The following is a 141,687-nucleotide window of genomic DNA, read 5'->3' as shown; positions in this document are numbered from 1 at the left end:
AAACACTGACATCACACAGTGTGGTTAGGCTATCAGACGAAACACGCAGGGCTTGCAGATCTGTTTTTATACCCTGAAATAACAGTGCAGGATCATAATATATTGGGGCTGGGGAGAAATATGTGTGGCATTAAAGCGTATTGATTTCTATTCTGCAGTAGTTCCTCAATGTGAAAATCACATTTAGGCTACATATTAAGGATTTAGATTCGATAATAAACACAAAAAAGGGGGATCGTTATATTTCACGGAGCTATGAGGGATTTCAAAGAGTTAGAGGAACCGTGCCAAGTTATCCCTCGCAATTAAGCCTAAATTGGCTGTAAGGCACGTCCAGCCCTTCGGGACATACATGGTGCGTAATCAGCCGTGTTTCCACCTCAGTCAGTGAAGTTACCCTGAGGAACAGTAAACAGCATTAACTAACTAACGCCATCTCCACTGCCCCCTCTGAGTGTTTACCAACCAGCTGGCTAGTGGGTGCTACACCTTGAAAGAGATCCCCGAGAACAAGGCAAGTGGGTGTGGGTGTGTGTGTGTGTGTGTGGATGGATACAGTTTTCACTTCCTCCTTGGCCAACTCCCTGTCTCGTCTTCACAACAACAATACCATCACAGCCCAAGGACAGAACTAGAACTGGCCGTTCAGCTCTACTGTTGCCATATCAATTCCAGCTCAATAACAGAGAAGGGGATTAGGTCTGTAGAATAAATATTCACGCAGCACCGAGCTCACGACAAGTTATGTTTTATATGAGGACGTTCGTTCCAAAAATGAGATCTCCACCATAATTTCACAATCAGAAACTGGCAGCTTCACTTTCAAACTGATTGGAAGCATAATACTAAAACAAATAATGACAGTGGGAATCTTGAGTCCTTGTTTGAAGAAATTATGAAATAAATTAAGAACCTTAAGTAATAAAGTTTGTTTTTCTTTGCTTGTTATCTTTATTTTTTGTTGTTTTAGTTTAGTTTATTTTGTTTATTTGGAGATGAGCTGTTTTTATAAGCCCTTTGTTTGTTTGCTTTTTTTTTTTTTTTTTAGTAATTTGCATCTCTTCTTTTGTGTTTGTTTGCATTTCTGTTTTCTGTGCATTTCTTGGAAGATGTGTTTGGAGCTTGAACACACTTCATAAAAAAATATTGTTGTAACATTATAAAGTGGATGCATAATTTTCCGATAACATCTGTTTGTACGTCTGTTGAAGAAAACAGTATTAAGAGTTGAGGTCATTCCAGTAGTGTTGGTCTGTGGGTGTTTAGCTCTGTTTGATTGTGGCATCTTGTTCTGTTTGAGTGCAGTTCAGAGATACTGAGCGTCAAAGATTTGATGTCCCAGCTGGCAAAGCGAGCCCAAACAAAGATAGAACCATGTAATTCTGTAAAGTCAATCTGGGTTTGGTTCTGTAAGGCTCTATCTGACTGTTTACAATGAGGTAACCTCAGTTTCAGCGGAAAACGGGATCAATGTGATTTAATGGTAAAATGTAATTTTTCAGTCAGTTTTGAAGCACATTGAAGCACATATTAAATCAGTTTTGGTATAGTATTTTGTATTTGAACTATATTTACATTTCTTAAAACCCTAATCTTTAAAACTCATTTCATCATAAAGCACAACTTTTTAAATATAAAAATATTAAAACAATTTATGACATCATCTAGATCAACTCAGTGATATATTGACCAGCATGGTATTGCATGTTTGGCTGCTGTGACCTCAAAGTAAGATAATCACATTTTCTGCACATATTTCTTGTATAGTCTTTGTCCACTGTTGTTTGGATTAATAATTAATAATAATTCCATGAAAAAGTGGACTTTTTTTCTGGCTTGTATGCAATCATTACTACCCTTTCAGGTTACATTAGCTAGCCTCTGACAGGACGTGGCTGAAAGGTTAGTTTTGATTGGTCCTTACTGAAACATTCAAGTTTGTGATTGGATGACCTTATAGTACCAAGGTGAAATGCAGCTTCTGAGATAGACTTTCTATCTTTTTAAATATTTAACTTCAGAATGCTCTTTTTCAAAGCAACATTCAAAGATTAAGAATATTTGGAGAACTCAATTTTGATAGAACCTTATAATTCCAAGCTCTCGCAGCAGAGAGGTGGTGTGGAGGAGTTGGGCGGGCACAAGGGCCATTTCCAAGGCCATCGATGGCATGACTAATCATAGCAGTATTAGTTTACTGGCCATATCTGGTCTTTGGTCTCTCTCCTTTTTCTCACACTTCTCCTTTTTCTGTGGTCCTCACGGATTTCCCTTTTGCCCCCATTTTTTTCAGAGCACCAAAGGTTTGGCTGGTGTTTTATGATGGCGTAGTTATTGTGATGATGATGATTTATGTCCTAATACTCTTCTCTCTCATTTATTCCTGCTCCCCGGGTTCCCATAAATCACGGCAGATAGAGCCAAGCTTTGGCTTCATGCCACTCGTGCCACAGTAGACGCTCCTCAGGGGACATGCAAGGGCCAAAAAGCACAGGGACATAAAAGGCAAATCAAATTATACCTGAATATTATCAGCGTCCAGTCATTTCCGTCTACATTAAATTCAGTGACAATGACTGATGATCTAAGGCTTTTTGTTCTTTTTTCTGTAATCACAAACTATAACATAAAAAAATAACCAAAGAAGAAGAAATCTGCAACTATTTATTGCCTTCTTGGCAAAGGGGAAGCTGTCACTGAAGTTTCTGCAGGGAGATTCTGGGGAATAGAATAAGCCCTGTTAACACCACAGAGACCAGTATGACTGAGCTGTCTGAGCGCTTCTGTCAGAAGTCTGTTTACTGGAGCCAGATGGCAGGCTGGGACAGAGAGAGAGAGAGAGAGAGAGAGAGAGACAGAGAGAGAGAGAGAGAGAGAGAGAGAGAGAGAGAGCAGAGAGAGAGAAATGAGAGAAAGAGTGTGAGGGAGGAAAAGGAGAGGATGAAAAACTGGGTGGTGTGGGGGTTCCCCTGGCATTCTGGCATTCAGAGTTAAGCTTACAACACACACACACACACACACACACATACACACATACACACACACAGACACACACACACACACACACACACACACAGAAAACACACAGATGCTGAAGCATTCAGTCCAGACTCCAAGTCCAACTGCTGGCTCTGATCCAACGTTAACATGGTACAGTCCACAGCCACGTGTGCCACCATAGAGTAAGACCAAGTCCTCCTGCCAACTTTCTTCTTCTGTGGTAAAGCTGGTGTGTGGCACCATAGAATCAAGCCAGCATCCCACTGTCCCTGCCAACTCTCTTCTTCTTCTGTGGTGGTTGAACTGGTGTGGTGACATGGGCAGTCTGGGATGCAGGAGGGCCCCTCACTTGACTGAATTATCTCATCAGGGTCCTTTTATTAGGAACTCAGCAGGCTTATTATTTTTATTATTAACGGCCTGTGTTTTCATCCTCAGGATGCCAGGCTTCAGTGCACACAGCTGTTTCTCCTCAACTCTCATGTTTTCTTAACTTAAGAGGTGCTTTTGCAAAATGCCGTTCAGATATTTTTCTTCAGCATCCCCCCTCTATGCCTATCTTTTCAGTGGTCTGGCTTTTTCTTTTTTCCTCCTTAGGCTGGATTAGGCCAAGTTTAACAACCATGTCTCCAGGCTGGAGTGACAGGCTGGTAAAATTATGTTAAATACAACAAGCCAGATAATCATTAAAGTATGAAATAATAAATCCAAGTTGCCCTGCTCTGTCTCAAGCAACCTATTAGTTCTAAAGGGAAATCAATGGGGTTGAACATTCACAGTGACAGTAAGAAAGCATACCTTTCCCAACAGTATATTAGTGGAAGCCTTTGTTTCTGAACCCTTACTAGAATTAGACAGACATTAATAACATCATGATGATAAAATATACATTGTGATTAAAACAATAAACTGTCATCTGAGCAAGAAGGTTAAAGAATGTATGAGCAAGGAACGTATTTAAAATAGATACGCTTTTTCAGAGTGTCTAAATGCCCAAATCCTCAAAGCCAAATCCTATTTGGTCAGTATACTTTGTCTCATCATTCATCACACCCCCACCGTCAGGATCATCAAGTGTAGAGACATCAGGCAGCTAGCTAATAACCCTGCAGTGGAAGTCTGATCAATAGCACAGCTCAGGTTTCCCAGCTATAGCACATAGAGAAAGTGTGGCGGCGGCAGCAGCAGCTGTTTAGAGGCACATCTACTGATATGAAGTGCTAAGCTCACAAAGAGCAGAGAGGCATTCCTTGGTTAAGTTTCAAATATGGGCACTTTGTTCTTGTATATGATGACAGTTTGGCTGAAGGGTTACTCTTGTTTTCGATTCGATTTTGTTGACCTCTTTAGAAAGAGTTGCCAAAGTTTGCATGAGATGTCACTTCTAGTAGTTTATCTTTATAGGAGACCCATGGCAATAGAGCTGCTCTGGTCAGAGTCACAGGAAATTATTTTTTTCTTAAAATGATATTGGCAGTCCACCATGAGCAGGAATTTTACATTTTTGTAGCAATAAGCGTTAAGGAGTTGTGACAGCACAGGCGAAAATTGTCCCCTTGCAATTGAAAGTATATGCACACAAACCAGTAGAGCCATCCAGGGAACCCCCATATGAATTGGGCTCTTATTCTTCTTATATGAACCAGAAGCAGTTTGTTTTAAAGAACTGAATTGGCCTGGAGCAACATCTAAGGCTACTATTGCCAATTTCTTGGGAGTTAGCATACTTAATGTAATCCACAAAGGGTTATTATTATCACAGACCTCTAAGGGCCATTCATAATGTTAGAGCTAATTAGCTGTTGCATGTTCCAGCAAGCATGTATTGAGTTGATATGAATATGCTGAACCATTAGAATAAGTAAGGTATGATTCAAAAACACCAAGACCATTGACAGTATTTCAGAGCTATAACATGGACACAGACATACCACATCATTTTTCACAAATTCACATGGGATCCTGAACGCTCCAGTCCAATCTATTGATCCCATGTTCAGGAGACTAACAATATCATCAAATTATGATAAAGACAGAGGCAAACCTAAGCATTTCTCACAAATTCAAACCGTACAGCGGAGCTCAATCTGGGATCCCGTGTTCAGGAGCAGAAAACATGATTCACACATTGAGACACGTAGACACCCTTGCAGCAGGCAGACAGTTTTTATGGGTCCCAAAAGTCCTATTATCACAATCCCCCCAGTCTGAATAGGCTTATATTCTCCATAGCTTTGTCACTGAGCCCAGTGAGTCAGGGTAATATCGGCTATTCCACCATGCCTACATCGCTCCCAAATGTTCCGACTTGTCAAAATCACTATGTGGTTGTTTTGATGGAGCAAGATTTCACCACCAGCTCTGTCAAGGAGCGAATGGATCAGTTTTTTGCTGTAGCCAGCGCTAAAATTGCAAGGGTGAAAACAGAGAATGAAAACCATTTCTGGATAAGGGAGATGAAAGGGAGATAAGAAAAGACGGATTTAGGCCGTACAACTCAATGACAGTTTGAGAAAATGATCTGTTAGGAATGTGTTTCGATCCACTGAAAAATATGATTAGAGCTGTTGCAGTCTTAGCTAAATAAGATGCAGCTGTCTAAAAAATAACTGTTGCAACAGATGCGGCTGAATTTACAACTGTAGATATCTTCAGAATTACATAGCTTTGCCCAAAATTATATGAGCTTTGTTCGTGTTGGTGTGCCACCGTGTCTAAGAACGTATTTTAACTTTTGATTCATGAAGTTGTGTGCTTTGGATGTTTTTCAGAATGAGGCAGACTTTAACCATTGAGTCATGCATTACTTTCCGCTCACCACAGCTTAATGGTAAGATTAGACTTGGTAAAACCAGAAAGGGGGGGATGGTCAAAATGGATAGTCAGTCGCAATGTTAAAAAACCACTCAGCATCCATCAGTCCCGGTCCCAAGACGGTTAGCTTGCTTCCCTTCCTGGTGGTTTATCAATAAAGTGATTACCTTAATAGAAAGGACTGTGCCTTTCAAAAGCCTCTTAACTTGTCAGATAATTAAATCAGCCAATAGAGAATCTGTTCCTGATCGGATACTTGAATTATTGATAGGCAACTGGAATCTTGGGAGGGACTCTGGGAGTTATCAATAATGGATATGCTCCATCTGGATTTAAGGTGTGTGTGCGTGTGTGTGTGTGTGTGCATGTGTCTGTCTTATTAACATGCAAAGAGTTTAACTTAAAGCATAAGGCTGGTGTTTTTTAATGCATTGCTTACCAACAACAAATCCTATGAAAATAACAAAATCAGCAATGATTTTGTTTTGCCAGCAAGTCTCATCCATGTAGCCGGTGCAGCCATAGAACTCCATTGCATTAAAAAAAAAAAATGATTAAAAACATGTCAAAGAGCCATGCCGTTGCTCTGGGCAGCATATTTCATCATCACGATGCACCGGGCCAGCCGACTTTTTCCTCAAACAACTTAATAAGCCGGCTGTAAACACTTTGCGATCTCAGGAAAGTAGTTCCGTAGCACCGAAAACAGTCCCCGGCGTAATGAAGAATTTGTTCCCATTTGAATTTGATTTGGTAATAACTACAACAGTCTGACTTTCGTGGTAACAGTTAGCAATTTTTAAAATTGAAACTTTGAAAAATTTCAAGGTTTTTAGCTTACAATTGGAGCCAATGACTTCCGGATTGACGGCTAAAAACGGTATGTGGGAAGTCAGAAACGGGAATAGAGCAAACACATTGTTGATTTTGTTATTTTCATAGAATTTGTTGACGGTAAGCAATGCATTAAAAAACACCGGCCTTATCCTTTAACATTCATCATTTTGCCATCCATCTGTCCACCATCCATCCAAACAATCATCCCTCCATCCATCCATCCATCCATCCATCCATCCAACCAACCTACCAACTAACCAACCAACCATCCATCTATACATCCATCCATCAGTTCATCCAAATAATCCATCTATGAATCCATTATGCTCTTGGGCCTTCAGTATTCCCAAAGTAGCAGCAAAGATCATTTCTTGGGGGAAGAGCAGCAACCATGAAAATCAACGCCGTCTGACTTTGAATTTTCCTTTGAATTTTTACTCAGCTGAGTGCTGACTTATTAAAGCCGAGCCTTGCGCCCCTCACTACCCGGTCTGAGTAATAACAGGGTAATGCAGTAAGTCAAACAGTCTTGTTCTAATTAGGTGTGGTTGTGAGCAGCGTTCCAGCGCCTGTCGACTGCTCACAGACATGACCATAAACACGTTGGGGCTCGGCGCTCTGCGAATTCGCAGCGCAGTCGCCGGGACAGGGATGGATCCAATAAGGCCTTTTCTCCTGCCACCACTGAGAGGAAAGAGAGAAAGCGCCAACAATCACAAGGGAAGGTCAGCTCAAAAACAAAAGAGAGAGAGACAACGCAGAGGGAGGTGGAGACACGGGGTGGTACGGGGGGACAGAGCAATATACGTCTGCTGGTAACATTTTGTTTTTTAACACTCCTGGTGTGGTTATAAGGGAACAAAGGTGATATTTGTGCAAAGATGCCTCTGGGGGAAACCTAACGCTTTGAGTGCCCTCATCTGCAGGTAGTATAATACACAGAGATGAGAGAAATTGCAGTGATTTTCCTGCAAATGGAGCTCAATTATGGCCACCAACTACAGAATCTGTGGGATCCTATTGACTGCTGCGGTTTTGGTTTTCATGTGGTCTGCAGAATGACAAAATGATGTACTGGCCTCAAACCTTGAACTGACATGATGATAAACTGTCGCCGACCAATGTATGGGTTACAACCATAAAACATTTGTTACAAAGTTACATAATCATATTTAAGTGATTACAATATGTACATAAAGACATCTGAATTATCTCTGTATAAGCCAAACATCGACAGCCGTGGGAGTGACATATTAATCTAATTGTCAAACAGCAAAAGACCAAGTCAGAATAAATTGAAAAGTGGGTAAAATCAACTGTTCAATTAAAACCTAAAGAGGAACATGTCTTTCTTTGTGCCCTAATATCTTCCATGAATAACATCTAAGCTGATATTTGGCCATGGGAAACACTGTGAATTTTAAAACTTTGCAAAGGAGACTGGAGGCTGAATTCTTGTTGATGACTGAGACTTCCTTGCTTTCTTCTCTTCAGCCTTCAGCTCTTTGTGGGAGGAGTTTTCACACACTTCGCCGTGACAAGACAATGTACAACAAGGTGAGGCAATAGTGAAAATCCACCGCCTGGAGCCAGCAAGCTGATGGGAGAGGAAATGAACACATTGCTCCCTTTTTCACACCTTTACCCCTAAACCACCCCCACCTCTCTCTCTCTCTCTCTCCCTCTCTCTCTCTCACACACACACTCATGCACCTCAGGCATCAAGCAAGCAGTTAATCCAAAAGGTCACCTGTAGCCTCCCTCTCTCGCCCCTCCCTTCTCTTTCTCTCCTAAAATAAGAAAACGAGAAAACAAGCCTAAGGGAGTTTCAATCCTGATCACCCAGGGCAGGTAACTCTGTGGGAGCCAAACAGGTGTCTTCTCGACTCATCACAGTTTTCTCCCACGTCATTTCCTCCTGCAGTGAGCACCTTTCATTCACTTATGAAGGTGAAAGGGTAAAAGGGCTGTTTGAATGGTTAGAAAATCAAGGCCTAAATGTGCTTTGCTGTATGGTTTAAGAGCCCAGTCTCCTGAAATGTCTTCAAATCCAAATACGTTGTGCTTCGTGCACCACAAGTGAGAGAAATACATTTGCCCACCATGAAAGGATTATGTGAAGGAAACTAACTCTAACCTAAACCCTAACCTTAACCAATGCTGTTTTAGTTGCTTGATCTTAACTCTAACCTTGACCAAAGTTGTTTTATGTCGTTTATGCCTAAGCTTTTCACGTGACAAACAGGTGAAAATGGAGTGCCCAATTTGTACTATAGTCACATCATTCAATTCATGGAATTGTCACATAATCCAGTTTGTGGTGGAGGAAGGTAATGTTCACATAATTTGCGTCTACAACACGTAATCCGCGCTTCAGAGTTTCCACTCATTTCACGAAATTTGACTTGACTGTGTTGGCTTTAATGTGGTCTACCTGAATTAAAGGAGTACTAGGCAACTGTGCGTGTTGCAGGTGACTCCGAGAGGAAACTGTTTGAACTTCAATACCTAGAAATCATGTAACGTGACATCTGTAAACTGCACACAGCACACTCATGTTTACCAACCCAGAAGTTTTCCTGCCAGTGACGATACCCGACACCAGAATTTAATTTGGGCAAATAGGGTGAATCAACCAGGGTCTCAATTATGGGGGACGGGACACTCTTCTCTGCTGCAGCCTAACCACTTTGTGATTTAGGCGGATAAGACATGGTGTATTTTTACATAAACATCGTGCCTAGTGCAGCTTTAAGCACATCTTCTAGCAATAAAAATGTGCACCTTCTTCCATTTGCTTCTTATCCAGCTATCACCTTACATCATTCCTTTAAAATCATTGATTCACAGTGATCAATTCAGTGGCTTTGTGTAAGCTTTGGGTGGGAGGGACTAGAGGTCAAAGGCCAAGGGTAGGTTGCCCTCCCCCACTTCATTTAGAGTCAATCAATGTTAACGCAGTGAAAGCAGACTGGTAAACCAGTGACAGCAATTTGTCCTATTTGGCTTTGCTATCAATAATCCATTTAAAGATGTGTTCCTCATCATGTTTATTGACCAAATATCAGTCAAGGGTTTCTGCTGATGAGACTTAAAACAAGACAGAAAAGTTATGTATAGACAAGAATGTTGTACTGGAAAAGATATGACTATAGTGCTATTCTCAGTTATTACACATTCCTTTATGTAATACATATCATGTCAACTTTACTCACTCTGTCTTCTCACTAGATATCTGGGTTAGGGTTAGTTTTTCTGACCGAGGCTGACCTCAAACAGGGTGTGTCTCTACTTTTGGACAAACATCTGTTTAATCTGTTTAATACCCTAATTAAAAATGTCTATTGTCATATTTTTCAGACAGAAATATAATTCAATATAACAGCATGGCTCTAATCAGCTAAAGTGAAAATAAATGAAATTGAAATTAAAACTTTGTTTCAAAACTGTATGTGGGTGAAATTGTGCAAACCCACAACCACAACCTAGAAATAATTTGTTAACGACAGAACATGAAAGAAAACAATATTTTCACGTCAAACCTCAAAAAATAAGCCGCCCGCAAGAATATGTTGAATTTAAACTTATCAACAGGCCAGGGTGAATGGGGTGTGTCTCATGGTGAACCCCTGTATTAATATTATTTTTGACACAGCCCTCACTCATGGAGCCATTTTATTGCCCTTTGACCTCAGTACAGTACGACCCGCTGGAGTCCAGAGCAGTTGCTGCACGGCATCTCCGCGGTTTTCTCTCTCATTCGGAGACCCAAATCTGTTTCAGATTGAGAGGCAGCGGGGCTCCTGTAACTCAGGAAGGCAGGAGAAGGTATCTGAGATTGTTCCCTTTCATAAAAACAAGACACCTTAACTCCTCCTGCTTATAATCTCGTGAAAAACCCTCGGTCTTATTCGCTGTCATTCTCGCCCCTTTCTTTCTCATTCTCTATTACCTACACTTCCTTTCTCTCCCTTCTTTCGCCGGTCTTTGTTTGGTGAAGATGTGCAGTGTAATAAAATCAGACTGTAGGAGGAGAGACACAGGCCAGATCGCCAGGAGCTGCTGGAGGGAGATTTTGAGACGTGTCTCCGGTGACGAAGACGTTCTGACAGTCTTGCCAAGAGCAGGTGAAATCCGGGGAAGAGATTCCATAGTTGTTTTTTTTCCTCAATGTCTCCTTTATTCTCTCACACGTAATTCCCTTTTCACTTTAAGACTGAAAATAAATTTCTTCTTCCTTTCTTTCTTTCTTTCTTTCTTTCTTTCTTCCCCACCCCCTGAACTTCTTACTCTTTATCCCCTACAAGTCACTTCCTTTTGCTGCCAAACCATCTATGATTAAATCTTTTGCTTGCCTCTCACTAGAAAGGGAAAAATCACACAGACATGCACATACAGGTCATGTAATGAACTCTGCTTCCTTCAGCCTTCCAGCCATGGGAATCCAGCACAATATAGACAGCAATGACATCATACAGTGCTCTCAAAGGTCAAGTATAATCCCTTATCATTAAAATAAGAGACACATAAACCAACAAAAGGTCTTTTTTTAGCTCTGTGGTAAATTGAACTCATACAATATATTCCATATCAAAGAAAAACAAAAACCTTGGTTGAAAGTACAAGTAACGTAAAATGATCTAACTTAATTAGTTAATGACAGAGTTGTGTTTTTGCATTTTCACATTTTCAAGAATTGCTGATGCTCTGTTCATGATATTTATCATAAGTGAGGTTATTGTTTGGCTGTATATTAAGCGAGGGATTCCCCTCCTCTGATTGCTTTGTTCCGTTGTGTTGCCACAACAGCAATGTAAGAAAGCCAGTTGGTACTGTTTTTGAACAATGGCCGTTTTTTTCCAGAAGCAGATGCTATGTGATTGCACTTGGCAATACTTTACGTTGTGTTATGGTGTGATGATTAAGATGGTATCAAATCGAGGAAGAGCCCCTTTGTCACGCACAACGTAACTGCCACAGGGCAGTTGATTTAAGCGTAATTATAAAATGGTACATATTTGTGGAAACTGAATCTTTGTGAGATGCATATTTGATGATATAAAAAATGGGAACCGTGGAGGAAAGAGAAATCCTTACCCTAATTTTATATTCAGTGCTGCGAGGGCATAAATGAACTTCCCTTTTGGCAACAGCAACCTTCCTTTATTTTATTACCACAGTAATCTTGAATTACCCATGACTGACTGCAATGTATTTGTTAGATTTTAACATGGCCAACACATTGTTATGCTTGAATTCATCCTACTGTATAGTGTTGTTTACTTGCAGCGCAAGGATAGGATTTTTTTTTGTTGATGTCATAGTTTCCAGTAGCTACTTTGTCATGTTTGTCTTTTTTCCACTGGCAACATCAGTGCTAGGCAACGATGTAGCATCAAATAAAAAGGTGGATAGTAGCACTACTATCACTACTTGTGTTTCATTTTCTCGAAACCACACTAATCTTATGCAACTTAAATCTGTCTGAAACTCCTTATTATACTATGAATCAAACAGTGAAATAAATTCAACGAAATATTATAATAACAACATGATACTTAATTGATCCCCATAAGGAAATTCTCTTTCAGCGGGGCGGATGTTTGGAGACACTGGGCTTGAACCTAGAAACCCAGACAGTGTCGGTAATCACTAAACCACCCTGCCAATACAGGTGGGGAAATACTGAATATCCCTGAATGAGAATGTGACATTTGTACGGAAAAAAAGTGAAATAAATCATATCTGGTTGAATTCCAATATTGCATTCCTACAAATCCCTCTTAAATAAACCTGTATACCTCATTGAACACTGTTGTCCTGCCTAAACAGTGAAGGTGAAATTGTCCGCGGCTGGGCCTTTCTCCCCGTTCTTCTCACAAGCCATTACCTCAGGGAAAACCATCCAGAGGTGTATCATCATCACCCAGCTATGTCGCTCTTCTGTCACCACCACCAACACACACAATCTGACAAAAAACACACATTGTCAAACAAAACAATAGGCCGTGTTGTTGTGAAACTATTTTGCACCATTTCTCGAGTCACGTGGAGAGTTCAGAAATGTAATACTTTTGACACGCCTTGTCCCTTTAAAGAGATAGAGAGAGAGAGAGAGAGAGAGAGAGAGAGAGAGAGAGTGAGGGGGGGGGGGGTTAAAAAAATCCCCACTCTTTCAAGCATGGGCCCTACAGTCCGATGCATTCTGCCGTGTCGTGGGAAATTGTAAAGCTACGTGTGAACGTATCTCTCTCACCTCTGGGCCTGTGTGCAGGAAATGGAAGAGTTGAAAGTGTGTGTGTGTGTGTGTGTGTCTGTGTGTGTGTGCAACAACGGGAGGGCAAAAAGCAAAAGGTTGTGGAATTCTCTCAGGAGATCATCCATCATATGAGACTGCGAGTCTGGATGAGGGTTTGCTTTATTTGCATTCATAAGGGGATTATAAATCTCCAGAAGTGAGAACAAGTGTCAATCATCTGAGCGATTCGTTTGAACAGCAGCAGCTGTGTTTCCTTGTAGTTCGGTGCTCTAAAGACAGACAGGAGTTCACGGCCTCTTGAGTTTTATCTCTGACTTTAAGATTGTTGCACTTTTTGTATTAAGCGCTTTGCTGTTATTGATAGCAATTCTAACTGATGAAAGTGACACCCAATTACCGTTTTGTGTCAGTGCTGTCCTGTTTCTGCTGATCCTGTGTTGACTCACACACCGTGTAATACATCAGGCAGAAATGTAAACTATTTTCACACAGGTTGACACAGTCAGTGTTGTGTTGGTGCGCATGGGAAAACAAGAAAAAGAACAAAATAAATACCTGCCCTGAGGATGTTCAATTTGCCATATCCGCTGAGACATTCCTGTAAATTTTTAATGCTGTATCACAGTTCCTGAATCGTCATCGGACTTTCTCACGGTTCAACGCTGAATCCAGTGGCTGGCAGTGGCACAAAGGATGACTTTGAAGGGCTTATCCAGTAGGTAAACAAATACAAAATGTTCATGCTTTGGGGATTAGATGGCAGCTACTGTGATGATAGCATTTATCTACTGTGCACATTAATGACTACTGTCTATTAATTTAATACAGCAGTTTACAATTTACCCACTATGGGGTCCCAGGAGGAGGCCAGCAGGATGAAGGCAAAAAATGCATTGAAGGCTGCATGACCTAATATGTGTAATGAGACAAAAGGGAATTTAATCCTTTCTTTAATTTGTCTCATTGACTGAAACATAGAGTAGACAGAAAAATCTGTTCAATATTTATTATTTAAGTTACATTATTAAATTTACGTTTCATTATCTAGATATAGCCATTGTGAAAATCCCACATTATCCATGATGGCAAATCCTGTGCGTACTAATACATGATGCATACAGAGTTGGGGGACTTCCTCATTGTATTGTTACATGTAGAAGTTGTAATGCTGTTGCTTGTGCTGGACAAACATTAGCAGTCATTTTATACAGTATATCAGACCAGTGGGGCAGCTTCTGCAGGCTGAGGTTTCATCCCGCTGTGGAATCAGCTCTGTCTGAGGCTTACAGCCTGAAACATCTGTTGTAATTTCTGTCAAATTGAACTTTTATTACCTGGTCATTAAAGCCGCAGCAATGGCAAAACCAGATGGGTTCTTGCTGACCTTACAACTGCTTCTTTTTTATGGTGTTGGTGAAAATTGAACCAAAGGAAGCCGTGCGCTTTATAAAATTAAGGCAATCACTCCCACATTCCTGAGACATGGGGGGCGCCAAGGAGGGCGAAGAGGGGTCCGGGGCAGCAACGTAGGGGGAGCATGTATGTGTGTGTGTCTATATGTGTGTGTGCATCCTTTAAATGCATGTGCAGGATTGGGTAATGGATTACATATAACAGGTTTACAATCATTTGATTACATAATATGGTATGTGTAATCAGTTACATTAAAAATACACCAATCAGATCACAGATATTTCCGAAATATGAGGTGATTTCTTACATATCTGAATTGAAGAAAGCAATTATATTGTTGGAATAGAGACACTGATTATTTTAAAAATGTGTACTTGGTTGTGCCTTCATTCTGTAAAATTGGAATCAATTGTAAAACTGCTTTTTCTATGAATTTTGACAGGAAAGACCAACAAAACTAAATGAAAGTAATCCAATTACATTACTGAGAGTAGTGAGTATTCCAGTGTATGACATTACCTATTACAATTTTAAGCAACTAATCGGTGATCTGTAGTGTATTACGTTTGGAGAAAATAACCTTCCCAACCCTGTGCATGTGTATGTTTGTGAGGGGCCTCTTGGCTGCAGGTTTAGGGGTCCTGGGTCAGTTAAGTAACACACAGCATATAACCAACCTGGGTGAGATCGTCTCACTGGGAGGGAGGGCTGCCGCACCACCGATCCAGTGGGGAGGAGCGGAGGGATGCTGGGTGTGTTTATTAGAGACGGAGGGAGGGAGAAATGGCCTGAGAAGAACAGAGGTGGAAAGCAACTTGTTATAATTACTCAACAAAATGTACTTATTGTACTAGAGTAATTCTTCCAAAGTAAAGTCTGTACTTTTACTGACAAGTTCTTTAAACTCCTGCTTTTACACAGGTAAGTTTTATTTTGAGACATGAGAGAAGTGAGTAACAAGATCTGGAATTTATGATAAAGCACACATTCTGGATTTACATTCTGGATTTAACTCTGGGAGTGAATAGCTGATACGGTTAGAAAGGAGCCATCATCAAATTATTTTGCAAGGACCATGCCAAAGCAGGCAGTCAGGACATTTCTGGGATGGAAGATTTTGTAATATGCAAAAATCTCCATACAGTTTTAATGATATTAAAGAAGGGGCATGAACTTGTTGCATTCAATTAATGAGTGTAAGGGCAAATAAATATAACTAACTAGTTATATTTATTTGCCTAATTTGATTTGTCTAAAGACGAAAGATGTCTAAGATCACAGCCACTCGACTTACTCAAATACAACATGTCTTCTGGCTGCATAAGGAAAATACACCACCAAACAACAAAATGGGCCCAGAATTGCATCACCAACAGTTGATTTTAACTCACTGTTAACGAGATTTTAACAGTGTTAAATTGTTTAAGGGTTAATTTTACTTCAATGATTTATGCTCAGAAATGTTTTCCTAGTGAACTAATGTTATTTTTACTAAGAACTCTGAATAAATTTTAACTAAAGTACTTTACATTTCAGACCCACTTCTTGAGAAAAAGGAGTGTCGAGGGAAGAGATAGGCTGAAATAGAAAGTCAAGTGTGTAAGGAAGAGAAAATAAAGGGGTGAAAGTGTACGGAGGGGTTGAGTGTTGTGTGGTGTTGGGGTTAAAGCTTGAGGGATGCAGGCTGACATGTTTTTTGGGGAGGGCTGGAGGGAAAGGTGTTTGATTTTGAAGGGATGTGTTGAGTGGCGGTGATACCGCGGGGCGGATGGGGTGCGTAGGCTCGGGCAATCTAGGGCTTAGGTTTTGGGGGCTGGAAGGGGGGCATCTAAACGCAGATGTGGTGGTTATTGCACCCTCGCTTCCTTTCACATGGCGTTAAAGCCCTGCAAGGTGTAATATTACATTCATCTTGCCTCGTGTTTATATTCTCTCTCCCTCCCTTTTCCGAGTTCTCTCAATATCCCTCAGCATGGGACTAATAATGCTTACGTGAGACTCAAATTCAATATCTTACACACAACAAAATGCTTAACCTCCAAGCCAAGCGCTACCTCGCGTGATAGTTTCCATCAATGAAGTCACAATTCATGACATGTTTCCTCCTGTCAGACAAAAATCCCGGCTGATTTCTCGTCACTCAAATCAAAACTTAATCGAGCAAAACCAGAAACAACATTTTCCCGTATGAAAGAAAGGAGATACGTCGACGAGGCTGTGTGACAGCGACTGTGTCAGCGGATACCGCCAGCCGGCGAGAGGATAGACAGACAGCCAACTGAGGCCATCAGAGGAAGAGAGAGACAATGGCAGCTTTTATTTCTCTACCGCACATTCCAGTGGAAGAATGGAGCTGGCGTTTGAACCAGAGGCAGACCAGCTCATCGTGTCTGGGTCACGGTACTTCCCACAGCCATTGTCATTTGGTACTAGAATGCTGTGACGTCATCACGAGGGATTTTTCCAACGAGCCTATCTGTCCTTTAATGCTATTTTTTTGTTTTGGGATGCATTGACTGAAAGTGCAGGGGGAGAATCAATAACATATGAGCAAGTTTCTGCTCCATTATGTTATCATTATCAGGGATGTTACCATGAGTCTGAGTCTGGTTTCACTGGCAAGGTGTGAGACTGAGCAATTTTACCCAGTTTTTTTTTTTTGTTTTTTGTTTTTTTTAGGGGGAGGGGGGGATGATCCATTTCGGTTAATACTTTCTCTTCAGGTGTGACATCCTTGGTTATCATCATTCATCACGTCATTGAAGCTAATTATCCGTCAGTTCACAGTTGATGATATAAAAAGCGACACGTAAAAACAAATGCCCTACACTGTAACACTTCTTGTCTTTTGTTGTGTTATAAGAAAAAATCCACCCTGCAACACTGTTAAAAAAAAACAGCTATTGGCGATGTTGGCCTAGCTTGCATTTCTGGGCCCATTTTGTTGTTTGATGATGTATTTGTATTATTCTGTATTTTTCTTATTTCAATAACTGGCCAAACATATGACATGATGTTCCAGTGCAGCTACAGTGGAGTTTGATAGCAGAAGATTTTTCCGTTATCTAGAACATCTACAGTAAACGTCAGGTTTTGGTGTCAGTCCCTCAGAATTGAAGAGCAAGAGCTTCTTTCTAGACTATCCATTTTGCACCAATGATCAACAATCATACAGGGAAAAATCCATTGTAGCAGAGGAAGAAATATCAATTTCTCCAGTGGCAGTAACCTCAATAGACCAGAATGCAATGCAGCCACAAGACATGCTGCGTTTTGAGCAAGAGGCACGCACGACTGTTACTTTTTCTCCACTGGAAAAACTCATTCACTTGCTGTTACTACGCTATCGTTACTAAATTGCTCTCACCACTGATACGTACTGAACGCAACAGGTTCTCTGGGGGTTATCTAAAGGCATTCTGGGAAATGTAGGAAATCACTAACTGAAGTAGAAGTAGATGAGGCAGGTTGAAGGAAAGTAGGTACACCAAAATCACACAACAATTACTAGAATGCATTAAACATCACAGATTGATGATATATAATGTTGTAAGAGTATTGGAATTTTCCTAAATTCAAAAGCGGCCTACTGTGCTATTATGCACATCATAGTACAGTGTATCTTACACTTTGTCTTTAATCTCCAAGTTGTATCCAAGTAATCAAACTGGTCAAACAGATGTTCCAATCAATCCTATAATTAATAACCTATTTATAACCTATAATCAGTCATATAATCCTGTATCTTGTTGTGATTTATGGATTAATAGCTAAGTGAGTTAATTACTCCGTCTTTCTTTCTCCTATTTTTGTCCTTTTGTACTTATCTTACAGTGCATTGAAAAAACACACATGCTTGTAGCCATTGTGTAAAAGCCATATTAGCCTCAAGGATGTTCTTTACTTTTATCTGGAAACTTGGGTGATCCCGACTTCATCCTGGATGTGAAGTAGCAGCAGTCCCTCCAGGTCCCTCGTGGCTCCATGTCTGGGTGGCAGAGCGGGTGCAGTGGTGTCAGGAGAGCATCCTGTTGGCCCCGCACCAGACGACCTGTTTCCTCCTGAGCCTGCCTCCTAGCTCCAACACACTCTTCGTGTTACAGAATACACACTGAGACAATGGCACATGGTCAGACATGCACACAGTTACAAACACACACGTATACTTATTATATTAAACAAACTGACAGGGAGAGGATGTGAGACCTGGATGATACCTACCTGGTTTCTGGGACTGGATAATTGTTATGTCTGTATTTGGACAGACACGTGTCAAATATCTTCAGTGTGGCAGATGTTTGACAATTGTTAGACTACGAATCCTCGCGACCTGTTTTGGTAACCTTTTAAGAACTTTGACATTTCCTGTATACAAACCATAGCAGGTGATACGCTCTAGGCTTTCAGTTGACAGTAAGAATGTGAAAATAGCTATATTTTTATATAATGGTGCTGTAATTGGCTGATATTTTTATTCAAACAGAGAAATTGCACCTGTCACATGACCTAGCCTATACAGTAGGCTATACCGAATATCTATACAAAAATGGCTGTGAAAAGCTACATGGGGTTTTATGGAGACTGATGAATCTGCTTAATAAAACATCAATAGGCTATCTTCCTTTAGAGATAAAGGAAAATGTGTGTGTGTGTGTGTGTGTGTGTGTGTGTGTGAGTGAGTTCGTGTGGGAGTGGGGGGTGGGGGGGCATGTCTTGAATTTGATTTGTGAGACACACACACACGCACTTCAGTAAAGATAACAAACACAAAGCCGCCATTCTTCTTGATAAAACTGTCAGTAGCCCGGAGTTATTTACCGCTGAATAATAAATCCTCATATCTGAAGTGCGAGAGAGAGAGCCGACACTTTCAGAGGGGTGATGGGTCCTTGTGTAAACAAACAGCAGAAAAGAGCCCTTGACCAAACAAAGATTTAAAGGGGAGATAGCGATAGGGAGATGAAGAAGACAACTCCGATGCGCTTCAGCAGCTCTGTTAAGTGAATAATAGAGGAGTGGCTGAGAGATAAAGGTTCTTGAGGAAGAACGCCAGCGCGCTCTGACACGCACGCGCACAAGGACATACACACACACACAGAAACACACACACAGAAACACACATACACACACACACCCACACACCCACACACGCTCCCAAAGCCGCATTCAGCGCGCATGGTGAACACCCTCACGCCGGGTTCAGACCGCAAGCGTAAGCGCCGCGAAGCGCCGCGAAGCGGAGCCAGTTTCCTTTCGGCGCCCATGTTAACCGATTTGACCATTCAGACCGGGCGCGCCGCGCCGCGCCTCGGCGCGGAGCTCCGCGGCCGGCTCGCGATCTGGAGCGCCAGTTTCGGCGTCTGGTCTATTTTCTCCGCGAGCCGCGGCGCGCATTTCACAGGAAAACACCATAGAAAACACTATAGATGGTCATATCTCCATTATATCACCACAGAATCACAAATATATTAAATGATCAACTTACCAGGGTCTTCACTGTTGTTGTTGATGAATCAATCTGCACTGATGCAAGTTTTAAATGCAATACATTGTAGGATGATGATCTATCTGGTTTTGAATTATCACTTGTCTTTTGAAAATTGCATCTGTTATTGAGTTACCACAAAAGTAAACAAGGATACATGTTTAAGTTTGTTTATTTATAGGCTACTTAATTTATTTAGGCCTATATGTCATTATTTAAAGAGACAGAGATAGAGAGAGGGGGAGCGAGAGATATCTCGGTCCCCTAGGCTTTCCTAATTATTGCCTGATCACAAGTCACGACTCTTGCTGAGAAAACAAACAAATAAACGTGACAGCTTTGATATGAGGGAGTTTGTGAAGAAAGGGGGAAATTAAGAAGATGGAAAATATAAAGTTCATCCCTGATGTGGAAAAGTCCAGTGAGCTGTCAGCAGTGTTTCTACAAGGACAGCAGTGAACAGATGAAGCTTTGGTGGCTGTTGGAACACAGTGTCAGCAGCTACAGCCTGTTTCCACGGGGTTTTCTCCTCCTGTAGAGCAGAATCGCTTGGTGACCGGCGCGGAGAAATGCGCGTCTGGTGTGAACAGCCAGGCTCCTGCTCGCGCGTGAATTGACGCTTCGCGGCGCTTCGCGGCGCTTACGCTTGCGGTCTGAACCCGGCGTCAGGAGGAGGAACCAGAAGATTTTCGGTCATTTACTTACCATCACTTCCCCACCGCCGCTAAAGCAAACAGGCTCCTGAAGGTGCAGGAGAAGGGAGATCGTCTGTCTGACTGACTGACTGACTTCTCTGTCTGTCTGTCTGTCTGTCTGTCTGCAGAAAGCTGTCAGCACTTGGAGCATTTCAGGTGATCGCTTCTCATGAGCTGCGAGCGGAGCGAGCGTTGAACACACGATCCAGCTCGCTTTGTCAGAGATTTGCCGGGACACTTTCAAAAAGTCTGCGGAGTCACTTCTTAGCATGGAGAGGCGACTGTTTTGACTGACAATCGGACTTTGTTTTTCGCATCTCCTTCACTCTGGATAATGGTGAGTCTGATCACTTTTCTGCCTCTCTTGAAGGAATTGATTTTCTTGGTCTATTTAGGAATAGTTTTTGGTCATGTCACGTTCATAGTCGCTAATCTTACCGGGCTGCTTATTTTAGTTAAATCCACTAGGTTTACCAAAATAGTCTGTAGGCCCAGTTCATTATTATTGGTGCGACGAGAAAATGTTTCTATTAAAGTGTGTTTCAGCGCTATACGGATGGGGATTTTTTTTTACCTGTTAAGCTATCAGTTTAAATCAGATAATCATTTGAATGTATGTCTAAATGTTGATGATCATAACGCACATTTAGATTATATTCGCCCTCACATTCAACTTCAGTCGGTTAGTTTTACATCTGCATCGATTTTAAATCTTTCTTGAGAAGCACAATCATGTTAAGTCTATAATAAAACAGGACATATATTTTTCAGTATAGTAATAAAATCATCTTGCGAGTAGGCTACTGCTCAATGACTGGCAGTGTTTAAATTTGTTTTATAAAAGTATGTTTATATGTATTTTTATCTGCCAAAACAATAATTGCCATACATTTATTCAATATTAATCTAGGCCTAATACTGACATATAAATAAAGCAAAGGTTTGTTTAACTGATTTTGTTCGCAAACTATAGTATGCAATGCACTATAAAACAGAAATACAATGCACTTCATTTCCTTAAAGTTAGTTAAAAGTTATAAATGTTCATTTTTAGTGTCATGGCTGATTGTCAAATGCTTTAAAGAAAAGTTCCACTTAGCTGTACATAATTTCACGTTTCGGCTCATTTTCTGTTATGCATTATTGTTGAGTAGTTAAATTCTGATTATCCGCCAATCTTTTCTTGTTATTGGCTTTATAAAATGGTTATCAAATAAATCAGCCTATATGAAAAACAACAAAATCAATTATGTGTGTTCATGTGAGCACTGCCTCTATAGTGTGTGGGGGAAAATTGTGTGAAGCACCTTTACAATTTTGAGCTTCTCTTAGATTGAGGTCTTTTGTTTTTCTTGGTCTTTCCAACACTTTTGCTTGGCTTAAGTACAGAAGATTACACCTAAATCACTGAGACCCCCTTAGCAGCTAGGGACCCTAATTAAGTAATTTAAGGGAGCCTCGCTAAGCATTTTTCAAAGGGTGGTATTCATATTTTTCAAGGACCCCTTCATGGCTCCAGACTAGAAACTAACTCCTATGTTTTGCCAACCATTCAAATCACATTTAAACAGCTCCAGAGCAAGGTTGAATCTAACCCTCTCCTTCTGCAAAAATACTAACATAAATAAATAGATTTTAAAACATTCTGACATCAGACAGCGTCAGACATTTGATTATAATTTTGATAATCTTATTAGATTTTAGTCATGATATTTAAAACAGCTAGGTAGATTGCGAATTATGCAAAATAAACAACATCACTAATGCTCCTTTTTCAATTTAATTTAAGTAACATTATATAAACTGTTAAATTACGGTCACATTGATCTGTAAATGGACTTTATTCATAGTACTATATGTGTATTTATATATATTTTTCCATTTTAATTCAGCCACAGTATCATCATTGTTGCACAGCATAGAAGCTGTATTCCTCCATTTTGAAATTTAACTACACTGAATGTGTTTCCCATACACAAGCTCTCAAAAATGTCACTCTCATTTCTAACCCTTCTTAAAAGAAATTGGACGTATATCTCTCTTCGTCAGTGTCAATTATCTGAAATAAACCTGCAGAGGAAATGTCCAGCCAAAATGGTGTTCTTATTTTAGATAGTTGCTGTATCAGATTCTGGTCTGCGACAGATTGTAAATCTTCATAAATCTCCTCTGTACCTGTATTTTAACCCCCACAAATAACATCCAGGGGTTTGAGGGGGGTGGGGGGTGGGGGGGGTTCAGACCACATACCGAAGGCCGTGTGTGCCTGGGCGTGTTTGATTTAACACTCTGTTTCGTCTCCTAATAACATTAGGCCCCATTTCTGGACTCCCTCTCCATGGCTGGCCCGGGACCCTCTCTCCCTCTCCTCAGCCTTCATGGTTCCTATTACTAGCTCTAATAAATTGTGAATAAGCGGCAGCCCAAAAAGTCCCGGGCTGTGGAGAATTCCCCATCCTGTAGCGCAAGGCACCCCCTCTTAAGAAAACACAAATTAATTCCAAACCCCTCTGTAGCCAAAAGTTTGTGGAATGATAAATATTTTCATAGGAAGCTCTGCTCTTCCTGACTTTATCTGCACCAATTTCATTATATTTCTTGCCTTGCCTTCAAACCCTTAGTGACTTAGCTCGCTCCCATCTTTCTCTCTCTCTCTCTCTCTCTCTCTCTCTCTCTCTCTCTCTCTCTCTCTCCCTCTCTCTCCCTCTCTCTCTCTCTCTGGGAGTCAGCATTGGAGACAGCACCCATCTCTTGTCCCTATACTGAAAGTGTCACCAATCCACCTTCTGAGTCTAAAATGAAGATATAATCCCAGTACCAAGAGCTACAGTATATTCAGTGCTGAGTGTTATTCACAATGTCAATGTAAATAAAATTAAAAAAAACATTTACTCCATTGAAATGACTGTGTTCTATAAGTGTTACAGAGAGGTTTTAGTTCAACAGAATTAGAGGCTGATTCTCTATTCTCAGGTATTGTAACTATACATTCACATAATGTCTATACTTGGCTATAATAAAGCAGCAACATAATGTACAGACCTACTGCAAGCTGCACACCAAATTATAAAATGGACTGCAACTCAAACTCGAAGCCAAAGAGATTCACGAATTTCAGTTTCTGAGGCCAGTTTAAGGTTTCTGCTCATGCAATGACTGGTTCTGAATTGTATACAACTCCAGAAGTAGCAATCATGAATGTAGCCCGATAGCTGCAGCTGTCTGCCCAAACAGCAAGTCTGACCAAACCAGAAACCCCCAGAGATACTCCAACTATTCTTTGAAAAATTTCTTTGTTAAAGTTTTAGCCAGAGTACAAGAATGTAGTGAAGACAATAAAGTAAAGAAAGGGTTTTTTTTTCAAGTGAGTGGCAAGTCACAAAGTATTTATGATGACAATTAAAGTTGTTTTAGGATTATTAACATAGAACTTAACGTAGAACCCTTTCTTGTTTTCTCTCTCACTGCAAATGTCAGTGAACCTTTACTTGTTCCCTAAAATTACCTTTTAATTCATGCTTGTGTGTCAGAGGTCCGATTACCATAAAGGCCCATTCTAATCCACTGATACCAGAGGCAATGGGTCTATTGTTTTGTGATACCAAGGAAGTATGAGTCAGGAAAAACAGTGTTTCCACCACGTGTGCCTGTGTGTGGGTGTCTGAGTCTGTCTGTGTGTGGGTGTCTGAGTCTGTCTGTGTGTGTGTGTGTGTGTGTGTGTGTGTGTGTGTTTGAAGGCGTGCATGTGTGTGTGACTCTGTGCACGCATGTCAATATGTTTGGTGAAGTACTGGATTGAAAGGAGACGGCGGGCGGTGGGTCTGTCGGTCTACTGGCTCTATCTGCTTCACCACTTTGAGGCCGAAGTTATCGCACTTCCCCCAAATGTCTCCTCCTCTCCCGCCCTTTCCTCCCCCCCCATTCCCCTAAGCCCCAGAGAGCACCCAGGGAGGCCTAGTGGTGATCCAGTGTGTGTGTGTGTGTGTGTGAGTGTGCGTGTATGTTAAACCCTGGGCTGTCAGCAGACAACAGCTGTCTCTCTGGCTATCTCCGCTCTCCTTATCTCATCTTGAGAGTGGGGAAGCCACACACATAGCAGCATAGCCTACAGTGACCATATTTCATTTTTTTCTCTCTTAATAATTCGCTTGGATACTTTCCATTGAAAAGAGAATTTAATAATTGTCGATGGCTCTGGGAGTATTTTGTTAGGTGTCAGAATTTTTCTTCAGCATCAGTTTCTTCTTTGACCCTTTGATATGTATTTCCATCATGTTTCCATGTTTTAATGCCAATTCATATTTCATAATATATATCATCTCATGTATCTCATCTCATTTATCTCACATTATTTCTCCAAAAAGGTGTAAATCACTCTCTTGCTTTCTCTCTTTCTCCCCCGTAGACACATACACACACACACACACACAGTAAATCTACCATTAAAGAAGTAATTGGACCTTGGTCCGTCTGTAATGCCTGTGAGCTGCACTCCAGCTACCAGTGGGTTCTGTCTGGCCAGCTGTTAGCAACTAGGGCGGCCATTCGCTGTCATCTGCTGGGAAGACGGATGGAGGGCAAACCTTTTTGTCTTAATGACTAATAAAGATCCAGGTCTGAGTGTGTGTGTGCGTGTGTACGTGAGTGTGTGTGAGTTCATTAGAGAAGGCTTGTGCGCTCATGCAGTCAGGCGTGTGTCTGTCTTGAGCGTGTGATTGTGTGTGCGGGTGTGTGTGTGTGTGCGACCACCCTCCCATCACTGGACCAGATGTTTTTACCTGGGAGCCAGACCACCATCTGACTGAGGTCAGCCCAGTCTTCCAGCCCCACACCCGCTCCTCCAGGCTGCTGGGAGGTCTGCCAGCTGTCCCTCTCTCTGACCCTCGTCCCGGGGCACTGGTTCTGGGGCGACAGGGCCTGGGCCTTGGGGTAGGTGGTCCCTCTACCAAACTAGGATTTGGCAATATTATTGGGGGAAATTATTAGGGTGTGAGTGCTGGGATAGGGGCAGTGAAAGCGAGCGAGGAGGAATGAAACGGAGAGAATGAGGAAGCGACGGAAAAAAGGATGCAGAGTGAAACTCTTTTGCAACAGTTTCTGAAGTAATTTAGAAGGGGTGGTAAGAGTGACTGTGTGTGTACTGGTGAAAAACAGAGAGATAGAGACACTGGTGTGATTGAATGAAGAGGTTTTGATTACTGAGGGATGAGGGGGGGCATCTGGCATAAAAGCAGTCTTGTTGCTGGGAGTCAGTCAAGTGGAAAGGAAAGGCCACCAAGTCTGGAAGCTAAAGTTACACAGCAGGTTCACTGCTGCCACGGCTTAATAGGAGCCGCTCTTATAATTTCTTCTGTTTCTTTCAAAGGATTTTGTTCGTAGCTGCTGTCAATGTGAATTCACTCATTCTTAGAGTAAACATTGTTCATTCATTTCAGTATAAGATCTGTGGGGTTTTTTGAGTAAAAAGTTGCAGACACTTTCTCTCTCTTGTGGAATTTAAACCACCAACAAAGGGATTCATCATCATTGTTGTCATCATCACCACCATAAACTATACTTTACATACAGTATACACATATTACACGTATACTCTATTTACATATACACATATTTTTAGCAGATCTTCCTGCTACCTTATCCATGTGTTTGTACATTTCTAAAGCACTGAGCTCTGTTTACGGGATCATAGCGGCTGAATCAATGAACTCAATGGCTGCGTTTACTGTACATGCATAGTTCTGTTTGAACGGTTTCGGGTTTGACGAATATAAACATTGTAACTCGGTTAGAATAAGCCAGGTAAGCTTGTATGCCGACTATGAGAAACCTGATTAAGATGCCTGGCTTTCTCTGATGTTACAGTAAATTGGTGTCTGTCACATGGAAACATCTTACTCCTTTCATTTTTGGTTTTTGCCTTCAGGGCAAATGTCAGGGTTATGGGTACATTTTGATGTCAACAAAAAACATCACAGATTAGTATTAGCATTAGTATTAGTATTAGTATTAGTATTAGTATTAGTATTAGTATCATCATCATCATTCAATACTAGATGTAACCTACTATTGCTCAGTCAAAGAGGATGGGGTGGGGGGAAACTTACAGTCACCTTTTAATACTTTTTTTGCTGACAGATCATTCTATCTGTGGGCGGGACACCACAGGCAGACAGGAATATTCTGTTGATTGATTTATTCATGGCAACAGGGACACTCAATTTTAGGGTATCGAAACCTGCTGACTCTGTACATGTAGCCAGTGACATTATTGGCAGTGACAAGACAAGCTGGCTGAGTCCAGCTTACATAGTATCATCATGCATCATACAAACTTTCACAGCATAAGTATGTGGAGACTGGACACACACACACACACACAGACTTGGACTGTGCTTCCCTCTTAATGAATTCCCTGGTTGCTGAGGTCATGGTGGGTTGTGATTATCAATCCTCAACATCTGTTACCAGACCACCGGCACGTCTGACCCTCTCTCTCTGCACACAGCATAGAAAACGTTCATTTTCTATACGCCTATCTCTTATACTACTTTACGCTTTACTACTTATCTCTATATGAATGTTGATGTATTGGACTGATGACTGACATTGTCGCCAAGCAACGGATGAAGGCAGTTCGTCTTAACTTTGTGTACTGGACAGCACTACTCTCCCAAGCTTTGTCCCCAAGTCCTCAGAAACCAGACATGCCTCATCCTGTGTGACCAATCTGCAGACTCAGCTAGTCGTAGCTCTGTACACGGGAAATTTGTCAGCTAACCTTGTTTATGAGCTGCGCAGTTCAAAGGGTGCAGACAGGGTGAGGCCATAGGCTGTCTGTGCGTGTATGTGTGTGTGTGTGTGTGTGTGTGTGTGTGTGTGTGTGTGTTTGTAAGCACATAAATATGTTTATGTATGTGAATGTGTGTACTTGTATCTCTCTGTGTGTGTGTGAGTGTAATCATTCGATAAAAGTTGTGTAATGCACATTGAAGAATTATCAGGACACAGTTTGCAGGGGTTCAAAGGGGCTGGCATTTTATCATTAATTATCAAATTGATAACTACAGATTTTAGAGGAAATGTAAGTTCCTCTAACCTGCTCACCTGCTTATTGAATTTAAACCAATCATCCACGGGACATTCTGCTTTCTAAGAAGAGGTTATGGCTTTGAGGGGCTTTGATAGTAAACAAAGGCTACCATGTTCACATCAGAATATGGACATGTGGCAAAAAAGACACAACATATGAAAGCTCAATCGTTACATGTAGCGGCCCTTTTGCTGTTTGATGTAATCTGCACTATTGAATTGTCCTGCTGTGTGCCAAAGGCCGCCCAGGCCAGTCACAGGACTATTGAGGCCAGTGGCTGGCAGATGGCACCGATTTCCACCATGAAGCCCCTGATAGTGACACATAAACTCAAATACTGGGCCCTTGTTCTGTGGCCTTTGTTAGGGACTGAGAGAGAGGGCTTGTGTGCGACAGTGAATTAACCCCCACCCCAGGCACTTAGGCAGACCGTCCAAATTGAGGGCTCCAGGTGGGGATCCATATGGCACTGTTAGAGAGTGGCGAGTCACCTTGTCAAGCCCAGCCATCAGCCGCTGATTGAGAACCATGATGTTTCAATGAGAGGTCAAACCATCGGAGGGTCACTGCATTGTGTAACCAGACTCCTATACGTCACATCGAGACTCAGACACACAAAGACGCACACACAGCACACATATTTATACTGTAAACACATACAGTATATAGAGATGTGGGCAAGTGCACACACACACACACACACACATGCACACAGATACCTGACCTATATTCAATGATTTTGAAAAATGTAAATGAAATTAAATAGTACACATCCTGAATAGCAAATTCAACAAACTCATGTAGTGCCAGCCCTTGGATTTAAAGGAATACACCAAGTTTTTGGAGATTGTCAACATGTTCTCATCAAGTTGACCAAGAAGCCAATCAACAGCAGAACACAGACACCAAAATCATTCATTTGTCCCTGGTTGATCATTTGCTCTGGTGCTACATGCTAACTCTTTAGCATACACTAAGAAGACCTTTTATTAAAGGTTAATTAAGTTGCTATTGGTTTTTATTATTTGGCCTGTAGATTCATAAATTTGAAGTCAAGGTAGTTCATGTAGTCAGGTTTATTTTAGGAACTATTTCAGGTGAACAGCCAAACATTCATCTGCCGCACAGTGATTTTTAGCTTTACACAGTCTGTCATTGGCCACCACCTTCACTTCCTTCACCTTCACTTCCTTGTAAACAGTCACAGTAGTCCAACAGTAACAGTATGTTACTTATATATATATATATGTATATACTGTATATATTTATTTTGTGTCAATTTTACCCATATCCTACACAATAACATTTAAGATTACATAGCATTTAGCTTTAGAGCTGCTACAAGTTCTCATTTTCTCACTTTTGAGATAATGCCAGTCACCTATTATCACTCAACACAGTGTATGCGTATGCGTTCACTGTATGCGTAGGAGTTAGCGTGGAGCACCAGAGAAAACAATCTACCAGGGACACATGGATGATTTTGATGGCTATATAATCTCATCACTTAACAGGTAAGCTGAGCAACAGACCAGTCTCCCATAAACCTGGTGTGTTCCTCTTACTATCATATGACATTTTGACTTTAAGCGCAACGCACCGCCCAGTGACGCAATGCACCAAGACAAAGAGGAGAATCTGATACCCGTGAAAGAAGCAGTGGGCTAGCAGAACCCCGGGACCCAGGTGAAGCTGGTGGGACTGGCCTTGTGGCCCTGTGGCCCCTGTGGCCTTGCTGGGTTTGTTTTAGCTTCAGTTACAAGCCTCAGCCCTCCACATCTCTGCCGCGCTCCGCTCATCTTCCCTCCGGTGTCCTGCGGTTCCCATGGCCTTGTGCGCCCTCCTCCCAGGCCTCACCCTGAACCAGGAAGTGCCTTCACTATCACAGGCAGTGTTTGTGCGTGTGTGTGTGTGTGTGTGTGTGTGTGTGTGTGTGTGTGTGAGAGAGAGACAGAGAGTGTGTGTATACAGGACTGTCGCAGGGATGCAGCTGAAGTCAGGAGCACTCTGAACACGGGTGTCCTTTTCACTTTTGATCCCTGCGAAGTACGGGGCGAAGCAAAGCATAGCACCCCTCTCTCGCCCTTTCTTCCTCTGTGTTGAGGGATCGCTGTCACTCTCTCCGGCACCACAGCCTGCCTGAGATAGAGGGCAGACGAGGGTCTCTCGGGTGGCAAGAAGGTCCTCAACCAGGTTTAAGGGGCATTTCTGAAGTGGAAAATTTTATAGGAAGGCTGGTAATGAACACAAACACTAGTAACACAAGTTTAGATTAAAAGTTCACATTTCAAATTCAACTGCAGCAAATAAGGAAATGATTCTGTAATTTCGGGCTATGATATGTAATCAGTTCAATAATAGAGTTTAGAATATGTCCACTGGGAACAAATGGAAGTAGAAATGACCCTGACTAGTTTCTCTCAATAATTTATTGATTGTTGTTTTTTCACCCCTGATTCTCTGCGGTGTGATTCCTCGTCCGTTTACATCACACTGGCCTTTCGGTGACCATAGATCACCCCTTTAGTGCCACATTTACAGTCCCTCTTATTTGTGTTTACTTTACGGTCATTAATACAGACACGTTAGGAGATTTTTGGCTGTGGAGCGGAGTCTCTTGGCTGCTCCGTTGTAGGAATACATTTATTTGCTAAAAAAACACTGCAAGACGCTCTCGGGTGTTTTGAGAAGCCGGGAGGGCGGCTGCATCAGCTGGAGCTGACATAACATGTGATTTGTTTTCTCCGCTGTGCGGTATCTGTCAAAGATGCTGTTGTTAATTAAAAAGACATGAGAGCGACACACAAAATGCTGTAAGTGGAGGCCGGTTTTACGGCTTATTATACCAGCGGTAAAGCCTCAGTTGAGGAGCAGACAGGCTGTCACAATCACAGTCACTCCACTCTCTCTTTCTCTTTCTCAGACAGCTTTTCCTTTTTTCCCTCACCTTCATCTCTCAACTGCTGTAAACCCTGTTGCCCCTATAACTCATGACTGTCGTCTGTCTCTGTCGTTGTGTTGTCAGCGAGGTCAGGGTTCAAGTAGTTAGCTCCAACATTGCCAGATTGGAATTGCCCAGAGGCACAGAGAGAGAGAGAGAGAGAAAAAAAACGTAATTGTTCTAGCTGTCATATAGCACAAATTAATAGTTCACTATATTGTCATAATGTAGCAGAAGTGCGAGTAGTCACTTTTTTACCTTTATTTACCCAAAGTTAGGTTACCTTTGCTCTTTTTGTTTTGCCCTCTGCTGCTTCACACTCTGACGGCGGACATGTTTTACCTGAAAGTTTCCCAGTACAACCAGTTCCCTCCAGTGCAGCTTGCTTCAGACTGACCAGCAGCCTGCGATAGCTAGCGGGCTAAAGCCTCTGCTGTCGGAGAAACTGACCGAATCCAGCTTCCTGCTCAGACTGATACATGTGGCATTGACCTTTTGATCTCCAGCCTACTGACCTGGCACTTCCTCCTCTGTCTCTCTCTCTCTCTCTCTCTCCTGTGTTCACTCTTTCTCTCTCTTTCTCACGCACTATCTCGCATCCTCTGTATTGTTTTTTTTTCCATTTACATTACCAGTCAAAAGTTTGGACACTTGCATTTTTCTTTATTTTTTACTGTTTTTCACATTTTAGAATAATAGTAAAGACATCAAAACTATGAAATAACACAAATGGAATTATGCAGTGACCAATAGTGTCAAAACTATCTTATATTGTAGATTATTTAAAGTAGCCGCCCTTTGCCTTGATGGAAAGGCAAAGGCTTTGGAAAGAAATTCATACACAGGCATTAACTTCACTATTTCTATTTGTCTAAAAAAAAACAAATTACAAGCATTTAAGCATAAGCCTTTGAGATAATGAAAAACATAGTACATTCAATCAGGTGTGTCCAAACTTTTGACTTGTAGTGTATATTCTTTGTTTTCACGCCTCTCCCACCTATCTTACTTTGCTGACTTCTTCCTTCCTCTTCCTCTTCTTTCTTTCTGTTGCTTCCAATCTATCCAAAATGATTATTCAGGAATCTTTGTTGTCTCTCATGAAAGTTGTGTACCATAGTTACATACTTGCATTGAGAATACATGGAAAATTCTGATGTGATTCTGAACTTAGTATTTAGTACTTAGTCATTTTTCCATTCCATTCCAGAGAACACTGAGTTGGAATTCTATCTGCAACCTTGTTCTGGTTGTTTCTAGTACCTAGATACAGAATGACATGACACCTGTGGTATTGGTGCCCGACAACACCAGAGTGATTCAGCAGCAAACAAGTGGAGCATTCTTCAACACTTTTCCAGGAAACAATGTCACCCGTCAAGTTCATCATTCATTTGACTGGTGTCTGTCAGCGGGTTCCTAATGACCATGCCCTTACATAAACCTCATCACGTATATACGCCACATCTCTCTCTCTCTCTCTCTCTCTCTCTCTCTCTCTCCTTCCATCCCTAAACCTTTTCACCTCTTGAACTGTGTGCGTGGAGAGAGAGATTATCCGTTCCCCCTCTCCCCGTCCTGCTGCAGCACGGCCCACGGCACGTCGCCATGTGTCACTCACCCGCATACCTCTGTCCTGATGCCGTGTATTCTCTATTGTTTCCACAGGAGAGCTGACGGCTTGAGAGGAACCTGACTAGCAGCACTGTGACAGGATAAAGAGGATAAAGCTCTCTCTCTCCACAGAGGCAGGTGAGAGGACAGGGCTACAAAGGAAAGAGTGAAGTGCTTCAGAGGTGAAGACTGGCACTACAGAGAAAAAAAAAAGAGGCAGTTTGCTGAAGCTGGGGAAGTTAATGCAACGGCCCAGTCTGCCTGTTAAATAAACAAACATATTAAATGCCCTTATAATAGAATCCTGTTCTACTAATCTGAACATCGTGGTAATGGAGGGTCAGGATTGTGCACACACATTTTAGTGAGCGGGGGTTATACACACTGCCAGTCAAAAGTTTGGACGCACCTGATTGAATGTTTTTCATTATCTTAAAGCCATTTTGATCTAAAGGCTTCTGCTTAAATGCTTGAAATCTGTTTTTTTAGACAAATATCAATAGTGAAGTTGATGTCTATGTATGAATGTCTTTCCAAAGCCTTTGCCTTTCAATCAAGGCAAAGGGCGGCTACTTTAAAGAATCTAAAATATAAGATGGTTTTAATTTGTTTGACACTTTTTGGTCACTGCATAATTCCATTTGTGCTGTTTCATAGTTTTGATGTCTTTACTATTATTTTAAAATGTGGAAAAATAGTAAAAATAAAGAAAAATTAGTGTGTCCAAACTTTTGACTCGTAGTGTATATACTTATATATTTGTTTATTTGTTTGTTTGTGTGAGAGTCACCCTAGGGAACCTTTATTTTGATGGATATCCTGTCCAGTTTCAGTGAGGTTAGTTCATAAGGGCAGGGGAAATGTTTGGACACTAAAATATATTGATATTCTGGACCAAGGCTGATTAAAAATATGACACATGCAACTACACTTATTCTTGAATTGTATTTAGTTACATGAACATGTAAAATGAAAATAAAATCCGGTAACAATTTAAAATGGCCTTATTCTGGTGTATTATGGTATGGAAAAGTACAAAGTATTTCTGTGTAGGTACTTGATGAAAATTTCCCTGACACTTCATGTACTTACAGCAGTGTAAAAACACCGTTTTAATGAAGCCATTCGAATGAGGTGTTACACTGTTGTAAGTACATGTATTAGGGGGACTTTCATCAAGTACCTGCACAGTAATATTGTGTATTTACAATACTTTTCCATAAGTTAGTACACTATAATTCTGTAGAATGAAATGAAACAGCATTATTTTCAAATTGACAAACATACATTTTGGACATATCATCATGTGTTTCGAATGGTTTTATGGGCCCAGAGGTTTTCTACCTTTAAAGGTTTTACATGGTGTAAAACAATTAATTCAAGTAAAAACATGAAAATATCCAGAATTGGAGTTACAAGGTTGTGACACCAGTGATCTGCTTTTGCATTGCAACAGTTTTCGCTCATTATGGTCATTCAGGTGACCAGGTAGTGTGGAAGCTGGGATGATTTGGATGAACATGTTTCCACTGAATTGTACAAAGATCATTCATGAGACAGCAGTCGCCTTCCTACAATATACAGATAAATTCATTTAATGCCATGTTAACACTTGAGAAGCAGTTAATTATGATCCATTTAGATGACAAAATGATTTTATGAAATCCAATGGCTCATTTCTGAAGTGATTTCATTCTATTGAAATAACATTTTCTGACCATGAACTTTTATTGATATTCACAGGGCTTCTTGGTCTCTATCTCAAAGTCATCTTACCTACTGCAGGTGAGTTTTTACATGTCACTGAAACTAAAACTGGATTTGTTTGTTGGTTTATAGTAATCATATGAGTAAAAGCAAAGTTTAGGCAGCGCTAATGCCAGTTGATTGAAATCATGGGGGAAACGCAACATCTTCCAAGATCATTGTGGTTTAGCTTTTAACAATGTGTTGTTTTATAGAAGTCGGTTTGAACTGATTTGACCAAGAATCTTGAAGTTTTCTCTCATGACTTCCCTTGTTTTTGTGAAGACCAAATGTTGTTGTTCCTTGCATGGCAATAACCAGCAAAGACCCAAACCGTCCATTCTAGTTTCACCAGATTCTTCGGTTGTGGTCCTGCAGGGACCTTGCAGCGTTAGTTTATTATTGCTATTTCAATGAAAGAGACACAGATTTGCACGTCAATCAGTACTGAGAGTGTTTTTTAGTGCTCAGGGCCTGAAGCTAAAATATTACTGTATAACCTCTTTTAAGATTACCTCTGTCAGCAAAAGGGTACTGCAGTTCAAATAGGGTTTTATAGTCACATAGCAACACCTACAGTAGCATAGAAAAAATTTGAATTATCTAGACCTTGGTTCAATTGCATTTGCAAGTACCTCTTAGCATTTGTTTTAACCTGCAGAAGATTGGGGTTTACTTCATCAGGACTATTCTGATAGAGCCAAGTAAGCTCTCAGTCACAGGAAAGCATACCAATTTGACTTTCAAATGTGACTGACTAAACTTTTTGGCACTCACTTATTGTTAGGCGGACTAAAACCCACTCATCTGGGACTCCAAGCAGGTTAAAACAAGCCAACTGGGAATCAGTTGGGAAACTTGGGAAAGTTTCTGTGTCCTGTCAGTTTCCAGTAAGAGATAAGACAGTTCTCCTATTCGTAGGAATAAGACAAAAAAAAACAAATGAAGGAGAATGTGTCACTTAAAAGCTTGTCGTTATTACCTCCTTCTTCAAGATCAGCTGAGCGGAGAAGTGTCATGGCGGCGTATGGACAGACTCAGTACAGCCCCGCCATCCAGCCTGGAGGACCATACACACCTTACCCTCACCACACACAGGGCTACAGCATGCCATCTTACAGTAAGTACACACACACGCACACACACGTCATTGTGATAATTGGTTTAGAAGGTTCAAAACTCTTGTGAAAAGACAAATCTCAATTTCATCAGTTTAGTTTATGTCGTTAATATGTTTTTGTGACATGACCAAAATAAATTGGTGAAACTGAGATTTGTCTACACTATGAGTGCTACCTGGTGTCTTTAACAATAGTTTTGAAGTTTATAAGTTTGGGATTTAGCAATACCAGTGAAGTGCATCCCTACATACAATAGAATTGTTTTATAAGGTAACAGTTTCGTAATGTAACGGTAAGGTACATACACTGCAAAAAACATCCGTCTTAACAAGTCATATAGTCTCATATTCAGCCTTCAGATCTTATTTTTCTTAAACCAAGAGAAAAAAATCTGCTATTGAGGAGACTGATTCTACAAAATTCTTGAAACAAATTGATTTGCATTGGAAACAAGTGAAATTATCTAACCACTGGCAGATTTGTTTCATTTATTTTAAGAAAATGTACGATTTTAGGACTCAATAATAGACTAAATGGCTTGTTCTGATGGAGATTTTTTTTTTTTTTTTTTTTGCAGTGTAGGTACAGCCGAAGCTCGACCTAGATTATGGTTATGTCTGATTCTGCAGAGTGGTTAAGTGTGAACTGATGACACAAACACATGAACTGATCCTCTGCTCTCTCCCTGTCATCTCTCCGTGCGTAGACATTAAAACAGAGGAAGGCCTGAGCCACTCTCCAGGACAGACGGGACTGCTGGGTTACTCAAACTTCAGCAGCACTCCTCCCAGCCAAGCTCTCTACAGCTACTCCACACACGGTTAGTCTTAACCAGTGCACGCACACACACTGTGTCACACACACTTGCACACACACATACTGTAGCTACACCAAATTGAGGTGTATCCATCCCAGTGCCATGCTCTCCTCTCCTCTCCTCTCCTCTCTTGTCTTCTCTCCTCCTCTCTTGTCTTCTCTCGTCTTCTCTTGTCTCTTCTCCTCCTCTCTTGCCTCCTCTCCTCCTCTCTTGTCATCTCTCCTCCTTTCTTGTCGCTTCTCCTCTCCTCTCCTCTCTTCTCCTCTTCTCTTGTCTCCTCTTCTCTTGTCTCCTCTCGTCTCCTCCTCTCCTCTCCTCTCTTCTCCTCTCCTCCTCTCTCCTCTCTCCTCCTCTCCTCCTCTCTCCTCTCTCCTCTCTCCTCCTCTCCTCTCCTCTCCTCTCCTCTCTGCCACACCTGTTCTCCATTAGCTGCGGTCTGGACTCCTGGCGTCAGACGTCTCCCCACCCCTCCTCTTTTCTGGGGGTCAGGCCCCCTTTCTCCACCCAGACCAACAACACAGCATGCATGCATGCATGTGTGTGTGTCTGTGTGTGTGTGTGTGTGTGTGTGTGTGTGTGTGTGTGTGTGCGTGTGTGTGTGTGTGTGTGTGTGTGTGTGTGTGTGAGTGTGTGTGTGTGTGAGAGAGACAGAGAAAAAAGGACAGAGCAAACATATAACATATAGACAGGGAGAGGAGGAGAAATAGAGAGGGGGAGAAAGAGAAAAAACAACAAAAACAAGGGAGAGGAAGAGACAAAGATGGGCAAGGGGTCTTGCCGAAAAACAAATGCTCAGTGCAAGATGTGGTCTGCTTGTGCGTGTGTGTATCTTTCTGCCTACGCGTGGTTGCGTGTGTGCGTGTGTGTGCGTGTGTTTCTTCTGTACACATTCCTCAGTCGTTCGGCGCCCAAAGCATGACTCGCTCAGTGCGACTTTATGGCTTTCAAAGCAGCGTGAAATTGACCTCCTGTGTGAGAGGGGAGAGGTTAAGGTGCATTTTAAGGAGGGGTGAGTAGGTTTAAAGTTTGGGGAGGAGGAGGGGAGGGGGGCAGAGGAGTAGGACACGGTTTCCACTGTATGGATGAGAAAGAGGAGAGAAGCTACCATGAGTGTGTTTACATGAACAGAGCATTCCAGATAGTAGCTCATAACCCAGTTGAGGTCATATTTGAGAAAAGCTGTTTATATGTTTATATCTTCATTGCCTACTAACATGAATCTATACAATATTCTGAATATTATTAGTGACACAGAAACAAAACAGTGCAAAATAGGTATTTACATGCCCAGGTATCCCACATTGTATGTGGCTGTGTATATCCCAGCTATTATAATCACAACAGGAGCTTTGTCTCTCATCTATTATAAAGAGATATTGCATTTTCCCACTCTTAAACAGTCTACCTGAGTGTCCCAAATTGTACTGGAAAATGGCCATGTAAATACACTCACTATGGATCTACTGATGAAGCCTCTTAAAAGTACAAAGCCTTCATTGATCTACCAATACACATCTGCTAAACCAACGAAAAGCTTTCAACAGAGTGTAGTTTGGGCCTGAAAGACATTGTTCCCAAACAAAAATAATTGTTTGAATTTTTTTATGCATAAATCATTAAGCTTTACATACTGCAAACTTCAAAACAGCAACACGCTGCCACAACAACCAAATGTTTGTGGAATTTCAGAATGTTTCCGTCCCAGCCATTTATATTGTACACAACACACACACGCACACATGCACACATACACGCTCACGCACCGCAAAAAAACACTGAAACACATCCACTGTATGTACAACTGAAACCAAATGGGGACTAAGGGAGCCTGTTGGTGTTTACTTGAAAGACCTCCTGTATTTTTTCCTCTTGCTGCTTTGAAGATTGTTGTGTTGTCCTGGGAGATTTCAGTGTGGTTCCTCTGTTGAGTCATTATTCTCCTGTTTGTCATTCACTGTGGAATGGAGGGATGGACGAGTAAACGAGAGGAGGACTGGGAAGTGGGGTTAGGGAGTTAGGGAGGCGGTTAGGGAGCAGTGGAGCAGTAAAAGGAATGAATAGAGGACGACTGGGTGGAGAGGTGGAGGAGGACTTGGAGTGCAGAGGGATGAACTAATTGATGGAGAGAGGAGACAGGATTTAAATTTAAATTAAAGTCAAGGAGAGATCTATAGATCAATGGCCCAGGAAAACAGGTAAAGTTTGATCTGAATCTGGTATTTGCATATAAATCTTTAAAAATGATCTCAGGACAGCTCAGATAGTGTCAGTCAGATAAGGTCAGTTACAGAAAAGTGTACTAAATCAACTTTCAAACAACGGCCTGTAATTATCTAAACTTCTTGTCACTGATTGTATTGTCCTATACTGTATTTAGCAAAATCCACCCATTTTAACCTGCAATCCATACAGGTTAAAACAAATGCTAAGAATTATTTGCAAATGCTATTTGACCCAGGTGTGAGAGGAATGATGAGGATATAGAGCAATATAGTCTCCTTTTTTAAATTTTATTTTATGTTATTTTATTTCATTTAACCAAATTCATGTTTGCAATGACAGCCTGGCAAAAAAACAAAAAAAAATGGCTTTTGAGGGTAAGGGATAGAAGGAAAAGTAATAAAAAACAAATAAAGATTAAAAATGAGATTATTCAAAGACAGACAAGCAATAAGGATGGACATAACAGCAACATGGAGTGAGACAGCCAGTCTGTGGGGAAATTGCCTGGAGGAAGACATTCCTGCCTTGGCTTGATAAGACTGAGTGCAGCAGCAGCAGCAGCAGCAGACTTTCCCACCTGTATTGTTGTTTCAACCATAAATCACCTGTCACAGAGGGGAGTCAGCGTTTACTGCTCATTACTTCCCCTGTACAACTTCACAGATAATTAAATCAGATGTGGAGATGTTGTGAAACTCTATTAGTTATGTCTACGGGTGATTTCTCAATACAGGGCAGATTTTGTAGCCAGTTTTCCCGCTGGTTTACATTTGTAGTTGTTTTTATCCTGCTTCATGTGCTAATGCCTTTAAGTGTAACCTGTGTCCCCTCTTTGTTTCTCAGGTGGTGGTATTTCATCTGGACTTTTTCAAGGCACCAATGCAATCACCAGTTCAACCCCATTCAACCCTACCCAACAAGTTAGTATCCTCACCTCAACTTTAAAATACAGCCCAATCCATAGACATAATGTTTTCATTTGCATTTGGAAACTTAGTGCTTTGGTGTGATGTGATATGATATTACACTGAGTTCACATGATCTTCAAATATCACTTTTTCACTCATTAGGTTTTTGTTGCAATGATTATGCATTTGTGTTTGTCTTCATTTAGTCCCATTTTGGGACTAAAGTTAAAATCTGTTGTTTGTCATTCAATATCTAAAAATGTAGAGGATCCAGTGTGTAAAACTGTAATCATCTGGTCAACTAAGCACTAAATTTAGCTACTATCCTTTAAATAAATATCACGATTTAACTGTGTGTGTATTAATCATATTGTAATAGAAGTTGTGTTTTTTCAAATGGTGTATGTCTCATTTTGGAACGTAACTCTTCATATTTTGATGTGACTGATAACTAACGCAGCTGTCTCTGTGTTGTCAGGACTTTTCAGCATACTCCAGCTACAGTCAGAGTCAGTACTCTCCATATTATAACTCCCATCACTACAACAGCCCCTACCTGACCAGTAGCAATATCAGCCCCGCCGCCATCACAACTCCCCTAGCCTATCAGCACCCAGAACACCCTGCCATGCTGCCCAATCACAGCCCAGAGTCACATACAGGTAAAGAGTGCATGGCGAAGCACCTGTGTGCTTATTGTCTGGAAAACAGGTTATTTTATAGAGTATTTGATTAGAAACTGTAATTTATCTGTGTGTGTGTGTGTGTGTGTGTGTGTGTGTGTGTGTGTTCTAGGAGAGTACCATCCGCCCCCCAGTCCCCCCACACCAGGTAAAGAGGAGGGGGTCCCGGCCCGAAGGGGGTCAGATGGGAAGTTGAGGGGGAGGAAGAGAGTCAGCGACCCCGCTCCACCTCTGGACTCTGATATAGAGGTACACACACACAAACACACACACACACACACACACACATTTGAAAATTCACAGTATTTCTTCCTTAAATCCAGTAATTATTGTTCTCTCTCTGCCTCACACACACACTCACACCCACACACATGTTCTTTCTTAAGGTTAACATTACATGTCTGTTATTTCACTGCAGCGAGTGTTTATCTGGGATCTGGATGAAACCATCATCATTTTCCATTCTCTCCTCACGGGAACCTTCTCCACACGATTTGGCAAGGTACGGCGATGCAACCTCTCCCTTTTGTCATTTACTGTAAGAGCGCATGCTGTATCTCATCACACACAACAGCAGCTTACGATACGGTAGGTGCAAATCACACAAACCCTCACAACAAAGCAGCCTGACCCAGCTCCATTCAAATAACCCGGTCGCAAAATTGGTCCGGTGCTTATTTGACTAACAGTCAAAGGGCTGACTGCCTGAGCTGTGTACACGACCTTTGGGTCTCGTCCATGAGCATTTTCACACGCTGGCTGTTTTGCCTTCCTGCCCTCTTGTTTCTTTACATAATGCACTGGGGTTGTTTGGCTACCCCGGCATCCAGCAGCGTGATTGACAGCCAGCGGGACCTTTACGTAACGGACAGGCAGCTGACAAGGGAAGGACAGCGGTGTGTTTCTTGTTTTTGGCTCGGCCCTGTGTTTTGAATTCTCACGGTCCCCCGGTGGGTTGACACAAGGCTGATGGGAGTTTGAGAGCTGTAACGCTCCGTTTCTGATCGGTTCAGCTACGCCAGGCCATGCATGCCGTTGTTTCTTTTTCTTTCTTTTCTGCCGTGGTGGGGTGAATAGAGAAAGAGAGGGAGACAGAGATAGAGAGAGAGAGAGAGAGAGAGAGAGAGAGAAAGAGTGGATGTGTTGAAATGTGACTGATGTGCCAAAATTCCTGATTCCTCCCACCACCCAAACACCCCGCTGCTGGAACCGAGGAGCTCAGTCGGACAGACTCTGACTTCAAAACTCAGACACGCAGCCGAGGAATTGAATGAGTGACAGCGGAAAAACAGATTAAAAGTCCAAAGCGTCAAGACTTCTTACAAGCTAGCAATGTTTTTTTTTTCCTCCCTCCCAAATTTGCAGCTAATTCGTTGACATCCTAGTGTGACGACCATTCTGATTGTAACTCAAGAATTTTTTTTTGTTGTTGTTTTTTTTTTTGGCAAGAGTATTTTGGCATAGGTTTCATTTTTGAATCTATCTCCTCTTCATCTCTCTCTCTCCCACTCTTTTTACTCTTGTCTGGTTTCAACAACTCTTGGTCTTACCATGACAGCCTGCCTACTAAACTCTTGTCGTAAACAAATGTTTGGACCTGTGGGTAAAGGCAAGTCTGGGCCCGGGGAGTAGAAAAGACTAATGGCTGCGTTGAAAGACAGTTGTTTTCACCGGCTTGGAAAGCCAGAGGTGAACGGAGATCCACATGAGGAGTTGATTCCCCCAGTAACAGCTCTTCCATTATCTCATCTATCATACTGTAGGCTTCGGCACCCTGCTCTGTCCTCTAGTGTTGTGAATTTTCCTCCCTGGCTCAGTCTTTCATACCAAACATCCCCTGCAGAAGAGTAAAGGTGGGAATTGAATGGCTTGGGTGTTTTTTGTTTTTCTTTTCCTTCCTCCTTGTTTTTTTTGCCATTCTTCTCAAATTCTCTTCTGGGATTTTCAGAAAAAGGCCGGACCTTTGCTTTTATTTGTCCTTTATTGGTCCTCTGTATAGAAATGGTCTTTTGAGGAAGGTGATTACACATAATTATTTCAATTATTAGACAAGGAGAACATCCCCTTTTTGGAACACCCCCCCCCTCTTAAGCTTTTAACCCCTCCTTCCCTCCTGTTTCTCTTCCTCATCCTCTCCATTCAACTCTTCTTCATCTCTCTCAATCTTCCCACTCACCATTTTCTCCCTCTTATCCTTGTCCTCCTACTCCTCCCTCCTCATTCCCTCTTTCTTCTTACACCAATTTTTTTTTTGCTCCCTTACCTAATTGCCATAATTTCTTCTCTTCAATCACCTCACTTTTACCATCAGACCCATTTCTGCCAGGTCTACTGGCAGGTTTGTCATTTCAGACGCACTAATCTGACGTTCACCTTTGGCTGACACTTCTGCTTCCCCTGTCTCTCTGCCAAAGAAGAACCAGTGCTGCCATCAAAACAATAGACAACACATTTACACACACCTGGTTTTGGGCTCTGAACAACAACAATACACCTACTCTGTTTGCCAGTCCAATATCTCACAGATTATGATTTATGTTGTTCCTGCTGGTGATGATTTATAATTTGCTTATTAAGAAATAAGCATGAGCAGGGTGAGGTTTGCAGTGTTGAGAGAAATACTGACACAGAGAGAAAACACTGAAAGAGAGGGGAAACAAAAAACAAGGGTGAAAGGGTTGTATACAAAATACTGGGGAGACCTGCTCTTTTTCCTGAAGTAAATAACCAGGTGAATCAGGTGAATGCTGCAATCCCAAATGTACAAGTTGAGAAAAAAACTAAAAGGCTGATGTGGAGAGAGATGAGTAAACCGTCAGACCAGACAAAACAGAGCACCAAAATAAGCCAGAAAACAGATATGATCAGATGAGAGAGATAAGGCACAGCAGAAGTTATGATTGACAGATGAATAATCACACTTCCCTCTCCCTGGAACCTGTTTATGTCAATCCAGTTGATGAGTTGGCAGAGGAGCTGAATGGAAAGCTGTTGACAGAGACAGATAGGCGGACGCACTGACACAGCGAGAATAATGACATGAATTATAATGTTCAGTAATCAGATTAAACCCTTGGTTTAAATACCAAACCTTTTATACCATCGCTCTCAGCCCTCATGCTAATTATATCATTTTTTAACACTAATCATCGAGGGTGCAGCCCTGAAGTGAAATAGTACTGTTATTATTACAGGATCTTTATTAACTAGGTCAAACCACAAACCATAGTTTAAGAACCAGTTTTACTTATTTTAATTTGTGTTAAAGTGCACAGATTTTAATTAAATTGTATGACTGGAGACCATTAATTTCTGAATTTAAATGTAGATGTGTTTCAAGAGGCCGCACGGAATTAAAAACTTATGTTACTTGAGTTTAGGTCCAGATAAACCGTACAGTATGGATACAGACACGGGGGAATGAATTAGACGGCAACATTTAACCCTCAGAGAATAGCCGAGGTTCATTCCCTGTTCTTGAATTACAGTATAATTTCACTTTGTCTGTGAAGGTTGTCGTACTGACGGTCTCGCTCTGTTCATAAATGTCAGAAGATAAGATATATTAACTGCGTAGTGTGGTTGTCAAAGCAAGTTATTAATGCTACGTTGTGCTTTGTGTGTGCGTGCGTACGTGTGTGTGTGTGTGTGTGTGTGTGTTAGGACTCTTCAAAGGCGGTGTCTCTGGGTCTGTGGATGGAGGAGATGATCTTCAATCTGGCTGATTCAAGACTCTTCTTCAACGACCTGGAGGTGAGACTTAAGCAAGTTTCTGTGATGATTTGTCATTTCTCAGTCAAAAACAGAAAGAAAGCATCCTTGGGAAAAGAAGAGTTTCAAAGGATTTGAAGAAAACGGAAAGTTAAAATGTGTTTTGGTCATTTTTGCCGCTTTAAACTAATTTTGGTGACATTATGCTTTACTTCATCCGAACCTCTTATTGGAAATACAGCTGCACTCTCCTTCTTACTTGCTACATATTCTGCTAGTAGCCCACTGAGCTTCCTTCATCTCCTTTTCTGTGATAATTGTCTTTGCATCCAATTTTAGATTTTTTTTCCACCAAGGTGGAAAACATCAGCAGTGAGAACATATCCAATGGTATAAGCTGGCATACAGCTGACCAGAAAGGCTTCACCACAACAGCCTAGCAAGAGGCTTGACATTTTGAGGCTGTTTTCCTAACTGGCATAAGGCACAGTGGTAGCCATTGTAGAAATCCCCTCACACTGCATCTATCCCGCATTAGTTCTTAGTGCAGCATTTTCCAAACAATTTGTCTTGGGCCTTGAGCAGCGGTGCAGCAAGTATATAAAAAGGAGGGTTTGTTGGCTACTGGCATCAGTACTCTTACCATTAGACCTGACTTGTATCCTAATAATCCACCACAGTTAACATGTGCACAGATGCGACCCCCAAAAAAGCGATGACTCCTCTAAGAAAATTCCAAGGAGTTATTGAAATGCAGTTTTACTACGTGTCGGTGATTGAACAATGCATATGTTTTTCGTCCTGCATTCCTCTGCCTTGTTCTGACAAAGAAAAGGATTAGAGACAGACAGAGAGAGGGACAGAGAGAGAGAACAAGTACACTTTGTGCTGTAATTATAGGTGTGTGTCTGAGTCTCTGAGAGGAAAATTAGTCAAATGGGAGGAGGAACAGTCGAGAGGAGGGAAAGAGGCCAACAAAGCCATTTGCAAACCCGGTTTTATCCCCTCTTTTGTTGTCAGGGCTCAGTAAATCTCCAAAGCAGTCGGCCGCAGCGGGCTGACAACTCATGTTAAGTCTTGCGGTACAATTATCTTGTCCTTGCTAGGTCAGTAGCTACATCAGTGGCTACGAGTGTTATCGTTGCCGTCGTTACTGTACTACACCAGAAGATCACATAATTATATTATAATTGGCATGCGTGACCGCCAGATTGATCTAAGTCAGAATTTCCAGTGGAAATGTTCTATTTCAAAGAAACTGATATCAGCATATTTACTATGGCTATATTCCACTTCATTGCCAAGTCTTGAAATTAAATCACTGTACACTGGGATAGGCGCTGAGTGGAACTGCTATGTGTTGAAGCACAGTGGTTAACGGGGCCAATTGCATTGTGTGGGTAGTATTAAGTATGTAGGGGCAGATGGCACCTGAGTGGGCGGCGGGCTGCGGCCGCTGGGAATTGAGATATGTAAGGATGAAGGGATATAAAGATGGAGGGATGATGAGGTAGCGTCTCCCTCTGTCTCAAGACGGCTGAAAGGTGAGAGGAGGGCCTGTCTGTCCCGGGCCGCCGTGTGACAAGGAGTGTGAGTTATAGTGCTGCAGGATTCGGTGTTTGCACGTGTGTGTGAGTTTGTGTGTGTGCATGCTTGCGTGTGTCTATGTGTGCTTGTGTGTGTGTGTGTGTGTGTGTGTGTGTGAGCGTGAGAGAGAGGTTGTAGGATTTAGTGGCTTGAAGCTGGACTCGGTGGATAGAGAAGGAGAGCAATGAGACTAACAGATAGAGAGATCAAAGTCTCAGGATTTTATATAAGACAATGGCCATTGTTTGTTGCACGGTTAAGATGTGTGTTATATGAGGGCATTTTCTATTGGCCTATCATGATTAACACGAATAACAACATTATCATAAGCAATACAATCAAAATTCTTGCATAAGTAATAACAGCGTATTTATAATGTATGTACTGTGTCCTAAATGTGATGCCCCCCCTTTTTTCTTTTACTCTACAATATCCAATCTTCATATATTTAACTCCTTTCAAGTTTCTGATGTTATTGCATATTGCTTGAAGGTGTTTTGGCTGCAGCCACATGCTCACGCTGCAGTGTGGTTTTAATCCCTGTGGTTGAGTCGGTTGCATTAGCATCCAGTAGAGAGAAATAACACGTACACCACTGTGCATGTCAAAGGACAATTCTCAAAACAAAGGACCTTTCTTGAGAGGAATTTCTTTTACCAAAATATTAAACACACTCTAAAAAATGATGAGACGTTATAAGTATGCAGCTTTAATTTGCTATATGGTTACACTGGCACTGCCGAGCCTTGGTGGCTGGTTCACTATACCCTCTCCTCTCTGGCGCCTTTCTGTCCCACGTCCCGACAACTTATTTCCTCCTCCCTTGTCTTTTATTTTAGCTGTTTTTTTTATTTCCATAGCTGCTATCGTTCCCGGAGGCTCCCTTAAAGAGGAGAGACCTGCCTGTACAGGGCTCCGCTCTGAAATGGATCTCCGTACGCTGCTTGATATATCCGCTTTCCTTTTCATTTCCCAGGAATGCGACCAGGTTCATATTGATGACGTGGCATCAGACGACAACGGGCAGGACCTGAGGTAAGGCTTCTACTGCTTTACTGTGCTTAGAGCTCTACTGAGGGGCTGACAGTTCTATTACGCCTTGTGAACCAGACTTGCCCCCGGGTTTTAGTGCATAGGAGGATAAAGCAGGGAGATGAGACAGAGTAGAAAGAGAACTGTGTGTCTGTGTGTGTGTGTGTGTGTGTGTGCGTATGTGTTTTATTTTCTCCACCTCCCACCCGCCATATAATATGTCACAGAATTATCCATAATTCCTTCATTCCTCATCAGAATATCTCTTTGTCATTCTCTCTGTCTCCCTCAGTCCAGACATTTTATTGCAAAAACTTGTTGAAGCACTTTAGGATACTTTTAAGAGTGATTTGAGAAAGAGCCAGATTGTATCAAAGTACCTTTGTGAAGTCTTTATTTTATTGCGCTTTACTTTGGCCTTTTTCATTCTCAAGGATATTATTATATTTATGCTAGCCATGGTGAATGCATATGCTCCATGATTTTCTCACTGACAAAGCTGCATTCACAGCACAAAGACAGTTCTGCACAGCATTTCTTGTCCTGGCATTTTTGTGGTTGCGCTGGCACAACTCCCTCACGTTTTGATTAATGGTTTAAGCTGTTTTCTTGTTCATACAGTTTGAACGAGGAAATAAAGAGCCAGAAAATGTACGCTGGGCATAAATGTAGTTTTCCCAAGTCACAGAGCATTTATTCAGTTCCACTCTTCTGAAACATAGATGATACTAGCGCTAAATGCTGCAGAGAAACGCAGTTCATGTCTTTATGCCCATATGTTTTGATCCATATCCTGATTATTTCCTGTGTTGTGATCCTGCAGCACCTACAACTTTGGGACGGACGGGTTCCAGAGCCCTGCGGGGGCCGGCTCTCTGTGCCTGGGGTCCGGGGTCCATGGAGGGGTCGACTGGATGAGGAAACTGGCTTTCCGATACCGCAGAGTAAAGGAGATCTACAACACATACAAGAATAACGTTGGAGGTACGTTAATTTCATTTAACAATATTGTATACAGGCAACCTATTTAGATTAGCTTAGCTTTTCTGAGGTCTAATTCAGGTTACATTAGGTTTTGTAGCAACCACAAAGAACTAATGATGAGAGAAAAACAGTAACAGTGAGGTGGCGATCAAACTGACAAGTGGAGTGTTTGCACATATTTCCCTGCTGTGGGACCTCACAAGCTGGGGTTGAAATTGAACACAGTTCAGCTTTAAACCACAATGCTTCGACAGGGTTTTTGCTAGTATAAAAAAAAAAGAGTTGCTGTATGTGGGCGTCTTGCTAGACCGTGCTTCAGAACGGTGCATTTTGCATTTTCAAAAACTCTTAAGAGAATACAGTGAGCATATGATGATGAACACCTGCTCATTACATGAAAAATCCATGTTAAAGTGATGATTCATTATGGACTTATTTGAACTGTTTTAACTGTTAAATATAGATTATTTGAATCATGAAGGGATGATATAGGTGAAAGAAAGGAGACAGGTTTGTTCGTCAACTAAGATGGTGAGTCAGATGTTGTTGTCCGGACCGCCCAATCTGAGCTGTGCTGCGTTGGCTGAGCAAAGACACTGCTGATTACAGCTGGCCGCTTCAACTGTGCTGGAAACCATGTGTTTGAGGTTTTGGCTAGAGGTTGTTGTGTGAGAGCCGTCCACCCAGAGACTGCAGACAGCCTCGCTGTCAAAACATGGTTTTGCAATGTCTCAGTAAATGAGAGCTTTTGTGCACCGGAACTATAAGAGGTCAGATCATCTCTGTTGTGTTACAAAAAACTGTCCGTCAAGCTCGTGCTTCTCCCTGATTGGCAGGTTTGCTGGGCAGCCCTAAGCGGGAGGAGTGGTTACAGCTGAGGAGAGAGATGGAGGTCCTGACAGACCTGTGGCTGACTCAGGCACTCAAGGCTCTGGCTCTGATCAACTCCAGGTCAGTTCATGCTTTCATGACTTGATTTACACCGACAGGTCAATTCACAGTAGCTGCTGACTATCTGAAAAATACTTTCAAGCATTCCCGCAACATTTGAAGGCAAGCTAAATTTGACCAACTGTAACAAGCAATATTATTTTTTATTATACTTTTGCTCCTTATATCCCTCTATGAGTTGTCAATCTCAGTCCTTGCTGTAGCATGTTACATTTGAGATGTTGCAAATTTACATCAGTCTAAATATGCCACTCCTGTCCTTCCAGGCCAAACTGTGTGAATGTGTTGGTGACGACCACTCAGCTCATCCCAGCCCTCTCCAAGGTGTTACTGTACGGCCTTGGCTCTGCCTTCCCCATAGAGAACATCTACAGTGCCACCAAGACAGGTGAGGAAAATCCTGAGAAGGAGGGAGGGAGGGAGAGAGAGAGAGAGGGGGGGGGGGGGGGGGGGGGGGAGTAATCACTCAACAACGTTCTCCTTCCATCCATGCAGATCTTCCATGTGGAAATTTAACTCATACTAATAAATCAAACATCTTTATTTGTTTCTCGCCTGTTAAATTTCACATTGTAAAATCTTAATTTAAAAGTAGTACTTTTCAACATCTAAGCTGTATATTTTCCCTGTGTTTAAAGGCAAAGAGAGCTGTTTTGAGCGAGTCTCCCAGCGGTTTGGCCGGAGAGCGGTGTATGTGGTGATAGGAGACGGAGTGGAGGAAGAGACCGTGGCCAAGAAGGTAAAACTCAATTCGTCTTTCTTTTATGATTGCGACTGTTGAAAAATGGACCTCAACGAATCAGTTAACCTTGTGACACACTCAGTTTCTTTAGCTTCTGTGTCTGAGTGGTTTTTAGAATAATCTTTGCATGGAAATAGTGGTCTTCTTTCCTGAAGATGCACCCTGAAGCCATGACACACAGACAACATTTTGAGGTTTTATATTTCTGGGCAATTTTACTAACATTTCTGAGCAACAGTATTTTTGCATTAAGCTTTTGTACATGTAGACCACCGTGTTCTCTGCACGTATTTTATCGCATTTTACGATCCCCATCCAAACCACAGTGCATCTGCACTGCATCAACAAGTTGCCAAAGTATGACTGACTTAAGAAGACTGTGTGTTTTACATTATTTTTTTGTTGTTGTTTTTTTTTTCAGAAGAACATGCCGTTCTGGAGGGTGTCGTGTCGGGCCGATCTGGAGGCTCTGAGCCATGCACTGGAGCTGGACTACCTCTAGAGGGCACCAGCTGTCACACTCTGCTCTTCCACCCAACTCCTCAACGGAGCTACGGGGTGAAGTTGCCCCTAGGGACTGATCCAGAGTCAGTTTTTCTATTTCCCCATGATTTTTCAAGGTTTGGGGCCGGGCATCTGATGGCTAATCGGCACTCAGGGGGACAACTTCACACCAAAGCCAAAGGAACTGTGAGGATTTTGAAGCGAGGCTACAGTATATCTGCGATACGTATCACAAAGCCAAAAGTAATGGACCAAAATAAAGGACCAAAGTGAAATAAGTGACCAAAGTTTCATAACTGACCCCAGGGAACTGTGTTTATTACTGGAAATACTGTTTTTCTTTCTTTCTTTCCTTTTTTTTTTTTAAATTCAATTCACAAAGACTCTATGAGAGGTGTCCCACTTTTGTACACAAAAGGGTGTTGCACTGAAAACAAAGTCCTACAGCCTGGGAATGAACAGAATCAGTACGTCTGCCGGAATGAAACGCTCAGATTGTTTGTTTGATTGTTCTGCTGTGTTGTTTTTTCCATTTGGTGAGAGATTAAATAATTACATTTTCCATTGACCAATACCATTTTAAAGAGAGAATAAGAAGGTCTAAAGTTATAAAGTTATTTGAGATACATCTTGCCTTCACTATTGTTTTAGAATCGCTTTACTTATATATAGGCTAGATAAATATCAAATAACAATTCCCACATAGATGTAGGCTATTGAAAATAGTCTGATTGTATTTTACCTTCAAAATGTGAGCTATTTATTGATTGGTTAAATTCTACAAATGAATGAGGCATATACATTTTGGGAGATTAGCATAATAAAATAGCCTACAAAGACCAAATATGCTCTTGTAAAAACGTTTTGATAACACGTCTTGAAGATGCTGTATTATAGGCTAGTGCTTGAATCCTTCCTTTTGATTCTGGGTTGTATATGTTGTCATGTTTTAATTTTCCTGTTTTATTCTGTCCATGATTGTCTGAATAACCTCTTTGTAATATAGATGAACTGGTATGGTTGTGCATGTGCCTATTACACTGCCTGTCAGCTTAGCTACAATTTGTATATAATGCTTTATTATTGATTTGTTTTTGACAGACAGTTAAAATAGATTAATAAAGATAAGTTAATTGCATTCGGGGAAAGTTGAGTTGAGTTTTATTTCATTTGACACGTTCACTCAATCCAGCAGTCTATGAAACAAGAAGGGTTGGTATGGATGAATGAACGAATGATCAAATAAAGCATAATAAGCTTCTGTCTCATGTGAATTACATGTAATTATTAAATTATTGCTATCATGAGTAAACAGAATTGTTAAGAGTTTGATGCAGAGTGAACCAAAGTGACAAAAAAAAAGGAAAGATCTCCCTCTTCTGGGCAGAAAATGAACTGCATTAACATGAAACACTTTTATTTCACTGTTATTAGAAATGTGATGTACATTTTCACATTAAACACTCTGTAAAGCAAAAAACAAAATAACATTATTAATCAAATCATTTGATGTAGCATTTTTAAAACATGTAAGTGCATTCCAATGGATTTAATCAGTTAAATAAATATAGAAATATATATTATACTTTACATTCACATTTTCATCATACATAATCAAAAATAAAAAATAAAAAATAATTTAAAAAAAATAAATAAATAAAAATAAAAAAATAAAAAAAAAATAATAAAACCTGGTTGCCATGTATTGGTTTGGAAAAACTTGATACAACATGATTAAAATGTTTTTTCAGAGGCGAGACAATACTAACATGGTAAAAATGTTTGTTGTGTGCCTCAGTGCAACCAAGCTGCACAAAAAAAAAAAAAAAACAAGTTGGCCGATGAGGTGCATGAATCACAGGATTTAGGCGTTGCTGACTGAGACCATCTTGAAGCCTCTGATGATGGAGTTGATGTTGGCCAGAGACAGACTGGCCTGCAGCATCTTCATTCCCACCATCTTGGGGATGAAAGTGATGCTCTGCTGCACGCGCTCCCCGGACCGCAGCGGGAGCAACCTGGAGGGAGAGGAGGGAAAGGAAGAGAGGACATAACCCAGGTGTTCGTAAAATGATCCAGCTCTGGCAAATGGTGCAGGGATGATGCTTAATTTGAGTTCAACTTGTTTTATACTGCTATATCCATGCAGATGTATTTCTTTCACACTTTGGTTTGTTTGAGCTTGTCCTTAGCCTTTGATACGTAAGAATCATTGTTTACTGTACAAATGTGACTTATCTTATTAATATTTCTGCTTGTCTTTCATGCTGTGGCCCATGACAAAATGGTCCTAATTTTTGATTTTATTGTATCCTGGTTTTAAACTTTGTGCATTTGTTTTGGATGTATATTGTGTTTCAGTGGGACCCCAGGAAGAATAGCTGACACCCTTGTGTACAGCTAATAAACAATAAACAATAGTAAGTGTTAATACAGGAGACAGGAGATTGCTGTCAGGGTAAAATTACAAAGAGAATTTGGCAGCTCTACCTGTGTCAATCTACTGAAGTACTTGGTGGATCGACTGCCTCAGGATTATTTCGATTGTGACAGGTAAGTTGTCAGTCATAGAAAAGTGGTTAAATTAGCTGTCAAATAATATCTTTGTCATAGTCTAAACTTTTTGGCACACATTGTATTTTCCTGTACAGCAAATCCGGTCACATTTTATTCCAATGCTGATACTCAACTTACTATCAATCACTTTGTTGAGCATCTACTTTTTGTCACCTGACAGTTCACTGAGTATCGACATTGGACTGTTTTACCACAAATCCTACCCATCTGGTAAATAGGTCGCTTCAAACATAAACCTATAAAGTACTTTAAAGTACTTTTTTGGCCCAGGTCCCAAAGAGTAACACTTCCACCCACTAATCATAATCATAACAACGCACACAAACATGAATGGAACAATCCAAGTGGAACAACTTAACCTACATTGCTTAAGGACACGCTGTACTGTAACTCCTCTATTTGAACACTCCTTCGCCCATTCAAACAAATAAAATGAATGGCTGCCAATGAGTTTTGTCTCATGTGATCGTACTGAAGCACCTGAAGCATGAAATGGAAACATATGAAGACATGAAAACGTCACACACTCCCACCTGAACTGAACTTTGCCCTGGATCAGCCCGGCTCCAGCTACAGTCAGGACTCCACTCACTGGCATAGAGAACGGGTTGGTGAAGGTCACTAAGGCGGTGTGCTCCTTTTGGGGTGTGATGGAGTCTTCATCTGCAATCTAGAGGAGGAGGAGACAGCCATGTTGGTTAATTTTGGAATATAATCTTACCATCACACTGACCCCTCCACACTTAGGTCATCTTTCTCCGCAGGGTAACATGGAGGGTCAGAGCAAGCAGCCGGATACTTTTTTACAACCCAGCCCAGTCTTTTCACCTACTGCTACCTAATTAAACAATCAGTAAAAAACAAATCCCTTCTCATAGTGTAATAAGAGTCTACAAAATAAGTTGTAAAAAGCCGCGAGAAACCCTGTTGGTGAATAGCAATCTGTGGTACCTGTATGGTGATCTGTGGGCTGGCGATGTTGAACTCCTCTGAGACCAGGACCCGCTCCTGACTGGCCTCGTCCTCCAGGACCACCGCTAGGTTGACCAGGTCATCTCCCACCACACCCTCATACTGGGCCGGGGCGATCTGGTGGTGCAGCACCTTAGCTGGAACGAGAAAAGTGGCAAAGAGAGAGAGAGAAGAGGGTGTGTAGAGAGAGATGTAGAGAGAGAGAGAGAGAAAAGGATTCAAAGTGAGGCTTCAATTTAAATTTATAATCAAATTACATTATAAAAAAAAGAAAGGAGCGCTTCTTGGATCTGAGGTAGTAGAAGACAGCTGCTCTGTGGTTGGCAGGTACAATACCTAAAAAATATACTAGGGATATTCCTTGCCAGTCATGGTTAAGGTTAAGGTACATAAGAGAAAATAAAGGCATGAATTCCCCAAAGAAAAGAATATGCAGCCACTGTAATAACGGCTTTTTAAATTTTTGTACCTGCAGACGGAGTGCAGTTATTTTTCTTTGGGGAATTCATGCCTTTATTTCCTCATATGTACCTTACATGACTGGCAAGACATATCCCTAGTATATATATTAGTGTAAATATAAATTCAAATACTCTTTCAGAAGGTGTTCTATTTTTTATTCTGAAAATTTGAGTCATTGATTGAGCGAAAAGTAAATTACCCTCCATGGGTGCCAGTCTTATGATGCTGTGGGCCTCCCAGAAGGTGTCTGAGGGACTGTGGTTGTATTCCTTGGCCTGGGCGTTCAGGTGCTTCTTGATCACCTTGGCAACAGGCTCCTTGTTGATGACTTTCACCGTGAAGAGGACGGGCGCCCCGGCAACGGGAGCTTTGTCCAGGGTCAGAGAGACTGACACGCCCTGGGACGAGCCTGCAGGAGGAGCACAAAGACAGCCAGAGAGCGAGGTGAGACGTGTGTTTGATGGGATTTAAGTTGATGAATGTATTCAAAGCCACCAAGTCTTACCTCTCTTTAATGTTGAGTCTTCTGACATTGTACTTGATCTTGATCTAAGTGATGGATTAGGACCTATATTGTAAAGATTAAAAAAAAAGTGTTACCAGCAGCCAAACTCTTTCTTTCAGGCAGCTGAGAAGGAACAAAAAAGAGCCGTGCATCCATTTTCTGTGCCCCTGAGTAAACATTAAGGCCACGAGACAAGCCACTTCTTTAACTTTTCTCAAGTTAGCGAACAAATACATGAATGTGTTCTCCGATTCGGATCGTACTTTTGATGCGCTTGTACTGTGCTGTGATGTTCCAGAGCCTGGGGAAGCCTACAGCCTTGGTGCAGATGAGGGATCCCACTCTCTCGGTGTCGGTGCTGTGGCTGAGCACCTGGCCCTGCTTCACTATGATTGTGTGGATGTCGGCGTTCACCTCAGCGTAGACAAAGGGAATGTCATAAATCAGGTCGATACGACGATCCATGATGGCTTTGACCGGGGCCGGGCCACAGCAGAAGACTCCTATTACAAGGGAGATACAGACAGGACGAAGGAAAGAGAGGCAGGGAAAAAGGAAGGTTATGGCAATGTTGGGTAAAAGGCAGTGGGGGCAAATGTGTAAGAGGTAAAAAGCGAGAAACTTCCACACAATAAGACATAATGTTTCTCACACACCTCTGCTCCTCTCCTGGGGCGTTGGGTCCAGAACCTGCCAGCCGTCCATTCCAGGTCCCAGATCTCGTCGAGTCATCCAACACTCGACCCACACATGGAAGTTCCTGTCAAGGAGGGCCAAAACAGATATTACAAACAAAGGAATGCAAGGGTGGAAGTAACTAATTACATTTACTCATGTTTCTACTTAAATTATTGTATTTTGTATCACATCCATTACAGAGTATAAATTTTGTGGGTCTCCATAATTGCAGAGCCATTCGCAGTGAACGATCAGTCAGCAAAGAAGAGAAGAGTAATATGGCTTTACTTTCTTTGTGCACTTTATTTTGTAATTTCCACATTTTCCAATTAAAAGAATCTAGTTTGAACTCTGTCCTCTCATCCTTTTAGAATTCCATAAGATCACAGCTAACAGCATTCTCCTTTATAAAAAAAAAAAAAGTAACACAGCAATTTTTTCTCTCAGTACATTTTAAATGGACGACTTCTTACTTTTACTTAAGTAGATTTGTACACCAGTGCTTCTACTTAAGTAAAATATCAGCAAAGTAACAATACTTCTACTTGAGTAGGACGTTCCAGTCTTCTTTCCACCACTGAAGGAATGACGCTATTGTTTTTAGATGACTCATACAACAGTTCAGTGTCTTTTAATAAACTTTCTCCAAAGATTTAAAGTATTGTCCCAGGCCGATGCTGTATTAGATAATTTCCCAAAACTTCTCATCTTCTAACTGTTGATCATGATTTCTATGTAAAAAAATTAAAATCATACATTACTACTGACCATATGCTGTCTTTACTTTGGTGCAGCTTCTTCCCTGTTTCACTGTAGTACTCTTCAATCACCAGGTTGCCATTGGTGTCATGAGCGGAGTTGAAGTTTGTGACGACGCGGCAAGGAATGCCAAGAACTCTCATAACTGAAACACGCAATCCAAACACACACAGACGTGTAAATACGCACATACAATGGAGAATACCTGAACACTGTGTCATTGTGGAAAGATGATGCAGGTATGCTTTGATGTTAACAGCACATTTGAGAAGTTTTGGTGAGGAATATTATAAACTTCTCATTATTACAGCTTCCCATAGTGTGATATTACCATAAAAAGTTACATCTCTCAAGTATTAAATCATTATGGTGCAATCACCTGTGCACATGACGGCAGCAAACACCCAACACTGTCCATACTTGACTGGGCTGAAGCCAGACTGGGCCCACTGTCTCAGGATGTCCCCGCTCCCGGTCCACATGGACGGATTAACACCTTGTTTGAAGTCTCCTGACCAGTTCCCTTTCAGCACTCCACAGTCATCTTCACAGTTGATCTAGACATGGAAAAGGAACTTGACATTCTGGATCTTCGAGTTCGCACTTCAGTTCACAAAGTTATCATAAAGCCAGTTGGACGTCTGACATGATGAAGAGTGATCGTTTGAATTACAAAGGTGACTTAATAACCACTTTGGCTGCATCACTGCAATAATTACAGTGGCCAAATCTTTATAGATCTCACATTTAGTCATTATAGTTTTGTTGTGGGTGTGTGTTTACATTCATTGCTAGCCACCGAACACTGTGACCCAATTCAAGCCACAACTTGTTTTAATAGGCAATGACTCTCACAAAGTAAGGAGAGGCATTACTGAAATAGAATAGCAAGCTATTTATTGCCAACTTCTCGGTCATGAGTTCAAGTCATAAGCCTTTTCAGTAATGCTTCCTCAGTGTAAAACCTCAAACCTCAGACTTGTGCACACTCACCATGGCAGACACGACCCGGCTGATGTAGATGGGGTCTCCTCGCTTGATGTAGTCTCTTCGTCTGCTCCTAGTGTGCTGGGGACTGACTTGGAGCAGATTCAGGCAGGTCTCCAGAATGTCAGCCTCATACTTTATAGGCAGACAGAAAGAATTTAACATTTAATGAAGCACTTTATGGATGTTCATTTTGTACGTGATGATGTCTTCACTGAGATAAGCCTAAGTTTCACTGAAAATGTTCCTAAATTTCCCTGATTTATTTGTTAATTGATTTGTGAGTTTTGAATGATTATAGCTCTACAAGTCAAGGAAAATGCAGTCCTGTGACATCAAATTGCCTGACATGGATGAAAGACAATTTTTCATTTCAATGGCTGTTTCTGTTTCTGTCTCAAGGATGGGTTTAATTCATAGCTCAAGCATTAAAGGTGTATAGCAGGCTCCTGAAAATTACCTTTTTTTTTTTTTTTTAACTGGGCAAGTAGAAATTTTTACTTCAATAGATATTGTATACACACCTGATCAAAGGACCATGGTCTGGACACAAGGTTCAGAGATGTCCCCATGTACAGCAGCCCAGAGTCATTCTGGACGTATTCCTCTCTCTGGTCCTCAAAGGGAACAAACACTGCATCCTCTGCAACAAAACACTTACCATTTAGTGCCACTATACTCTAGAGAGGTAGTTACTCTAGATTTTAAGATGAATAACTCTACAAGATTGTCATATGTTTGTTTTGGTTTTTGTTTTTTGTTTTTAAAGCTAATGTGCTTTCAGTTGTATAGTCAATCCAAATAAAGTCGAGTATGAATCTTCCTCACCTGGAAGTAGATTAATTCTAGTCTGTACAACCATGAGCATTGCCAACACTAAAATGTAGTCAGTACATAACGAACTATAGAAACATCACTCATCTGAAAACGGAATGGTTCTTCAGCTAAAGGCTTCAACTGCTACAGTATGTTCACATTTTTCTCCTCTGTTTGACACCAGACATTTGCTATGATGAATCCTTACCTCTTAAGTATGATTCAAAAAGCCAGTCACAGAGTACATCATCACGGTAGCAACCAGCATACCATAAAAGGAACTAATACGTGATGAAAGGTGCTGAATTAATGCAATCCATCATCATGAACACATGCAGCCACACAATCCACATTAGATCATTGTGAGTTTCTAACATTATAAACCACCAATACCCAACTCATGTTCTGAGGTAGTTTTAATGCAACACTGCACATAGACTGTATCTATTAATTACTGATAATTTCACATGGTTCACTCGTACATTCCCACTGCGTTTACTCACCACGACACCAGGGGTTACAGAGCAGGACGAAGTGGCCGATGGCGAATTTCTTCTGGCCGCTCTGACTGAGCACATACAGCTGAAGTCTGTAGGTTCCCACTGAGGCGGAGGCAGGAGTGCAGATGAACATGGAGGGAGACTGGGGGTTCAGGCCCTCCGGATTGAAGTAAGCTCTCCAACTGGAGGGAGAAACCTTCTTGGAGAAAGTGACTGGCATTGTCAAATACAGGCGGCCTGGGGAGTGAGGAGAGAAAAATGTCAGGACAATGGAAGGGGAAGAGTTTTTTGTTTTTTTTTTACATCCTAATAATGATTCTTAAATGGCTAATTCAGATTGCCTGCACACAAAATTTATTTCAGGACCAAAACTTGCAAAAATTGAAAAGGGGTTTCATATTATTCAAGTTCAAGTTTGTTTATTTATATAGCCCTTTATCACATGCATGTTTAAAAGGACTTTACAGAAAAATGAGCCTAACTAGGTTTAACTGATCAACAATCAAACATGATATAGGAAAAACATCAGGAAAAGCACAATCAGATATTAGCAAGACATAACAGCCTACCTATTCTACACAGCCTAACCTACCCAGCATCACCAGCCTTAGACCTTCAATGCATACAAGGAAAAACCTTTTCACATCTGAAAGATGACCGGTATAGTATCAGCACATGATTATAGTGGTAGACCTAGATCTAGATCAGCCCTCCTGCACGTTAAATGCTTTGTAATTGTGGTAAGTCCCACATCTGAGAAAAATCAGATCATTCATCCATAGTTTAGTAAAAATGTAGAATGCTACCTAGCAGAACTCTGATCATGAGAGAGTCAGTCTGGGGGTTGAAGGCTCTGCCCTTCAGCTGCAGGCTGACTCTGAATGGGGCTCCTCTCCGCACCACCAGGGCTTTGGAGCTGCTGAAGCCCTCCGTCCGGTGGCTCTTATGGTTCTCAGATTGCTCCAGGTTAACATATTGGATAGTCAAATCTGCAAGTCAAGGGAAAAGTTAATAACACTTGCTATAAGATGGCATTGGTTAGATTTGTCACACAATGAATAGAAAGAATAAGTGTAAAACAGAAGATGTGCCAAAGTTAAAGAATAAAATAACAAAACAAGAAAAAAGAGCATTCACTCCCAAAGACATATCTCACCTTCCATTTGTTTGTGATTGTCTCGTTTACACGTTCGCTACAAAGCTATGTGACTCCACTCTCCACCGCTACAGCTATATAAACATTATGCCACACCCACTGCAAAAGATCTATGCTTTATTACTGCGTTCCAGAGAGAAAGTGAATGAACTGGTTTCCTTTGACATGTAAAACCAGGAGCCCCTCCTACGTGGATCGCTACAGGTATACAGCTTCGTGCGTAATATGGGCCCATCTGTTTCAGACCTTGTGTGAGTAATGAGACTCACCCAACTCATCAGATTAACGGAGTACTGGACTTGTGACATTACTTTGTTGGGTGTAACTCCTTGGAATATGTTACAGTGTTTTGCAACACAATGTTTACTGTAGCATAACTGATAAGAGGCCTGTAGCATGTAACAGTAATACTATTTTCAATATTTAATTCTTTTCAGAGCATTAGTGGCGAATTAGACCACATTGCTCATTCTGGCTAATATACCAATACATTAAGGTGATGCAAGTATGTTAAATCTATTCATACAGGTTATGAACTGAATGGCAAAATATTTTGTCATAGCATTTGGTAGAATACATTTGGTGTTATTCTATTGTATTGTATTCTATTGTAGTATCAGTGAGAATCCAGCTATTTTCTATATTGAAAATATCAATTTCTGACTAAAATCAGGGGTTTTCTTTTGTATGCAGCCCTTGAGAAGGTTATCCACGCTTTCATCTCTTCACACCGACATTACTGTAACTCCCTGTAGTATAAGGACTTAGTCAGCTTTGGTCCAAAAAGGTCCAAAATGCAGCTGCAACGCTTTTAAGCTTTTTAGCATTGATTTTAAGATTTTACTGCTAACATTTAAGGCTCTACCGACCTGGCACCAAGCTATTTTTCTGACATGTTAGACTCCTATTAGCCAGAAGGTAGTGATCTTTTATTAATTGTCCTTGACCTTCATTATGTCTTTGGTTTTTATTTTCTATTTCCTTTTTTCTTTTTCAATTTTTTTTTTTTTTTTGCCTCCAGTGTTTTGCTTTATTTGTTATCCTTTACTTTTTAGTGTTGATTTTATCTTTTTTTTTCAAATGTTTTAAATGGAAAAAAATAAATTAAAAGAAACAACAGATATATTTCTGACAGATTTCACCTGTCCCTTCTTGACTGAAACAAAAAAGAACAAAAAGGGATGATTTTACACAATAGTAAGGGACCACGGTGAAAATATCAAATTATCACTTATGAGCCTTTCTAGGAAAAACTGGATCAACAAAATCTGGCAGGGACCAGGCATCTTAGTAATCAGTTCCATTTAAGACGCCTCACGCCTATTCAGTACAGTGACGGCTTAAGACTGGTGTGGCTATTACCAAGATAATTACCAAGCAATTCAAGAGAATTATTACATCATCAAGTTGGGTTAAAAAAAACAATAACATGCACACACATGTAGCATGCTCTCTCTCTCTCTCTCTCAATTCAATTCAATTCAATTCAATTCAAGGTGCTTTATTACATATATAAGCACGTAACAAGAAATTAGCCATCAGTTAAGTCATCAAGTCCTGTCCCCCCCCATGTATCAGTGTGTGTGTGTGTGTGTGTGTGTGTGTGTGTTATGTGTGTGTGTGTGTGTGTGTGTGTGTGTGTGTGTGTGTGCGCGTGTGTGTGTTGCTGTTCCTCCACTGTCCACTGGTAATCAGTGTTTCTGGGTTTATGTAACTCTTTTTTTTAAACAATATATTTATTGAGTTTTTCTTTTTTTTCCCCACAAAGAAAAGATACAAGGCAATCAATACAAACAGCATCAGACATTTAACCCCTAACCCTAACACCCCCCCCCCCCCCACCCCACCCCCCGCAAAAATGAAATTGGCAGAAAATCAATACATAAATAAACTTAACATAATAGCAATAATAATAATGGGTTTATGTAACTTGTGTTTGTGAGAAAGCATAAACCAGAAAAATATAATATTAGCCATTAAAAACAGAACTTTTCACATACAAATAATAATACATATTCTTCATCCAACTGTGTGGCACCAATCAACAAACTTTGCAGCTAATAGCCTACTGCACACTGACTTTTCTCACATAGGTAGGGAAGTTTGAGAGGATCAGGCAGACGGTTGAATTCAGGGTATATTCTACCTATCTTCTCAAAATAAGTCTGTCTTATATATTTAAGTGAGATTCTGTGTCTGTCTCCCCCTGACAGCAGAATAGGCACAGCCTGCACTCTTTGGGTTGCCAGGTTTGCCTGTGGCAGCCTGTTTGTATGGCCAGCTTGTGTGCACAGAACCTGTACCTTTCCTCAGTTTGTTGTCAGTCACAGTGGTCAGATATTGTGCCACTGTGTACTCTCTGTCTCTCTCTCTCTCACACAAACACACACACACAAAACTCTCCTCTCTTTCATCCACCACCTGACATGCCATTTGACAGTTACCTATTCCCCAGAATTACAGCGTGGGAGTTAACTTTGAGCTGCTTTGTCATGGTTCAGTTGATGTTCGTAGTTTGCAAGAGAAGACGTGCAACACTCACCTATGACAGCAATGAATACGGAGACTTCAAGTCTCAAGAAGAAAGGACTGTCAAAGAACTGGTTGACAAAATCGAATACAAAAATGAACCCCAAGAAAATAGGCCAGATTAAGGTTGTGAAAGAAATAGATCTGTGTATTTACAGTCAAAAGTATGGGGACAGCGAGCTTAAGCAATTTTAACATGGTTAAATACAAAATATGAATTTTCCTCTATGAGCCCAACAGACACCTATCTATCCATCTATCTTTTTATCTATCTATCTCATATATCATATCTATCCATCTCATATTCATCTTTCAAATTAAAATACAACAGCAGAAAATAATTTTAGTTGACACATTTTTGAGTCCAAGTTCATGTTCATATACACTTGAAGTCACAAGGTCACAAACATCATAAAGACATTGTACTGTAAGGCTGTAATCAGGCAGATATAAACTGCATTGCACTTTTTATTTTATTTTTTTCATAAATAAGGCAAAGCTTCATTCAGTAGCAATCACAAATACTGTAAGTACAAGAATTAAAGAATCAAGTAAAAATAAGATTGAAAAGTAAGTAGTGCCATATATTCTGTAAAAATGAAATTCAAGGGACACCCCGGAAACTTAATGATCACTTTTCCACATCCTCTTTGGCCAACTAAGGCAAAGAGGTACGCAGTAACCAGAGTTGACACTGTGTTCTACATGGCAATACGCCAGAGCCTCAAGCCCTGAAATGACTGGAAAATGGAAAACAGGATTGACTAGAGACGAATTTCATCGAAACCTCAGAAAAGGTTATGCAAGATATGCAATGGCACAGAAAAGAGTAACTGCTGTTGCAACACACTTCCAGCATTTTAACAAAAAACTTCAATGCCCAAACAAAGACCCAACAACATGTGAGAGATATAATGCTTGATTATAGAACAGAATATGGTTTAGGTAAAATCATCATTATAACTTGCTTATTATTATTATCTTTGTGGAAACAAAGATGTATTAGTAGTGCTACAACTGAAGAGTTAATGTTCAAAAAGCTATTAATCCATTTTGGGGAAGAAAAAAAAAAAATTCCTGGAGTTCTTCCTGGAGTCATTATGTAGTAATTTTATCATTTTGTCATTTTGTCAACCAAAGAGTTGCCTGCTATCCTTGGAAAACAATACAATAATTTGTTTTAATTTTGTGCTATCATTTTGCGGGAGTAGGTGTCAGCTGATGGACATCTGATTTTGGAACGAAACGCTTCAAATGGAAATTTAATGTCAAACTGTTTGCTTTGCATTTTGTGCTGACCCCTAAAAGAAGAAGAAGAAGGATAAGTATGTCAATGAATCAAACATTAACAAAAAATGTAAAAACCAACAACCAAATAAACTTTAATGAGTTGGGAACTTCCTACCACACCTTTTGATGTCATATTAATTCAGTCTAAATGTATAAACTATATTCTAACAATAATTTAAAAAAAAAAGGGCACATTCAAAATATCTGGAATATTTATAATCATTAAAAAAAATAATAATGTATTTATTTTCTTTCTCTCAGTGCTGTAGAGAACTGATCTATACAGTAAAAAAAAAATCAAAGCCTCATTTCTGAGCAGCAGTTCTTGGCTTATTAAAAATGAGGAAGTCGGAGATGTCGTGCCACACATTGCTATCATGGTAGAGGTAGTTCATAGAGGACTGCAGCGAGGGCTGCAGGGTGTGCGGGTAATACTCAAACAGCCACAAGACGATGCCCCACACCAAGGTGGCAAACAGCGGGAAAGGGTCTTGCTTAGGCTGCGGGATAAATCCTTTCTCTACCGCCAGGCGAGACAGAGCGAACAGGATCCTGGACAGCAAGTACATGTTGATCTAGAACGGAGGAAAGAGTTACGATTAACAACTGCAACTGTTTGGCAATCATGGATAGAAAGAGCAGCAGCAAAGAGGGAGCGAGTGACTTAGGGCTGCAACTAATGATTGTTTTCCTTATTGATTAATCTCTTATTTTTTCCATTAACCATATAATCATTTTGTCTATAAAATGTCAAAAATGGTTAGTCTAACCAGCAGCCAAAAAAAGCTCAAAGTATTCATTTTATAATGATATGAAGAGAAAAGCAAGCAAATTTTAGCACTTATGAAGCTGTAACCAGTAAATGTTTGGTATTTTTACTTGATAAATTACTATAATGATTAATCTAATCTAATGATTAATTAAACTTAGAATCAATTATAATTTTCTGTCAATGGACTAATAAATTAATCAACTAATCTTTTGAGCTCTAGTTTGACTAGACCTTAAGAATGACGAATATGAGAAAACATGTGACAACAGGGGATTGATGGACTTCAGGCGTATCCCACCTGGCTGTTGATGTTGTTGTTATCCCCAAACACTAACCATCCTCCAACACAGGCAGCCAGGAAAGACTGAGACTGCAGACTCTTTCCCTGGATCCTCTCCTGCAGGGCTTGCAGTCCTTTGTATGTGAACACAAAGTAGGCCAGGTTGCGGGAGTGGGTGTACGTGGCTTTCAAAATGGCTTTCAGCTTGTCCTTCAAACTAGGATCAGAAAAGTAGAAAAAAAAGTTGTACAGAATTTAGAGGTATGGCAGGTATTGTAATCTTAAAAATATTGAACTGGAATTCAAATTCTCACCTGCCACTTCTGAACAGGAATGTCATGACAAGGGCATGGGGTGCTCTGATTTTGGCCCCATATCTGAGGAAGACACACAACATAATCAATGCTGGCTGGGAACACAAATTGGCTAAAAAGCAAGGTCAAAGACCCCACGCTTTTAGTCAACTAATTTCCCTACAGTAAAGGATCAAGAACTAGAAATAGCCAACACTGCTGCATACATAAGCTTATTTCAGCTGTAGCGCTAGGTTAGTATTGGTAAGTAGCACGGTGGGTCCAAACACAAGTATTTACTGGCATGACACTCAAACTATAACCTTAATAGCTACCTAGCATGTAGCTAAGGTGACAAGAAGATAGCTAATACCGGGTAATCAATGTTAAAGCAGCTGCTAGGTAGAAAACTATAGCTTAGCAAACTAGCATAGTTTGTTGGATGTGCTAACTCACACGGCGCCATTTCTGAATCCTTTCAAAACTGCCAGTGCCGCTTTGTATTTCTCTTGCTGCAGCAAATTATTGATGGTATATATGAGAGTTTTTATCACATCTGGACCTGCCATGTCTCTCTCTCTGAATAGTTCAGAGGACACAAATAAATGTCACACAGATTCGAGCATGTGTCACAGCGAAAATGCGCCGTATCGCAGCACTACACACGATGGTTCCTATATATAAAACTTTGTAGTAAGGGACGAAGACACATCATTGGGTTTGTGGAGGAATAAAATTTGGAAATCACCAGAGACAGATAAATAGAAATATTTTAACTAAAAGAAAGAACGTATGACCTCCCTTGTGTGTGTAAAATGTGCAAAACAGTAGTAATAATTATTGACAAGTGTCCAGTAACCCATTGTTTTATTACTGCATTTTCTCAATCAATTGCATTTTTACATGAAACCCATCCTCTTGACATTGCCATGACAACAAATAAATAGTATTCAACTATTAACTTCCATTTATCAAAAAAGTTAGAGCCTCAACAAAAGAAGAAAATACAGTGATTACACTATCAACATGATTTACAATGCAATCAGTAGAACTAAAAGGATTACTATTTTGCATATTTCTATACATTTAATTTCCCCACGATCTGGGAACACAGCATTGTTTTAAAAAACAACAATAATTTAAAGTGGTTAATCAGCCATTTTAGAGTGTCAAGGTGCTATGATTATCTGTAATTTATTAATTATTCAACAGTCAACATGTTAATCACAAATCCTTACTTTTTTTTTTATTTCTTCCAAGTTTTTTTCTCAATGACAATCTCTTCACAAGTCTGCACAGCAGTAGCTGACACATTGTGACAAAATTAAATGTTTGTGTGTGTGTATAGAATTATTACCAGTTTAAAAAACAAAACAAAAACAAACGTGAATGAAGCAGCGATAATGTACCTCTCTTGACACCATCAAGTGTCAAGTGAGCAGTAGTTTGAACTAGACCAGAACTAGACCCGGTCACTGATCCCAGACCTGCAGTCCAACAATGTGAAAACGAATCAATATAGGCCAGTGAGCCCCACTTGGTACTCTTTGGTACCAGTATGGATATCATGATACAGAGATCAGGTATAACCACATGGTTGATACATGGGCTAATTAATCATTGGAATTTGTTGATAGGGCCATTTGAGATTTTACTGGGAACTTCAAGCTGAAATTTTAATTATGAATTTTCAAAGACCAGCGATACACAGTGAAATTACACTAAGCAAATTTACAACACGTTGCCTGTACATGTACCACACAGCTTGATGCTCGGACAGTGACTATTCATTCAACAGTACTACTTCACAAAGTATGCTTTCATATTTATCAATAAGATCTTGCATAGATACAGAGTAATAACACACATTATTACTATGTATGAATACAAACTAATATTACTGAAAGGCCTGTTAAAGAAACATTTCAGAAGCCACAGTGACAAGATGTAGGAATTGTGGCTCCCCAAGCAAGGTTAAGACTTTTAAAACTGGCTTCGTTACCACTGCCTTCATAATAAAGAACGGAGGAACTACTGACAGCTGGACAGTGGTTTCATACATGCTAACACTTTGGGGGAAGTTAGGAAGTGATTTAAATTATTAAAGTCCAAAAGTTTGCAAAATAAATCAGAGAAACTGTTTTGTAGATTGGTTTCACAGTCATTTCCTTATCTTTGACATTAGCATAGATACTTTGGGAAAAGACATGAAATGCACTATACAAATGTTGATGCTAAACACCCTATAAAACTAGGGCCACTTTGCTATTAATTCAATCAAATGTTAACACTCAAGTTAAGCCTACATCTCAGAGTGGTCCTGGGCTTGGGTGAATTACGTGTTTTAAGATAATTACCACCTTTTTCTACTTTGTAAGTATAATATTCACATAAACTGCATTGGTTATTTAACACATAAAACAGTTAAGATTCATGTGAGTTATTATCGATCTAGGATAATACTTATTTCTTGAAATCTACCAGAGAAGTTGCTACCATTCAGTGGGAATGGGTGGGTCTAATTATTCAACTGACAAATAATTTTCTATCATACAGTAAATCTCAATGCTCCCACTTCATCAGTAACATTTCTTACTTGTCAGAAATTTGTACGACTGTTCAAAGTTTAAATTGCCCCCGTCTATCCATGGTCATTATGCTGATCTCACATACAGCACAGACCACTTTGGGAAGTGAAGGTGTGTCAAATCAAATCACAACAAAACAAACCAGTTTCACCAAATACACCTGCCACTATGCAAATGTTCTGTACTTCATATTGGGGATTTGAATCGATAATAAATGTTGAAACTTACTAAATTCTTATCAAAAAAATGATTAAACAAACATCTGTTTGGCTATAATATGGGCAAAAAACACTTTTTTCTAGAAAACTATTGCACATAAAAATATAGCCTCTCTTAACAACAATCACCACTGTCTCACTGCTCAAATGATCATGTGCAAACTAGTTAGATTTCAACTCATAAAGTTAGGAAATCAACATGTCAAAATAAATGAAATCTTCATTCCACTTAGCATAATTTTTATCAAAATTAATTGAAGAAATTGTGTATATGCAACAAGACTCACATTCAGTCCATTCAGTCAACTATTCAAAAATTCATTCATCCATCCAATCAAAAAAATAAAAGTTGAGTTTGACAGACCTAAAACCATATATGTGCTTTTTATGTTGCTTTTAGGTGTGAAGATTTCATATACCACCAGTCAAAATGCACAAATATGGTTTTCCTGTTGAAACAGTGAAGTGCATAGGCCACACAAGGTGGCTCTTCTGAGGTTACTAAAGTACTACTGCACAGATACACGGGACGATGTGTAGAAACGGTGCACTTGCACGATGTACAGAGAGTGGACACATGACTCGGTGGGACAGACATCTTTTCTGCCTTTCCGTTTCCTCTTTGCGGGCTGAGTAAGGCAAGCTGGATTAGGGTGGGACCGATCATACAGGTGAGAGCTGATTCGGGACGAGGAAGTGTCACGGGTCTCTTGAACTGTGACGAACATGACGAACAGCGAAAAAAATTGTTGCTGCATGTGATTATGTGACAGCAAATAAAGACCTGTGTGTTCATCGACCAGTTTAGTCACAGCTCCAGGCTGCAAGGAGACTCTGTTGAAGAAGTTGCCTGAAGCCTAAAAGACAAAAGAGTTCAGAAGGCTGGTGGCTGCATGCATGGATATGGCTCCTCCAAGCCCACTGCGCCTCCTTCCTGTCCTGTCCTGTCCTGTCCCTCCTGCTCCTGCTGTGTTACTCCTGCCCGAAGCCCTCCGTCTCCTCTATGGCAAACATCAGCTTCTCCTTCAACTGCTCGTAGCTCTTGTAAGGAGGAAGGTCCAGACGATTAAAGCTAGATTGGACAAATGAGACAGAAATTGAGATGAGTTTTCAGCATAATGGAAATATTTTGGTTTTAACCAGGGTTTGTATCCCCCAAAACACATGCACACACACTAGTTAGGCACTTAGTAGTTGTTGTTAGATTATTACATTTACACTTGCTTGACTTAACATAATGCTGATAGAAGTTTCTACTTTACTTTTCTTGTTTAATGTTCTGACACTTTTTGTTTTCATGGCACTCTGAATCATCTGGCGACTTACCCTGTTGGTGCTTGAGGAATGTTCACTTCTTTTACTGTTGCACTAATTGTACACCACTCTGGATGAGAGCATCTGCTAAATGCTAAAATTGTGAATTGTATTTACCCAGGGCACAGTGACTGAGCAACGCCCGGTTTCACACTTATCCAGTAACACAGTGCAGAACAAAAATAATGAGATACGCCTTCAAAAATGCTTTAAAATGCATTACATAACTTCACATACCAAATGTAAGGCCAACAATAAAGGGAGGCTCATCAGCGGTTGAATCAGAAATGACTAAGAGGGCTGGGTCAACAATATTTAATCCTGGATCAGTTCATACAAAGAATCTGGTAAGTATAAGGAATTTAAAAAAAAAAGCAAAATGAACAATGTGTCTTACCATGTGTGACTTCTTGGAAGCCAGTTCTCTTTGCCCACTTTCTCAATGCAGAACTTCTGGGGGCCGTTGCTCCCTACATTAATCATTAATAAGAATGAATGAAGAAAAATCAATATTAGAAAACAAGTCCGATGTGACATACAGGGGTGTGTGTATGTTTGTGGTATCCAGTTTGCATACCCATGAGGTCAGCAAAGCCACCCATAGGAAGCCGACAGGTTCCCGTGACAAACTGCAGCAGTCTCATCCTCTTCTCGTTGTCCATCTCCTTCACAAACTGTCAACAGATCACACCATGTTGCCACCAGTTAGCAAATCTAATCTCCCATCTTTTTATTAATGTTACAGGGGAATTCCACTGAGACTGAGTTTCTATTATTATTTTTGAGAGGAATGAAGAAAAAACTTAGCAGAGACTTTCCCCCTTATTTATATTAAACAATACAACTTTTTGTCATAACATTAAAAAGTTTACTGTAAGGCAGGAAAGTGGCTATCCACACAATGTGCTTTCAGTCATTTAAGCAATACAGTCTAATGAGTCCAATTTTCATTGATCTCCAGTCTCAAAACAGCAAAAATGAAGGAGAGACACAGCCTGAATATGACAGGGGATGAATGAGGAACTGTTGTTTTGAACTTGCTGCTTGCTGTTAACTATGATTAGGCTGAGCAGCCACTACTGGAACAATTTCAGTCAACTGAACAGTGCAGTCTGCATGTGCATTTGCTCTGTACCAACCTGCCAGAACCAGAGGATCTGCTTGCTGCTGCGGGCATAATGTCTGTAGATGGTGTTCCTCTGCCAGTCCATCAGGTCTATCTCCTGCATCCCGCACAGCATCACCTACAGGCAGGGAGGACACAAATGTAACTTTTTTGAATGACTCTTCAGAGTCACACAGAGGCCAACGTTTTGATGCATCGAGAGCACAAATCTGCTAACAAACCTCAAACTTCCCTGGATAAATAAAAGTTAACGAATATCTCCAGTTCCTCTAGCAGTACCTCTAATTCCTTAGCATCAAAGTACTGCAGGTACTGCTGGGGCAGAACTTCATTGAAGCCCTCAAAGAATGCCTGAGTCTGTTCCTCCACACCTCTGGACAGCCTCCACTCTGCCACTAACCTGGACACACACACACACAGACACAAATTAAAAAAATGTAAACACACGCAACAGAGGAAGCTTAATGGTCCGCTTACAAAAATGTTTAAGTTAATCTTTAAGAGTGCTAAATCATTTGAGGCATAGTGTAAATGTTAAATTTGAGTCAAAAATCAAAGTACAATAACTTTTCTTTCACAGATAACTTGCAGTGCTGTCATTTTGTTGTAGTGTGTATACAGTGGAGTTGTTTTAATGCTTTAACAGCACCCAGCACTTCTCCATCACAAGCAATCACTATAGGAAAATAGGAATTTTTGGGCGGTAATAGATGTAGATGGGTGAGAAGCAACAGATGATGCAGCTGCACCTGATGTATTCCTCCTTATTCTCCTCCGTTACTAGAATGTTCCCTCCATCTGGTTTCAGCTCATGGGTAGTGACTTCCCCCAGGATCTCCTTGTCTACTGAGAAGAACATCTCCAGACCACACTCTTCTATGTTATTATCCCTGCAGGCAACAGACAGTCATCATCATTTTTGTCATCATCATCATCATGGTGACAATTCCAAACTGCTGCTATGAAAAACAAAAACAAATCAGACATTACTCCTGCAAGACATTCATTACTAGACTATTGGTCTGATAACTGTGAATGTTGTTAATTTGTGAATTTGAAAAAAATAAATAAATAAATAAAAATACCATCTATTTCTCTTCACTTTATTTTTCTAGAACCTTTAGCTTATATACGCAGAAAGGCTCTGACATTTGCGGTCCTTACTACTGGTTTCTTATTATGATGGTGATTTACAAATTGAAGCTTATTCTACTGTTGCATTCATTTTTTTGGATAAAAGCTTCTGCTGAATATCTAAAATGTAAAACTTTAAATGTAATGTGTTATAGGCTGTCTGTTATGTCACCCCAATTTCCTTCAGGATGGTAAAAGGTATTTCATATTCAAGACATGCTCATATCCTGGTCACAAATATCCCTGTATATATGAATACAGAGAATATCCTCAATATTACCATGGAAACCAAGATTGCGCTGAATGTGACAACCAGCAATAAACAGGATAGGGTCCCAGATAATATTGGCATAACCCAGCCATCACCATTGGGTTTCTCATAAATTTAAATCAGGGTTGTAAATGGGATATGGTGTTTACATGTGGCAACTAAAAAATGGAAAACCTGAGTGTCCTAAATATTAAAGATTGGTGTGCATGTAAACAGCCACTGACTACAGACAGCCATCATGCCAATTTAAGTAACATTAGTAAGTCAGCACCATCCATTCCATCCTCTCCTTCACATCATCTAAACACTCCGTATCATCAGCAAATCATGTATACGCCCATCATTTATGGCTTACTAACAGCTCTCCCACACGCCAAGTGTCCCCAGACCTACTTGATCCAGATGAGAGAGTTGTAGAACTCTGGATCTATGGACTCCAGGTCTTTGAGAGCCAGAGGTTTGTTCAGGATACGCTTGTAGAAGGGCAGGGAGAAACCTGTGTCGATGAATTTGCCATGGAACAAGGCCTAGAAATGATCAATGAAAGATATCTCAGACTGTCAGGTGATGAAACGTGTCAACAGCATTAGCAAAATGTAATGCAGAAAAATCAACAAAGAACTATCAGGAGTTTGATCATTTGCTTGGAAAATGCACTATGGCAAGTTAAAGTTTAACCATTCATGTCCTCCAGAGCCATAGGGCATATCTAAAAATCTACAGTTACACTTGTCATTTCAATGTCATGTTTGAGATTTGATCACAAAGATCGATTTTCAATTTCAAAGGTGATGAAAAATGAAATCGCTGTGTCGAAACTTGGCCTAGATATGCCCAGATATTCCCATTATGCGTCTCCCATGGTCCCATGGTTGTATTAATTTAAATGCTTGTCCGTCATTCTTTGTCCTGCTCTTCACCTAAATCTGTTTTCATTGCTTATATGCATATTGTGGCTGGATTGCATCCAGACTTTGTAGAATTCTGATTCTGATTCCAGACTTGCCACTTAATGCTTCCTGGTGTGATAAAATGACAAGTGTAAAATAACCAGAGATTTATAGATGTAAAGCCAGACTCCACTGACGTGACCCGCTCGGTGGGCCAAATTAACCATATAATATCAAATATTGATGGCACAGTGAGTAATAAGGTGGCAAAATAGTGCAGTGTACCATGGCAATGAAGCGTCCTATGAACTTGAAGTATTTTAGGTGATCAGGGTTGATGTAGGAGGCAGGGTTGATCTGCAGACAGTAGTTGTCCTTGCCAGCATACTCAAACAGACAGTACATGGGGTTGAGTACTTCATGGGAAAGTAAAAAGAACCATTCCCTGTAAATATAACCACAGAGAAAAAAATCATAATTCAAAAGAAAAGAGGACAGGGTCAAACCAGCTGAGTGAGGTTTGAAAGCGTGCAGATCAGGAACCTGATTGGAAATCAGAGGATGTTATTATTGCAGCAGTCTATGTTTTGAGGGTGGTGTCAAAAAAAGATAACACGCCTTAAGAGTCATACACTAAAAGACGCATCTATTCAAATCATTTCACCAGAACTTACCTGGCCACACCTCCATAGTCCAAGCCTTCCTCTCCAGGGAAAATGATCCACAGTCTTCGTCTCAGATCTTGTGGGTGGAAGCTCATGATCTTTAAATGCAGACAAAGAATGTAAACGGTGAAACAAGTCAAGCAATGACAAGACAATGCTGTTACATAAAGAAGCCAATAAAAGATATAATCATATGATTATGGAGGAACTCACCTGTTGGAATGAATCTTCAAACAAGGTTTTGCGAGTGACTGTAATCTTGATGTGCTGAGGCATTGATAATTGCTGAGAGAAAGAAACAAGCACTTACAATGAGGGTTAAACTAACTTTCCCATACCAACACTCACAGACCTTATCCTGCATACTGAAGGAAAACTTCAGTAAAAGACAAATATTTTACACAATTTGAATGCTTTGTGCACCAGTGGATGGACTTTGTACATTAACTTTATCGTTGTACGTTCAAATGCTTGTAAATATGAAAAGCCTACAGAAAACAAATGATGCAGCTCCCTTTGTCTGCCAACATGACAACATGAAATTTGCATTATTATGGAAGACAAAAGTCTTAAAGGAAACCATTGTAAATTTTTAAGCCAGCCTACGATCCTCTAAGTAAAAATATGGTGAAATGATGAACTTCTAAGTTATTCATTCTATATTTGGTTTGTTGTTGTCCCCTGTATTCAGCTCAATTATTTTTTTTCCTCATTCATAAAAAAGCTCTTTCCCTATTGCTGTAGACCCTCCCAGCCCTTACAAATGATCATGTTCAACCAGCTCCCCCAAGGATGGCTGCATATTGCAAAATATGTTGGAGGAACAGCCAGGCATAGGGCAAAAAAAATCCCGGTATGCCTCCCAAATTGCCTTTGATAGAAGAATAAACACTGGTATTGCTATTGGAAGATGGAGGGATCTGAGATGGGCCAAGGGAATGAAAACTGATGGCGAGTCATCTGACGTTTTTTTATCTGGACTGTTGCCATCTGGGAAACTAGCCTTACTAACCATACTAACTCGATTGAAAACCTCAATTGCATTACTCAGAACCAGGCCTGCAGAGCTGTGCAGGGCTGAGCCTGATTAAGACAAAGCCCAGCTGTTTTGTAATGCACTTCCATTACATACAGAGCTAACAGAGTAAATATCATGCTTGCTGCAAAACTGTGCCGCTCTAGTGGCAGGATACTACTGACATTATAAGCCATTATGATACCTGTGGTTAAGTTTAGCAGACCAATTTGCCGAGAAATTATGAATCAAGGACTTAAATTTGGTATGGTTTTATGTTGTCTTCTGTATTCTGTTCTGTAAATATACTGTATGTACAGAGAGCAGAGTTACCTAACGCACTGCATAGAAGAGAGATAACATTATTGCCCATAAGCTATCATAGCTAACTCAGCTCTATTTATGAGGATCATGTGGCCTCCTCCTCACTCTTCCCTTGGCATTAATGTTTTCGTGTCAGAGACGCTGTGTTATGTTACACTGTTATGTTGCTGTTGTGATGGAAAGTTCAGATGACACGTACCTGACACCAGAACCTGAAGTACTGCACTTTGGCTTTGAAGTCCCTGACATAGGTAATCTGGGGCCCATTCTCACTGTGGGAAAGACCAGAGTAAGAGTTATGTTCATTGTCTACTCAACAAGCACATTTAGGTGTGTATGCATGTACTGTATGTGCCTGTTTTAAACTTATCCATAATTTGAAATGCGCAATTATGGTATGCTGCTATTGTGTTACAATGTGTTATTTTACAATTTCTTTTATACAGCAAGCATCAGATGTGTTCAAGACAAATGCCCTTAGGGAGAATAATAAAGTGACTGAAGCTTTTAATCAGATGGCCCTAGATTTCAAGGTATGTACTTCTCAGGCTACTCGAGTACGACTGCTGACCAAGGATCAGTTTTGGAAAAGGTAGATGGCCTGAAGTCAGCACTAGTACACTGAGAAGTGTGACTAATGTGAGCCTGTTAACACCATCACTTTAACACCGACTTACAGTGAGGATTTCCCTGTGCGAGGGTCAATGTAGGTTGTGGTTCTCCTGTTGTGGTCTACAAAGTAGGGAATACCGTCCACAGTGAACCTCATCTCCCAACCCTCTGGCAGGGGCTTGTCATTCAGCAGCCTGACCAAAACACATGATACACAAACCAATTTGTTAAAAAGGAATGGAGACAAACAAACACAATTTATATTACCAGGGAAAATGTGCCCCACACACACACACACATATATACAAATGATTATTGTTCACATCAGAATTTCAGTGCAGGAATGCAGATGGCCACGACACCTGTATGTTACATATGTGCATATTTGAAAATATTAAATGACTGCCCTAAAGATACAGAAAGCAGGGCCTTCTCCATGCAGCTTGGTCAATAATTGGTGACAATAAACAGTGTTATGTCAGGCTTATGCTTCAATGCTTGAAATTACGTTTTTTTAGACAAATATAAATAGTGAAGTTGATGCCTATGTAAGCCTTTTCCTTCCCATCAAGGCAAAGGGTGGCTACTTTAAAGAATCTAAAATATAAGATAATTTTGATTTGTTTAACACTTTTTTGGTGTTATTTCAAAGTTTTGATGTCTTTTCTATTATTCTAAAATGTGAAAAACAGTAAAAATAAAGAAAAATGCCTGTGTCCAAACTTTTGACTGGTAGTGTATGAAACTACTGTAAAATGCAAAAATACAAGCTCCCTTTGACTAAAGAGACACACTTAAATTTGACAGCTAAGGTTTTTCATGCAACTGGGCACTGGAGAATAGACACACATTCACATGCATAGTGTTACCCACCCTTGCGTCCTGGGGTCCTCCCACTGGGTCGTCCGAGTCGTGTGATGAACAAAATACACTCTGCCGTTGGTGTCTGTTCTCTTCTCTAAAAAAGAATACATGGTAGATGATAGATGATGAAAAGATAAAAGGTAACATTCATTCACTGCTCACTGCCTTTTCATTGTTTGAACTGAAACAGAGGATCAGAGATGAACTATCTAATTCCCAATGATACTTACCCCAGCCATGTGGCAGAGGTCCCAGCGGGTCAAACTCTTTATTTGCTGCGGGTGCAAACTGGTCTTGGAGCTGAACAGCAGAGAGAATGGGGCACATGTTAATAAAGTCTTTAAAAACAGCAAAACTGTGAAACCTTGATGTGCAGTTTGTTGTAGCATGGAAATGTAGTATATTTTCACAATTATCATCCAATAAGTACAATAGACTGAATACCACTTGCATCTTTAATCTCATTGGGTGTTATCGTTTTATCATTCCTTAACCATGTGATCTGACCAAGCCATGTTGGCTCTAGCTATCCAGTACTAGGGTCATGCAGGATCATGCAAAGGCAAAGTCACATGAGGGGATTTCAGACTCAAGAGCCACATCAGACTTGAATAACACTGAACAGCAGTACAGATGTCAAAAGTGTACAAACAGTATACTAGTATAAGTAATACTATATAAAATATATATAAATATAAAAATCATAATTTGGTGTCAAACTTCACCTTGCAGTCTTTGCAACAGTTTCCACTTTTCCACTAAGGACACTAAGACATGTATGTGTATGGATACTTCAACATGTGTATTTATTTTTCCCCAGAATAAATCAAATGAAATAAAGGTTTGTAAGGAATCTTCAAACAGTGTTTCATGCACAATAAACCTAACAAAACCAGTAATGAAAAAAGTGCCTGCACACACCCCGTATATGAACCTCTGGTTAAACTGCTGCATGGCTCCCTGCAGCTGGCTGCGCTGGTGCTGCCACTCCTCATAGTTACGCACTGACTCCTGCGTGGGGCGTTGCCATGTGGTGGTGCGGGTGATGTGGTCGACATAGTACACCCTGCCCATGGGGTCCACCCTGCGCTCCCACCTACAAAGAACAGAGAATGAAAAGGAGGCAGAACTGAGTCGACAATGTAGGCCACATAGTGAATCCTGCCTAAAGCAGCTCTAGGCATCTGTAAAAGTGGGTATAAAAACATTTCACGACTAGTCGAAGAGCCTTTTGCAGTGTTAGGACTGCACAGTCCAACAGACCAGACCTATAGCAAAGTATATATTAATATTCATGGTATAAAGGATGAATCAAGTGTTTTCGTACCCTGTAGGGAGAGACTCAGGCCTGTCCCAGGTTGTCCTTTTCTCAATGTGATCCACAAAGTACATACGGCCATTCTGGTCCACCCTTTGCTCCCACCTGCAGAGACAAAACAGATGAGTCAGAAAATAGAGACAACAGGATTAGGACAGAGGTCGTTTGCAACCCAAGTTGTTCAGCTTATGAAAAACTGAAATTCTTCAAAATACCTAAAATGTAACAAAAGAATACAACAACAACACTCAAAAGCAATTGGAAGGATGAAATTTGATATGAATATTAACAGAATCAGCTACAGTCAAGTGTGATGCACTGCCCCTTACCCTGGTGGCAAGGGACCGTTGGTGACGGGTGTGACTCTGGGAGTGGCTGGTGCCGGGGCTGCTGAGGCAGAGGTGGAGGCCACAGGTTTGGGCCCACTAGCCGTCTGTGATGGTCCTGCTGCTGCTGCTGCTCCACCTGAGGCATCCTGTGGATCTGAACACCCACTAGCAGACGCTTGAGAGGATCCATCTGAAGCTGGGCCTTCGCTCACCTCACTAGGGGAGGAACTGCTGGAGGAGGCTGGGAGGAAGGTAAGGGAGAAGAGGGGAGGGGAAGGCAGAGGAGAGGAATATACTGATAAGTCTGTCTATTAATCTGGAATAGTATATTTGCTTCAATTGCAGTCACTAGCAAAACCAGTGCACACACCAATTTTGTACATGAATATGTGAAATTGCTTTGTTGTATTAGGCTGAGACATCAATCTAGGACACCTGCATATTCTTCATCTTATGTCCATGGAATCTTCTGAAATGTATAGGGGCACAACATATTCACATGAACTTTCAAAGGTTTTCTACTTTTCCTACTTGGTGAGGCTGTTGGTCTGCGGGGTGTAGGAGGAGGGGGGCGGGCTGGTCTCGGAGGACGTGAGGCCTTGGAGCCCCCTGGAGACGGGGCAGGAGACGCCGTACCGTTGACAGCATGACCATTAGGTACAATGACCCACTCCTCTGAATCACTGGAGGGAGACGTGTCTCTGCTTGACCTGGAGATGAAAATGAGAGAATTTAGGGCTACGGTAGTCTTTACAAGTGGACAGAGTCTATTGAATTTGTTTTACATTTATCTATGAGAACCAAATGTAACAAATGTAAACACAAACAAAATTCTCGACAGATATGGTTTCTTCTTCAAAAACCCCAGACCCAAATTAAGCACAAAAGATTCTAGGCCTATCACAAAAAGAACAGTGTACTAGACCTGTTGCCAGAGTCTCCATTCTGTCTCACATTCCCATTTGGAACAGCAGCTAGAATGACAGAAAAAAAGACATCAATGCCCTATTCAAACAATGAGAAGGCCCAAGAAGACAGGGCGGTTTGTGCTCAAATTTAGTAGTCATGGTGTCTGGTTTACCCTGCAGAACTGCAAACCTCTCATCTATGTAAAAAAAAAAAAACACGCTGGCTACTACTGCTACAACCTGTTAGTGGAACATGCTGTAGAAAACTTTTTGATGAATCACTGAAGGCTGCCAAAGTGCCCGTGTTGCATCATGACCTCCAATAGTGATGGGGCTCAAGCTTTCCCTTAATCACTTCTCAACTCCTGATACAGCATTATTAACATTTGGTTATTACAGCAGTGCTCTTTTTCACTGAAAATTAAATGTGTCAATCAAACAGAAATATGGTGTGGGTGGTGTGAATCTCTCAGTTACAGCTAAACACAGAATTCTGCTTTTTTTCATTTTTCGGAATAATACATCTCTCAATAGTTGTTCATGTTCCCAATTTGTTACTGTGGTGAAACCATTTGTTTTGTGTCTGTGTGTGTGGTTCCTCACCGTGTTCTCTCTCTGCAGAGGAGAAGGTCTCTGGGTCTACCTGCATGCCGTCCAGGCAGACTGACAGGTCGCCTACAACATCCCGGGGGTCCCTGTCGGAGCAGAGCTGCAGCGTCTGCACCACCTCACACACTGCATAGTGTTAAACACACAAACAGAAGCTTATTTGCAAGGCTGACAACACACTCCAGAGAGAACAAGGTGAACTCAACACAATAGACTGAAAGGAGATGCCAAGGCTGTCACTTAGGTAGCAGAGAGTAAAAAAGGAGTTCTAGTCACCTACGCCCGCCTGTATCAGACTGATACCCCTCCCAAGTAATCCACCAGATATCCAGTAGCGATATGCTCTAGCCTACCAAACATGTGCTTGGCCATCACACAGTCAGTGGTACAAGAAACAGCATGACAAAAGATCATCAACACCTCAGTACAAATGGTGTCAGGTCATTTGCCGTCACGTTAAAAGGAAGCAGCCTTGGAACAGCCTCACACACTTGAAACAGCAACCCAGCCCACAGTTTCCTTCTAGAAACCAGAGAGCTTCCTCCCTCCTAAAGCTCCAATACAGTCTAGCAGATAACCTTTTACACAACAGGGCTGAAAAAATCAAATTGCGATTATTTCACAGAATATTGCAATTGCGATTTAAACTGCAACTCATAGCATCAGATGTTTTTCTTGTCATAGCATTAAAATTGATTTGAAAAGTGATGTTAAAAAAAAATAGATGTGTGCAGGATTTACTGAGTTTGAGTATGATGAAAGGTTTTCACCAATATTGTACTTGATTCATGGACCAAATATTACCCAAAGCTCTAAAACACCTGTTTTAGAAATCCATTGTGGACGCCCCTCTCTTCAGAAATTAATTGCAGCCTCTGCAATTTGGAAATTGTATATGTTCATATTGCGATTTTTTTTTTTTTTTCAATTAATTGTTCAGCTCTATCCAAGACCACCGCAGGTAACCCCTCTGAGGGTCCAAAATGTGCCTGGTGAGTAGATCATACAAACCAGTCCATTAGGCCGAGTAAGTTGTTGGTTTGAAATCTTGGTAGAGCTGCTCTGCGCAAGTCGAATTTATAACTGTAAGCAAAGGCAGCTGTGACATAGAATATGAACCAGACTTTCATGTCACATGGTTAGCACATGTTGACAAGGTCTGAGAGGAGCCATTGTATTCGGGATTGTAAACACACTCCAAGCAAAGAGACGGCCATAAGCTTAGGTGAGGCCTGTATCTCAGGGAAAACTAAAATCCAGTCAGTAGGTCTGCATGTTGGCTTTTAAGCTCATCAAAGCCCAATAAAACATTCCCCTAACAAACAGAAGCAAACAGGCACTCTTACATAACAAGTGTGGCCTACAGTGTGTACAAACTCTGCCACATATAAAACGCTGCTGACAGATATACAAGAGCATCCACACAAAACGAATATTGAAAATGAGATAACTTAATATCATATTAAATTAATATAAGCCATTTGGTGGGTGCTTTATCCAGAGTACGCCATAGCATTATGTGGGAAACAAACCAAAGCTACCAAATAGTCTAGTGCAATACCAAGGTTCCAGTCCTCCAGTATTGGTGAGGGGAAAGGTGAGTCAAAAGTTTGGGATACAACATTTGTGCATGACTTCAGAATTTGGGGAAAAAAGGCAAACATGAGACTAGCCATAAACAGAACAGAGAAAAGTGAACTCACATTTCAAGTCGTTAGCCTTGAGGGTCTCGCTGATCTCCAGTGTGGCCATTCCCAACAGGATGTCTGCCTTCAGAGTCTGGTGGCTCCAAACACGAAAGATCAGCTTGCTGAAGGGGGTCACAATTCTGTAGAAACGGGAGAAGATGCCAAAAAAAAAAAAAAAAAATTGGACCTGTGACCTCAGCTCAACTTGCACATTCAGTGAAACTGAATAACCTGCCATTTTTAAGACACTATTATAGACAGTGAAATGACACTCCAGGTGTAATTATTACCATATCATACACTACCCCAATAACCAATTGACTGTAAGCATCATCATCCAAATAAGTGAGCCACACAGGTCTATTGTGCACTTCCCTTATACTCTTTGGCCACAGGGACAGACAAACGGTGATCTATCACCAAACAATTAATCAGGTATTTATTATACTGTTCCCAATCCTGTGAGAAACACGGTTGTAGTACTTACACAGTGAGAGCTTGCTTCCATTTGGGGCTGTGCGTGTTGTTACACTTCTCAGTCTTCTTGGACTGGCCATCCACAGCTACCTCAACATATGGACTGGGGCCGAACCAGTTCTTTTTGTTTTCCTTCAGCTTGGCTGAGAGCACTGGAGATGAGAAAAGGTGCTTATGACTTGCTATTATCACTAACTTAAAGCTTCCTCATGGGAGTGTTTGTAAACCACTTCCTAAATCCTACCCAGTGCTAAGCAAAACAAGTGTTGCTGACAGGCCTGTTTCAAAACAATGGTGAACATTAGAACAAAGTGAAGAGTCGACATTCACCTAGGCTGTCTCCTTGGACTTTAAGAGCATGACAATTCCCTAGCCTTAGAATTGGACTTAACTTTACTAGTTTGTCATAATTCTTGTCAAAAGCTTGGTAGTGCAATAGTGCAATGTTAACTCACCTGTAACTTGTAATTGAGCCTTCATGGTAAAGCCATAACACTGTAGCCTTGTTTGGCTACACCGAAAGGACCTGCAACAACTGGAAGCAATGACAGCACATGTAAACACAGGGACACGCCATGCAGGTAACCTGCTTACAGAGGGATTAGGCTAAGGCTGCAACAGTCAATGGGACATTTAGCCTGGCTTTAAATAGAGTGGCAGCCTGGCAGGTATGGATAACATTTAAAAGGCTATCCAATTATTTAACATGGTGTGATGAAGGGCATTGTGTGACATCTTTAGGTACAGATATGATGGCATTTAAAGGTTTATTATAACAGAATGGCAAAGATATGCCTGCTTCTAACAGTGACATTTGTTGTTGCTAGATTGCACCTGTTTGGCCTCCACAATAAAACAAATCTGGCTTTCACTGTTAGGATTTAGTTTAAAACATATGCTACTGCTTTAGTAGTGCTCCATATCCCCACCATCACACACACACACACACACACACACACACACACACACACACACCTTCAATGAAAATAGACCTATAGAGCCAAGTTTACTTCTGATCAGATTCTGGTGGTTCTAGCTAAGTCAGGACCAAAAGACCAAAAAGACACACAAGATATGATCTAGAATGAGACACTGTACTTATAGGTAGTCCACATGGTACAACACGTTCATAATATGTCTAAGCAACGATAAACTACCATTTTTTTTTACAGCACCACAAATCACCGAACTTTATTTACAAACATAATCTGCAACTCCTCAGAGAAAAAAAATAATTTGTATATGTTCCTGCATAATTGCTGAGGGCACACATCAGTGTCCAACTCCATGTTGTTATTACCACTACTAAATCTAATTAACACCACTATATGCCACCACTATGTCTGACATACCAAGAAGAATGTTTCACCAGAACGGGAATTCAGATGTCAGTCTCTAGCTTAGCCTAGATTCAGTAAATTGTAGCCCAAACATACAGTCAGTGCCGCTCTCACTATGTGCGCTGCCTTTTGACTGTGCGGTACATTCATCCTATGTACTAGCTACATTGCTCAATGACATCATGGATGTAGAGTGACATGGATTAACTGAAGTTATTTCAAGAAACCACCAAGCACCTTCCATAACAGCCTTAGGCTAAATTAAGTAACATTAAAGCTGCCGTGGTAATATCTGCAATAACACAATAACTGCAAAGGAGAACGACTTAAATGCCAGACAAAGGGGTTTGTTTGTTATAAACAGAAAGGTGCAGAGTGGAGCGGTAACAGTTAGAAAGTTCTGACAGAGACAATGTGGGTCAGTAACAAAACCCTTCCCTGCCCAGGCATCAGAGGCATGACGGTGTTCCGCGCAGGGCTGCCCCCCCGTACATGCGTGCCTCCCCAGTATAAACACACGCGTCGTACAGTCCTGCCTCCCGTACAGCGCTGCCCCCTGTTGTAGTATCGTATTTCAGCCGCCAGGTGTCATCTGGGCACAAAGACACCGTTTACTGCAGGCAGGCTTGCTGTACAAATATAATATAACAAATAATATGTTTCCCGTGGACGCTTGTCATGTTTAGTGGCCAAAAATAATATAACCTCATTAAGTATTTTCTGTATACACTATTTAAAGGGAAAGGGGTCCAAACGTATATTTAGGTTGTGAATTGCAGGTCAAAAACAAAATTCTAGATCTCTAGATTGTCCTAAATATAAGATGGATTGTAAAAATGGGTGAGCAAAACTTATGACTTATTAATTTTGTTAAGAAAATATTCAAGACTTTGTTACTTAATTGGGCAGCATTCACTGGAGTGACACACAATAAGGACATGCAATAAACATCACGAGCGGGATTTGAACCCATGACCTCCACTCCTGCAACCTGTACCTAAAGTCAGCTCCTTAGACCACTGAGCCACTGTGACCTTTCTCATACTTCACTTGTAAATCCCATTTGTGTTTCTATCGTCGTGTTTTGCTTTTCTTAATTCCTCTCTATGACTGAGGAAAGACTGGGGAAAGTCATGAAATACACCTTGGCTCTACTCTTGCTGGTTTCTCTTTATATTGGGTTAATGACAGTATTTTGCTTTTAGAGTGGCCAGTCCATTCCCCTTAGTTATTTAAATTCTTGAGATAATAGGAAAGCTGAGAGGGGTACAGAGTAGGGGAAAACATCAGAAAAGGTTCTGGTGGGACTGACCAGCAGGGGAAGACCTGCATGTAGACCCAAAGACAGGCGGACTGCCACTACCTCTGAACATGAAAATGTCTGTCTACCCTAAATGATAAGGCATAAGAGGGATCATTTTATGACTTGGGTTCAATTCACTCTCCAACCAGGGGATTAAAAAAAAAAAAGTAGAGAAGAAGATTGAGGGGAAAAGTACATTAACTTACATTGGAGTTCGCCTAAACCCTTCAGCAAACTGAGATCCCTTGATTTTCACCAAACTACACAGGGAGATTAAATATCTGGGGCAAGACATTTCCATATCATCTGATGTGTTACAGTGAGTTTTGTCATGTGTAAAGTTTGAGGTCACTACTTGTGTACATTTGTCAATGAGTGGTAGGCCTGTCACACGTCTAAAATACTCAAGAAGCTTGTATATAGGCCTTCCCACGTGAACGATTCTGTGCTTTAGCTCTGATACAGAAGTAATGATAAATCAACCAGGACTGCAATTTACAAACTAAAGACCAACTTGGTTCAGTCATTACATTTTTGCATTGGATTACCATACAAATCGAGAACGGAAGGCATAATCACAGAGGGTGAATCCCCTTATACAGATTCCACAGTTCATATCAAAGTTGTTTTTACTGCAAAATGCATACTTTTAGCCACATTTAAGTCTATCAAAACATGTAGACTTTTTGTACCCAAAGAACTGGAGAAATGCCATCAACAAATGAACCAAACCTTAACTACAACCTCAGACCAGATTCTTTCTGTTTACCCCTTTAACCCATTTGTAGAACAGACTGCTATTTCCATTTAGAATACATTATACAGATCTAACCAGATCTAACACAGCAAGAACCCAATCAAGCATATTCATGAGCATTTGCTCATGAATATGCTTGTTTGGGTCCAGGGGTGTTGGAGGCTGAACACCTGACTGACTGCTGTTTGAAATTTTAGCTCACAGTAGCATACAGCACACCCTCAGCAACAATACACTGCATTGGGTCGGCCTATTTGAAATGGCCTAGCCTATAACTTTTTGAGTTACCACAATGATCATGATGAACTTTCATGTGAGAGGCAAGGAGAGAAAATGCAACAGGAAAAGGTGATTAAAATAAAGTATTTTTACCCTCAACAGTAACACGCAACAATTTCAAAAAATTTTACTGAGTTAGTTCATATAATATCAAATCAATTTATCTAGCACTAACCTGTGGATAGCATGTCTGGGGATACAGATATGCAGAAAAGACAAATAACTTTTTTTCATAGTTGATATGGTAGGCTGATAGAATATCAACAAGCAATACATGTGTTTTGCTTGAAAATAGCATTTCAACATCTGTGACTAGCGTCTAAAACTTTTACCTTGGTGCCTGTTTTGTGTCAGACAGCCTTGTGACTTGCGTTGAACACAGAAAAAGTAAGAAAACAAGAAGCTTAGCCTGCGTGCATATCAAAGTGAAGCTGAGAGGAAATAGCATTTAATTTGTTTATTTAAAAATAGTACTTGACAAAAAAAAAAACATCGACAAAACTATTTTGACTGCACAAGTAGCCCAATACTTTACAAAGTAGGCATGTCCGCCTGGTCTCGATTAGCACTGAAAGATTCCGAGGCCTTAGTAAATTAATAGAAGCTTAAATAAATTATTGTGAACAAGACAACATAGCATCTACAGTTAAGTCAAAGTAGGCCTGTTACATTTGCAAGATACACCTTTGTTTGCTCGTCGTACCAAGCTGTCTCCCCGCCGCAGCAGACCAGTACCGACACTATTGAGCAGACTCAAGTTTGCGTCAGGAAAGTGAAAGACAGGCACAGATTCAATTGTGGAGTACATGCGCCGTCTAGTGGAAAACTGCTTTATTACACGGGAGGCACGTATGTACGGGGGGGGGCAGCCCTGCGCGGAACACCGGCAGTGCTGTGCTACTTAGCTTTATCTGTTAGCATAACAAACGGGTTAGCATGAGCGTTAACGTGAAGAAGCTAATGTTAGCCACCTATCGTTTTAACATTAAAACGACCCCAAATATCAGCTTTTTATATAAATGATTTAGCTGGCTAGCTATGTACTCGAGATGCGTTATCAATTATGATGTTAATGTTTTCTTTCTTTCGATTACTGAGAAACACTGAAAAGTTTCAAGACCTGGACCAACTTAACGTTAGCCGACGTACAGAGCACCGGCTATCCCGCTAGCTAGCCGTTTGTCAACTAACGTCAGCAATGCTAACACCACACGGGTTCTTTACTTGATCTTTCGACAGGATATATCTCACACTTCTCAATTTAGTGGAAAACTATATGGTATTACACATACCTGAGGGAAGCAGAAGATTATATATGTCCACCTCCCACCTATACAGACTTTTGTCTCAGCTCTGCCAAGATTGTTGACAGGTTGCTGCAAGCAGCATCGTGCCTACGGATGTTCCGACAGCCGCTCTCTACCACGGATAGGCATATATGTTACTTCCTGTCATACTGGACTTCAGAATAAACGCCAATCCTTAAAAAAAAATACTATTTTTCTTTATGATACCCAAAACGTGATGTTGAATTTGATATCGCCATCACAATAACATAGGGCATCAATTAAACGATAAAATCAGAACCAATATTCGACCCGCCCACTTCTGTCGTAATGCTCTCCCTGGCAGCAGTCTCGTGACAGCGTCACTAACCAGCCACTAACATTTCTACACTTTCTGCTTGCAAAACATATGTTAACCAGCTAAATGAAAATACTTTAGCGAAATAATCGCAACGACTACTAAAGCAAAATGTTGTCTCGTTTACTGAAGGAGCACCAAGCGAAGCAAAACGAGCGAAAAGAGCTCCAAGGTGAGCGGGTGAGGAGTGTCTAGGTTTAGCTATCGTTAGCTGCAACTGGCTAGCTACCTTGCTAGCTGATGCTAAAAACAAAGCTGAGTTACACGCCGGTGTGGCTGTGTGACGAAGAACTTTTTGACCATAATATAGATTGTTTGTAATTTTTCCCTGCACAGAGAGACGCAGACGTGAAGCTATTGCTGCAGCCACCTGCCTGACAGAAGCCCTGGTAGACCACCTCAACGTTGGGTATGAAAGATTATGCTCCTTGTCTTACAGTTTTTCCTTTCCTGTTGTTTTAATAACACAAGTGTAATGGTCGTTGAGGTTTCGGGTATAGGATCAGACCCCTACCACTCACAACAAGTCAATGCTACTTAGGTAGATAAGTGAATAGGCTATAATTTGTATTACCCAGAGAAAGGTATATTTGTTATGTCTGTGTATAACTTCGTCTAAAATCCACCACACTCACAACACACACAGAAAAAGACACAGCCAATGTTTATAAAATACATATAATTTTTCTTAAACTGTAGCCATGCATCAACTACAATAGAAGCCATGTGTCTGTGAAATAGGCAGCTCTATTTTTTCTTGATGGATAGTGAACCTTGCTATATACCAGGTTTTACTCTTGTATAAGTCTGTGGCCTGCATGCCTCTGAGTGGGATCAGTAGAATGCAGAATAAGTTTAATATTTCAGTTCAGTATGGAAAAGTTTGGAGGAATCTGCTGCATTATAAACATGTCCTTCCTTGAAGTCAAACCGAGTAGTGAGCTGGACTATACAGAGTTTCCTCTCTAATTCAGTATTTATAAGCCAATCCATTCCTGGCACAGGAAAATGGGGCACATGGCATGCTATGACACAATAGCAAATGGTACATTGGGATTGTTAACATTGTGAAAGTTGTGATAAAACCAGTACAATCAGTTTAAAGAACAAGAGTTGGATGCAAAGGCCGTTGTTGTACTGCTCCTTTATGAATATCCTTTGACAACTCAGTGAGATTTAGTGTAGGTAGAATGTCTCTTGGGCAAAGGTCACTATTTCATTACCATTAGACCACAATATTTCAAGCAAGGTTCTACTTTTTCATCAGGATTATTTTGCCGCATGGAAAATGAATGAGTTGTATTTACCAAATACCAGATTATTACCAAATACAGATGGACTGTAACGTGCTAGAGTTTATGTTACATCATGCTATGTTGATACATTAACAATACAATACCACCTCTCATTATTGATTTCTGTTTTGCTCTAGAGTTGCCCAAGCATACGTAAACCAACGCAAGCTTGACCATGAAGTGAAAACTCTCCAAGTGCAGGCTAGCCAGTTTTCCAAGCAGACTGCTCAATGGATCAGTATGGTGGAGGGCTTCAATCAGGCCCTAAAGGTAGGCTGTGTTCTTAACCAAAAACAAAAACAAGGGTTTTGATGGATTCAACCTGAAATGTCATTTGGCTATATGCCAATTAATCCATGCCAAAAGTATGGAGCATAATCTTTTACATTTGAGAAGGCTCAAGAAGATCAAATGGCACATTTTGGCTTGTTTTGACTGTAAAATAATCTCTGGAACTACCTTTGCTGTCCTTGTAATAAGTAAATGTGGATAAAGCACAAAAGGATATCTGGTTCCAAATGTCAAATCTGTAACAGTAGCATTTGCAGCCAGTGTCACATTTAATGTTCTTGTTATACAAAAGGAAACATATCCAAATCTACAATATACACTGGTCAGGAAAAAAGAAAGGAGGATCAGCATGCCATGTGCTCGTGACAACATGGCTTCAAATCCAGCTTGTGACACCCTCTTTTAAATAATAGTAATGCCACAAAAGATAATCTTTGGGGGGAAAAAAATCTGTTTTGTTGTACACAGTGAAAGTAGTGAGTCACCTCAGTCAAAACTCACCACTGCTTTATCAATTTCACTAAAAGCAGCTTTAGTTACCTTCACAGGCCTTGTCATAAATCCCTAGATCCAAGCGAATTTGACAGGTGTAAGCAATTCAGCAATTGATTTCCACTCATTCTGACAAGCTGGATGAAATTACAGTCATCCAGCTTACATCATCTTCACATGAGTAGCCTCGGTTCGGGGGAAAGGCTGACTTGACATTTTTAAAACTTGTCTATTGCTACTCCTTGTGGTAGAAATGTTGTGCTCACTGCTTCAGCGTTAGTCCACAGAAAATGTACATAGTGATAATCACCCTTAATGTTGCTATATTCTCTGTTGAACAGGAAATTGGGGATGTGGAGAACTGGGCTCGCAGTATTGAGATGGACATGAGGACCATTTCCACAGCTCTGGAGTATGTACACAAGGGTCAGCTTCAGTCGGCTTCCTCATAAACATTATGGGGAGAGACATCTGATTGACTGCTAGCTTTATAGCTTAAAAACTACACTGGAATGAACTTAACAAAAAATCTGGTCCATTAGACCCTTACCAGCAAATATGCAGGACTTCATTGTCAAGAATGACTTTCTGAATCTTCATCAGAGTGGGGCTTGTGCTGATTGTTAACTGTGTTCAGAGAAATGTTGAAAATCTGTTGTATCTGACAATGAATTGCACATCTACCTTGACTAATGATATTAACTAGGGATACAGTGGTGCGCGAGTTGTGTTAAGATCATGCCTGTATGTTAAGTGAAATAGGTCTGGCATTTATGCTGGAGTGAGGATGTCTTCACATTCAGAAATGAAAGTTTGATCAGAATGAATTGGTTATTGTAAGTGAATAAATGAGGCTTCTATGTGAAAGCGTAGCATGTAGAAATTGAATTAATTTGCTTGTAATAGGTTTAAGGGGCCACAGACAACTTTCCGTCTCTGTCTACCTTTCTGTGGTATCCCCTGTCTAATAACCTGTTTAAAGGAAGGCCTCTTTTCAGCACCCAAATCCTGAATTATGTATGTCTGCGTGTAATATTGCCTATACTGTATTTATCAGACAGCTTATCTTTACATTTTGTTTCTTTTGTTTGTATTAAAGTCATGGTAAAATTGCACTGCTGTTTGTGTTCTTGTCAAGCAAGGGATATATAATTAATCTAGTCAAGTCAAAGGGCTTCACAACGCTCACATTATGAACACCCCCCCCCCCCAACTCTTAGATCCTCAACTGAGGATGAGGACAAATTTCCACGAACACCTCATTAGAAAAAAAAAAATGGAAGAAACCTTGAAAGGGACCACTACCACCCCTGTCTTGCATGCAATGGGTGCTGAGAGTGAACAGACTAAATGTTGATAGCAAAAAGGAAGATAAATATGGTGTCAAGATAAAGCCACATAGAATTGCAAACAAAATAATAATATTGCAAATGAAAGTAAAGAAAAAAAAAAATTGTAACAAAACTGAAGTATTGTAAAGAGAATTGTAGTATAAAAGTATTATAAACAAATCAAATATACTTGAAATAGTTAATTTGATGTTTGTGAGAAAAGTATCACTTTGAGCCCTTTTGTTGCGTTTGTAACAAAAAAACGTTTTCATTTTGACTCATTTTCTTTTCTTTGCAACCGCATCGAGTGTGTTACGTAGGGTGGTGTTTAGTTTGTGATGGAATGTGTGACGTTGAGAGGGAAAGTTGCGTCACGAGGCACACGGCAGCTGAGTTCTCCCGCCACACCACATTCCTGTTTGATAACTAGCTACACCCCATCAGTTTAATAGACGTTATCAGAATACAGAAACCAATATTAAGAACCAATTGATAACATAGTTTTATATTCAGCTTGTACACATGTACACATTATAGTCCCGTCTGGTAATGATCTTGTGAGGCATAGCAATATGCCTGTGCTTAGCTGTAACAATCAGATACATTAATAAATTACTTTCACTCAATACTATAACCCCTGCTGGTTTACAGTGTACAATGTGAACTGACTTGTTTGAAGACTTATTGCAAATGTGGGGAGCTGATATCAGAGTACACAGCATACATTGTAAGCACGTTTTCAGCTTTAAAACTGATGTAACAGTTCAGTGAACTGAATGAGCCTATGAGATATGAGGTGGAATGTTTTTAAGGGCACACAAGGCTTTAACATGTGGGATTATAGTAAGTTTGTTTAACACTCTTAAAACGTAAAGCAAATAATGTGACGTTTACAGGGACACCATACTAAGAAATATTTAAACCTCCTCATGCTTATATATCTTCAGAACCTCCAGGTTGGGAATATCAAGCGAGATCTTTTGAGGACTATTCGAAAGGAATTGATGTATTTTGAAAGGAAATAATGTATTGTCTATTAGATAAATTGGCAGATCTAGAAAATCCAGTTCTTTGATGGCTCTGTGTACTTATTGTACAGAGCTTTCTGTATGTATTCTGTAATTCCCTATTTCTTACACACACACACAGACACACACACACACACACACCAAATGCTTACGGATTGGGGATTACCAATTGCGGACTTGTCTTAAGGGATAAACCATAAGGATAAAACCTTTCCCTTGCCAGTCTCTCTGGGGTAAGAGGGGCAAAGAGTCTGAGAGGGAAAGTGAAGAAGAGGGAAAGCCTGTGGAGATCTATCACTTCTCAAAAAGGGGAAAAGGTATGATAATACAGTTTTCATAACAATTAAAAGTATTTTTCAGCCATTGAATGGATAAAGGTACGAAAATGCACAGATATTTGTAACGAGAATTGCAATTTAACTGAAGCCTTCATCACTCTTAAATTCATGTTCTGTGTGTAACTTGTTCACAGTTAATGTTAAGTCATGTAATGAGAAGCTTCATGCAAAGTGTAAATGAGTTTTTATATTATCTTTCTAACCTTAATTTAATTGTTTTAGTTGAATATAGCCTGGTAAAATTGTCAATACATATCCACTGCTGTCATGTGAAAATCTTGTAAATCCAATGTTTACTTTTTTTTTCTTAATCTGAATTAAAGTTTTACGTAATCATGTATGATTTTGATAAATGCTCTGAGCCTAACACACATAGCAACAATATAGGTCATTTTGATATTATGGATAACATGGACTATCAAAATATCTTTTTTCTGTTTCTCTCACTAATAAGCCTGAAAACTAATAGGCTGTCAGCAATGAGAGGCTTACACAGCTCTGACACGGGCATTACATTTATGCTTCAAAACAAGACATCCCTCCCTCCTTCAACTCCTACCAATGCCTTTCTTTGTTCCATAAGAGCATTAACCAAAGATTTCTCATGTGCCTGAAGCACTGCTGTATTACATCAGGCCTTCCAGTAAGGCCCTCAGTGAACAATTGGGGCTAAACATGTTTAACAAATGTCAAATTAATTGTATTCCATATTCATATAAAACAGCACAATGCTTCAATAAAACCCTACAATATTATTAAATACAGAAATGATTAGGCTTTGGAGATTCCTGAAATTAAAATTAGTCAGGCTAGACTATTTCTAAGCAAATTAATTCTATGTAATTTAATTATGGGGTTCATAACATCTAACTTTAACCCCTTTCATACATGAAGCTTTTTCTGCAAACGTGACAGAACTTCTACATTTAGGTGTCACGTGCGAATGGGAGCTGGGGTCAAAACTCCAGAAAATCAGCTTTGGCAACTTGCCATGTCAAGACATTTGCTTACTGTGTTTTTTTCAGCAACCGCAAATTCCTACAGGTCACCAAAAATCCACCTCTCTGGCAGCAATATGGATACACAGTTTCTCTATGACCTTTTAGGGTAAGATAATACCATCGCCACACCACATTGCGGGCAGACATTTGGGAGCTGTAGCCTATAACCTTTGAACCTGAAAATCTAAAATCAAGTGTGTTTATGAGAGTCTGAATTGTTTTTTGTAAATGTTAAATAGGTTGTCATTCTTTGAAGATACAGGAACCATCTTGAAAAACGCAATGGTGATTTAACAGCAATCTATTCTACATCTACACTTTAATTGTCCATTCCAATCCCTAACAGGGAAAATGCATGGTTGTACGTCACTGCTACCTGTGCGGTGCTGTGGATGGTTGTGTGGCTGTACCGGGACAGCCTGGAGATTGAGAACCTCACCGACAAGTACATCTTTGTGACCGGCTGCGACACAGGGTTCGGAAACCTACTGTGCAAGAAGCTGGACCGCAAAGGTTTCCGCGTGCTGGCTGGCTGCCTGACAGAAAAGGGAGCTGATGATCTGAAGAGGGTGGCTGGGCCCTATCTGAAGACTGTCCTGCTGGATGTGACCAGTCAGGACAGCATCCAAAAAGCCATGGAGTGGACCAAGAAGGAGGTTGGCGATAAGGGTGAGAGATGATTTGCAAGAGAGCATTTTATCTAACAAATACAAGAAGACCTAACTAATCTATTGCATATTTTACAAGGCAAGCAAGATCACAAAAGATTTTCTCTTTGTCTCTTTTATTCCCTTTTTTAGGACTGTGGGGTATTGTGAACAATGCCGGGCGCTCATTACCCATGGGTCCTTCAGAGTGGATGAAGGTAGAGGACTTCCACAGCACACTAAAAGTCAACATGAATGGAGTGATTGGCATGACGATGACCTTCCTGCCGCTCATCAAGCAAGCTCGCGGCCGCATTGTGAACGTAGCGTCGGTGCTGGGTAGGGTTGCTGCAAACGGTGGCGGATATTGCATCTCCAAGTTTGCTGTGGAGTCTTTCTCTGACTGCCTCAGGTAGGCCTACGCTGTCTCAGGAACATCAGATATGAGCGTACTGTGACAACAACCTGGATACTACTACACTTAAACACATAAACTGAGCTCAGAGTCTCATCTGGTTCAGATTTGTGTTGGCCTCTCCCTTTGGAAGACTTGATTATAATGATTAACAATCTGTTCAAGTCAAAATTCAGTTCGAACACTTTATTGTCCCATGAGAGACATTTGGTTTGCAAACAGGGTTTACAGTAAAAAAAAAAAAAAGCATTCAGTAAACACACATAATAAAAACAAACAACAAACATTGAAAAACAATAAAACACATATTACAAAACTAATTACACTCAACAAATTGCAGTAGTACACATAACAATTTTCCACAACATATGCCATACAGACAACTAGATGGCACTCAGTAGAGGGCATACGTCTGCCAACACTATACAATTGTGAAGATATATTTCCACATAATACACAATTCCACACAATAATTTCTTCCATGCCACATTGCCAACTTTTTTCATATCAGGAGATGCACACATTTTCATGACAATTCATGAGATTTGCCACTTTTAAGCATTTTAGCCGATGAGCCGTCCAGTGCCCCCATGTTATTTGATTGGGCCAATAAAAGGAGGGTTTGCCTCTTCTTATGTCTGCTGATTGCCACGCAAGGTTTGATGGTGTTGCGTGAATCTGTTTGTTCTTTATATGCCTTTTTGTGAGAAGCCACGCCCACTGCCACGCCCCCCTTTGGCCAATTGGTATGACAAGTTAATCAGTTCTTCTTTGCCCCATGAACAATCTTTCCAATCTTTTTCAAGTTTTGTGCAAATCCATTTATAACTTTTTGAGATATCCTGCCAACAGACAAACCGAAAAAGTCGAAAACATAACCGCCATCCAGCTCTGTTATAGAGCTAAATATTGGTTGATAAGACTAGACAGGGAGTCAATACTTCAAAATAATGCAATAAAAATTTCTCATCAGTGCTATTGGGCACTCTAAAGTACCCAGAGGGCATCAGCTCAGACTCTCCTCTCCGTGCGATCAAGAAGGATATTGGCTGTCCTCACCACATGCTTCTCAAAGATTTTAATTAGTTGTGCCTAGTTCACGCCAGAAAGCTTACTGCCTATCTTCACCAGCCTTCCCAGTGTTTTCATTTCTTAAACTCAAGGTACCAAACAAGTCTGCAATAAAAAAGGCTAAAACAAAAGGTTAAAATCTGTGGCACACACCTATTTCAAGCTCTGTTGTTGATGTGGTATATGAGATTGCATGCACAGTATGGTAGCTATACAACATGCCAAGCATTTTTCCCTTATATCCCTCTCTACAGGAGGGATATAAGCTACTTTGGAATCAAGGTGTGCATTATTGAGCCAGGGTTTTTCAAGACTGCAGTGACCAGCCTGGAGCCCATCGAGAGAGAGCTGCATCGCCTGTGGAACCAGCTCACCCCCGAAGTACAGGCCAGCTATGGAGACAAGTACCTTGATAAGTGTGAGCAGATTGCACTGCACTGGTGATCTACAGATATGACAAATTGAATTGACTGCATTGGTTTATTTGAGGTGTACCACAACACCTGTATGTGGTTCACCTCTCTCACTTTGATTGCATCCACAAGCTCTGCTGTCTAATAAAAACCTGATGCAGCATCTACAAAAGGGCAGTTTTTCAAGAGCCAAGAAAATCAGTCTCATTCTTGGACTGGCAATCATGGATTTTTGAAGTTATACTATGGGTTTTAAAGTTGCATTGAAATGAAAAATGACTTTTTCACTTTGTTAGCTAATTTTGCATGGCTTAATATACAGTTATTTAACAATAAAAATATATATACATACAAAAAATATAAATAGTTAAATCTTTTTGAACAATCCTGCCCCTCTGCCCTTCACGTCAAATAAAACTGCCTTTCTCTCCCTAAAGGATATCCCATTGGATTACACTTTTGAATGACCCACACATTATGTCCCGCCCCAACTAATTAAGGAATTAAGGAAGCAAGATGCTGTCAAAATGCAGTTTCATTGTGACTTTAAAGGGTTCCACATCATGAAACTTACTCAAATAATATATGCATCAAAATGAAATGCTGAGGTTTTACACATGCAATATTTATGTATTGATTTTCATTTGCAGATATCAATGTCCAGCGTTTGATCATGAATGCCGTCTGTGACTCTGACCTCGCCAAAGTGACCAACTGCATGGAGCACGCGCTTACGTCCGCCCACCCACGGACCAGGTACAGCGCCGGCTGGGACGCCAAGCTGATCTGGATCCCCCTCTCCTATATGCCTTCCTGTGTGGTCGACATTGGGCTGAAGCTGGTGCTGCCACGCCCCTCAAAAAGTGTGTAAGGAAATAAGAGTTCGGGGGACGCAAGACGGTGACAAGTCTGTCTGAACAAAATGTCTCCAGTCTGTGTTCTGTCATTTTGTATTCAGTTTTGATTCATTATGGAGGTGGACTTACAAAAATGAACCTTTTGCCTTTAAACATATTACTCATCTGCATTTGAAACACAATGATCTCGAGGTGAATGTTGCAGCTGTTTACCTGTATGTGCAAAATCTGCCATGTAAAAGTAAATTTCATTTTTTTTTCTGTGTAATGTCTGCTTGAGACAGTTAGACCATATGAAAGAAAATGACGGAATCCTGTATATTTAAACTATTGTGTTGTTTGTTAACACTACAATTTTGTGCCTTTTCAAACTATTTATGTTCCTTGATATGGAGCAATGTTCTTAACCATTAGAGGCAAATGAGCAGGATTTTACTATCAGGAAAAAGTGTTTGTTAGAATGCAAAGCTCTGATCAACACAAATAAAAGAAAAAACTGAAAGCTTTTTGGCTGTGAAAGAATGTCTATATACTTTGTGTTACACTAATGGGCAGCCACATCGTGATGATTTCTAAATAATCAGTCTGTTGGATGTGAACATTGCCACAAAAATACTTATCGCTGCTGTCATGTGAGGACCTCATAACTTCAATTTTGGTGATTTTCATGTTTTAACTTCAGTACAACAGGTAGTTCCGACCAAGCAATCTGATTGGTCAACTAGACATTTAGAACGTGATCAAATCAGCATGACAGCACACCTAGCCGTGCTCATCACTAAATATTACTCCGCCATATATTATCATACAATATTTAAATATAACTCTGTTCAGCCTTGACGTTACCAGACGCTCTGGCATCCTCCATCAACTGTGCCGGTGAGTCGGTGACACGGCGCTACTAGCTTAAAAATACATGTGAAGTTCACGGACATAGTAGCTAAATCTGTCCATGAAAAACGTATTTTTTTTCAGCAGATATCTTAGTTACAACAAGATTGAGCTAGCAGGCAGTTTTGTGTTTATATGTGTGGTATTTATTCAGTTTTTGGAAATCCCACGATCTCTAGAAAGCATTAGCTCAAGTTGGCTGGCTGACTCAACAGGGACTAGAAATCGTCTCGGTTGCTAGGTCGTTACTAAGGCTCGGCCTACTTGCTGGAGTAGTAAACTAGGTTTCATTACATAGGAGTCAACTGACGTGACTGATTGTTTTCCAGTTATTAGTTAGACCCCATGTATTTCCAGGGAAACGGAGATAACACTAGCAAAACGTTTTTTTATTTTGAGAGCGAATTGCCCCACAATATGAATACATTTTGATTATAACTTTTATTTTGTTGGTAACTGTTGTATAATCGCAATATTACACTCGAGGGTGTGCTTAAGTAAAGCGCACCCTCTCGTGTAATATTGCTTAATTGAAGGATTAAATGCTCCTCTATCGGATGAGACAAACTCTGCGACCCTCAGGCTGATAAATCCCTTTCAAAACCCACTGGATAAACTCAAAACACATGATGGTCAAGCTAAAACCAAGACTGTTTTTCTTAGCTCCTGAAAAGTTGACATTTTAGAGACACCCAGCAGCATTTTGATATGATGCTAGATTTTTAGCTGTCATTCTCATCCAAACTGAATTTAAATCAGCAGTTGAAACAGCAGTTGAATATATAATCCTAATAACCAATCACTATATGTTAGTATGTAACTGTTTTACAACCTCAGAAAGCCTGTGGTTTCTGTTGCACAACAATAAAATTCTTGAAAGATCACAAGCTCACAAATCTCACAAGGTGGGGCTAGAAATTCACCACTGTTGCACAGTTTAGTGAGAACTCTGTACAGTTTTTCTCCACAAGAAAGTAGCATAAACAGATTATTATAAAAAAAATATATAAATTATTTCTATATAATGTTTCACAGATTTTTGTACTATTGAAAGGTATATTGAAAAATTATACATTACTGTAAAGTATGTAAATGTCAAATACACGTAGGCTAGTTGCTGATTTTTTTTTTGTTTTTTTTTTGCCTTGGATGGGATAGGAAATAGAATAGCCTACAAGTCACTCAAGACTAGACTGTAATTTATTTTGCCCATTAACAATATAATGTATAGGCTGTATATATATATATATATATATTTTTTTTTAAATTATGTGTATTATTTTGTGGTGTGGAGCTGTTATACCTACCTTTTGTTTAATTCACTTGCATTTGAAGTTTGTTGTATTTGTTATGACTACTACATTATGCTTTCTGTTGCCATTATTTTTATGTTATTTATGAGGGAGATGATTGGGATTTTACTATCAGCTTCAACCAATGTCCATAATAATAAACTGAGCGGTTAAAGCTTCTGCTGAAGAACATGTGGCCTCTGTGTTGTTACACAACAGGGCAAAGGCTTTCTCAGCTATAAATATCACTGAGGAGCCGGTAACATGAGTGATCTCATGCTGTTATTTAATCATAGCAAAGTAGACTATTGATTTATGAGATAACATTGATTTAATTTGCAATATTGATTTCTGTGTTAACAAATTGTTGAATTTTCTAATATTAACACCAATATTCCTCATGACAGAATTTTCTTTGCTTGCCCAAAATACATTTCTAACTTCTGATTGGCTACTGCATCTGCCAATCTAGTGACAGACGCAACAGAAGGTGGTGCGCTTGTAATTTAGTAAAAGTGACCTAACGCTGCCTTCAAGTGCTCCTTGTAAACTCCAGCTCTTGTATGTCAGAGGAACTAAATACAACTTGTGGCTCATTCAAGTGTTTTGGTCGTCAATAATAACAAACGGGCCAAGTAGCTAGTAAACGTATTTATGCGAGTGCCGTTTTATTTTTAGAAAACAGATGGTACAGAGTTACTTTGTGCTGCAGTGGCACAATCTCAGACACAAATTGATTGTTTTGCATGACAACTAAAAGTTACACAAACAGTGAATTCAGGGACATACTCCAATACTAATTATTTATATAGGCTAGAATGCCGAACAATAACACTTATAGGCTATATAAAATACATGACTTTTACAAGAAGCGTCACATGACTACAGCTCGAGTAGCCTATCACAAAAGTTTCCACTAACTCAGTCGTAGGCTATTTACTACTTGGTTGGTTATAGTTCATGTGTGGTCAGTCGAAATTACGACATTTCCGACAGCACTTGAAGGCACCAATATTTCAGCATTTCATTTGGAAGAGTCCAACATAGTCAGTAACTACGCAGGAACTGTCGTTGGTAAAGTATTAGAGCCTGAAAAATAACACCCAGCGTTATCTTTAGGCTACTGGAAATATCACAAGTGCAGCTGAAAGTGACCATGCTCTGTCTGAGAGCGCTGCGCGTGACAAACTCTGCGGCTGTGGAGTTGTTCGTCAAAGATGCTTCGAGGAAGAAGGTTTTCATCATTCAACCAGCACAATGTCTAAGCACAAGATTAACAACGAGGTACCAGCGACGTCCGACACATATGGACCATTCTCATCCAAAAATGTAAGTGTTTCTGTTTAAGTCACTTATATTTCAGATTGAATACATTTAAAGATATGCTTCAAAATGTGCAAAAACTGGCCCAAGAAGTGTATTTGCATGTATGACATTGATTCGAAATATATTGTGTATATTGTATATTGTGTGTATTTTCTTCCTGCTAACATATCAGTAAATATATCCTAAACAAATATTCTGGCCTTTCAAAATAGGCAAATTAAGCGAATTTAACTCCTTGTATTAGTTAGATAAAAGTGACATCTGATCATCTTACTGGCAGATTATTATCAGTGTACTTGGCTGTACTTAAACTTATTAATTCAACTCAAAATTACCTCAAAAATAACGATTTTAGAGCCAAGTATTGTTTCAGCTCTGTCTTTTGTAAGGGGATAACCCACAAGACTGATCTCTTTACTCTTTCAAGAGCTTATTCTTCACTTTACCAGGAGTGTGTGTTCAAAGTCTCTTTGCTCTGGAGTAGAAGACATGCTTTTCTACACCATCACAGACGGCAGAGAGCAAGTCCCCATCTCATACTTCATCTCAGTGAGTCGCTGCACAAATCTATCTATCTATCTATCTGTCTATCTATCTATCTATCTATCTCCTTCGCCTTACTCAGAGATACTCTAAATATTCACATGGATAAAGAGAGATCAGGTTATGAGATGCACGGCAGCTTTGCTTCTGCACATACTGTCATCACTCTACTCAGTCTGCCTTTGCTGAGTACAGTTGACATTTGAGATCCAATGGTGAATCGCTGCAGCTCAGAAGTTCAGATGAGTTTGGCTGTTTATTATTACAACACTGGTTACAAGCAGGGAGCATGTCAAAACAAAGCAAGGCAAGTTTATTTATGGAGCACATTTCGTACACATAGGCAATTCAAAGTGCTTTACACAAGGTGCATAAGACATTAGATAAGAAATACTGGATAAGATAAATAAAAGAAGCAAATAAAAAGAGATAATAAAGTGTATAAGAAGAGGGGATAAATAAAGAATTAAAGTTTTGAGCCTAGTTTTAAAAGTGGTCAAAGTTGGGGTTCTTCTCAGAGTTTATTCCAGCTCTGTGTAGCATAATAACTAAATGCTGCCTATATATATAACTACATGCAGACTATACAGTGTTGTTCATAGGGCATAGGATCTGATCCAAGTTCAATCATGTGGTCTGACTTCCTGTGTAGGCCGTGAAGAAAACTGGTCTTCACCCGTCTGACCCTCGTCTGAAGGACTGCATGGAGAAGCTTCGACGGGCCGTGAAGGACTCCATTGGTGAGGTGATGATGGACAGGGACCTTTTCCACAGGTGAGACAGCGGTGGCTGCAGAAAGGTGAACTAGTGGTTATAAATGAATCAATCAATCATTCAATCAAACAGTCAATTAACTGATGAATTAACTAGTTAATCAATGAGAATTATTTGCTTCTAGGGGAAAGATAAAAAGATTAGACAATATCTTACTACAATGCTAAAGCAGAAAGCTGTACTGCGGCTACCCACTGCTCCTAGTGTGTGTATAGGATGGGTCAAATGCAGAGGACAAATTTCCCCACAGGAATAATATAAATAAGTATACAAATACAAATACAAAATACTGTTAATAGATTGCCCATTCAAGGGATTCTAGGACAGCGGGTCAGCAACTCACAATGAGTAACTTTTGGGCAACTCCAATGAGCAGCAGTGCAATAGATATTTGTAGCATGTCTCACCTTGTTGCCTGTTGCTGGAAGTGTTGCTCATCTACAATCCCCCCCCCAAAGAAATTGGCTTGTATCTGAACGCCCTGACTCATGGTGTTTTGTTTTCCATTTACCACCAGGTGCAGGCATCAGAACGGACTATTTTTAGTCTGACCTCCCCACATTCCATTTTAATGAAGGATTTGTTGTAGGCCTATGTGCACCATTCTGTCTCTGTCTCTCAATTTCTCTTTCAGTCGCAACTCTTTCTTGTCTTTCGCACATACTCTTTTATATACTTTTATACACTTTATACTTTCATATAATTTTTTCTGTGATTATAGCTCGGTCGTGTCAGGTTTAGGAACAATGGAGTCTATGAGCAGAATGTGGATGAAGTCGAATCTTTCTTCATGATTCCTCTGGTCTTAGTGACACAGTGACAAATCTACAAAGCTTAATAGTTAATATGATTGACTGTGACTGTGAATCTATATGATTAACTGTTAAAGTTATGACAGTTTTCACAAAGATAGTGTTGCACTTCATAATCCCTCTATGAAATTGTATCTAAGGTAACAGTTTGAGCACAACTCTTTTCCAAAGTTTTGTTTTATGCAAATAATATACAGAAATGCCATGGGAATTTGTTCATATTGTTTTTTACACAGTCTATTCTGTAACCTGCAGTCAACCTTGACTGCTGGCACATTTGAATAAATAATAACAAATAATAACAATTGCTAACAATAAATGTTCTTATTATATGAGTCCTAGTTGATCACTATAGCTAGCCAAAACAAATCCTGGGACTGTCAAATCAGCCGTTTAAAAGCTAACATTTGTCTGTACACAATTAGTCATGGAGATTGTGCTATATGTCATGGGATAGTCATTGAATAGGATTAGCAAAAACCTGTAAGCACCCTGTGGTTTAGGTCGGTGTTTTGTAGGGTTCGTCAGGCGGTGTCAGCATTCACTGTCATGCTGCTGAAGGGCCCTCTGTCAGATTGATAGCTGGCAGCTGCTCGTTTCCACTCACTCTAGAGAATCAACAAAACAGACTGTCCCTCCCACATGCCCATATAGGTGCACACATGCAGGCATACACACAGTCTGCCTGCATGTGTGTGTAACTTTGATCACTATCCTGCTTCACTTAGTAGCCGTTGTTTGCCCCACTAGATTATTGCTGAAGTGTTGTAAAGGAAGCGCTGTGGAAAAGATAGTTGAGCTTAGTTTTGAGAAAATGCAAATTCCGATCCCAACGAAAACACACACACTGCTAATTATGCCGACTTGTTCTATCCCATTAACTGCACATTGTGCTATTTGCTACAAGCAAGGCTCCAGGGAATACATGAGAAAAGACCTTTATCAATCTTTACAGTTCAATGGCCTACTTAGTGAGCATCTGGTGTGTGCAATGTTAACATCACAGAAATGATTTAAGTGTTTTCTCAAGGCTAAATATCAATATAATTTTCAGTAAGTGCTCCAGTAAGTGCTCCTCGGGAACTCTCTGTTCTGTTCTGTTCTCAGATGTGTTGGAGGAAACATCGTCCTGCTGATCCAGGCCTTCAGAAAGAAATTCATCATCCCTGAGTTTGATGACTTTGCACAAAAAATCAATGGAATCTACGACACCGTGCAAAAGCAAACTGATGGGCAGGTAAGCATTTTTTGTTCTTTGTACCTATGGAAAATCAGGAAAAATATGGATGAATGAATCTTATAATTTCCAGGTCTTGTAAAGTTTGGGAAGTAAGAAAAGTATGGGGGAACAGTGTAGTTTAGTCCTGATGCAAATATGATTAGGCCTACTAATTTTATGTAGACTCATCTAGTATATTGTGATATGTATATTGTGTAGTCATGAACAATCTTCATCTATATAGTGATAAGGCTTAGTTTACAGTCATGTTGCCTTGCCACTATTGGCATACATCAAATTGAACATGATGATGTCATCCAAGACATCCGGTTGTGAAAAAGTATGGAATTATGATAAAAAAAATGTGTAGGAACCTGTTATACTGACTCTTCCCTACTCCATCTCCCTGTTCATACAACTCTATTTTCCTCAAATATCTCTGCTGTGACAACACCTTTACCTGTGGCACGTAGTCCTGAATGTTAAACCCGGTGATTGGACACTGTTACTGTGGTTCTCTCATGTCTCGTTTCCTGGCTTCAGGTAGCAGAGTACATCCCCCACCTGGCCAAGTTCAGCCCAGACCTGTGGGGTGTGTCTCTGTGTACAGTGGATGGCCAGAGGTAAGAAAAACAAGCCTGTATTACATTTGTTCCTTCTGACCCCTACTTTTTTTGTTTTGACACAGAACAGAGTGAGATTGTTTTATGATTATATTGATGCAGATTTACCCACAAAATGTCAATAATTCCAAGTTTTATTCCTCACTCTGATAGCTCTACATTTGCATCAGGGAAATTAATAGGGGGCTCCAGGCAAAATTGCCCTTGAAAGTTCATAAAAAATTAATTTAAAAAAAATTATAATTAGGAGCACCCTTTTTTGCATTTGCATCACCACCTTTTTGTCATTGAGCTGTCACATATTCACATGTGAATGGGACACCGTAGGTGATTTGTGGGAACCTATGACATTTTTTACTCTGGGTGAGAAAAATGGAGCGGTTTTTGATCAGAAAACAAGCGAGTACGAAGCCCGACACAGTAGAAAATCTCTCTGGTAGTAACTCTGTATATGTGATTGTACTGTATATTATTATTTAAAATAAAACACATCAAAATGGTACAAATTTAGTGTTTATTTGGCAATATGCACTGCAAATTAAAAATCAGATCAAGGGGGCAAAAAATGCGCTCTGAAAAAAACAAAATTTCTTACCCTGGCTCGCACATGCCAAAATTGCACTTCTCCTTTAGATAGATAATATAGCCATGTATGGGAATTATCTACCTATGTATACTGTTATGTATTATGTTCTGGTGTGTATTATATGTTGTACACTGACATCTCCTATATTCTCGGTGAGGCTGGAGACATTATTTTCCAGCTTGTTTAAAGGTCTATTCTATTTTGTTCTTGCAGGCACTCGGTAGGAGACACCAAGCAGCCGTTCTGCCTGCAGTCCTGTGTGAAGCCCCTGGAGTACGCCATCGCTGTCCATGAAGCGGGAACGGAGAAGGTTCACCGCTATGTAGGCATGGAGCCCAGCGGACTCAAGTTCAACAAGCTCTCACTTGACGAAGAAGGTGGGTGAGACCTCATCACTCTCCCGTTGTATGAGAAATGTTTACATTACCGTGCAATCAGTGCTATCGTGAGGAAATGATATTTCCAGTTTGAACTGGCAAGAAAATACCCAATATCCATGAGTTACAAGTGCCTGAACACCCTTTTTGCAAAGCTGCTATTCCATACAGATGTCCTTCTCAGATGTACTGTATATCTTATCTCATTGTCTGACCCATGTCCTTTCTCCCAGATAAACCACACAACCCCATGGTGAATGCTGGAGCCATAGTGATCAGCTCTCTTATCAAGGTAAACAGACGGACCTGTACTGTATGGCCAAGTTTATGATGGCCTTGTATGAGTCAGCACATAAATCACGTTTCTTCAGTGACAGAAAATTGTTTGCATCAAGAATTGTTGAGGCTGAAGACCAGAATTTTACCGGATTGTATATTTGTCCCATTTCTTCTCGGGGTGAATGTTGGTGACACTAAAATTCAAACAAACTCTCACTTGTGTTTCAGTGTTACTGAAGTATCCTGAACACAGAAACTAAATTTTTTAATATTTGCCTTATAATATATATACGTATATATATATATATATATATATATATATTTGCCCTATATATATATATGTGTGTATATTTACTGTATAAGATCATGGAATTTCTGGAATATCATGATATTTTGCTGTATTCCACTAATGGAAAGTCAGGGACTTCCATAAATTTTCCAGTGAGTGCATGAGAATCTACCAAATGTATGTTGCAGCTTGTTTCATGCACATTAATTGCATTAATGATTGATGGTTGTTATCAGCAGTATTCCTCATGCTAAGTACGGTTTACCAGTACCAGGGTCAGCTCAAAATATTTACAGGGTTAAGACTATTTTAGTATTTGAAACCAGAACATTGCTAATACATCATCTCTGGAGAAATAATTATCCCGCTTTTTCTGTGGAGAACATGAGTGACTTAAATAATGAACAGGCCCTGCTATTCCCATTTGGCCCTGGAATGGAAATCAGACTGTTTTGACCTTTTATAAATCTCCTGAGCTGAAAAACAGCACACAGATATGAGGAAGGAATTAAAATTTTTAATTCATGGAAATTCTGGTCACAGAAAAGTCTTGGAAATTAAAACCAGGCACAGGATGAAATTCAGATGATTCATGCCTCAGTTTTTAAGAGCGTCATTAAAATCGGAGAGTGTCACGCACGTGACACGGTGACACACATTCCCTCCAGTTAGACATGATTGACATGTAAAGATGTAAAGTAAATACAAACGCACCGCATTATTGGATGGGAATTAAAACTCCAGGTCACTGACTTGGGTTAGCGTGTCGCTGAAATGAGAAACCAGTGAGGCTTTGGTCGCATGCACAGTTTCACGGTCCACCTCTAAATGTTAGCTTTACTATCACCATGTTGGAGGGGGAGGGAGGGGCTTCCCTGGGGGTGTGAGGGAGTGAGCATCCTGATAGCCAATGGGGCTCTTTGAATGTGTGTGTTTGTGTGTGAGAGAAGGGATAAAGAGAGAAAGACAGGGGAAAGGTTAGCTGATAGGCTATACTGTTTTAAAAGACTGTACGGTTCACGTGACAATAGATGAAAAAAAAAAATGATGAAAATACACCTTCTCCTAGTACCTAAATGGCCATTTGCCAAACATAATATATGCGTTGGACCGAAAGATTCAAGTGAAATAAGTTACTAAAACCATGTTTAACTGGTCTAACTCTGATTCATGAGCAGCTTGAGCTTCAGTGTCTTTGTACCAGTGATTGTGAAACTGTAACTTTATGACATGGCCCAAACTCTACCTGGGCTCTGTGGTTTATGATGACTACCTATCTTTCTTCTTGCTGTATCAGCTGATAATAGGATACAGACTTATATAATCAGCGATACATTAATGTATCAATTTACATTGTGTAATTAGTAGTACAGTACAGCGCTGTTGTATTTAATTCACATAAATATGGTAATTGCATGAATGTGGTGAATCTAATCATATTTTTGTATTCAGTTATTTTTGCATCAACATTTTTTTTACATTGACTTCTGTCTCTCTCACTTTGTCAACAGCCTGGTTCAAACAAGGCAGAGAAGTTTGACTATGTAAGCATCTGCTACTCCCTATATTTTTTTTCCATTTGTATTGCCTGCAGATTTTACTAAACTGTTGCACGTCATGTCTGTGTACAGTGGGCACAGAAATGTTGTGATACACATCGGATTTTGTCCTTGATTCCCCAGGTTATGGAGTTTGTGAAAAAAATGGCAGGCCAAGAGTATGTGGGATTCAGCAATGCCACGTGAGCATACTGTAAAATAATAAATACAATGCATTTTGTCTTTTATATGTCCTCTTTTTGCACACCAAAGTTACACCAGTTACAGTGATAGGTATGTTGCCTGTCCACTGCCCCATTGCATTATTGATGTTTTGCTATTGACCCTTTTTTTCCCTCTGTCTCAGGTTCCAGTCAGAAAAAGAAACAGGCGACAGAAATTTTGCTATTGGATACTACATGAAAGAGAAGAAGGTCAGTTAGAGACTGTTTTGCTACTGAGTACAGATTGTGATTAAAAGATCCCTTCTGAATTCCTGATAATCATGAATCCTTGATTTTCTTTCTGTTGCATGTCCCTGAGTTCAAGCTTAAATGTGTGACTGTTTTTCTGTTCTGTGTGAGTTCTCTTTCTGTGGGACAATTCAGAATATTCTATTTATTCATGTATATGGGGATATTCGTGTTCAGGATATTAAAAAAGAATGTAAACAACATATTATATACAGAATATATTTCTTTCTAATTAGTAGTATGTCTGTAGCGTGCTAGGCCAGCACATTGCAGTCAATCAAATATTCCATTTCAGTGTAATAATCAGAATTCATATTTCATTACCCAGTGTTTTCCTGAGGGAGCAGATATGATTGATGCACTGGACTTCTACTTCCAGGTAAACACTGCCATGAATAAAGAAGTTTTTAATGAAGTGTCATTAATCAATGAATGACGGAAAAACATTGAAACTGCTGAGTGTTTTGGAACATGACACCCTTCTTTTTGTTCCTGTCCTGACCTGTTATTGATCTAGTTATCATGAGAAAACCTTTTTTCAATTTCAATCGCAGACTGACCCTCTCTTGCTCTCAGCTTTGCTCTATTGAGATGACCTGTGAATCAGGAAGTATCATGGCTGCCACTCTGGCCAACGGAGGGATCTGTCCAATCACGGGCGAGCGTGTTCTGAGTGCCGAGGCGGTGCGGAACACCCTCAGCCTCATGCACTCCTGTGGCATGTATGACTTCTCCGGCCAGATGGCTTTTCATGTGAGTAACGCTTGGAGATGACTGTACCACACCACTCATAGAAAAGAGCCCCCTCTGACACGGAATAAATGGCATTTACAGGTGGATAAACAATGTTGAATGTGAAAAATGCTAAATCTGTGTATTCGCTTGAAGTAAATCGCATCTGCATCCCAGGTCGGTTTGCCTGCAAAATCCGGGGTGTCTGGAGCAGTGCTGCTGGTGATCCCCAACGTCATGGGAGTGATGTGTTGGTCTCCTCCACTGGACCGGGTTGGAAACAGTGTCCGGGGAATACACTTCTGTCAGGCAAGAGCAGGACTTACACTTTACCTTTTCCTCCCTTTGCATTTGGACTTGTGTTTCTGGTGAAGCACTAGATTCTCGATAGATTGCTGAAGACTACAGGTTCGGTTAGAGCCAATAATCCCACCTCGGGTCCAACCGAAAGAGGAACCACACCACTGAATTTGTGAATTCTTGCTATCATTTGGACAATCCAATTAATAGTAATAGTCAGAAACCAGAAAGCTTAGCCTCAAACCTGTGATGTCATCAAAATGTAAAATCTAGAGCTGCCTTACAGTGAAGGAATTGTGAAAGATGGTGAAAGTGACTATGAGAACAGGATTCTCTGGGCATAAGAGTCAATTTTCTGGCTTACAACTGATGACACAAGATCAGTCTCCTATTCCTTGAGTGATTTTGATTGCATCTCAGTGACATCATACATTTGAAACTTGGTCCTCTGGCTTTGGTAAAGTGTTAGTCATGTTCATGTTCATTGATTAGACCTATTCATTCATTCATTCATTCAATGTTTATTTGAATAGGGACAGTCCCTTAGACATAGAGCATTTTAAAAAATAGTCTGATGTAACATATTACATTCATAGCATGAGCTACTTTGCAATGTTTGTCCCTAGATGGGCTTTTGTTAAAAACAGATTTAAACTACATGCATAAAAAAGACATTGTCAGCATAGATGGTACCACTTCTATGCAGAGATACTTACAGAATACAAAAGAGAGAGAGAGAGAGACAAGGTCACCGATGACTGCATTCAAAAACTGTATCGATGTGTATTTAAACCATAGGAATAACATATGAGTCCTTCAATTGAGTGTTTTCTCTTGTTTTCATCCTCAGGAGCTGGTGTCACTCTTCAATTTCCACAACTATGACAACTTGAGACACTTTGTGAAGAAGCAGGACCCTCGCAGGCAGGACGGGGATGGCAGGGTCAGTTGCTTTGTTAGTTTGTTGGGGGTTTTTTCAGTGCGTTAAATGTGTTTGGTGCTTCTAAGTCCATGTTATTTTCCTGTATTTGTAGAACAAGTCTGTTTTCAACTTGATGTTCGCTGCCTACAGTGGAGACGTGTCGGCCCTGAGAAGGTACACTACTAACAAGCTTGATTATTGTTTGTTCCAGTACAACAAATGGTCTTGAGAATATCAGCATTAGTCCTTGGTAATGAAAAAAACAGTTGTCAGAATCGTTCTGATTTTTAATATTGGTATCAGTTTTAAGGCATCCAAATTGTAGGAAAAGGTGTTGAAAAACTTTTAAAACGTTGGATTTTTACTATCAGAACTATGAGATGTTTTGTTCTTGTTTATGGGAGTTTGTGCTGAGGAGATGAAATGAAGGTGGTCTGATTCTGTCTGGAAGATAAGATAGCAACCAATGTTGCACAAAAATGAATAATTATAAAGTAGATAGTTCTAGCCCTCATGTCGGATTGGCTTAGTCCGGCTCAAACCTGTTGTAAAATACCCGATAAACACACACCTTTGACCACATAACCAAAAATCACCACTCTTACTGGTACTTATATGTATCGCTTAGCAACCACTTTGTCCAGACTGCTCTGTACTGTAGGCAGAAAAATAACATTTAATTAGCGTTCTTGAATATTTGTGTTTTTTTATTACAATGAGTGTCACTGCTGATTTGTAAAAGCAGTAAGCCACTCAAGGTGGTGATTTGCTGTAATTTTAGAGCAGCTAAGAGAGTTTTAGGCGCAACAATTCCTTTTAGCTGTTCTAAAATCACTGCAAACAACAAAATCAAGTGGCTTATAGCTTAACTTTTTTTGCATAATGAAATATGCTTTCCTTCATCAAAGAAGAGAATCAACAAAGTGTTGTTTTAGAATACATTTGAAAGATTTCCCACCATACCCAGCCCTAACCTAACACCATCCATAAGATGTTCAAAGTTTGAAAGAATATTGGTAGACATTGAGCTTACTTTCTTTCAATCTTTCAGGTTTGCACTCTCATCAATGGACATGGATCTGAAAGACTATGACTCTCGAACAGCGCTGCATGTCGCTGCAGCAGAGGGTGAGCTCCACTGGTTCAGCTCGTTGATACTCCTGCCATTTCATGTAATGAGTGAGCAGCACTCAAAATCAGCTTTACAGGCAAATAAAGCCATCAGGCAGCAAATCTATATGACCGTTGAGCAAAAATAGACACACTCGCACAAATACACAGCTGTACTCTTACTTAAGGGCAGGGGCAGCAAAAAAGTCAGTAATCATAACGATCATCCCAATCCATTTATTGTACAGATTTTTAAATTCAACAGAACATGTTTAAATAATTGTGCAATTTCATTCATGTTTTTTTAAATTTTGATTTTAGGTCTCAGGTCTTGCCATTATCCGTTCTCTTGATCATTTTTTGGGCAGAAGAGTCACATAAATATTCACTATAACATCGTCCTCAGAGACAGTGACAGTGACGTGTCCCAGAGTTTGTGTTCATGCCGCACCATCATAAGGTTTTATCTGGGAGTAATCCACAGCTTACTGTAGTCTTTACAGGCTCACCCAGCCATTTCCAGGAGGAGGAGCAGATACTGTTGCTACTCCAAGGTTGCAGTGAGTTAGACAGCAGCACAATGGAGATGCAGCCTGCATACTTTCCTTCTGTGAGCTGCCAGTTGATGAGGCTGTAGAGAGCAAACAGCAAGGCCTTGGCACAGTGGCATTCGACTTGGCAGGGGTCCTGTTACAACCACACCAGGATTTTTAAATCAGATGGATCAGTGGGTTGTTTTAAAAGTGCTGGTGAACAATTGATTGTTATCTGTAAAGATATTTTCGGTGAACTGAATCTTTATCTCCCATGTTCCACAACTCAACAGTAGGCTTACTGGCTGAGTTAACAGGAATAGTGAAAACCTTTTTATGCTTTTCAGAAGGGCAAGCATCTACCTAATCCTTGATAACTCATGCTGAGTTTTTTCTAAATTAAAACTTGATTAATTAATCTACCGAATCAAAGGCCTGATTCAACTAAATATATCTTTATTCAACAAAATATCAGGCTAATTACATGAAATAAGTCAATGCAATCAAGTAAAGTGTTTTCAAGTAAAGTGTGTTCAGTGGCAAATGTTAATGTGTTTGCTCGTTTTATGAAATCATGCATGATGGACTACCACCACAATTACAATCAGTGCATACAATAAAAAACTCCATCACTATATCAAAATACAACCTGTTACAACCTCATCAAATCCTCTCAATAATATGCACAATTAGTAATTAAAATACTTTATTTATAATTAAGATTGACCAACACAACTCAAGAACACTTAATTATCACACATCCATACACTTTTTATTAAACTTATTTACAATAATTATTACATTTCAATTGCATTATAGTAAATGTATAATATCAATGTGTGTTGTTCTCTATGGCCAATATATTGATCTTGTCACTCAGCCTGCTGTTATCCAAAACTACTAAAAGATTATTAAGTCTTGTCTTTATCCATGAATAGAAAAACACTTAGACTTGTTACATTATTTGTCATGATGCTCACAGCTGGCAAGTATGTAACTATTACCAAGTTAGTTTTCACTTCATTAACTGAAGACTGGTTCACATCATGTAAAGTCACTAATGAATATTTGTCAAGATGCTTCATTTTTGATTGATATACCTAATGACTGAGTGTGTGTATTTGCATTCTGTATTTGCAGTCTATTCGTAGGCAGCACAAATATTTATTGAGTATATTTGGATCAAGGATAATGATCATGATATGAAAGCACCATGCAGTAGACTATTTGGCTTCTTTTTGGTCTAAGGTTGTTCACTGCATAGTTTTTAATTTCCCCTCTGATGGCCTCAACAATGATTAAAATATTTTCAAAAAAGCCCTGCAACCAAGTAATTGGTTTACAAAATAAAACAACTAGTAACAACTAATTCCTACCAAATGAAAAAGGCGTAGCTTTGCATTCCTGTCCTGATTCCCTTGCTGCATTCCCGGTTCTGACTGGGATCGTGCCTGGAGGAAATAATCATACATCACTTTCTGTTTTGTTTTTTATGTGTTTTGCACTTTCAGTTGCTTAATTTGAAATATATCCTCCATCCACAATCTGTTCATGGCTATTCAATAAAATTGTACCGCACACAATACGCATTACACGCCACACATCCTTTTTAGTTTTTGGCATTATGATTTTGAGGTTATCTTGCATTATTTTATGGCTTTTAAAAATGCAGACAGTGTTGTCTGAGTTACCAGAAAAAATTTCACAGTTTCATTGTCCCTTGTGAGAAACTATACAGTGTCTTCCTGTGTTTGCTGTTTCCTCTCAGGTCACATTGATGTGGTGCGCTTCCTGACTGAAACCTGCAAAGTAAATCCATTTGTAAAGGACAGGTAAGATCTACATCTCTACTATTTCTTCACTGCTCCTTATATTACTTTGTTTTTAATTTAAGTATTACTACACTATACTGTACTTCTAGTCCTGCCTGTTTGCTGATATTCCTTATCATGTAGTGTCAATATCTTTTGCAACTACCCTTTTTGAATGCTCTTTATGGAGAATAATCCATACTTAGGAATTGTTGATGCAGCTTTCATGGCCATATCTCTCTTGAAAAGGGTATTTTTAATATCAGTGGGACCACCTGGTTAAATACAGTTTGAATAAAAAATAAAAGGTGTCACTTTGAACTGGAAACACGTAATTCATTCTCAGAACCAGAAGAACAAAAAGTAAGCAGAAGTACAAAGAATAAGTACTTTGTAATGAAGTAACTCAAAAATAGATTAAGCTTAAATTGTAAAATGAATAAATTAAGACATTATAAATTCATAATTGATTATATTGTAAATGTGAACCCCTGAAATTCAGAGTGCAGTGCCTCTTCCACACCTATCTGCTTACTTACTTGATTTGAAGTGTGAAAAGTACAGTGAGAATGATTTGATTCATCATCATCAAGCCTTTTGTTCCTGTCTGAGCAGGTGGGGTAACCTGCCAGTTGATGATGCCATGCAGTTTGGCCATGAGATAGTGGTGAAGGTGCTGAAAGATTACCAGCAGGTCAGCAGGCAGCCGGAGACACACCGGACCGAGGATTCCCCTAAGCTGGAAACCGTCGAGGGCATGGTGTGAGTCGCCAAAACGGAAAGTGTCGAGGCCATTGCACTCTTCATATTTCACTGAATAGGGAGGAGATCACACCTCCTCTTTACCTGTAACTCTCTGCATGGCCTTGCCTCAAAATACCTCTTGGACCTCCTCCACCCTCTCCAGAGGGCTCTGCTCTTCCTCCGACGCTGGACTCCTCATCACTGCCCACGCCAGGTGAGCACTGTGGGGGGTGCAGATGCTTTAGTGCTGCGTCTTCAAGCCTCTGGAATATCCTCCCTGCCTCCGTCCGCAACGCCAAGTCCATCTTTATTTTTAAATCCAAGCTGAAGACTCACGTTTTTTTTAGCCAGGCCTTTCCTAGAGAGAACTAGTTAGACCTGAGCCTCACTGGAATTCCTTTAGTTTGTTCTCTTTGCTAGGACTCTTGATAAGTTTTTAATGGATTGTGTTTTGTTTTAATGTTTTTTTGTATTGTATACAGCCCTTGGGTTCTTTGTAAGGCACTTTAAATAAAATGTATCTTCATTATTATAATTATTAGACCATATGAACTGAACTATGCAGGTCTCATGATGAAAGATGAAACTTTATTGATCCCATCAGGGAATTAGGTTGTTGCAGCAGCATGGGTAACAGAGTTCAGCAGTGGAAAGGAAAATAGCATATAAGCACACAACAGTATAAACAATAAGAAACAATTAAAAAAAACAATAAAACAAAACAATAAAAAGTAATAGAATAGAACGGTTGTGGGTTTATGTAAACGTATACAGCTAGCAATTTCAGCTCAATTTCAGATCAGCACTCCTGTTCATGTACAAGTACATGAATCATCTGGACACAATACTTTATCATTTTTGCTTGCTAATATTGGCCTAATGTGCCTTACTGAAAACAGCCTCCTTTTAAAACTATCTAGTATTTTTGGATGCAAATGTGGCCAATAGAGAGCACCTTTAACTTTGCTGTGGAGGCTAAGAGCACATATTGATAGTAAAAATGTTAGATACAGAGACTGCAGTACAGTAAATGTGCTGGTAATTTAAATAATAATGCTTGTTTTATGTTGTTATATTAAATAAGTTCTGTGTGTGGTGTATTGTAAAAGGAAGAAAGGAAAAGACACCAGGAATAATAATCCCAGCAAACTTTGTGTGGGATTGATTGTATATACAGTACTTTGTTCTTCAACTGTAAATAAGTGAATTGATTTCCTGATACTGAAATATGTTATTGTTGAAACTGTCGTAACATTTATGCACTTTTTAACTGTATCACTCAAATTCCCAAAGAGTAATTTATTATACCAAATATTTTGAAATTGAAAAAGGCACCATCCATTAAACATGTTTTCATTTATCTGTCATCTTTGATTTTATTGAGGCAGTCAATACTTAATGCAGTCAGTAGTTTGTTATTTTATTAAATATTTAGCAGCATCCACGGAATCACATTAAAAAAGGCAAACATGATGAAGTGGAGAGCCAGTAGAAGTTGGTTGGTGATGTCAGGAGGCGGTCAGCACTGTCTTGACTTTAACCCATGGTCTGTGGAGGGGGGAGAGGCATTGTTTAGAAATAGTATGGCATTATTATTAGGAACTTTCATCATATCTGAGGTGGATCACATGACTGGCCAATATTTATCCAATAGTGAATTAAAGGCCAATATCTAACCCTAGTACCATGTTATATTAGTCATTTGGTGAAAGCACAAAGCACAGCCATCGTTTCTTAAACACAGGATCTGTTGGTTTCAGTTAGTTACACTAACTCCATTGTTCACTATAGCTTGTTCATTGGGACTTACCTGTTTAAATAAAGGAATAAAGAAATTTAATTATTAGTAGTAGTAGTAGTCGTAGTAGTAGAAGTTGTAGTGGTACTAGTAGTAGTAGTAGTAGTAGTATTAAACTAAAATACAACTACATTTGTAATAAGATACATTCATTTATGCTACCATGGACAAAGCTGATGTACACTGAGTTATGAAACATAGCCACCACCAGACTTTTCTCTCTCCTTGAGAAACATGATTTGGGCTAATAGAAGTTTGATTCATCAGTGCTGACAGACACATTGTCCCTGGTGACCTGGTTCATCCAGCTGATGTAGGCAGAGACGCGGGTGAAGACAGTGGGCTTCCTCTGCTGGTTGCAGCCATTTGCAGATACGAAGCTGGTCACACCGTGGACATAGTAGCTACCGTTCACCTTACAGTTGAGGGGGCCGCCGGAGTCGCCCTGCAGGGTAGAGGACACAGTGTTATGGGCCTGTCTTCATAGCTTTCATCCACAATGCATCAGTGCTGCAATCCCCTAGCATCCACCAGATGGCACTGTGCAACCATTAAACAAATCTGTGGAATCACAATTGATCAATCCAGTGCACCAGTTGCTCTGAGCAGAGCACCTTGGATCCCAGCAGGAAAACAGCAGACTAATGAGGTATGTAGGACTGACCTGGCATCCAGACAGACTGCCGCCTCCAGCACAGACCATGGTGGTTTTGACAGATCCTCCCCACCATCCTCTACTGGAGCAGGTCTTGTGGTCGACAACGGGCAGGTAGGCCTGTTTCAGCTGGGAAGACAGCTGACCTCCAGCTAATAACAAAACATTGATAAAGCAATGATTTTTCCAAACCACATTCAGTTTCACACACTGTGTCTCGTTTAGTTGTTGATGGTTGATATTTTCTGCTTATATTGAATTAAAATTTGGAATTTTTTATGCCAAGAACTTAGAAGTATTCAGTGTTTCCCCCTTAAAGGAATAGTTCACCTAAAAATGAAAATACTCACCCTCATGCCGATTGAAACACAGGTGAAGTTTGTCCATATAACACACAGGGAGGTTGCCAGCACAACTCCATATCAGCCTTCTCCAAAACAACTGAAGTCAGTGGGGACCAGTAGACCTACAGTATATTTACACCATAATTTAGTGCAAATCTTAACTACAGCTGATTGATTTGCAACAAATCATGGTGTATACACTGTAATAAGTGCTACATCCATCATGTAGGTTTAATATACTTTAAATAGTTGTGATCTAGTTTATTTTATTTGTTTTATCCTAAAAAGTATCAATATACTTTCCCTTTACTTAAAATGTGTCAGTATATATACAACAATATATTTTAAATAAAACTATCACAATTTATTTGAGTAGTTATGTCTATGTGATTGTTGTGTACATGAAATGTTATAAAAGTGAGTTGACATACACAATTTATTTGAGTAGTTATGTCTATGTGATTGTTGTGTACATGAAATGTTATAAAAGTGAGTTGATATACACAATTTATTTGAGTAGTTATGTCTATGTGATTGTTGTGTACATGAAATGTTATAAAAGTGAGTTGACATACACAATTTATTAGAGTAGTTATGTCAATGTGGTTGCTGTGTTCATGTAACGTAATAAAAAAAGTTGACATTATCACTTTTCCCCTGATGCTTTGTGCTGCAACGTGTCTGTCTGGTCTGGGCGGGACAGGTCACTTTACCCGGGAAGGTATCAGCAGCTTGCTTGGCACTACAGCCTACTCACTCTGTTCGCCGCTGCAGAATTTTATGGATCCTGGATAAAGCGGTAAGTTGAGCAATTTTAGCTGAATGATTGGTGATGTAAAGTCGCGCTAAACCGATGACTTGAGAAGTCCCGTTCGGCAGCTAACGTTAGCTAAGCAAATCTGTAGCTAACGTAGCTGCCCTGCACACATGGCAAGCTAAGTTAGCTGCCCGGTGCTAACTAACGTGATCCTGTCGACCACGGTTCTGTCACCGTATTTACCGCAACCTAACGTTACACTTGGGGAAAACAGAAACCTGAAGCGAAGCCTGTAAAATTTAATGTAGGCTAAGCCAAGCCGATTTAAGTTTCAATACAGACATGCTAGCTAAAGTATGCCTTATTAGCTAAGTTAGCTATCACGTTTCAGTCAGAGTGAATTTTATGCACTTGTGCTGTTCATTATGTCTACCATCTCGCTTCCCTTGTTTTGCCTCAGAGCAGGAAACTTGGTGTGTGGCCGTACACGAAATTAGAACCATAAACGGTTAGATAAAACCCCTAGACAAAAGACGCTAATGCTAACGCTAGTTAATGCTAACGCTAGCTAATGTCAACTTATTGTAAGCTAGCTGTAGCTGACTGTCTGATATCGAGTGTTGTGGGTTTTGGGCAGGCAGTAGCCTAGTTGTTTTTTTCTCAAAAATCTAATCCAAATATGGACAAAGTAAGTTTTTTTTTTCCTCTCCACATGCCCGTGGTAGCACGACGAGTTGAGAACCACAGCTTTAAAGAATGCTTGGTCTATTATACTGCAATTGAATGAATAGTTGAAATACAGAGGGTGTATAGTTTGTGCTGGTGTCATCAGGCAGTGAATTTTGAACAGGTTTTACTTTTTGATAGGATCCATCTGCCTCTGTGGAGAAAAGGAGAGAAGTGCTCCTGAGATGCCTGGTCGAGTGGGGGAGAGAAAGAAGAACTCATCAGAGACCACCATGTATGTGTTAGGCTTAAAGCTACGTATCTATCTGTCTGATCAACAGTCTAACTGGTCACCTGTTTTTGATCAGTATTTTTAAGTGAATGTCTTAATGTGTTGATATTGTGATGATATTATAGGGATGATTATCATTGCTCTCAAAAGATATTTACACACTGTAGATTAGTGATGAACAGTCATTAGTAATGTGATGACCAAGCAGGTAGAGGCAAAGAACAGAAAATTGCATCCCTTTACTGTAATGCAGCCTTTAAAACCAGGAAAAGACAACACTTATGCCAGATCACGATAGTACAATACCCACACTCCATGCCATTGTCATGGCAAAGTAAGATTGGCCAAGACAGCAGGCATACTTACAGATGCTGTTTGCCAATGCTATAGTACTTAGGTCCATGGCTTGGAATTCCAGATTGGAGCACTGGAAACCAACTTGAAAACTGACTTGGATGTGTAGCTTACAGGTGACTGGGACACTGGTAATGTGGTCTTCAATTTTGGTGACTCAGACTTGAAAGCAAAGGAATTTAAGCTAAATAAACTTAATATCCAGTGATCCAAGAACATAACTGCAATTTGGTGTTGTTAACATTACACTGACAGTAAGTGCTATATGAGATTGATTTTGACATATGCTGTCAACTAGTGTAACTGTGTAATGAAGTATCCGTCACCTTTAGCAACAATGGTACAATTTTGACTTTGTGTCTGATCTATCTTATTACCTGTCTGATCTGTTTATCTCATTACCTGTTTCTCTGACCAAACTCTTTATTCTTCTTTGTCTCCACCAATAGAGTCGTGATGAAACCGAGGAGCACGCCGAGCTCAGCAGTTGCCCGATGAAAATTTACGCGTGCCATCAGCCCGATGCCATTGGCATCATCAAAGAAGGTCATCCAGTGGTCAGAGGTCTGACCAACCTGTCAAAAGCATGCTGCCTTCTCTTTGGACTTGCCTATGCCCTGGAACTTAAGTATCTACCAAAACTGGCGTGTTACATGTGTTGAAAAAAATTTGTCTTTTGGCAAGTTACTCATGTAATAGAATTTCATTTGGCATTTTCTTTTTGTGTTCATTCTAATGTGCCTTAAATGAAAATGGACTTAACTGTGTTCTGTACCATCATTGTCATTACCTCATGAGGTAGATATTCAACAGTATTGTGTGCGCAATTCAGCAGTTATGGCCTGTTTTGCAATCTATGGCACTGTTAGAAGTGAAACCTTTGAAACAGTGGGTTGTGAAGAGTTAAATAAATGTTATAATCTTAAATCTGTCTTTCCATCTTGTTCTTCTTAATTTGAAATTGTTATTGACAGGAAAGTCTATTTATGTAAAGTTAATCAAAACGTAGTGCTTGGGATATAGAAATTATAACAACAAAACCTTTAGAGAAATGAATGTAGCATAATTTATTCACCAGAGGTTGTAGCCTGGACTCAATTTAATGGAGTTCATTCACATGTGTGATTAGGTTAATTTTACTATTTTACATTTTATCTACAAGTAACCTGTACTCATTTTAATTAAGTTCAATATCATGTGCAAGTGAGTTACCTTTACCAAGAAAATTAAGTTTATCTAACTAAGTAATATCAGTAGTATTAGTTAACTCAACCTGATTTTACTGGGTTCATGTTAAGTAATGTTACAGTGTTCATTCTACTTAAAAAAGCCTTGAAGTTGACTCAACTCCAAATTCCAATGCAACCACTTACCTCACTTTTTATAAGTTAAAGAAAGGCATTACTTTTTAGAGTGTAGGTCTTTCTATTCACAGTGTGATTGTGTGGCTGTTTTTGTTTTGGAACTCTAAAGAACAGGTTCCCATTGACTTCAGTTGTTTTGGAGAAGGCTGCTACTAAGTTGTGCTGGCAACCTCCCTGTGTGTTATATGGACTAACAAATTTCACCTGTGTTTCATTTGGCATGAGGGTGAGTAGATGATGACAGAATTTTCATTTTTGGGTGAACTATTCCTTTAATTGTATTGTTGTCAGAGTGGAAAAGCGTCTGAAACCGCATTTAGACCATGGGGCATTAAACTCTCCATTGAAACCCAGACTAATAAAATTCTTTTAGGTGGGTAAGCAGTTCATTAAGGTCGGGTGACCCACTACACCAATGCAATGGAAGGTTAAACTCTCTGAAACATTACTGCCTGTAAATATAGGATTTTATTCATTATAGAACTAATTCATAAATAATATGTGCAATAATAAAAAGGTTTTACAGACTTTCTATCTAGCTTTGGTCAGGGTGGAGGAACCTTCATCATATCTGAGGTGGATCACATGACTGGGCAATATTTATCCAATAGTGAATTAAAGACCAATATCAGTCTAACCCTAGTGCCATGTTATACTAGTCATTTGGTGAAAGCACAAAGCACAGCCATTGTTTCTTAAACATAGGATCTGTTGGTTTCAGTTAGTTACACTAACTTCATTGTTCACTATAGCTTGTTCATTCCAAAATCCACCAATCAATATCATATCATTATTTCACCAGCAGCTAATTAGTTTTTCACAATCAAATAGGACCTCCCAAAGTGGACCTCCCAAAGTTTGTCTCCAGTGGAGACAAACTTTGCAGCCACAGTTGAAATCTATTAGTGTGTGGCTGATAACTTGTATTAATTTCCCACCCTGGTAGTATAATGATGATTTATTCAACTCACTGGAGGTGCGTCCCCACCCGGTGATGTAGCAGGGGTTGTTGTGGGGCAGGATCTGGCCGGAGGGAGGCAGAGAGCCCAGCTGGACGTAGGAGTTCAGGGTGGCCTCAGTGGACAAACGCAACAGGGCAATGTCATACCTGAGGTGGAGATCCATGGATCAAACAGGAGGCACCAAAAATAACTGTCTAGGTGCTGCAGTCCTTAAGAGGGCATTTTCTGTGAATATTAGGAAGTATTTGCATTCACTGTGCCTCGGAGTGTGTTAAATTCAGAGGTGACCATTTTTCATTAGATGAATGTGATTAATCAAGCATAACAAATTGTAAAAATTAGTCCTGCAAGTAGACTGTTTCTCATTAAAATAGGGAAGATAACCTTCTTTTGGGAATATTAGAGATACAGTGACCTTTGATTTAATTCTATAGGGAGAGAGAGCGAAAAAACGTTGTTGGGCATTCATTTTGTGTTGATTAACTCCTGTTATAATTAGTAATTAGTCTCACAGTCCTCACATAAATTCTCAAAGCGATGTGGTGCTGAGGTTATTAAATAATTAAAGATGCAGTATTGGCATTTTGACAAGAAAAAAAAGACTTTTAGAATAATCATTTGCAAATACTTAGAACTTTTTAACCTCTTTACACAAAGTGAACCAACAATTAAACTACAATATTTTATATTGTAAACATGATGGGAGGATAACTTTCTAGCTTTAAACAATATTCCAGGAATCCATTTTTTTCTGTTATAGGTTCAAAATGTTATTGTGCAGTAGCTAAAGGTATATATTATAAACATTTTTTGACATTTTGACATGAAACAACAAGTCTGAATGCTCCTCTGACCCGTTGGAGATGCGGTTGGAGTTCCAGTTGGGGTGGATGTAGACCCGGCTGACAGAGATGTACTGCTCCTTTCCCTCATGCTGGGAAATGTTGTGATCACCAACCACCGCACGCCATGTCCTTTTACTGTATGTACACACACACACACACACACACACACAAACACGCACAGTTTAAAAACTCCAATAAATTTAGATTCCTATATTACAGTAAGCCAATATGAAGGGGATTTACTGTACGGATATAAAGCCATGATCTCTGCCAAATGGCCACACTGCTGCAGAGATGGAATAGGATTTGACACACAGACACACACATACACACACACACATGCACTGTCACATAGTCAACTACCTGTCCACACAGTGAGCAGCGGTCATCACCCATCCTCTCCTGATCAGCGTTCCTCCACAGGTGTGGCGGTAGGAACTGCCAGACTTGAACTGCAGAGAGATCTGTGGAGGTGGCAAGATTAAACTTTCAGTCAGCTCCCCTACAGTCAAGAGTCCCTCATAAATCTTACATGACTACCAGGTAGGCATCACTGGCACACTTCAACATTTCTTAGTAGAGTTGCCTTTGCTGAAGCTGGAGGATTTGAACAGGAGAGTGGAAGAGGTTTACCTGCCAGGGCCAGGAGTTGGGTCTGGCCACCTCACCTCCCACAACCCTCTCCTCCACATCCTGCAGGAACAAGGCCTGTGGATCCTCCTCTGCCAGGACTGAACAGAGACATTGTGCTAGTGTGTGTGTGTGTGTGTGTATATGTGTCATTTGCTTTTGTTTGCTGACAGCATCAAAATAATTGACTGGTTGGGTTATTGTACGATGCAGAGTCCCCCTTCCCCCCCTTAACACATATCGCCTCTGACTCTGCCGAGCTGAACCAGGAGGCAGGTAATGAGGAATGGCAGTTTTCCACAGAACTTACCCAGAGCGGCAAGAGCTGTCAGTAATAGTAGTCGGAGCATGTCTGCAGGGTGGCTGGGCCGTATGTCAGGGCCAACAGGCAACGCCACCTTTCCTTATATACTGTATGCATACTCCTGTGGGTGTAGGAATTGTGCTGTACAAGCGATGTACAGCACTGATGATGGCGACTGACTGTTCCTTCACCTGTAGTCCATATGTGTACCATCTCACACTTATCTCCCATAGGCGAGGCCATTGCTTTATATGTCCTTTACATGCTTCTGATGTTCACAAGATTCAGAATTTATATTAATACTTTATGTGATACCCAGATGATCTGCTTGTGACATCGAATTCTTCCCTCTTTGAGCGGTGCTGGCAGATATATTGCCTAAGTTACATTTTATAGCTTGAGGCTGAATGCAAATAATATTTTTAGGCGCGTCTAGGGATTTGCTAGGTTGTGATTTTTTATTTGGAGCCACTTTATGAAACTGTTTCACTTGCTTAGAGGTAGATTTTGTGTTGTGAATAAGGGATTGGAAAACCACTAATCAGTGGTTTGTGTGAGAGTTAAAACGTGGGAATGTTGACTTTTCCAGAGTAATTTCAGAAAGCCTTTGACCTATACTTGACACATGTAGGACACTTTTAGATAATAATAAGATGATGTGTGGACATTTACATGCGGTAACAATGCCTGACAAATCAATGACACCTCCAGAACAGCACGTCTGTTTTAAGTGTCATTTTTACACTGGTATACTTCAATTAACCCAGATAATTACTGTTTACTTTTAATTATATCCACATAACTCCTGAATACACAGCTCTCCGCAAACCAGCCCATATTCTGTCTTAATTTGTTATTGTTTATTTAATTAATATTAATAAATAGATTAGGTGCACTTATGAATTAATGGAGCATTGTGTTAGTTCAGGCAGGACACCTAAATCACGCATTGCTTGTCATCTATCAACTGATCACAATCCATTCTCATAACAAGGCGGTCTATATAAATGAATTCTTCTTACACTGATTCTTGCTACACCAACTGCTGCACCCAATCTGCTGCTTGGTAAAGCTTTACCTCCGTCTCCCCAGCCTCCACCTGCTGTGTCTATCCAGCTGAAACTACGGTGGCTCTTAAAGTGATGACATGGCACAGTGTTGCTGCTCTGGCTTGGCTCTGTGTCACCCATGTTTTCTGCATTAGTGTGTCAGCAGACTGCTCTTCAGCGTAATTTTTTTGATATTTAGAAACTTTTCATTTCATTATTTTTGAAAGCATCTTCGCTTTATGGATTTTTTTTTTACATGTGCCTAAGACTTTTATACAGTACTGTACCTTCAGCATGCTTGCTGGGTAAGCAGGGAGCAGCTTAGTGGTTTATCTTGTGAGTAGAGTCTTCCTGAATCAAATAATGTTCAGGTGACATTACTGTAACTCTAAAGCAATGTCTACTCAGTGTGCTACCCTAACTTGGTTTTTGACAAACCTATAGTCCTATCTGACTAACATATAGTCTTCTCAAATGTTGTCTTTTAAAGGTATTATACTGCCACACTATATGATATATGTTTTAAGGCCTTGGCACACATTACAATAAACCAATAGTTAACCAAACCAATAGTTAACAGTATAATGTACCCTACTTGGGTATTTTTTTAAAGCCTCCTCCCATTCCTTGAAGTCAACTCATTTTGTGAAAGTTACATTTGTCACAGTCTAATCACGTCTTTTTGTTTACCCATTAGAATAAAACGCTCCTACAGTGTGTCCACTGCTTTACTGAAAGGAGTTTTTAATGATCCCTATTTGCGACGGCATAACCATGCACTTTTGAATTGATTTGATAGTCAAAGGCCACCTCTCACAAATCCCCTGATGTGAAGAAAATGATCATTAAAACTGTTGTTTGAGTGGTTCCACAGTACTTTATTTTCCAAAAACCACTCATGCATCTGAATTGCATTTCACTCTCAATTACGAATGCATTTCATCATTTTATTTATTGAGCCTATTAAGGTTACCAATTCCCACAAACACAAAACACAAAACAAAAATTAAACCAGACAAATGTATATTATAGAATTGAATAATACAATTTATTCTCATAGATACATTTGGGCAAAAACTGAGATGAATCCAGAGTGTTTTCTCATTTCCTTCATCATCCTTCTTCTCAACCCATGATCTGGCAAAGCAAGGACAAATGAATTATTATACTATTACAATCAGGATTGGAGCAAAATATTGCACTAATAAACAGAAATGTATTTGTAAGCATTTTTGGCATTTCAGTTTTTACACTTTCCAACAACACCACACAAAAAGGTCTCAGGTCAGCAATGAATGGATGAATGAATGAATGAATGAATGAATGAAGATGTCAAATCCTCTAGAGCGCATGCAATGTAATTTATATGAAACATGTAGCTCAAATAATGCATGTTTGAATAATAGTGTAAAATTGTTGACATTCAAACATTTTTTTTTTACATTTGATGTGTGGGTGATATTGGTTTGTGTTTAATACTGACATTGTTCATCCAGCTGATGTAGGCGGAGGCCCTGGTGAAGACGGTGGGCTTCCTGTAGGCATTGCAACCGGAGGAAGACACAAAGCTGGTCACACCGTGGACAACCCACTGGCCGTTGACACTGCAGTTCAGGGGGCCGCCAGAGTCACCCTGGAAGCAGAGACACCACATCACTGGCAAACCACAGCATCAGAAATTCATAGCTGATGACTTAATTTCTGCACTTTCTAGCAGAGCTGGTAGCAAATCCCCCATTTCCCATGCACTTAACTCACTCCCAGTATTCTCATATCTTCTAGTGTCACGCAGTCTCAAGCAAGTTAATGCAGAACATGAGCTCGCAAAACTTTGACAGTTCATGTAGTTTAAGCACTCGCCTGGATTATTGTAACTGACTTATGCCCCTGCTGCGGTAGCAAAGTAATCCTGCTTGTGTCCTCCAAAATATTTTCCTTGACAGGAAAGGGTCACCCTTTGGCTAACTGCGAGACATTTGGAGACACTCAGTTTCAGATTCACTTTGTCACATTGGTGTGGGGCTGAATTCTGACAAGTCCTTTCCTGCGTCTGCATCCCCAACGTCCTTCCTGCTGTCTTTGCAGGGTGGCCTTGTGGTTAGAGAGACCACCTTTCAACTGGATAAACCAGGTTCAAGATCCGTGTTGGCAAGCATCTGCCCTGCTGAAGTGTCCTTGAGCAAGACACTGAATCCCTACCAGTTCCAGTGTTACCTAACATATTACTGAGAAGATATAAGAGTGAGAGTAGCATGCACTGTCTCCTTCAGTTCACTTCTCTGTTGTCTTTCAGATAAACACAGAGGGACCATATTGCCTCACCTGGCATCCAGAGTCGCTGCCACCTCCAGCACAGACCATGGAGTCCTTGACAGTGCTGCCCCACCATCCAGAGCTGGAGCAGGTCCTGTGGTCCACAACAGGCAGGTAGGCCTGCTTCAGCTGGTTGGACAGCTGACCTCCAGCTAGGAGTGGCAGAAGAAATACAATTGGCAGTTGTGACTGTAGGATCACTTAAAAATGACTTACAGATTGATTTCTCATGTAAATACCGAACCAATGGTTTCTATCTTGTAAATGAAGGTGTCATTAGATTAAACTCACTCTGGGTGCGTCCCCATCCGGTGATGTAGCAGGGGTTGTTGTGGGGCAGGACCTGGCCGGAGGGAGGCAGAGAGCCCAGCTGGACGTAGTTGTTGAGAGAAGCCTCAGAAGACAGACGCAGGAGGGCAATGTCCCACCTGAGGGTCAGACCAACATTCCCTTAGGTAGAGTAGAGCAATAAATCTTTTTCCCAAGCCCATACTTACTCTTGCACTCCATTCTAACCTTACTGTGGAGGAGTAGGCTACACTGCTGTTTATCTTCCAACGTGAATTGCCAAGTGACAAATTCAATATTTTTACATGGTCTTTGTTAAATATGTCTATCAATGATTTGCCAGTCACCTTCAAATTACATGTGGATTTTAGGCTTCAGTATGGTAAATAGATACAAAGGATATTCAGGTACTGTCTAAAATCATATTGAAATATGATATATTGACATATTTAAAAATCACGTGGTAGTATATGCCAAGTATATGCCAAAATTTTTGGCACTGAATTGCAAGTGGATCCAAAAACAACCGGGTACCAACCCTCCAGCAACATTGTTGGAGTTCCATCTGGGGTGGAGGTAGACACGGCTGACGCTCATGTACTGCTCCCTGCCCTCATGGCTGCTGATGTCATGATCGCCAAGAACAACACGCCAAGTCCTGGACCTGTGGCGACACAAGAGACACAACACATCCAAGACAAATTATCAATATTTTACTCCTCTACTCTGGCAATATTGCTGATGCCTACCTTTTACCACACAGCAACAAAAGGACATCGCTTGGAGACTGTTGTTTCACAGTGGAATGCATTTTTTGTGGCATTTTTGTTTTTATGTGATAGATAACAGTACAAAGAAACAGGGACTGACATGTGACAAAGAGTCCCAAACTGAATTTGAACACAGGACATCTTGGGTATATGGTATGCGCTATAGCCAACTAAGCCACCAGGACATTTCCCACAGTGGAATACATTTACGTAAATGTTAAACATTGTGAGGATTCCTGGTACTTCATCCATATTCCCATTACTTTTGAGGTCAGCAGTTACTGATCTTTTTGTGATGTTTGAAAGTCTCACCTGTCCACACAGTGAGCAGCGGTCATGACCCATCCTCTCCTGATCAGGGTTCCTCCACAGGTGTGGTAGAAGGAGTTTCCAGATTTGTACTGGAGAGAGATCTGAGGAAGAAAAACACAGCAGAGAGCATTGAAGCTGTAAGAAACTAAGTGATGGACTTTTTTTTTTTGGAAATGCAGCTTGGCAACATTCCAGACAATGGGAAGTGAAGAGGAACAGGATAGAGGGAAACAAATTAAATGCAATTTCACTCGGCATAATGAAGTTCATAGATAGCCAGTGCAAAGTTGTCCTCCATATTTCTTAAGAAAGATCTGAGGAAAAACATTTTAAAATACTGTGGCAAGCTGAACAAGTAGGTCCACACAACATTTTTGCACTACCTATTTTTTTTATTGTGGCAAGATTATATTTATATATTATACAGGGATATTTTGATCAGGTGTGTTTAAGACAGATCCCTTTAAATAGCTTGTTAGGACATCACATGATTTCATTGATAGAGCACATGCAAATTCATCATGGGTTAAATACACCTGTTTACATCAGCATTCAAATGACACATTACTAACTCAAGGACAATCATATATGAATAGAGAGACAAATTTCAATATTTACAGTTGTTAGAGGAGAAGTCAATGCATATTTTCAAAAAAAGAACATATCGAACATGACAGGCTATTTAAGGGGATTATGGATACTGTGTCAAATACACCTGAAGAAATATGTCGAGCAAGAATGTTGTGCAGACCTACTTTGAGTTTTGAACATATGGCTCTAGCGGTTGTGAAGGCAAACAGAGCACACAGTACCTGCCAGGGCCAGGAGTTGGGTCTGGCCACCTCTCCTCCCACAACTCTCTCCTCAACACTGTCCTCCAGGAACCTGGGCTGGGGCTCCAGCTCAGCCAGCACTGGGTAGAGAGCACAGCGGAGACACAGATAGCATTACAGTTGGACATACGGCATCATGTATTCTAGTCTGTTAGGAGTCTGCTGTGTGCAGAATGTAGAATGAAAGAAAGAATCAAAGAGAGCTGAAGTTCTTACCCAGGGCTGCGAGAGAGGTCAACAGAAGAAACCTGAGCATGTCTGCAGTCTGTCTAAACCTTCTGCACTGGAGAGCACTCCCACCACTCTTTTATACCTTCAGGGGTGCTTCAGCTGATAGAGGCTGTGTGTGTGCGTGTGTGTGTGTGTGTGTGTGTGTATGACTTGCTCAACAGCAGCAGATATCCACCTGTGTCTGTCTCACAGTTATCACAGTCTGGGGATGGGGGATGCATTCGGGGAATTACTGTAGCTGACTCAAGCACTAAATCTTTTTTTTTTGCCCCATTTGTATTAGTTACCTACGGCCGGTACATGTTGCAAGTATTACTATCAACTCTGAGTCTCTCCTGTAGGGTCTTCTGTCTTCTGTCTGTTTTCCACCACCTTTACATTTTACCTCATAGGGAGGCCATTTTTAATTGTTGGTAAGAAGTGTTGCATGTCTATTTTTTGTCTGGCCAGTACCAATAAAATTGCATATTCTGCTTTCAGAAATAAACATTTAGACAATAATGAGAGAATGCGTATTTGTTTGTTTGTTTTTGTTTGTTTTGGTAACACTTTACAATAAGGGTACACTAAGTTAAGGGTTAGTTAATGCTTAATACGCATTAACTAACCTTTAATTAACAGTTAACTAATGTGTAATTTAGTAATGGTGTTCATGTTAACTAAGTTATTAATTTATACATTATTTAATAGTGTATAATCACTATTAAATAATGTATAAATTAATACCTTGGTTAACATGAACACCATTAGTAAATGATTACCAGACACATTAGTTAACTGTTAATTAAGGGTTAGTTAATGCTTATTAAGCATTGACTAACCCTTAATTAATGTACCCTTATTGTAAAGTGTTACCTTTGTTTTTTGTTTTATATTTATAGTCAAAACACGCCCTAAATTTTCCAAACATGACCTTTTCTCCTTATGTTGCAGTGACAGCATCTTGTTGGAACATATCTTTCACAGCTTTAGAGACAACTCAGCTATTTCCCCTGTGCAATACAAAGCTTTTAGGGCACTTGTCCCTGAGTGTTTTTGCCCATAATTTGTCCTAATACCCCTGTGGTGTCTGTACAGTCATTTATCCATTTTGTTGCCACTCAGTGTAACAGTTTCTCTTCACATGGCTGCAGAGTGGGACCTGACACAGTGGACACACACCCTGACTCCAAGTGCGCTTCTAACATCTGTCTCCAGATGCACTCTACCCTGTGAAGTTAGTGCCTATCCATGTACTGTCAGAAAGCTTTCTGAAACTACATGGTCTGTCATGGTTTGTAAGGATGGCCAACAAGATTAGCAAGAGGGAATCACAGAAAGATAAATCTTTATACACAAAGATACTCCAATAGGGAGTCAATCTGGGGAGTTTATCCACACGGTGTGCTAATTTGATTTGCCTGTTTTAGAGTGATCACATCATTTTAGCTGCCCCAGACCATATGTCACATTAACAGGCTGAAAGTGTAGTTCACAAGTTCTGTGCACGTGTATTTTCACACCAGATGGCATGAGGGAGCCCAGGAGGGCTGACAAGATAAGGCAAATGCACTGCTAATAGTTTCAAATAGTATTAAAATAAGCAGTATGTTTTACCTTTAACTCTGCTACAGTAGTATCACCTACCAACTAGCACCTGCCTCTATCACCAAACATGTTCAACACTGTAACTAATATTTATATTGATGTTGGCCAGTGAGTACTTTGACTTTCATTTTGCATCCCTGTTACCAAGTCTGTTATTTATTTTTTCTGTTTGTTGTTTTCCCTATGTCTGGATCAATCAATGTTATTATTTGTATATATTACTGTTTTACTTCACTGATCTTCCTGTTTTATTGATTTGTCTTTTGTCTTTTATCTCTCATGATTGTGAAGCACTTTGCAACTTTATTTTGAAAAGTGTTATATAAATAAAGATTATTATTATTATTTTGTATTATTGGTGGCAGTATTACGATACATGAATGGCCATGGCCGTCTTGACATGCATCTCATGTATGATTCTATGGCTGATTTTGCAGAAAAATAAAACAATAGATTTTGAAATTGATTAATAAAACAGCAGGCAGGTTGAATGCAGCAGGCTGCAGAGTTGAATAATACACTGTTCTGTACTTTTCTAAAACTGCCAAGACTACACTACCCTAGGTTTTTACCCAAGAAATAGTTGACTGCACTGTTCTGGTTGCTCAACTATTCAATGTAATAAGTGGGAATGTGCGATGTGAGCAAAATGAGCTCTGGGTGAGCATATTTTGTGTGTGGATCAGCACCATGATTTGAAAGGGGCACGGCCTCATCAGGCATCATGAATGGCTGCTTGCTCCAGCACAGAAAATCACGGTCTTGTCAGAGCTGCTCTACCGTCCAGAGTAAGAGCCAGGTCAATACCATGTCAACAGCGGGCCAACACCAGGCCGACACCAGGCCGACACCAGGGCAACAGGCTAGGGAGGAGGTACAGGGGAGGGAAAAGTAAGGCAAATGTTTACGGATTATGGTGTGTCCATATGCTTACATGTTACATTGGTAATACGATAATGGTTCAAAATATTGTGAAAGTACCTTTCTCTAAGCTGCTGATTCATATAGATTAAGATCTTTGACCAAAGTATTTAAAGCTAAACAGCATACATTTCACATTAAGCCTTTGATAAGTATTCTTTAGGACCCATTGTGGTGACACAAGCCTATGTCCCAGTGTGGTGGTGTACCGTAACATGGGTTTCTCGGGGCAGGACTTGGTTAAAGGGAGGCAGAGCATTGATTAGGACATAGTTATTCAGCCATCAGAGGACAGATGAAGTCTTGACTCTCTCGATCTCATCAGGTGTTCATATTCACACATACTGTATAGATTCAATGAGGATCATCAGAAATCTGTGATCTGCTTTTTTATGCTAGGATCAATGTTTTGATTTAATTTACAAGCTGTGCACCAACATTACTGAAGCTCCAGGATATTGACATGGCTAAGAACTGCACGTCCTAAAGCTGCTGAGAAAGAAGCTCAGGAATAGAAAACTCAACTGTGACATACTATATGATCTGAGGTCTGTTGTTTGCTCTTCTCTGACTAGACCAACGCACATTAGCAGTTTAGACATGCACTTTGCTTTGATTCCTGAGAATGGGATCCATAGACTAAACTAGACATAAACATATTAATATCGCTGTTGCTCATCAGATACAGCAGATTCATATGGAAGTGCTGTGCATTTACTGAGAGCCAGAAGTTAGCAGTCTGGTCACCTCACCTCACCTCGCAACAGTCCTCTTCTCCACACTGTCCTCCAGGCACTTCTCTAGGGTCTCCAGCACAGCAAGCACTGAATAAGTTATGTGGAAAAGACCACATTGCAAAACAGCATCTAGGTGTCTATCGATTTGTATCTGAGGATGAGTTCATATAGATTATATTACCTATTTTTATAAAGTCATAGAGACAGATAGAGCAAGGAGAGACAAAGGGGGAGAGAGAGAGCAAGAATTTTACCCAGGGCTTGCCAGAGTAGTCAGCAGGAGAAATTTCAGCATGTCTGCAGTCTCTCAAGAGTTTCTCTTACTCCTTTACAGCCTCAGGTGACCTTCAGTTTTTCTAGTCTGAGGGTAAGCTTGTTTTTGCCTGTACCTGTTGCAGTTTGTCTCACTGATTCAAAAGTATATCCCGTTCTCTTATAAAACATTGCGGAGAACACATATAGAATAAACACAAGCAAGGCCAAGCATCATGAGTTTCTTCAGTTAAAACATTCAGTCAGTCTTCATCTGTTTCTCAAGGGCCATTTCTCTTCTGATCATACCACAGCTACAATTTGTGTGTGATTCTCACTATAAGCAGAGTAGGAAAGATAATTCAAATTCTACAATCATAGCAGTCCCACATCACACACGTATCATGCATCTATCTTTCATTAGTACTTTCTATTATGTTGAAAAGAACTCCAGAAAGGAAAAGGGTAACATAAAACTTCTGCTTATCAAACAACAGATTTTTGACAGGTTAAAGGTGAACAAAATTTGAGTTTCCAAAATAATTCCTCCAAAGATCAGAGCCGTACTAGTGCAGGAAGAATGCAGTAAAAATGGGACTTCTGCACTCTTATGAAACACTAGATATAAAACACTACGAAAATATATGTCAGTGTTTACCCAAGGCTGCTGTAGACAGGATTCAAAATGTCAACAGCTTTTGTAAAAAAATAAAAAATAAAATAAAGAATAAAAGGATCCTTGTGTCCCTGACAATGCTCACATGCTGCAGTGGATGGGGAAAGTGAATGTGAAGTTTTGGGGCAACTGATCAGCCATTTGTTTGTGTTTTGTTCCTAAGAATTTCATAATATATTTTAATGATCGTATATGATACATCATCTGATCGTCAACATCATTATCTAGACTGTCATTGTCAAACAGCTATTATGAGATAATTCAAAAACTCAATCAATATTGAGGATAATTGCATAACATAAATAACGTAGTTAGTAAAGACAAAAAAAATTAGCACAAAGGATGTTAATATTGATTTGGTCATGTTTATTGGTGTAAGAAGTGACCGAGCGTGACCAAGAGTGTAGATGGAAAACAAGGTCAATTGAGAGTGATGGATCCATCTCTCCCTTCATTCATGACCTGGAAAAAGAAAATTCCACATATTTAGTTATTACCATACCTTAATTTCATGATTTGACTTCATACCTCTTACAGAAACATGGTGAAATACGGTGAGATGACTGCACTGTCATGAAAAGTAAGGTGAATTTTTGGAACCTATAAGTCTTTATATGTTTTTTTATTATGTTTATATGTTTACTGACCGAGTCCATCCAGTTGATGTAGGCAGAGACGCGGGTGAAGACAGTGGGCTTCTTGGGGGCGTTGCATCCCATGCCAGACACAAAGCTGGCAATACCATGGACGTAGTATCTGCCATTGACATTGCAGCTGAGGGGGCCACCAAAGTCACCCTAGGGTGAAACAGAGAACATCATCAAGACTCTAATCACTGTAGTCAAGGACTATCGTAGTGAGCTGTTGTAGCAGCCCACATCAATCCTGTATTAGTACTACAGCAAATTCTGACCAGTTCTGCTCAGGGGGTTGAGACACAGTGGAAAATTAGGATTTCAAAATTTTTATTTTATTTATTTAATGTTATATTCAACCATTAAAGTCTTATTATTGACTGGAAAGAGGCAAAATGGGTCTATACAGGATAGATAAAATATTTTGTCTGTACTTAAAAAGTTGCAGCCATGGTGGCTTTATACAGCAAGAAGGTTCAGGGTTTGACTCCTCGCCCCGGCCCTTTCTGTGCGGAGTTTGCATGTTTTCGTGTGAGTTTTCTCCCACATTTCAAAGACATGCAGGTCAGGTGCACTGGAGACTTTAAATTGCCTATAGGTGTGAATGGGAGTGTAAGTGTGATTGTCTTTCTATCTGTATTAGCCCTGCGATGGATTGGCTGCCTGTCAACAGTGTTTCCCTCCCTTCTGCTCAATGCATGCTGGGATAGGCTCCAGCCCCCTGTGACACAGAGTAAGAATAAGTAGGTAAAGACAATGAATGAATGCTGGTGTCTAACCTTCTCTGGACTGAGCACTCACTCACTGCTGTTTGGGAGACAGTTTGTATTTTTCACGCTTAAGTTGTGATTGCCACTTCCTGCTGGGGGAGAAGTGTCCATATCCGTAACCAGAATTTCATTTGGGCAAATAGGTTATATCTCAGTTAGTGGGGATGGGATGCTCTTCTCTATTGCAGCCCCACTTTGTGATTTAGGCGGGTGTATTTTTATATAGAAATCTTGTGTATCTTTATCCAAATCCAGTGCAGCTTTATCTACACAACATTATTTGTATGTGCAGCACTTTCATATTTTTCATATCAGCAGACTCACATTGCATCCAGACTCAGTGCCGCCTCCAGCACAGACCATGCTGGTCTTGACCGTGCTGCCCCACCAGCCAGAGCTGGTGCAGGTGTTGTGGTCGACCAGGGGGAGGTAGGCCTGCCTCAGCTGGGCAGACATGCTGCCGCCAGCTGGAAAGGGAAGAACGTGGAAGGTTCATAGAGGAGAGGCAAAAATATAGAGCAAGACTGAAATTACTGTTTGTGGAAAACACTGAGGAATCGCTGTCGAGTCGAGAGTGTAACCCGTTGTATCAAACTCACTGGAGGTGCGTCCCCATCCGCTGATGTAGCAGAGGTTGTTGTGGGGCAAGATCTGTTCAAAGGGAGGCAGGGAGGCCAGCTGGACGTAGGAGTTCAGGGAGGCATCAGAAGACAGGCGCAGCAGGGCAATGTCATTACTAAAGGTCAGAGAACTGGACTGTTTTAAACCCTGCAACTGTGAGCATTTCATATTTCATACCCACAACTCAAATGTTCCCATTGGAACATACTGAGCAAAAACATTTGAGTGAATGTACATGTTTGACAATGTACAAACATAAAACATCATATAGCCATAATTTTATTTAAAGGCACCTAATCTAATTAAAGGCAAGCAATATTTGCCATTATTTCTAAAATCTGTATATTTGTGACATGCTCTCTGTGGCTTTGATCTTTACATTCATTATTTTGGCTGCTCTTAATGTTGACAATGTAGAAAGTTACATTTTTTCTACTGTTCCATTTATTATTAATCTGGATAGGAGGCCTCTTAAATCTAAATAGAATCGTAAAAACATGGTGCTGCTGAGTGAGACTAGTCCCAAAGACGTTCATTTTGCAAGTACATCATCCAGAAGGGTGCTGGCTGTGAAACTGAAATGTTGTTAAACGACAGAGAGATATTAAACTGAAATATTTATGTAAGCCAATAGAATTAGACAGATATTAGAATCTCATAACAGATAGACCCACCCAGAGGAGATGCTGTTGCCGTTCCAGTTGTGGTGGATAGTAACATGGCTGACACTCCTGTACTGCTCTGTGCGATCGTTCCTGTTCAGGTCATGCTCACCAAGAACTACACGCAACGTCTCCTGTCTCCTGTATTGGTTTGGATTATTTATTTGCACAGTGATAAAAGTGATAAAACACCATGATAAAACACAGAAAGAAGACAAAAAAATACACATTTGTGCAGGTGAAAAAAATCCAAAGCTAAAATCTAAAAACAAAACAAACAAAAAACTAATCAAAATCACATGCAAAGATGCAATTAAATATGAATTTGAGCCCTGTTTTTAAAGACAGAACATTTTTCTTTCTGTCAATCACAAACTACAGTTTTATATTAATGGCATAGAGTATATTATTGTAATATCAGATTATAATGATATAGGAGTAAAATGCAGAACCACTGTTACCTGTCCACACAGTGAGCAGCAGTCATCACCCATCCTCTCCTGATCAGCGTTCCTCCACAGAAATGGTGATAGGAGCTGCCAGAGTAGAACTGAATAGAGACCTGGAGACCAAAAGGGCAGGCTCTTGTTAAAACATAACCAGCTTAATTAATGGATTTGACACAGAATTTATGATTGGCAATCTGCACAGTTCCCAAATACTTTGTTTTCATCCAATACCTTCATGGTAAAGACAACATCTAACACTTTACTTGGATAGTCCAGTGCTGATACTCAATTTGCTATGAGGCGACAAAAAGTAAATGTTCAACAAAGTGTCCCATGCCTATTGGATGCATCTCCACAGGTTATGTAATCCTAACCTGAACCTATTTCTAACGTTAACCCCAACCCCAAGATTAATTTTAGCCCAGACACTGAATATCTATAGACTACTTTTCACACAATTAATGAGTATCACTTGAAACTCAGTAGACTTTTTAGTGACACGTTATAGTCACTGGATAGGAAGTTGAGCATCAACATTGGACTATCCAAATAAAGTGTGACCAGCGTCTGTTTGGTTACATGCTATGTGTTTACCTGCCAAGGCCAGGCTCTGTAAGAGGCCACTTGACCTCCCACAACTCTCCCCTCAGCACTGTCCTCCATGTACCTGGGCTGGGGCTCCAGCTGAGCCAGCGCTGAGCAGAAGGCACACAGAAAAACAGACACACTTTAGGCATGGTTTACCCTTGTGTTAACTCTATTTTTTCTCTATGGCAAGTGAGAGAGATTACATTTTTCAGAGAGAGGGAGTGGCGAAAATAAAGCAACAGAATATGTACAGTACAGCGTGTGCTGTCGTTTCTTACCCACGGCTGTTAGAGTGGTCAACAGCAGAAGCATGAGCATGTGTGCAGCGTGTCAAAATGTTTCCTCAAAGAAAGAATGTGTTCCTCATTCTTTTATACCCTAAGCTGACCTTCATTTGCTTTGGACTGTGTGCTTAACTCGGCAGCAGCCAGGAACGCACCTGTTGCCCGTCTCACACTGTGTTATCACAGTTAGTGGCTACACTTTAATTCAAGAATAACACAAGTAGCTGTGACTCATATAAATGCAAAGGATTATTTATCTAAAATATGTATTTTTTGTGTTTCTGATACATGCTTATGTAACACAGCTGATGTGTGTGTGAGGAGTACGTTTGTGTCAGTGTTGTTGCCTAAGGCAGAGGAAAGGTATATAATGATATCTCTAAATTTGGCTGCATAAACCCTCTGGTGAGAAATGAATCATCACATGAAACATTGAGTATAATCAAGTTTATTTCTGTACAAAGAGATCAGACAAGTCAGAATTAGGTGAATACATGGCCGAATGCAGAGAAGTGTCTGTACGCGGCAAAAAGGATCCCTCCTCTCTTTAGTTCATGATCTGGAGAAAGAGAACAACCAAATATTTAATAAACCAATACATCATGATTTAATTAAAACAATTTAACTACAGGAACACAGTGAAATACTTTGAGACAGCTGCACTGTCTTGAAAAATTGAGTTAACTGACACTGAGTCTGGCATCACAGTTTCTATGATGAAGTTTTGAGCCAAATTCATACTTCTACTAGTATTTATACACTAACCCAAGGAGTCAAAAACATTTAAAAAATTCTTTATATATTATAGATTATTCTCTTATATAGTATAAGTGGTGATTTTTATATATCCCTCATACTGACCGAGTCCATCCATTCGATGTAGGCAGAGACGCGGGTGAAGACAGTGGGCTTCTTGGGGGCGTTGCATCCCATGCCAGACACAAAGCTGGCAATACCATGGACATAGTATTTTCCATTAACCTGGCAGTTCAGAGGGCCACCAGAGTCGCCCTAGGGTGAAAGAGAGAGCATCATCAGTGTTGTGGTTGCAAGGGTCCAGTGGTTGACACTCATATAACATAAAGAATATGATTTTTCTCTCTTCTTTCTGTGTTATAATATTGTTTTTGTCACTTCGCTTCTGTGTTTCATCACCATGCAAATACATAAATCAAACTAACCTCACTACAAGTAAAAAGAAGTCTCCTGAGACATGAATTAATCACATGATCTAGTTTTCTTCTTCCTGTAGTAGACTCACATTGCATCCAGCCTCAGCGCCACCTCCGCCACAGACCATGCTGGTCTTGACAGTGCTGCCCCACCAGCCGGAGCTGGTGCAGGTCTTGTGGTCGACCAGGGGGAGGTAGGCCTGCTTCAGCTGGGCAGACAGGCTGCCGCCAGCTGGAAGGGGAAGAAGACGGGGGTACACTTAGAAAAGAGAGATTACAGATGCATTGCAGAAAGGACCCAGTCATTGCATTCAAGAGTTGAAATAAAAATTTTGACTTTGCAGTCAACTCACTGGAGGTGCGTCCCCATCCGGTGATGTAGCAGGGGTTGTTGTGGGGCAGGATCTGGCCGGAGGGAGGCAGAGAGCCCAGCTGGACGTAGGAGTTCAGGGTGGCATCAGAGGAGAGACGCAGAAGGGCAATGTCCCATCTGTGGGTTAGACCAGCACATCCCAAAGGTGTTGAAGAGAAAACATTCGGTTGCTCTTTATTTGGATAGTCCAATGTTGATACTCATCTTCCTATCAAGTGGCTATAATTTGTCCCTAAAAAGTCTGCTGAGTTTCAAGTGAACTAGTACTCATAACTGTGTGAAAAGTAGACAAAAGATATTCAATGTCTGGGCTAAGGTTAATCTTAGGGTTGGGGTTAACGTCAGAAATAGGGTTAGATTCAAGTTTAAAAATGGGGTCACGGTTACAGTTACATAGTCTGTGGAGATGCACCAAATAGGCAAGTAACACTTTGTTGAACAGTTACTTTTTGTCACCTGATAGTTGGACTATCCAAATAAAGTGTTACCAAACATTAATATCCCATGCACCTCCTGAGTTTGCCCAAAGACATGTCAGATCCAGAATTATGATACAATGGATTTCCTTCAAAACAACTCAACGATTATGAAACATAAATTAATAATAGATATCTCTCTGTCAAAACAAAACAGGCAATAGAAGAGCCATCACATTTTATAAATCTGAGGAATAATACGACAGTACAGTAGACTCACCCAGCAGACACTCTGTTGGAGTTCCACTTGGGGTGGATGTAAACACGGCTGACGCTCATGTACTGCTCTCTGCCGCTGTTGCTGTTCAGGTCATGCTCACCAAGAACGACACGCCAGGTCCTGGAGCTGTATTATTTCAAAAGAAACATGACATTGGCAACACTCAGTGATTAGATAATTAGTTCTAACTCAAACGGCATTGACATGACATTCACAAATTAGACATTTCACCTGAATGTCATACTATAAATTCCTATTACAGTAAACTGGATTCAAAAGATACAGCCCAGAATGTGCCATTACATTACTTCTGGCTTTGTTTATGTTTTGATTCCTTGGATTGAGGACATTTTTTTCTTTCACTTCCTAATTAACTGACTGAGCTTGTGGTATGTGATAGCTATAAACAAGGCTGTGAAGAGTTTCTTCATGCTGGTGATGTTTGTAAATCAGATGTGTATTTTGAGGAAAGAGTAGATTATGAAACATGGACAAAGCTTATTATTATTACTATCAAGAATCTACATGAATATATTTACAATTGATATGGCCCAAAGATGTAAAATGGCATAAAGTATATTACTGTAATATCAGATTCTAATAATATTGGGTTAACATGCAGAACCAATAGGCCTATATCTTTTACCTGTCCACACAGTGAGCAGCAGTCATCACCCATCCAGTCTTGATCAGGGTTCCTCCACATGTGTGGTAGTACTTGCTGCCAGAACGGTACTGAAGAGAGATCTGAGAAAAAAAAAAAAATACAGGTTCTTGTAGACATATCGTCCCATATTGGCACAGTCCCTAAATATCACGCTTTCATGCACTACTGAAACAACACATCCGTATATACATGTATTTTATTTTTTCCCCCTGGGATTTGTGTTGCAGTTGGTTACCTGCCAGGGCCAGGAGTTGGGTCTGGCCACCTCTCCTCCCACAACTCTCTCCACAGCAAAGTCCTCCAGGAACCTGGGCTGGGGCTCCAGCTCAGCCAGCACTGGGTGGAAGAAAAATGAAAACAGAGGCACAATTTATGCATGGTTTCCCAGTAGCCTCATTATATTAATTGTTTTTTTTTCCTATGTAAGTAAGTCAGAGAGAGAAAGACAGAGAGAGGGAGAGAGAGTGCTGGTAGTGTATAGATTATTAAATGCTATCGTACACTAAGTGACCTAAAAATGACTGACTGCCTGACTGAGTGAGTGACTGACTGACTGAGTGAGTGACTGACTGAGTGAGTGAGTGAGTGACAGACAGAGTGACTGAGGCTGTTTGAGAGTGAGTGAATGAGACAGAAAGAGATCAATAATGAGGGTGTATACAGTGCAGTGCATGCTGTCATTTCTTACCCACGGCTGCAAGAGTTGTCAACACCAGAAACCTGAGCATGTTTGCAGTGTGTCAAAACGTTTCTGCAAGGAAAGAATGCTCCTCTCCTTCTTTTATACCTTAACTTGACCTTCAGCTGATGTGGAAAGTGTGGCTGTTCTTGCCCTGTGGAAACAGTCAGGTATGCACCTGTGGTCTGTCTCACACAGTGTTATCACTGTCAGTTGCACACACCTCCTGCTATGACCAATTGCAAATGGTTCAGACTGAAGAATGACACATAGAGTGACAAGTATATCATTGGATAAACAGATGATGACTCCCCTGAATCAGAGGTAAGTCCACCACACCTGTTTTAGGCAACTGTTCGGGGAAAAAAAAACATGTGTCACAAAGATGTGTAGTGATACCTGTACACCTGGCTGCATAAACTATTTGATATAAAAAGAGAAAAAAAATGTGTTTGAACATATGAAATGTGATCCTTTATTCTTACCCAAAGTTTCCAGACTGTTTCAAAAAAAAATGTTGTTGTTACTCTACAATGTGAATTCACATTACAATGAATAGGCTGATGTAACAGTCTGCAAGTTCTTGTAAATATTTACATCCCAAACTAGTCACATATCCATTTAACCCAGCATGAATTATTAAGTAAGTAAAAACATTTTTTTTTTACTAAAGTGGCCTCCTTAAAGGAAGTAAAAAAAAATCAAGGGTGCTTGCTCATTTGCAACTATTTGGTAATAGCATACAACAAAGGCACAAAGGCTATTAAAAATAAAATCCTCCCTTAAATGATACAATACAGTACAGTTTCTTGAGACATTCATGAAATTGAAATAGATGTCTTTCTTTCAGCTATTGTAGCATAATTCACTGTAAAGTGGATTAAAACATCAGTCAAGCACCTAATGAACATTAGTCAGAGAAGTTGAAATTCTGGTCAAAATGATCAAAATCTGAATAGTCTTACAGTACTGAATATGGTCATATGAATGCAACCACAATTTTATTGTATTACAGTGTTTCTTTAAAGTTTCAGCAATTGTCCGAATTGTCAAAAAAATATTTATGATATAACTTTAGTACTGAAAAAATATCTGAGATCAGTGCATCAGTATTTGTTTAGAATATTATACAATTTTTTTCTTTACAAAATTACATAGTGCAATGGTATGTTGTTGTTTTTTTTCCTTTTGTCTTAATGAATATAGTGATTTGACTTTGACACCTCATCAGATTAGGCCACTGATTAGAGAGGAATAATCAGAACACTGTTGCAGCCCAACACCAGATGGGGCTAACACATAACAAACATAAAGAAACTCCACTTAGACATAAAGGGACATACATTCAATCTACATTTTACTGGAGACAGACAGTTGTCATGTAAGCCTGGGATTAACATTTTAAATACAAGTCTGTGCAACTCCATGTTGACTCTTGACTCTGCTGTTGTATGTTTGGGGGTAGCGCCTAAACGTGTGACAAAACTGCACAGTGATGAAAATGATCCTCTATGTGCACAATTGGAGGGATTTAAACCCTGTGTGAGAACTGAGTTCAGGAAGATTTCTCTCCTCTATTTTACTCTGACCTCTTTGACACTGAACATTGGTATTGCAGATGGATTAGTTTATGATTAACCTACAGTAAGTCTCCCGGTAAAAATATATATTAATACTCCTTTTCACAGGCCATTTGCCAGTTCTTAACCGGCCAGGCTACTGATAGTTCCAACAATAGGTTCCTGGACAATGGGGAGGTCTCTGATGTGACTGTCTTTTATAAAAATCCTTAATTAGACCGAAAGTCATTAAAACTGTCTGGATTTTGGATTATTACCTTATCAGCCTATTAAAAAGATAGCCAGGCTGACTGGTAATTGAGCCGGCCCCACGACACTCAGGGAAAAGGTCCTAATACTGCCTGACTTCCAGAAAGACAGGGGCTCTGCTAGTTTCTCATGCAGCTTCTACGTCTGGTTCCCCTTTTATGCCCTCCGAACCCTCCTCATGTACAATTTGCCCCCCCACCCCACCCCTTCCCTCCCCTCCCTCCCGACTTCTCCTTGCAGAGGCATAAATCAAATGGAGATCAAAGAGGGGAAGTGCTGGGGATGTGTTAATTAAAGATGTTTGTTCTTGATACAGCCTCCCCCCGTTAATGAACAGTCGATTCGGTTCCCATAAAGATGTCTCACACACATGGGCAGGAAATTGAGGTTCCAAAAAAAATTAATGGGATGCGTTGATTGGGCCTGTGATAGGAAGTCAGGGAGGGTTATCACAGAGCAACTGTTGATTACACCAATGTGACACTATTTGAAAAGCCCAAACTGTTGTCAGAGCAGAGATTTAAACCTCATTAAAACGGAACTACCATTTGCTATGGGTATGCAGTAATTCAATTCAGTACATTACTTTATAACATCTTTATCCATTGTTTAGAATTTGTTGTGGGTGAATATAAGGTGAGCCAACACAAGAATTAACATACAATACAAGATCATACAAGATTTACTGAAAATGCCGTTCCTGTAGCTCTTCTCATGGCTGTTTTTGCAACATGTGAACCCATGAATTCAACAAACAGGCGGTTTTTAATGTTTCTCATTAGGCCTTTAAACTGTTTCTGCGGTCACTGCCGTACAATGAAAGCCATTCTCTTGCTCTCTTTCTTCACTGGGCCAGCGCTCCACAAAAGTCCCTGTAGATTGCCCCCCAAGAAGAGATAAAAGATTGTCCAGGAAAACATCCGATAACCTGAAACTCAAAGCCAAAACGAGAGGCTCTTCTTCCACTGTTCACATTGCTCCCCTGTCTATGACAATAAGGAGGTTCATACTGCTGAGTGTGAATGTTGTTCCAATGGGCCTTTACTCTACATAAAGAAAATTACACAATCAGACAGATAATATGAACACAGACGGATAAATACGAAGTGACATTAAGTGACACATCCTCACCTAATCTAGACTTAAATGTTACCAGCTGTTACACCTCAGTTCAACAAATTCAACATCAGAAAAAAAGATAACATAAGGACATAAGGAATAAGGGAATAACCCTAACCCTAAGGACACAGGAATTAAGTTCTTTTTACATTCAATGAAAACGGGCACTTTGTATGGATGTTAATATGAAAACAACAAAACAGATTCCCCTAATAGTGCATTACTTGAAACACACTTTTCTTGATCCGAAGTCGGATGCGCTCATCCAGAAATTACCTGTCCTTCATGTAGCCTTAATGCATAATAACTAGTTAATGCTGTGAATTAACCTGTCAGCTGTTTGTGGTGTTATTTGCTGTAAATTACTCCTTTGATGTGTGATGATTTGGAGCGCTAAAATATTGCTCGCCACGGCACTAATCCACACATTGTCTGTGGGGACTC

General features: G+C 40.2%; 11 protein-coding genes and 1 long non-coding RNA gene across 13 annotated transcripts; 5 read left to right on the top strand and 7 right to left on the bottom strand.

Annotated features, from left to right (window-relative positions):
• Positions 1-20,572: 20,572 nt before the first annotated feature.
• On the top strand, positions 20,573-50,990 carry eya2 (EYA transcriptional coactivator and phosphatase 2). Of its 2 annotated transcripts, none has more exons than XM_071542841.1 (16): positions 20,573-20,840; positions 32,203-32,286; positions 33,892-33,933; positions 34,895-35,014; positions 35,722-35,835; positions 38,899-38,975; positions 39,442-39,625; positions 39,759-39,895; positions 40,065-40,148; positions 43,310-43,399; positions 45,921-45,979; positions 46,800-46,960; positions 47,797-47,911; positions 48,178-48,299; positions 48,550-48,650; positions 49,075-50,990. In XM_071542841.1, exons 4-16 carry the CDS (start codon positions 34,912-34,914, stop codon positions 49,153-49,155), a joined length of 1,428 nt encoding a protein of 475 aa, XP_071398942.1. In that variant the 5' UTR covers positions 20,573-20,840; positions 32,203-32,286; positions 33,892-33,933; positions 34,895-34,911; the 3' UTR covers positions 49,156-50,990. The 2 variants fall into 2 exon arrangements, with proteins under 2 accessions (XP_071398942.1, XP_071398941.1); XM_071542840.1 differs by having other exon boundaries at positions 34,890-35,014.
• Positions 50,830-58,636, bottom strand: tgm5l (transglutaminase 5, like). Its single transcript, XM_071542839.1, has 14 exons — positions 58,570-58,636; positions 58,220-58,402; positions 57,417-57,650; positions 56,622-56,740; positions 56,104-56,232; positions 55,490-55,667; positions 55,120-55,255; positions 54,330-54,433; positions 53,937-54,176; positions 53,674-53,736; positions 53,368-53,577; positions 52,686-52,843; positions 52,268-52,404; positions 50,830-51,175 (listed from the first exon to the last, which is right to left on the bottom strand). Exons 1-14 carry the CDS (start codon positions 58,574-58,576, stop codon positions 51,022-51,024), a joined length of 2,052 nt encoding a protein of 683 aa, XP_071398940.1. The 5' UTR covers positions 58,577-58,636; the 3' UTR covers positions 50,830-51,021.
• A 2,758-nt stretch (positions 58,637-61,394) lies between these two features.
• On the bottom strand, positions 61,395-64,335 carry pxmp4 (peroxisomal membrane protein 4). Its single transcript, XM_071542851.1, has 4 exons — positions 64,190-64,335; positions 63,755-63,817; positions 63,459-63,657; positions 61,395-62,963 (listed from the first exon to the last, which is right to left on the bottom strand). Exons 1-4 carry the CDS (start codon positions 64,300-64,302, stop codon positions 62,694-62,696), a joined length of 645 nt encoding a protein of 214 aa, XP_071398952.1. The 5' UTR covers positions 64,303-64,335; the 3' UTR covers positions 61,395-62,693.
• A 248-nt stretch (positions 64,336-64,583) lies between these two features.
• Positions 64,584-85,167, bottom strand: itcha (itchy E3 ubiquitin protein ligase a). The gene is made up of 24 exons (XM_071542834.1): positions 85,055-85,167; positions 80,539-80,618; positions 80,094-80,235; positions 79,622-79,746; positions 77,913-78,044; positions 77,327-77,375; positions 76,933-77,111; positions 76,402-76,642; positions 76,082-76,177; positions 75,676-75,850; positions 74,985-75,054; positions 74,764-74,848; positions 73,956-74,084; positions 73,478-73,550; positions 72,153-72,224; positions 71,949-72,037; positions 71,560-71,719; positions 70,778-70,911; positions 69,729-69,869; positions 69,259-69,379; positions 68,993-69,097; positions 68,431-68,527; positions 68,251-68,323; positions 64,584-67,611 (listed from the first exon to the last, which is right to left on the bottom strand). The coding sequence occupies exons 2-24, from the start codon at positions 80,561-80,563 to the stop codon at positions 67,512-67,514; spliced, it is 2,613 nt and encodes an 870-aa protein (XP_071398935.1). The 5' UTR covers positions 80,564-80,618; positions 85,055-85,167; the 3' UTR covers positions 64,584-67,511.
• Positions 85,168-85,380: 213 nt separating this feature from the next.
• Positions 85,381-88,597, top strand: bloc1s1 (biogenesis of lysosomal organelles complex-1, subunit 1). Its single transcript, XM_071542835.1, has 4 exons — positions 85,381-85,578; positions 85,743-85,815; positions 86,839-86,971; positions 87,826-88,597. The coding sequence occupies exons 1-4, from the start codon at positions 85,518-85,520 to the stop codon at positions 87,934-87,936; spliced, it is 378 nt and encodes a 125-aa protein (XP_071398936.1). The 5' UTR covers positions 85,381-85,517; the 3' UTR covers positions 87,937-88,597.
• A 1,489-nt stretch (positions 88,598-90,086) lies between these two features.
• Positions 90,087-94,599, top strand: rdh5 (retinol dehydrogenase 5 (11-cis/9-cis)). The gene is made up of 6 exons (XM_071542854.1): positions 90,087-90,160; positions 91,207-91,288; positions 91,529-91,851; positions 91,983-92,241; positions 93,570-93,733; positions 94,379-94,599. The coding sequence occupies exons 2-6, from the start codon at positions 91,257-91,259 to the stop codon at positions 94,597-94,599; spliced, it is 999 nt and encodes a 332-aa protein (XP_071398955.1). The 5' UTR covers positions 90,087-90,160; positions 91,207-91,256.
• Positions 94,600-97,824: 3,225 nt separating this feature from the next.
• On the top strand, positions 97,825-113,086 carry gls2b (glutaminase 2b (liver, mitochondrial)). Its single transcript, XM_071542853.1, has 18 exons — positions 97,825-98,097; positions 98,544-98,643; positions 99,290-99,411; positions 101,331-101,460; positions 101,986-102,065; positions 102,865-103,028; positions 103,262-103,320; positions 105,108-105,140; positions 105,279-105,337; positions 105,502-105,568; positions 105,936-105,986; positions 106,184-106,360; positions 106,517-106,648; positions 107,490-107,582; positions 107,674-107,735; positions 108,613-108,689; positions 110,973-111,036; positions 111,631-113,086. The coding sequence occupies exons 1-18, from the start codon at positions 97,925-97,927 to the stop codon at positions 111,779-111,781; spliced, it is 1,794 nt and encodes a 597-aa protein (XP_071398954.1). The 5' UTR covers positions 97,825-97,924; the 3' UTR covers positions 111,782-113,086.
• A 715-nt stretch (positions 113,087-113,801) lies between these two features.
• On the bottom strand, positions 113,802-120,776 carry LOC139664035 (elastase-1-like). The gene is made up of 7 exons (XM_071542838.1): positions 120,737-120,776; positions 120,430-120,527; positions 120,160-120,260; positions 119,806-119,931; positions 118,961-119,097; positions 114,222-114,364; positions 113,802-114,002 (listed from the first exon to the last, which is right to left on the bottom strand). Exons 1-7 carry the CDS (start codon positions 120,774-120,776, stop codon positions 113,802-113,804), a joined length of 846 nt encoding a protein of 281 aa, XP_071398939.1.
• On the top strand, positions 115,244-117,608 carry LOC139664028 (uncharacterized). The gene is made up of 3 exons (XR_011696742.1): positions 115,244-115,355; positions 116,181-116,274; positions 117,075-117,608. It is a non-coding gene; the product is annotated as an uncharacterized lncRNA (long non-coding RNA).
• Positions 120,777-123,217: 2,441 nt separating the features above from the next.
• On the bottom strand, positions 123,218-126,566 carry LOC139664034 (elastase-1-like). Its single transcript, XM_071542836.1, has 7 exons — positions 126,512-126,566; positions 126,275-126,375; positions 125,463-125,563; positions 124,919-125,044; positions 124,384-124,520; positions 124,102-124,244; positions 123,218-123,412 (listed from the first exon to the last, which is right to left on the bottom strand). Exons 1-7 carry the CDS (start codon positions 126,549-126,551, stop codon positions 123,218-123,220), a joined length of 843 nt encoding a protein of 280 aa, XP_071398937.1. The 5' UTR covers positions 126,552-126,566.
• A 2,358-nt stretch (positions 126,567-128,924) lies between these two features.
• Positions 128,925-134,742, bottom strand: LOC139664043 (elastase-1-like). Its single transcript, XM_071542852.1, has 9 exons — positions 134,703-134,742; positions 134,431-134,531; positions 133,849-133,949; positions 133,400-133,528; positions 132,704-132,840; positions 132,429-132,571; positions 131,253-131,496; positions 129,792-129,858; positions 128,925-128,976 (listed from the first exon to the last, which is right to left on the bottom strand). The coding sequence occupies exons 1-9, from the start codon at positions 134,740-134,742 to the stop codon at positions 128,925-128,927; spliced, it is 1,014 nt and encodes a 337-aa protein (XP_071398953.1).
• An 806-nt stretch (positions 134,743-135,548) lies between these two features.
• On the bottom strand, positions 135,549-138,344 carry LOC139664030 (elastase-1-like). The gene is made up of 7 exons (XM_071542833.1): positions 138,305-138,344; positions 137,852-137,952; positions 137,596-137,696; positions 136,950-137,075; positions 136,234-136,370; positions 135,970-136,112; positions 135,549-135,719 (listed from the first exon to the last, which is right to left on the bottom strand). Exons 1-7 carry the CDS (start codon positions 138,342-138,344, stop codon positions 135,549-135,551), a joined length of 819 nt encoding a protein of 272 aa, XP_071398934.1.
• Between the last annotated feature and the right edge of the window lie 3,343 nt (positions 138,345-141,687).

This window comes from Centroberyx affinis, unplaced genomic scaffold (genome assembly GCF_046629955.1).
Source record: "Centroberyx affinis isolate AG114_WGS23_722 - 3 ecotype Tasmania unplaced genomic scaffold, CSIRO-AGI_Caff_v1 ptg004194l_1, whole genome shotgun sequence".
Classification (NCBI taxonomy): Eukaryota; Metazoa; Chordata; class Actinopteri; order Beryciformes; family Berycidae; genus Centroberyx; species Centroberyx affinis.
Note: the sequence above shows the minus strand (reverse complement) of the source record. Positions and strands in the feature narration are given on the sequence as shown.

What these genes read in the sequence shown, in the direction of transcription:
- bloc1s1 (XM_071542835.1), top strand. Translation starts at nt 85,518, where the DNA reads ATGTTGTCTCGTTTACTGAAGGAGCACCAAGCGAAGCAAAACGAGCGA. An exon ending in CGAGCGAAAAGAGCTCCAAG is followed by an intron (nt 85,579 to 85,742) that starts GTGAGCGGGTGA and finishes TTCCCTGCACAG; the next exon opens with AGAGACGCAGACGTGAAGCT. An exon ending in GTAGACCACCTCAACGTTGG is followed by an intron (nt 85,816 to 86,838) that starts GTATGAAAGATT and finishes GTTTTGCTCTAG; the next exon opens with AGTTGCCCAAGCATACGTAA.
- pxmp4 (XM_071542851.1), bottom strand. Translation starts at nt 64,302, where the DNA reads ATGGCAGGTCCAGATGTGATAAAAACTCTCATATATACCATCAATAAT. An exon ending in GGATTCAGAAATGGCGCCGT is followed by an intron (nt 63,818 to 64,189) that starts GTGAGTTAGCAC and finishes TGTCTTCCTCAG; the next exon opens with ATATGGGGCCAAAATCAGAG. An exon ending in TTCCTGTTCAGAAGTGGCAG is followed by an intron (nt 63,658 to 63,754) that starts GTGAGAATTTGA and finishes TTCTGATCCTAG; the next exon opens with TTTGAAGGACAAGCTGAAAG.
- LOC139664035 (XM_071542838.1), bottom strand. Translation starts at nt 120,776, where the DNA reads ATGCTCCGACTACTATTACTGACAGCTCTTGCCGCTCTGG. An exon ending in GCTGCTCACTGTGTGGACAG is followed by an intron (nt 119,932 to 120,159) that starts GTAGTTGACTAT and finishes GTGTACATACAG; the next exon opens with TAAAAGGACATGGCGTGCGG. An exon ending in CGGGTGGGGACGCACCTCCA is followed by an intron (nt 114,365 to 118,960) that starts GTGAGTTGAATA and finishes TTTTGTTATTAG; the next exon opens with CTGGAGGTCAGCTGTCTTCC.
- LOC139664034 (XM_071542836.1), bottom strand. Translation starts at nt 126,551, where the DNA reads ATGCTCAGGTTTCTTCTGTTGACCTCTCTCGCAGCCCTGG. An exon ending in GCTGCTCACTGTGTGGACAG is followed by an intron (nt 125,045 to 125,462) that starts GTGAGACTTTCA and finishes GTGTCGCCACAG; the next exon opens with GTCCAGGACTTGGCGTGTTG. An exon ending in CGGATGGGGACGCACCCAGA is followed by an intron (nt 124,245 to 124,383) that starts GTGAGTTTAATC and finishes TGCCACTCCTAG; the next exon opens with CTGGAGGTCAGCTGTCCAAC.
- LOC139664043 (XM_071542852.1), bottom strand. Translation starts at nt 134,742, where the DNA reads ATGCTCATGCTTCTGCTGTTGACCACTCTAACAGCCGTGG. An exon ending in GACCACTCTAACAGCCGTGG is followed by an intron (nt 134,532 to 134,702) that starts GTAAGAAACGAC and finishes CCTTCTGCTCAG; the next exon opens with CGCTGGCTCAGCTGGAGCCC. An exon ending in GCACTGAGTCTGGATGCAAT is followed by an intron (nt 131,497 to 132,428) that starts GTGAGTCTGCTG and finishes GTTTCACCCTAG; the next exon opens with GGTGACTTTGGTGGCCCCCT.
- LOC139664030 (XM_071542833.1), bottom strand. Translation starts at nt 138,344, where the DNA reads ATGCTCAGGTTTCTGGTGTTGACAACTCTTGCAGCCGTGG. An exon ending in GCTGCTCACTGTGTGGACAG is followed by an intron (nt 137,076 to 137,595) that starts GTAAAAGATATA and finishes GAAATAATACAG; the next exon opens with CTCCAGGACCTGGCGTGTCG. An exon ending in TCCAACAGAGTGTCTGCTGG is followed by an intron (nt 136,371 to 136,949) that starts GTGAGTCTACTG and finishes TCTAACCCACAG; the next exon opens with ATGGGACATTGCCCTTCTGC.
- rdh5 (XM_071542854.1), top strand. Translation starts at nt 91,257, where the DNA reads ATGGATACACAGTTTCTCTATGACCTTTTAGG. An exon ending in GAAGGAGGTTGGCGATAAGG is followed by an intron (nt 91,852 to 91,982) that starts GTGAGAGATGAT and finishes TCCCTTTTTTAG; the next exon opens with GACTGTGGGGTATTGTGAAC. An exon ending in TCTTTCTCTGACTGCCTCAG is followed by an intron (nt 92,242 to 93,569) that starts GTAGGCCTACGC and finishes CCCTCTCTACAG; the next exon opens with GAGGGATATAAGCTACTTTG.
- itcha (XM_071542834.1), bottom strand. Translation starts at nt 80,563, where the DNA reads ATGAAGGCTCAATTACAAGTTACAG. An exon ending in TTGATGCTAAGGAATTAGAG is followed by an intron (nt 69,098 to 69,258) that starts GTACTGCTAGAG and finishes CCCTGCCTGTAG; the next exon opens with GTGATGCTGTGCGGGATGCA. An exon ending in TGGCTTTGCTGACCTCATGG is followed by an intron (nt 68,324 to 68,430) that starts GTATGCAAACTG and finishes TGATTAATGTAG; the next exon opens with GGAGCAACGGCCCCCAGAAG.
- tgm5l (XM_071542839.1), bottom strand. An exon ending in GACCATGGTCCTTTGATCAG is followed by an intron (nt 56,233 to 56,621) that starts GTGTGTATACAA and finishes CTGCCTATAAAG; the next exon opens with TATGAGGCTGACATTCTGGA. An exon ending in GCCGGGTCGTGTCTGCCATG is followed by an intron (nt 55,668 to 56,103) that starts GTGAGTGTGCAC and finishes TTCCATGTCTAG; the next exon opens with ATCAACTGTGAAGATGACTG.
- eya2 (XM_071542841.1), top strand. Translation starts at nt 34,912, where the DNA reads ATGGCGGCGTATGGACAGACTCAGTACAGCCCCGCCATCCAGCCTGGA. An exon ending in CAGCCCAGAGTCACATACAG is followed by an intron (nt 39,626 to 39,758) that starts GTAAAGAGTGCA and finishes TGTGTGTTCTAG; the next exon opens with GAGAGTACCATCCGCCCCCC. An exon ending in TCTCCACACGATTTGGCAAG is followed by an intron (nt 40,149 to 43,309) that starts GTACGGCGATGC and finishes TGTGTGTGTTAG; the next exon opens with GACTCTTCAAAGGCGGTGTC.
- gls2b (XM_071542853.1), top strand. Translation starts at nt 97,925, where the DNA reads ATGCTCTGTCTGAGAGCGCTGCGCGTGACAAACTCTGCGGCTGTGGAG. An exon ending in TGATCAGCTCTCTTATCAAG is followed by an intron (nt 103,321 to 105,107) that starts GTAAACAGACGG and finishes CTTTGTCAACAG; the next exon opens with CCTGGTTCAAACAAGGCAGA. An exon ending in CACTGGACTTCTACTTCCAG is followed by an intron (nt 105,987 to 106,183) that starts GTAAACACTGCC and finishes TCTTGCTCTCAG; the next exon opens with CTTTGCTCTATTGAGATGAC.